Source organism: Leptidea sinapis, chromosome 1 (genome assembly GCF_905404315.1).
Source record: "Leptidea sinapis chromosome 1, ilLepSina1.1, whole genome shotgun sequence".
In the NCBI taxonomy this organism is placed as follows: domain Eukaryota; kingdom Metazoa; phylum Arthropoda; class Insecta; order Lepidoptera; family Pieridae; genus Leptidea; species Leptidea sinapis.
The window spans coordinates 12,983,274-13,112,583 of record NC_066265.1 but is presented as its reverse complement, the minus strand read 5'-3'; the positions used below and the strand labels follow the sequence as shown (position 1 = coordinate 13,112,583).

General features: G+C 36.0%; 3 protein-coding genes and 1 long non-coding RNA gene across 9 annotated transcripts; 2 read left to right on the top strand and 2 right to left on the bottom strand.

Moving 5' to 3' along the window:
* Positions 1–9,667: 9,667 nt before the first annotated feature.
* LOC126967325 (CDP-diacylglycerol--inositol 3-phosphatidyltransferase) lies at positions 9,668–20,738 on the bottom strand. 2 transcript variants are annotated; one of them, XM_050811788.1, is made up of 5 exons: positions 20,666–20,738; positions 20,504–20,583; positions 20,288–20,422; positions 15,674–15,991; positions 9,668–12,660 (listed from the first exon to the last, which is right to left on the bottom strand). In XM_050811788.1, exons 2-5 carry the CDS (start codon positions 20,550–20,552, stop codon positions 12,509–12,511), a joined length of 654 nt encoding a protein of 217 aa, XP_050667745.1. In that variant the 5' UTR covers positions 20,553–20,583; positions 20,666–20,738; the 3' UTR covers positions 9,668–12,508. The 2 variants fall into 2 exon arrangements, with proteins under 2 accessions (XP_050667745.1, XP_050667744.1); XM_050811787.1 differs by having other exon boundaries at positions 20,504–20,688.
* A 572-nt stretch (positions 20,739–21,310) lies between these two features.
* LOC126966871 (uncharacterized) lies at positions 21,311–71,338 on the top strand (the record flags this gene model as incomplete). The annotated part of the gene is made up of 8 exons (XM_050811155.1): positions 21,311–21,701; positions 48,608–48,715; positions 50,370–50,607; positions 54,777–54,912; positions 59,025–59,136; positions 61,068–61,169; positions 70,149–70,235; positions 70,817–71,338. Coding segments are annotated over exons 1-8 (1,467 nt in total), but the record flags the coding sequence as incomplete, so codon positions are not given.
* Positions 71,339–71,568: 230 nt separating this feature from the next.
* Positions 71,569–84,133, top strand: LOC126967537 (uncharacterized). The gene is made up of 2 exons (XR_007730023.1): positions 71,569–71,759; positions 75,049–84,133. It is a non-coding gene; the product is annotated as an uncharacterized LOC126967537 (long non-coding RNA).
* A 736-nt stretch (positions 84,134–84,869) lies between these two features.
* LOC126966539 (oxysterol-binding protein 1) lies at positions 84,870–128,337 on the bottom strand. Of its 5 annotated transcripts, XR_007729743.1 has the most exons (16): positions 128,105–128,337; positions 126,679–126,867; positions 124,008–124,281; positions 118,418–118,583; positions 110,022–110,143; positions 107,786–107,863; positions 101,619–101,732; positions 100,987–101,098; positions 98,470–98,656; positions 96,620–96,707; positions 95,269–95,442; positions 91,742–91,930; positions 90,685–90,827; positions 89,563–89,766; positions 88,561–88,772; positions 84,870–86,736 (listed from the first exon to the last, which is right to left on the bottom strand). XR_007729743.1 is itself a non-coding variant. In XM_050810676.1 (15 exons), exons 1-15 carry the CDS (start codon positions 128,245–128,247, stop codon positions 88,625–88,627), a joined length of 2,331 nt encoding a protein of 776 aa, XP_050666633.1. In that variant the 5' UTR covers positions 128,248–128,337; the 3' UTR covers positions 84,870–88,624. The 5 variants fall into 5 exon arrangements, 4 of the variants coding, with proteins under 4 accessions (XP_050666633.1, XP_050666644.1, XP_050666651.1 ...); XM_050810676.1 differs by having other exon boundaries at positions 84,870–88,772; XM_050810687.1 differs by lacking the exons at positions 118,418–118,583; positions 124,008–124,281; positions 126,679–126,867; positions 128,105–128,337 and adding an exon at positions 111,612–112,059 and having other exon boundaries at positions 84,870–88,772.
* Between the last annotated feature and the right edge of the window lie 973 nt (positions 128,338–129,310).

Sequence of the window (129,310 nt, the reverse complement as noted above, 5' to 3'; positions counted from 1 at the left end):
CAATGGACTTACTAATGGCTGAGAATAAAAATATTAAGGAACAGATTGTAGCGTTATCAGACACTGTAACAATAAATAAAGGGAGCATTAAATCTCTCCAAAATGACCTCGCCCAGCTTAAAATGAATACTAACTTATCACCAACGTCTACATTTCCATCGCAAGCTACTTATGATAACTTAATGTACGAATTTAATGAACGCATTGAAAGGAAAAAAAATGTTGTTATAGCAGGCATTCCTGAGAAAAATTTTGAAAATGTTGAAGAAAGACGTGAAAATGATAGGCGGGAGATAGAAAAAATCACAAAAACCATATACCCAGCTTGCCCAAAAGCTGTCAGAGTACAGAGGCTTGGAAAATATAATGCCACTAAAGCACGGCCTTTAAAAATATGTTTTTCCACATCAGAAACAGCAATAGCTATATTGCGTTATAAAAATAATAATAAAATAGATGGTGTTCGAATTTACTCTGACCAGACTATACAACAACAGAAAGAAATGAAAAACCTTGTATTATAATTGAAAAATAGACAAAAAAAGGCGAAGAAAACCTGATTATAAAGTATATTAAAGGGTCCCCGAAAATAATAGAACAGAAGGCAAAAAACTAAATTATAGAGAAAAGACATTAAATAGTACTACTAAAATAACACATGAACTAACAAATAACTATAAAGATATTACAACTACAACAAAATCAATATCGTTTCTTTATGCTAATATTCGAAGTATTGCGAAACCCGGCAAACTTGATGAGTTAAGATGCATTATAGAAACATTTAAAACAAATGTACATATCATAGTGTTGACAGAAACATGGATTAAAGATGAGAATGAAGCAGTAAGATTAAGTCTACCAAATTAAACCCATCATTATAATTACAGGACATCGTCAAGAGGTGGTGGAGTTTCAATATATGTCCACAAAAATCTTAAACATGAATTTTTGGATAGCCAGTGTGAAGATGGCAATCATTACCTATGGATGCATCTAGAAAAACTATCAATGGACATAGGAGCTATTTATAAGCAACCAGCATCAAACGTGCAAAAATTTCTAGAGACATACGCAAACCATTTATCCAAAAGAAAACGTATCATTGTATTCGAAGATTTTAATTTAGACTTGCTCAGCAAAGAAAAAATGATCAAAGAGTATAAGCATGTCCTAAAAGAGAATGCCTTGAGGATACTTAACAAAACAGATAAAGAGCTCAGTACCCGATTTACGAAAACTTCCAAGACTATACTAGATCACGTATGTACAAGTCTTAAAGAAAACCCCCTTCATATGGCTCTCATAGAAAGCTCTATGTCAGATCATAAGCAGATATATTTAGAGGTAAAAAGAATCACACCTGAGCGGCCTTCACGGACAACGTACGAAGCAATTGATTTTACTAACTTATGCAAAACTGTTAAGACCAATATCACCACCAACTTAAGTAATGAATATTCTTTATTGGAAACCATCCTGTTGCAAGCTATTACTGAAAACAAACAAATAAAGACCAAAGTCATGAATCCCCTGTGCAAAGATTGGATCAACAGAAAACTGATTGAGTCAATAAACAAAAGTAATTTCCTGTAGCAATCTCTAAAGCAAGCACCACAAGATGAGAACCTTAAGAGAGAGTTTGTGCAGCAAAAGAGTCTAGTCCATAAAAATATTCAACAAACTAAAAGTCAATATTATTTAAAAGCTTTTAAGAAATGTGAGAAAAACTCCAGGAAAATGTGGCAACTGATAAATAGTTTGGCTAATAACAAGATTCAAAAATATATTCCTTTAAAATTAAACACATCTTCAGGTCAAATCAATGAATCAAAAGAAATATGTGAATGCTTTAATTCATTTTTCTCTAATATAGGCATTGAACTTGCCAATAAAATTCTAAACTCTAAACAATGTAAAGAACCTATGATTTTCTTAAACAATGCACAAGAATATAAAATTAGACTATCTTATCTGAATCCTGCCACTACAGAAGAAGTAGTCAAAATTATTGACAACCTTGATACAAACACTAGCACTGGCATAGATGGCATGAGTATAAAAGTGATTATAAATATAACTCACTGCATCAATAGATGCTTAAATGAAGGGAAATTTCCAGATTCGCTTAAAATAGCAAAAGTGATTCCTATTTACAAGTCCGGTGATAAAATGGATCCCAGTAATTACCGTCCAATATCTGTGCTTCCTATCTTATCAAAAATATTTGAGAAAATATTACATAATCGACTCAATGGATTTCTTACATCTACAAATTTTCTTTTCAAAAAACAATATGGATTTCGTTGTAATTCTAATACTCTTGCAGCAACAATTGACTTAGTAACAAAAATTAAACTTGGCATTGATCAAAAGAAAATATCATTAGGAATATTCATTGACTTAAAAAAAGCATTTGACACAGTAAGCCACGAAATCATGCTAACAAAATTAAAAAACATTGGTGTATCTGGTTCTGCATTTAAAATGTTCAAATCATATCTGACAAACCGATATCAAATAGTTAAAATTAATAGAGTTGAGAGTTTACCCCAACTCATCACATGTGGCGTTCCTCAGGGCTCTATTCTCGGCCCATTATTATTTCTAGACTATATAAATGACATACATAAAATCGGCCTAAATGGAGATATCACGCTGTATGCTGATGATACAAGTCTATTTTACTTTGGAAATACTATAACAACAATAATAGAACAAGCACAACATGATTTGGATCTACTACACACCTGGCTACAATGTAATTTACTTACTTTAAATACATCTAAAACAAACTACATATTATTCACAGCAAAAAACAAAAAAATTGGAAGCCATAATAACTTAACCATCAATGGTGAAATAATAAACAAAATAAATAAAGAAAAATATCTCGGTCTGATACTTGATAGCAAACTCACATGGAAACCGCATATAGAATATATCCGTAAAAAGTTAACATCACTTACTGGTGCAGTACGTAGCATTGCACGATGCTTCCCAAGGCAAGTGCACTTCACTATTTATAATTCTATGGTCAAGTCTCACTTAGATTATTTAATTGAAGTTTGGGGAACTGCGTCAAAGACTAATTTACAACCGCTACAGATAGCACAAAATAAAATTATTAAATCACTGTTCCGATATAATTTCTTAACACCATCCGCGAAAATTTACCAAGATACCGAAATCATGAATATTTCTCAACTCTATAATCTGTGGGTAACATTTACACACAAAGCATTTAGAAGAATAAGGGTCCAGTATAATGATACATACAGGGCCTTTATGAATCTTCCGAGATGCTGCAGCGCATCAGGCATGTTCGTGGAGGGTGGGGTCCCTGACTTCTTCGCTGTAATAAGAACAAGAATCGCGACATTTTGGAGTCGATTGCGCAGCTCAAAAAATAAAATCCTCACGGCTATATCTGACGATATCAGGAGCCCTATATATAAACGATGGATATCTGTTCACATGGAGAATAACAAAAAATAAATTGGACACGTAATTAATATTATGAATTTTTATATTTTGGACACCACACCCTTATACAGTGATGGTTTTCTAGTTTTTAAGTTTACTTTTAATTATAATAAATAATTAATGTGAACTATGGGACGTAATTGGCCTGAAATAAAAGAATTATTATTATTATTATTATATAAGTATAAAACGTGCGTTCTTATTAGGAAAATTCTATCTAAAGAGATACATTCCCAAGTGACATTTACAAAAACATTCCAAATACAAAAAAGGATAACTCGACAAGCAAATAATATTTATATAAAAACACCTAGAACTAATTACGGAAAAAAGAATATCATGTTTGAAGGGGCGAAACTTTACAACAGCCTCCCCAAAGACATTAAAGAAATCAAAAGCTTAAATACTTTCAAAAAAATATTAAAAGAAAACATTTAAAAATATAAATAAAAAATTGTTACAGTTTAAAAACAAGTAGATGAATAATTGTTGCTGCAGTGTAGTCACAGCTTTATAATATTTACAAATTACACTTAACATCTTGTCTCAAGGTGACGAGCGCAATTGTAGTGTAATGGGTAGGGCGTATCAATTACCATCAGCTGAACGTCCTGCTCGACTCGTCCCTTCTTTTCATAAAAAAAAAATCTTGAGTCCTGCATGGCACTTCAGTCTTTAATATGAAAAGGTTTTGAATGTGTTCGGCCGCGCGGGTTTGCAACGGGGCCATTAAAACAATATTTTACATATTGGACAATTTATAAGCAATCAGCAATGATATTATATACAATAATACTTTTAAATATCATTGGCTACCAGTATATCTGTATAAATCAAATTAATGTGTCTATAATATCATAGTAACAGCTTTTTTCTTAACTAAGTGACACATCTCGATAATAGGCCGTATACCTACAGCTATACTGTTTTATAATGTTTTTTTAGATAATTAAAGAATCAAAAACATTGAAATTGCCATAATGTTATGCAGTGCCGGTGCTAGCATTTACGGCAAAGAACATGTAATAGTACAAAGTACAGAAGACTCACTCCGCAAAATCAATTAAATGAAAAATAAATGTTATTCAGATCACACAGCAGTTTTTTCTCCCGTAATTATCATATATGGGCACAAATACTTATAGTATCGTTTTCACAACCCACGACGGCATTTTTTAAATATTTTATTGTAACGCAAACTGATCTGTCACAGACGATGACAATTCTCAGAATGGCCGCCTATCGGCCTGTAGTAGTGTGTGTGCGTGGGTGGGGCTATGTATTTACACGTTAATCGGCTTGTTTCGGTGCTACACTATTAAGTAAGGTGACACGGAGTCCTTACTTTTTTACTAGTCCGTGCGTTAGGGTTGCCTTCTTAGCCTCAAACGGTAGGTTCCTTATCCAATAGATAAGGTGACCTTTAAAAATAGAATAGTTTTTTCTATAAATTAAAAGGGTAGGTAATCGTAAATTTAAATCAATATTCTTTCGTCGTCAAACCTACTTGAAGATAGTAATGAATGTGTTGGAAGACCACGATATATTCAACAAGGTTATTTTTTCTTCAAAAAGTAGGAACTATTTAAATAGGTAGTACCTATATTAGTACTACCTATTAAAATATATACATACAAGGTATTATTAGATACAGAATACCGGCGTGAAGTAGCGGCCTAGTGCCGCTATGTTTCGCATAGGTTAGTGTCGAGGACCGGAGGCCATCACTTCCCCCCCCCCCCCCCACACAAATTATGAGAGCGGTTCGTAAAAAGATATTACCCCAGGAGGGTACCAGCTCTACCAGAGCCGGAGAATCCCTCCCCGAGCACTCTCGCTCGGGCCGCCCTTCGTATTCTGAGGTGGGCACAGAACCGCGCATGACCGAGGACAAACGAGGCAGTAACACCACGGCACCCCGCTCCACGCTCAACGTGGACTTTTGCAATATCAGGGGAATTCACTCCAATTTAATCGCCGTCCACCACCACCTTGAGACGGCGCAGCCGGCCTTGTGTTTCCTTACGGAGACGCAGATATCTCGACCTAGCGATACGTCATATTTAACGTACCCCGGGTACAAAATTGAGCACAACTTTTTGCCTCATGCCGGGGTTTGTGTGTACGTTAGGGAGGATATCTGCTGTCGCCGTCTCGGCAATTTTGAGGGTAGGGACCTGTCTACTCTCTGGCTCCGCGTAGATTTAGACGACCGCGTCCGTATCTATGCGTGTGTCTACAGGTCCCATAGTGGTAACGCAGAAACCGATCATCTCATGGGCTGCGTTCAAGCTGCAATTGACGTCGTGCTTGCACAGATCCCCTCCGCTGAAATCGTGGTCTTGGGTGATTTCAACGGGCACAATGCCGAATGGCTTGGATCACGTACCACAGACTACGCAGGGCGATCTGTGCATAATTTTGCATTGGCCTATGGTCTGTCCCAATTGGTTGAGTCGCCAACGCGGCTCCCGGATGTGGATAGCCACATGCCGTCCTTATTAGATCTTCTGCTGACTACACATCCCGATGGTTACCAGGTCGTTGTCGACGCCCCTCTTGGAACGTCCGACCATTGCCTGGTCAGGAGTGTAGTGCCTATCCGACGCCAACGTCGCAGACCACCAGCGACCCGCCGCGTTTGGCACTACAAGTCAGCAGATTGGGATAGGATGCGTTCCTTTTTTGCATCCTACCCTTGGGGCAAGGTTTGTTTCTCTTCGGATGATCCTAGTGCCTGCGCCATTGCAGTAGGCGATGTGATACTGCAGGGCATGGATATTTTTATACCAAGCTCTGTAGTACCGATCGGTGGCAGATCACAGCCCTGGTTCGATGCGTCAGTTAAAGCAGCATCTGACTGCAAAAAACAGGCGTATCGAACTTGGGTTGCGGCGCTGGGCACAAAGGATCCGAACAGCAAAGTTCTTAAGAGGAAATATAACCGTGCCTCCAGATTTTTTAAGCGGCAAATCGCCCGTGCGAAGTCTAAGCACGTCGTCAAAATCGGCGAGCAGCTTTCCAGTTACCCGACCGGAACACGCAAGTTCTGGTCGTTGTCGAAAGCTGCTCTTGGTAACTTCAACCAGCCGTCCATGCCGCCGTTGCACATGAGGAATGACACCCTGGCCCATACGGCAAAAGAGAAAGCCGAGCTCCTGTGCGCTCTTTTCGCCTCCAACTCGACTCTTGACGACAACGGAAAAACACCGCCGACCATCCCGCGGTGTCAGAGCTCTATGCCTGAAGTACAGTTCAGACAGAAAACTGTTAGGCGAGCTCTGTTTTCGTTGGACGTCAGGAAGTCGAGCGGGCCGGATGGCATTTCTCCAATCGTGCTTAGAACGTGTGCCCCTGAGTTGACGCCGGTGCTAACGCGTTTATTCCGGCACTCTTATTCCAAAGGCGTAGTCCCTGACTCATGGAAGTCAGCCCTTGTCCATCCGATCCAAAAAAAAGGAGACAGTTCGGATCCGGCGAACTACAGGCCTATTGCTATCACCTCCCTGCTCTCCAAAATCATGGAGAGCATAATTAGCCACCAGCTTTTAGTATACCTAGAGGGTCACCAGTTGATCAACGACCGACAGTACGGGTTTCGCCATGGACGGTCGGCAGGTGATCTTCTGGTATACCTAACACATAGATGGGCGGCGGCTATTGAAAGCAAGGGGGAAGGCCTGGCAGTTAGCCTGGATATAGCGAAGGCCTTTGATCGTGTATGGCACAAGGCGCTCCTCTCAAAACTTCCATCATTTGGGCTTCCCGAGAGCTTGTGCAAGTGGACCTCCAGCTTCCTCACTGGGCGTAGCATACAGGTCGTTGTCGACGGATATTGCTCGAACCCGAAGCCCGTGAATGCTGGAGTGCCCCAAGGCTGTGTGCTATCTCCTACGCTGTTTCTTCTGCATATCAATGATATGTTGGACACCTCCAACATGCATTGCTATGCAGATGACAGCACTGGTGATGCCGTATACACGGGCCATGCAGGTCTCTCTCGGGAAATCGTCGACCAGTGCCGGGAGAAACTTGTGTCTTCTATCGAGTCCTCTCTCGTGAAGGTCGCGGAATGGGGTAAATTGAACCTTGTCCAATTTAACCCCCAGAAGACTCAAGTTTGCGCGTTTACCACTAAAAAAACCCCATTTGTCGTATCACCGCTCTTCGAGAACACTTCTCTTAAAGCCGCGCCTAGTATCGGAATAGTGGGTCTCGAAATCTCGAGCGATTGCCAATTCCGTGGCCATCTGGAGGGCAAAGCCAAATTGGCTTCGAAGAAGCTGGGCGTCATCAATAGAGCACGGCAATACTTCAAGCCGGCCCACATTCTAGCGCTCTACAAGGCGCAGGTCCGGCCACACATGGAGTATTGCTGTCATCTCTGGTCTGGTGCACCCCAGTATCTGCTCGATCCATTTGACCGCGTGCAACGTAGAGCAGCTCGAATTGTCGGGGACTCAGTGCTCTGTGAACGGCTGGATCACTTGGCGTTGCGTAGAGACGTCGCTTCATTGTGTGTCTTCTACCGCATTTATCACGGGGAGTGTTCCGAAGAGCTGTTTAACCTGATTCCTGCCGCCGAATTTCACCATCGCACGACACGCCACAAGTTAGGATATCATCCCCACCATCTGGATGTGTGGCGGTCCTCCACAGTGCGGTTTTCAAGAAGCTTTCTCCCTCGTACTACAAAGCTGTGGAATGAGCTCCCTTGTGCGGTGTTTCGGGGACGATACGACATGGGTACCTTCAAAAAAAGCGCGTACACCTTCCTTAAAGGCCGGCAACGCTCTTGTGATTCCTCTGGTGTTGCAAGAGAATGTGGGCGGCGGTGATCACTTAACACCAGGTGACCCGTACGCTCGTTTGTCCTCCTATTCCATAAAAAAAAAAAAAATACGACCTTGAACAGAACCACGATGCGAGCTAGACGCAAGTCTAGCGTCCTCTTAAGTATTAAATTATAAAGGGTTGTTAGGTGGCTATGGTTTACTAGACGGCCGTTCCCAAAATACTATATACAAATAGAGATCAATTATTATCTTCTACTGTCTGTAATTATATAAGATAAGTCATTCTTATCGCCTTATATTGGGACGCGTGAATTGCAATATCTATACAAACTTCTAAAGATAAACGTCCTCCTATTGACAGATAGCGTGTACGGATAAGGTGAGTTAACGTCGATAAGTTTATTGGGTCAACTATATAAACTCAACGATAGTTACGAGTTTTATCTTAAGTAAGCCACAACCGGAGATAGACTGAATATTGGGAACAGCCGTAAGTCGATGATCAAAGGAGAACTAGATTGTCTTCAGCCTTCCTTTGGCCGACGCTTGCATACTACTTACTTATGCTTAATTTTGTTTTCGTGAATTCAAGTTTAATATTCATTCTAGACAGTATTGCCCGATAACATATTTTTGTGACTTTAGCTTTACTGGAACAATATAAATCCGGAAATTTCACCTCCAATCATCTTGAGTCTTATCTTTACATATTTTCTTTTGGTTATTTTATCACTATTTCGTATCAACGTAAAACATTGCTCATCGTCGTTGAAACAATCGAATAGCTAGACCATTAACTAAGTACTATATGTCGACAATGCGAGCAGCTGTATATTGTATCTACACGGACGACTATTGTACGGTACTTGCTGATATTTTTATAATAAATCATGAGGGTAGTTGTACGTGCTCCGCTAGCAGATGACAAGCGGACACAGGCTGTTGAGCTTTGTTTGGTCGTGTTTACCCCAAGTGATATCCTGTGGTCATCAAGACTACCACAAGCTTCGCAACCCTCCACCAGTGTTGACGTTCAATGCTAGTGCCTTTACGTTGTCATTTATACAAACTTTGCTAGCTTGCGATCGCCGGTGTGACGTTCACCTTGGAATACCAGAGTCATGACCGTTGGAGCAACTGCGCCTACTTTGAACACTCAGGTGGCGTGGTAGTGTGGAGTGCGTTTTACTTCTTTCCTTAATTGCAAGTGCCTACATAAATTCATTCATTAAACGAGCCAAAAACTAACGACAAGAAAACCTTAATACAGTCCTAAGCAACTATCTTTTGAGAAACAACGAGAATTTGCAACTTCAATATATCTAGATTAGAAGGTGAATTATTGTAACTAGCTTAGGTTAAATTAATTTAATAAAATTCAATACAACACACAAAAATATTTATTAGAAAATAAAATGCCTTCAGAATTTATTATATATAATAATAAATATGTCGCAAGGATATGATTATAAGAGAGATTTGGTCAATTCCTTAAGTGATTTAAACATTACTCCGTGATTTGATTAAATCACTTAGGGAATTGACCAAGTCAATTTATTATGATACTGACATTGTCATGAAAATAATATATTAACATTTTAATAATGTGTTCCCTAGTAACTATACAGAGTGGAATCATTTAATGAAACTATTACCAGAATAGGGTTTCTTAAATAGGTATCTACTATCACATAGCACATTTTTCGTATTTAATTATATTTGGGTCAAAATCACTCTCATTTTTAATGATCCGCACCTCTTATCAATAAAAAGTTTGCGTAATAAAGCTCTGTTCACACTGAGGCGAATAACGCGCGGGATGAGCGTTTTAGAGCAATTCGCTCGATCGCTTAGCCTCTCAAACTGACGCGACTTCTCGCGTGTTATTTTTGGTTCTTCAGTGGAGAAACATCATACATTGTGAGATCAAACAATCCCGCCGGACGACCCGCTCTTGTTTCGCTTCAACTTGAGCGACTACTCGCGTCAATTTGAACACGTCCATACAAGTTAGCTGACACAATCGGCGCGAGCGACTTCAGTACCGCGCCCCGCGCGTTATTCGCCTCAGTTTGAACAGAGCTTAACTATTTCATCATTTTCGTACATAATATAAAAATAAACAAATAATATTTGCGAATCCATGTCATTAACCGAAAACCTAAACAAATAAATAGGTAAGTACCTAACTATAATAATGTACCTACCTACCAAGGAATTGTACAAAAAATGCTACCTTATACGTAAAATTAATAAAATGATCTATCAAATAAATGCAAATATACAATAAAATATTGCTAGGCTGACTAGCAACAACAGTAACAAACGCAAAACGTAGTTGTTGATAACATCGTAAAATAAAGTTCAATTAACAAAATATAAAAAGACAAATAAAAGGTACCTACCGTAAGAGTTGGTTACAATCTTCCTGGGGGTAACCCGTAATTAGTGTACTGCGTAACATAGCTTTTTTAAATTGCATACGAATTATTGTGTTGCTAACATGCGCTACATATTTTATGAGAAAAAGTCACGTTCCTAGGAATAGTCCTAGGACTTCCAATCTCGGCTTTGCGGGATCTCGCATACCGAGATTGAGCATGCACATGAGTAATCTTGGAGCCGGGAATTTATTTTTTAAACATGCGAATACAGGTAGCTTGAATAAGGAGCTTTTACTGTATATAGTTTAAATTACTGGTTAAAGTAACCCACTCTCACAGTAGCTGCGACTTATTTGTAAAAATAGAGTAAAGCCATATTTCATGTAGTCCATAACTCGCCTTCTATCGAGGTCATGACGCTCTTAAGCAAATTGCTTTTTAATAGCCCAACCACTAAACAATGCATTGATTCGCCTCATTTGAAAATCGTTACAACGTACATATAAGTTCAAAATTATAAACAAAGCTTGAACATACATATTTTATCTTAGTCTAATTCTAAATCCTAAACATTTAGGAGATAAATATTTACCTTTAAATATAAGAGCTATTTTCCACCAAGCGCATTAAACACTTGCCTACGATTTCAGTAGAATTAGCCGTGTTAAAACGTCGTTAGTAATATTAATAATTGTTATTTGGCTTAAGATAGGTAAGATTGGGCACTTCAAAGAATACCACTCAAAGCCTATACAATTTCTCTTATTAAAAGGAACAAAAGTGCAATACGTTCTCATAGGAACAGATAATAGATTTGAGTTTACTCAAATGAGTTTACTCTTAGGACAAAACAGTGTGCGAGAGATAAAACCACCGGCAACCACAATTTACCACTTTCTTGAATTCAGATTGGTTCATATGTATTCTCTATAGCGATAATATGGTAGTCGATATACACCATCAGATGTATAGAAAATGTATTTAGTGATGATTTTTAGTTTCTGCTTACGTTTGAAAACATATTCCTACAAAAAAGTTACGATATGCTTCTATTTATACGAGTCCAGTTTTGGAAACATAAAGCAATGTCAGTGAGATGATGCCTAATAAATACGAGATAAATCTAGAAATATTCGAGACATTGAGAGGCTGTCGTAGTATCATAAAGTAAGTTTGCTGCAGCGCTAATACATTATTTACCGCTATAATGAAACAATTACGACCCCTATAGCCCAGTGGATATTGACCCTGCCTACTGAGCTAGAGGTCCCAGGTTCGAATTCCGGTACGTGGAATCATTTATATATGTTTATGTAAGTATATTGTATTAAATATATCATTTTCTTGTACCCATAGACAGGCTATGCCTAGTTTGGCCAAGATAATTTGTGTAAGAATGTGTCAATATTATAAAAATAAATAAATCACACAGCACTAGAAAGCGCTTATAATGTATAACCCCCTTATTCATAATAGTCTGCTAACTTAAAGCATTGCTAATTCTCACTCTGTCTTCTTCTATTGACCTAAGACAGAATGAGAAAAAACACTCCTAAGCGGCTGTTTAAAGTTAGCGGACCATTATGAATAACGGGGTGAGTATTTGCTCGTGACCAAAAAGGTCGCAAGCGCCATGAAAGTTTTAAGCGTTATTTTGACATACATTTTAAAATACAGCTTCAATATAATCTAACAAGTAGCCACAAGCAAACATGTCAGTGAACCGTGATTAGTCACTTAGTGGAAAAATAGCTCTAATACATAATAACATTAATTCTATAATGCTTTTGAATTGGGGTCATAACATACATTAAGTAATGAGATTGTAGTACTTTGGTATACCTAATTCTGTTTTACGGCGGCTCTCTCGTTCACGTCAATGGTAGCCAGGTTCATGGATGCCACGATACCATGCAGCACGGAGATCAGAGTCTTCACAAACGCAACAGGTGCCGACAATATTGTGATCCACTGGAATATTCCGAGCCCTAGAACTGGAACATGGTCTTTATTTTAATAGAAGGTTGGGGAAGCTGAGTATATAAGTCATCATTCAACTACCATTAGCTGACTTGTAACACACAGAAATTTTAAGAAACCTTTAAATATAATTTTGAAATGTATTAATGTTATTTTTAAGTGATATCCCTAACTCCTGGGATTAAATATACATAATAGACTATCGGGAGTAATTGTCGTAGTCGATAAGATGATCAATGGAACTCCTTAACGACTTATAGTAAGGGTGCGAACTGTGGCAGAATTTTAAACTGTCTGTCGTCAAATTCCAAATTTGTATCAAAAAATATGGACGAAAACTAACATGTCAAGATAATATCAAGACAACACAATACCAAGATTTACGATCGGTGCGTCACTCGGACGGTTGGTTCATTTTGCGTGTATACTAGTGTACTGGGCAAATGAGACTTAACATATTATGTCTCAAGGTGACGAGCGCAATTGTAATGCCGCTCAGTTTTTGTGATTTTCAAGAATCCTGAAAGGCACTGCATTGTAATAGGCAGGACGTATCAATTACCATCATTTGAACGTCCTGCTCGTCTCGTCCCTTATTGGCATAAAAAAAAACTCAAAGTGGCAGGGATGTTTCTAGGATGACTTGAATCTTGTATATTGTTAGGAACTAGATGTCAAGACAGCATTGCGGCAACACAAAAGACACAAGCCACAAATTTTATACAAATAAATACACTGGTATAAGGCGACTGGTATCCGGCCACATAATATGGAGAATTGTTCTCATGTCTGGATTATAGCATGAAGTACCAGAAGTTACATTAATAAAGTGTAACGAAAACTTCGGATCACATTGCAAGCATCTACCATTACTATTGAGTAAGTATATTTCGCCTTCAACCCCCCTCATAGTCGTCTAAGAGCTAGCAACGTTTTTGAGAGAGAATTTCATGAATTGATGAAATTTCATGAGAATGAGATGAACGCAACCACTACCGCCAGCCAGATAGTCCATATGACGTCCGGAAGAGTGAGAGAGATAGGGTATCTAAAAACTGGCCTACCTGAAATGCTTGTTTTCCTGACGTTGCTAGCTCTCGTACTATAGTATTTAATTAATTTCAATAAAATCCTTAAGTCATTTCCCAAACAATTAAAAACTTAAAATAAAAATTCACACTATCATTTTACTTGAAATATTTATTATATACTAGCTGACCCGATAGACTTTGTTCTGAATATAATAAATAAAATAATGTTTTTATATGAATTTGTCAATAATATATCATAACATCAAAAATACTTCGTAAAATATGCACCCTGCTGTCGTAATGAAAGTGTTTCACAGCAGAACTGTCAAACCGTGCATCAATAAATTCTCTCATAGAAATTATGTATGGACACATCAAAGGAAAAACAAATTTTTTTTCAAAGCAGCATTTTCCTATTTATTCACCTTTTAAACCTCCTCTGGACTTCCACAAATAATTCAAGACCTAAATTTACCAAATCGGTCCAGCCGTTCTCGAGTTTTAGCGAGACTAACGAACAGCAATTCATTTTTATATATATAGAAGATAAATTGCGGTAAAATAATGACTTGTGAGGGTATTTAATAAAGGTATTAAATTTTATAAGACATAATATATTTGTATTTTTGTAACCTACATAAATATCAGATATATTATGTCTTAAAACATACGAATCTTAGATAGCATATCAAGTAAGTACCGTAAAGTTTATTCTGTAAAATATCTATATGAAATAAATATTTTATATTATGATAAGAGGTACGTACTATCATTTTGATGTTTATATTATATTACACCTATAAAAACTTTCCAACTCAGAATAATTCGAGTCTCTTGAGTAATCTTTTATATAAGAGATTTCCACGTTTATAGTCACTCATCACGATATCTCTAGAAGCATTAGAGCTAAAGATTTGAAATTTGGTAGGAATATTCTTTTCAACGAGTAGAGGTCAGCTAAGAACGGATTTTCCAAAATTCCATCCGCAAGAGCTTTTTTATTATGAACAAAACAACGTCTGTCGGGTCAGCTAGTCTTTTATATGACTGCTGTTCTTAACGGCAAGAGTTAGGTTTTTAATTGATGGTAGGAAATTACCCTCACTATTTATTATATGCGGCAAAACTGCAAATGGACTGGAAATAGGCTCAAGGAAGCTCAACCCACAGTTTAGTTGTACGTTGCTGAAAGTTCTTTGAAGACCGTAGGAGGAACGCCACACATCCAGATGGTGAGGTTGAACATTTCCTGTAGTATAGTGCGAAGTATTGAACGATAGAGTCAGAGGTAAGTTTCGCCGGTTTAGAAAGAAAACAGAAAAATGTTCATTGAAGACGCAATAATACACGAAAGTACAAAACACTTAGATGTTATAATAAAAAGACCATAAAAACTGGAATATAATTATTTCTTTAAGTATGTTACAAAATGGAAAAAACTCAGCGTGTTTGCTGGTATGAAGATCAGCTTGAGGTATATCTACTGTATCATCCAGGCACCACAAGAAGCACCTGTTCACAAGCCTGGCATATGACTACATACATATAACCATCACTTCGCCCAAATATATATTAGGTAAGGGTACAATCTGCCCCAGTAGGCGGATAGAGAACCGACAAGGGTAAACATCGTATAAGTAATAATGAGGATGATAAAGCATTGGAAGTCTGCAAAATGATGGTTTAGTGGAGGAATAAAATCTTAATTTTGGAAGACAAGAGTGTTCTTATCAGGCGAGTGCATTGGTATTCCAGCAAGGTAGGCACTGTAGATCTCACTAGTCGTAGTTGCGATTTAGACCGACAGTACGACATAAGTTGTATGAAACGCTGCTTGCTTCGTATATGCATTCTGTAGACTGCCTACCGTCGTAGGTAGTAAATTAACTTTAACACGAGTGCTATATTTATTTAGGTTTATAATAAGGTAGACACTGCCTAATTGCCTATATGATATGCAAACCCCTGGTTCTTTTGTATGTGTGGATGAACTTACTGGTAAATCCTGTATAGAAGTAGCTGACATACAGGGCTGCGTAGAATGCTTCATTTCCAGCGCACATCCAGAAAAGAACTGTTTTGTTAGTATAATACAAATGCATTATAGGATTCTCCGACATATCAATGAACTTGTGGGAAGTCTTCCCTTGCAATGTGGATGTATGTAGGAACAGCCAGTGGCATGTTATATCGATGATCATAGACAATTGGAACCAGAAGGTGTACTCGGGATAGAATGTAGCAAGCGTCATTAGAAGACCAGCGGTGCCAGCGCGGTCTGTTAACTGATCCAACATTGCTCCAAACTTAGTACCTGAAAATCAATACAAAGTATTATTCCCATGTTAATTTAGGTGCATACAACCACACGGTTTTACTTCAGCTTTTTTGCCTATACAGTACTATACTATTCAGGCCGAAACACAGTAATGTTTGCACATTACTGCTTCACGACAGAAATAGACGCCGTGGTGGTAATCTAGCCGTCATCCTGTGCAAAGCAGCCTCCCACTGGTAAGATAGATTAGATGTTAGTATAATACTAACAATGTTGTGCCTCTTATCTCGTTTTTGCGTGATCAGGCTGCGGGCGAGCCGCCGGCATTATCTCTTTGCCTCCACCCTTCATTGTTTCTCCATTCAGTTAGGTGACGTTCTTCCAGTTTCAATACAGTAATATTTGATTTTTTGTATTGGCCTAAGGTACTGATTCTGTTTGATGACTCTGCTGCCTGCTTACACAGTGAATTTCTGTATCCTGATAATTCATTGCCGAGTTCCTTTATTTGCGTTTGAATGTTTTGTGCCATTACAGTACGAACACAGGAATTATGGTGTTGTTTTGTAGCTCCGAGGATATGGATAATCCTAACCCTAAAGATTGAGCTTCATGAATATGTAATGACATGGACACCCCACCATTCAGACCAGAGTACAACTGTACAATTCTAATGTATTGCCACATTAATAGATTTTAAGGTCAGAATGTTGGTAAGAACCAAGGGTGTAGATAGGATCTTGTTAATGGGGGGGCATAGACAAACCAAGAATATATCAAAGGTAAATTTTAATCTAGATTTAAAAATTCATAGTACAATCTTATTTGCCTGCCAATATAATCAATTTGGTTTCTGTTTATTAATAGGCTACCTGCATGACATTACAGTTTGTGAGCATTCCTGAATTTTCTAAGGGGCAGTGCTCCTGGTAAGAATACAACACATACAGTTACTTTCCCTGCTACTAGTGGCTGCAATACCTTACCTACACTTACCTACATATAAATATATATTACAAATACTGTATGTTTTAACCAACTTCAAAAAGGAGGAGGTTCTCAATTCAGTCGGGTTATGCTGAGATTTATGATCCGATTTCCATGATTCATATATAATCATATCTATTTAAAGTCTTAAGAGGGAAGGTGCATAATGCGGATATATTGGGCAGACTGCATTTTGCTGTTCCGGATAGCTACGTATGGCGCCGACGTCGGCCGCCGTTGCTGACGGTGCCGTCCGCGCGCACCAACTTGTTAAGCCAGGCAGCGATAACTCGTGCTCTTCGTACAGTTAACGAAATAGCCTCACAGACGGATCTATTTTGTTGCACTCAGGGTGAATTCACGAAAATACCATTATTTATAATATGTTATAAAATTTAAATATAAAAATGTAAAAACGTATGTACCTCTATCGCATTGGAATATTCTTTAATGATAGTGTATCTTGATAAAATAAATAAAATAAAAATAAAATAATTTGATGAAGAATGAATTTATGAACATTTTTGTTTACGTGGATGAATATAATCATAGTTTTTGTACGGCTTTTTTGTACTTTTCAATTAGGTTGATTATATTTCCGTTCCCGTTTCTTGGGATCTATATTGTTTAAGGCGTGCGGCACCTTTCGTGGGCCTACCGATAGTTATTTTAAAAAAAATCTACTTAATATAAGATAATAAAAAGCGGCCAAAAGCGAGTCGGACTCGCCCATGAATGGTTCCGTAGCAGCAAGTAACATAATATAAAAGTTCTTGTAGTTCGTTGTAACTTTGATTGATTTTAATAAAAGTGTTTTTTGTTAAATAAAGTCACTAGTCACAAAATTGTTACTAGATCTCATTTAAAAATTCGATTTTCGGTGGTTGCAGTTTGCATGGTTACCGAATCACTTGGAAAGTAGGTTCGGTTCCGGTATTATGGATGTGCAGCTGATGATCATCAAAGTATCCAGCCAATTCGGCTCCCCGATGATCCTCGTCCGTGCTACCCCACCATGGGCTCCACGCGTTGAAGTCTCCTCCGATCACAACACTCAAGGTTCCCAACTTGGATCGGACGCTGGACAGACGTTCCAAGTATTGATCCAGGGGTTTATCCCCTTCCAGGTAAGCGGACACTATTCCAAGTGTCCGTCGGAGAACTCAATGGTGATTGCCACTATGTTCTCCGACTGGAGGCTCGGGTCACACTTTACCTGGAGGTCTTTATCAAAGACTGCTATTGCGGCCTTTGCGGGGTTGGTCCTATTTATCCCCTGGTCCATTTGATAGACGCGAACCACTGGGTATCGCTTCAAGGCATCTTGACTACCTGTATAAGGTTCCTGCAGCAGTGCCAGGCTTACCTTCTGGCTGACAGCTTCTGCCATCAGCTCATCGGTTGCCAATCGCTTCTGCTGCAGGTAATGTACATCATATATTTTTTTTTGTTTATCATTCGATTGGGACGACAACACTCAATTTCAAAATTCGAAAACTGTAAAGTAGAAAATAACTTAATAAAGATTTTATTTAATACACCTTCTATGCAAACTTTTAATTAAAAAAACAATCTATTGATAAGTTTGAAGAAGTTGCCAAGCCAAACGTAATGCAATAGCAGCAACCTACACTTGCCATGTGTGACTTTGAGTGGGATAGCTTCTTCTAGAACAAAACAATTCAAACCTGACTTAGACCCTATCACATATAGGTAGTATTTTATTAATATGAAACATATTAGGTTTGCATATAAGGAGTATTAAATTAAATCCTTATTAAGTAATTTTATACTTTACAGCTTCAGTTCTTATAAAGCAGTTTTTTTAATAAACATTATTATAATGTGTTGCATTCATTTTTTACCAATGATCTTTACCACATTCATCATTCAGTCTAAATTTCAGCTGTCAAATTATTGCGATTTACAGATACAGCTCACTGACAGACAGGTAGATAGACCATAAGGATTGACAGTGGAGACCTAAATAATAGGGTTACCCTTCATACAATACCTAGTCATATCGTCTGCAGGTAAATTCACTGACTCTAACGTTCAAAACATCACTGTGAAAGTGTAATTTGGGAACAGGTTCTTATAAAATAATGAGGTAATTAAATTGCTTATCAACATTTACCAGTGTGTCGTGAGTAGCCTTCAGTAAATATACAAAGTGTGATAATTTCTTAGATCCACTTTTAACAAATTTTTAAACTGTTCGTTTTTACTTATAATGTTTTTACAAATATTTAATGGGACAATTTTTAATGCAACTAAAATGGGTTTTCTATACTATATAGGTTAGTACATTAAAATTTAAATATTGAACACACAGATCCAGCATTGATTGACTTGAACTGGATACAAAATAATGACACACTGAACTTTTACTGGATACTATAATTTATATAGAAATAGAACAAGCCCTTTTTTTTAACAGGTTATTTCAATACACTACTAAAGTAACCTTATTAAAAATAAAACTTTCCAAGTATTCAACTCTTTTTTTGTTTTGTTAATTGCCATCAACCAGACTACAATCATTGGTGTTGTGCCATTTGTGGTGTGTGGTGGCATTTTTGAAGGGCAATTTAGTTAGGGCAACATATAAGCCCTTTTCAGTCCAATGAACTAATGCTGGGTTGGAGTATGATTAGGGTGTACAACAAGTCAATCTATGTAACTTCTTTTGTACCACTTATATTTCTTCAGAGATAGTTTGAATTTCATTGGGATGTAAGGCAGGAGTTGATCTCGTTAGTGAGTGTGAAGTCAACATTTAAAAAACAAAATTGGAAGATTGTCTCATTCTGGATGAATGAGATTCAAGTAGTCAGTATGTCAAATAATGTTTTAACCATCAATGAATAGGAGGACAAACAAGCATACATACATACATTCTTTGTTCATCTTGGGCAAAAACTACTGGCATCTATTTGTATGACCTAACCTATTATCTAACCTTTTTAGCCCAAATAATTGCTTTCAACATGTGGCAATGCTTAGAGCTATACTCTCAGAAGCTTCAGTAGAGGTGGTCCAGTCTCATATGAGAAGAATCAATATCACAGTAGTCAACATGATGCAGATACCAGAGTATATAAATGACTTTACATTGAATTACACATGAATTTAGGGGAGGCCCACCTCACATAAATCTAAATAATGATAATTTTTAATGTCTATTCATTAATATATAATTTAAACTAATTACTTTTGTGTATCATTTTAAATACAACTGTTCTATTTGTAAAGAAACATTGTACAGTAGTTAATTATACACATTATACATTGGCCTTAAAACCCAAAATGAATATAATTGAAAGAATTAAGTAATATACTTACTCTGATTAAAGATTCGCGCTGCATGCCCATCGATCGCATCAAGCAAAGCCGATGTAACATAACATACGACGGCCAGCAAACAATTAGTTGGCATATAATAAAACGCGATAACTGCTAAAATAATTCTCCCATAACCTGGAATAAAATTTATAACATTTAGTAAATAACAGTTTGGATATCCAAGAAATAGAACAATATACTGTAAAAACAACAAACCGATAATGTTTGGCACGAATAGAAAGATATTTTCCTTAGATTCAGACATTTTGAACACTCAAACCGCAGGTACTGATTAGCTGTTAACACAAACACCAATTTTGAATGAAAATGTATTTAAATAGTATAATTTAATTATAAACAACTAGCATCTTCGCCTACCACAAGTCGTAAGATTCTGTTTTTTAAAATCTGAATTCTGAAATCTGAATGACTGTCTAAGATTAGATAAACTAGTTAAATGACAAATGACATCTCATATTTTTTTATTTTGACATCTATATCAATTTTTTTAACGCATTTTGGGCCATCAGTGTTTTTTTAAGATTTAATTTTCAATCAGGGTTTTCTACAATTTAAAACAAATACAAACCCAAATTTGTTCACCCCACACCACAGCGCTTACCCCAACGTTTTACGCCTTTTTTTATCCTGATTCTTACTTGCATCACAGTGAATAATAAAAAAGGAAGGATGGAGTATATGATAAAAGATTATCATCAATATATTATTTAAGAAAACTTGTAGTACTATTATTTATTAATTTATCAATAAATTTAATTTATCCGTTACGTTTTCGTGACTTCTAATATAGTGTATGCTCACAATATTGTTTGAATCCTAATTATTAGCCATATTTGAAATTCAAATATTACGAGTAACAAAAAGGACGTAATATCCCTTCCTCATCATTTTTTTTTCCAACAATATCCTCGCTTTCAAGAGAGTATTCTTGGGAGCTGAAGTGTATCTATCCTCTGTGTTGAAAATTTACGCGTCAAAGTCAAAGTCATTAGTCATTCAATTCCAATTTCCATCATCCTTGATCCTCAAAAATTTTATTGATACGAAAAATTGTTAAAATGATAGTTCGATTTAATCGCAAATGATGTATTTATTGCACCAAATAAGGACTGTAGTGAAGTTAAAGTAGAGGCCTTGCACAATGGTCAAATTACCGTTTGCAGAGAATACAACAAAAAGCGATTTTTAGTGTTTAGTCATAAGACTTGTGTCATCTGTCTCTTCCTTCAAGATGGCTCCTTCGCCGGAGAATGATAAGGAACCAAAGGCACCGGATAAAAGTGTAGTTAGTATTTCTAGTGATGATTCGAAAGTCCATTATAGTCATACTAAAGACCCACAAGTGAATTCAGAGTTTAAATCTGCGACGTCGACTATCAACGCCGATGTAGAGGTGAGTCGTATCAATATTTTATCATTTAGTTTCAAAAACTTATTGGACATGGTGACAGCATTACTTATAATTCATATAATTAATTATAATATTGCAGCATTATATAAAATAGAGCACTAAGTTTGAGGGATATATTTAACCTTTGTTTCATGTTTTAATGACGAAATTTAACAACAAATATATGTATAATACTTGTGTGTTTAATGCAATACATGTTCAGTTTTATCAGTATGTAGTTTTGATTGACATAAATGGCTATTTTAGTACTTCATATAGATACATCTAAAGAATTGGTAAACATAATTAATACATACTGACTATAGAGATAATAAAAAATGTATACCTACTATGTTATCCATATTATTCGTAAATCATGTAGATATATTCTTTTTACCATTGAACATACCATTAGCATTTATTTACCTACCCTTTTATAAATTTTAAATAGGTTCATAAAAACACTTGAGAATACTACCACTTATTCATAAAGCTATATAAATTGAGAAGAATCAGTAGGAAACTCAACAATTAAAAAAACAATATGAATTTTTTTGAAGGATCACTTCTAGGATTATTTCTTTGAGTTCGACTTAAACGGTTAGCTCAGTTGGGTGAGCACTGGCATGGAACCCCAGCTTTGTAGGTTTGAGCCCCACATTGTTCATAAAATTTTGTTTTCAAATTTTATTTGTGTTTATTATACTTCAAGTAATCCAATTAGTTATGGTATGGTATAATCGGGCCAATTTCCGCAACTTGATGACTGTGCGCCTATTTTGCCTGTGTATATATTTGTTATTCCTGCCACCCCAATTCCTCCAGAAACCTTAGCAACCTCATCTCCTTCCTAAAGACTTCTGGGAGTGTGTTTGGGTACCAAATCCAATTAGTTTTCAATTACAAGGACATTTACATAATTGAGAAAACACAAAATATACCCAAAACAAGGCTAGAGAAAAGAATAATTGAGTAATATTTAAGGTTTATTTATGATTTTATTATTCTTTTGACCATACAGCTCTATTATTTAATCATATACTCATTTGCAGTATCATTTAAGAACTCGCAGTACTTTCAACCTATTTAGATGGTGTGAGATCACTCTAAGGCCACCACTGCATTTATGTGTACTATGTATTTTTGAGTAAAATTTGCTTAATCTTATTTCAATTTATTTAAACCCAACTCCACAAGGTGTGTTGGAAAAACACTCTAAAATTCACAGTACTTTTATACTATTTAGATAGTGTGAGATCACTCTAAGGCCACCATTGCATTTATGTGTACTATGTATTTTTGAGTAAAATTTGCTTAATCTTATTTCAATTTATTTAAACCCAACTCCACAAGGTGTGTTGGAAAAACACTCTAAAATTCACAGTACTTTTATACTATTTAGATAGTGTGAGATCACTCTAAGGCCACCATTGCATTTATGTGTACTATGTATTTTTGAGTAAAATTTGCTTAATCTTATTTCAATTTATTTAAACCCAACTCCACAAGGTGTGTTGGAAAAACACTCTAAAATTCACAGTACTTTTATACTATTTAGATAGTGTGAGATCACTCTAAGGCCACCATTGCATTTATGTGTACTATGTATTTTTGAGTAAAATTTGCTTAATCTTATTTCAATTTATTTAAACCCAACTCCACAAGGTGTGTTGGAAAAACACTCTAAAATTCACAGTACTTTCATAGTATTTAGATGGTGTGAGATCACTCTGAGGAGACCACTTCAATTTATATAAACCCAATTCCACAAATTGTGTTGGAAGGAAATTCTAAAACTTCACAAACATGTAGTCAAAGAAAATATTCCTGCATTATATATTGTATTCTTATCCCAAATATTGATAATTATGTTTCTTTTAAAGATTAAACCTAAAATTAAATTTGAAACAATTGATGAGAAATATACTTACATTCTTTAAATTGTGCAAGATATATTTTAATTATGATATCTTAATTTTTTTGTATTGCTTTCATTTCTCACACGGTGACTGAATGAATGCTGCATAATTGTCAATATCTAAAGTGTTGTAAGCTTATATAGTAATTTAATCTTTGTATATACAGGCAACAACCACCTCACAAGGAATTACCAGTTAGAACAAATTACCTTCCTATTTAGATTTCTATGACTTATGACCTAGTTTAGAAAAAATAATACTCTTATGTTCTACTGGTATATGGCATAAGTTGTGGGTGATTGCAAGTAATTAATAAATTCAATGTTTTGATAAATGATTATTGTATTATTTATGTGATAGTCAACTATAGCAGTCATTCTGTAGAAATACTTCTGGGTGATTCATCTTGTGTGATTAAAATTAATATATCTGATGAATATAAAATGATGTATCATCCTCAGGACGTGTTGTTTGTCTCGCCAAAATCAGGCATGAGACTGGAAACTTCAGTCTTGTGCCAGAAACATTTGTCGATTTGTTTAAACACAAATATTGGCGGAATTAACACTAAAGAAAACTCAAATCATTTGAATAATTATGGATTTCCACAAAGTAACACCTATTTCAATATATATAATAATAATAAATTCTTTATTGCCATACAAATCATTACAAATATAAAATAAACAATTAGGATACACGATTAAACAAAAGGCTCAGCTTCACCTGACATGGAATCATGGGTTTATGTTTCCATGCAGCACTGTTTTTCATTCATCCCCTCCTCCCTAAGGTGTTGAGCGGGTGTGGATGTATTGTGGCTCCCCGATTACCTACTTAAGGAATCTTTTTTTTATAAAATGTAATATTAGAATTTATATATCTCACACATTGCAGGAAGTACCCATAGAAGTTGTTCAGGTTAATACAATAAGAAATAAATGGGTGTTGTTGTTTTATGGAATACTCCCATTTTCTTTATAAATGTATGCAATATTCATGTTCTGCTGTTGTCAAGTTAAACCAGACTACCAAGCTTAAAATATAAGAATGGTGTTTTTAAATACTTCATTGGAAAAAATATACACCTGGTGTATGTTTGAATGTTAATATAACACAATTTTCTAACGATTTGCCATTTGCTACAATAATTGGATTTGAATGATTTGATTACCTAATATACTGTTACAGATATCTGTAATAGTATCTTAGATAATGATGTTTAGTTAAATATAATGTGTATGAAAGTTGTTGTTGGTTATAGAATACCAGATTTCAATAGAATGAGTGGATTACCAGATTACTACGGGTAATGACTTGAACAACTCCTTCCCAAACATTCAATTCTAGGTTTGTTCCAAAATATTACAATATATTTTTATAGTTGTAATTACACTTATTTAAAACAAGTTTAAACCATTCCCTTTGGAACACCAACCCTTTGGAACAGTGCTTTCACTGATAACTACATTCAACTGAAGGTCTATCACTGAACAGGAAAAATCTATCCATACTTACCAGGATGCTAACTGGGCACTGTCGCCTAAATAGGCACCTCAGTGTGATAGGAATAAAAAACGATAAAACTTGCAACTGTAATACTATTCTTGACGACTACACCCTGCTCCCAGCTGCCTGCTTGTAATATTCGCGATAACAAGATACTGCGGTTTGGCATGGTGGCATGACTTGATGACAAGCTATAAGTATGAGTGGTGAACACACTAGTTCAATTCTGTATGTTGTGTTACTTGGACTCGTTATGACTAGGATTAACATCCAAATAAATAATAAATTATACACTTGTGCCAAATATTTTTCCCTTCCTAGAAGCTTATACAGGGTGTTACAAAACTACCCGTAATGCTGAAAGAAGGTTAAATGGGGCCTTATAACGAGTCCATTCACAATATTTAAGAAGTGTAGTAATAATGCTGTATAACATACCCCAAAAAATAAAAATAATTTTTTTTTCACTGATGTGCAAACCCTATTTCAGTAAAATTAATGAGTAAACTACGCAGAATGTACCTATTATACCTAATTCGCGGTACGACACAAATTTTAAAAGACCTAACCTGACGAAACAACCTAAACGAACACTATGTCATAATAAACGTCATATTTACAGAAACGGCTCAAAGTGTGCTCCGCCTTGCTCAATACACAACATCGCTAGTCGGGATATGGCTTGTGTGGCATTTCGCACCATCTTCGGTGTTATTGATGCGAAAATACGCTGTTCCATCTCGGCAACCGTTGGGCAATCGGAGTACGATCTGTCCTTCACATAACAATTTTTTCTAACTTGACATTTTTTGAAGCCAGTACTTGAGTATAATGACATCCTTGTATTGAGGTAGCAAACATTTTGAATGAAAAATAGAAAAACTAATAAAGTACACAATTGTTAGGTAGGATAGGTACGTAGGCCTTTCTGTTTAATAATCTGTTTCACTGTCATGACAGCTTACTAGGGTTATAGTTATAGTATAGCATATATAGGTCCTTATTTGCTATCTATATCACAATAGCATAGCGTAGTAAGAGCTTTAGCCTTGAGCTCTCTTAGGGACCTAGTTTTTATCTCTTCAATCGTTGCAATCTCCGACATTCGTGGGTTTCGTTAGTTTTGGCAACGGCAAAAAGTTGCTCGGGGCTAAATCCGATGAATATGGTGACGGAGGAATGATTGTGGTGTTGGTTTTAGGAAAAAACTTTGATGGTTGACTTGGCCCAACTGAGTTGCCAACGTCACCAGCATTTACTCTAATGATGACTCGACGATTTCGCAACATTCATTCATCAGTTTAGGTCAGGAAAATCGCTATTTCACGTAAGGAAGGAGAAATATACTACCTACCCTACCTACCTACATTTCCGTGCGTGCCGGTGTCTCTAAAGACAGACACAACGTGGCAGTACGACACGTAGAGATGTTGGCTTAAAAAATATTTTTTCTTGAAAGCAACGGCTGAGACAATACATTTATTTATGTTAGAAACCAATTGGACCGGTGTAATAAATCTTTTTACCTGATTTTTCGCAATAACCTCGTAGCAGGCTGCCGCAGTTTCCGAAATCTAATTATTGGCAACGTTTCAACGCTGCAGGCTGTCGTAAAAATATCTGGCGCATCATTAAGTATTTAGAATCGTTCGTATAAGTCACACCAACATTTATTATTTTTAGATTAAATCATATTAATGCATATCCTAAAACCGAATTTCCATCGGATGTGTTTTCAGGTCAGAAGATAGTTCATCTTTAAAAATTGCGCGTTCTGCTTGGCTAGGCTTGAAATTCTCGTTTGTTTTAATATAGACCGTAGCAGTAGGACTAACTGTACCTACTTGCTGTAGTTCTGCAGTAAAACAGTAACAATTGTGTCTACTATCGTGACTTGGAACCGGTTTTTAATTTTACCGTCATTGATAGTTACGACAGTTTTCAATCTATTATTTGATGACTTTTTTTTGCCATAATTGCCACGCTTGGCAGGTGGGTTGGCAATCACATTAAGTGGTGTGCTATTAACGAGAGATGCTGCTGCCTATCATAATAAGATAAAATAAGAGATAAAAATAAAAGATAAAAATTTTATCTTTTTGAATTCTATTCAAGTATTGCTCTTAGCATGCAAAATTTTATATGGTGGTGGTAACAGTACAAGAGTGGAATGGAAGAATCCTGATGTGGATTGAACTGGCTATTTCGCAACCTACTCGAGGCTCAATTGGACCAGTCATTTAATGTCAAATGAAGCATAATTTAAAAGAAATATGAATATGCTTTAATGTGTCATTTTGGACTGTAGAAATCACAGGATTTCCTCTCGTCAGCAATCATTATTTTCCGATTTAAATACAATTAATATATTTTTATGTGTTGTGCAAATCATACAGTTAAAAATGAACCGTAATATTACGATGTATGGTTGACTTACCTGTACGTTTAACCGATCGTTATGTTAGACTAATTATTGTAAACTAAAAAAGATATCGATAAAATTTTATCGAAATAAATTTTATCTTTTTGAATTCTATTCAAGTATTGCTCTTAGCAAGCAAAAATGTTATATGTTGGTGGTGAATCTGTACAAGAGTGGACTGGCAATTTCGCAAATTCGCGCTCTTACAAAGGGCTTGCCGGGCGATGTTTAAATAAAACAGAAACGCGTTCAAAGAAGTATTTCAAAGATGGTGTAATAGAGCGGTTCTTGTAAGACTTCTTTACAAAACTTTCTTGTTCGGGAAGCCCAAAAATCTTCACATTTTGATGTCGTAATTATTTTACGCAGCCGTTTGTTGACTGAAATTTTATACATGTCCCAAGTTAGAAGTTGCGTATTTATAATATGAGACGGAGTTTATGGTACTACGAGTAATCTAATATATAAAATTCTCGTGTCATGGTGTTAAACATTGAACTCCTCCGAAACGGCTTGACCGATTCTCATGAAATTTTGAGTGCATATTGGGTTGGTCTGAGAATCGGACAACATCTATTTTTCATCCCCCTAAATGTAAGGGTGGTCGAAATTTTTTTGACATTTTTTTTTAATTTGTTTGATTATGAGTCAGCATTAAAATATACATACAACTTAATCACCCATCTACGATCAACAGTTACTTTTGTATCGCGATTTTAATATCGGCAATACAACGTTTGCTGGGTCAGCTAGTTTTAATATAGAGATTCCAAAAAATTTAAACGCCAGATTGTCTCTTGTTTATTTCCCAATGATACGTCTGATCAGCTATTACTTTCTTGTATTTTTATACCAGAGGAATCATAATTTGTTACGAACCCGCTGACTACAGCAATATTATTTCTTACCATATTTTTCACCAATATTATTCTTTATCATGTAATTGTCGAAGCACTTGTGGCTGTATCAAATCAAATCACTTCATTCATGTAGGTCACTGAAATACGACATCACATTAGATGGCGGCAATCTATAGGTAATAATGGTATATATTTTGTTCAAATAAATATGGTAAACTTAAAAAAACACGATAGATGAATGAATATGAATTCGAAAACCATTGGTATGTGGTGGCCGAGGAATGAAGATCAAACCGTCGATATTTGCCAACCTATTTCTGTTATTACATAGTTTTCATGAAAAGAACTACACAACGGTGTACTTATATAATAGAAAAAGATATAAAATTGTAAATTATATTACAACTAGCGGACCCGACAGACGTTGTTTTGTACACACGTCTTAAATTTTAAATTTCGGTCCAGCCGTTAGGTGGTTTTCACTACCATTCACATGGGCAGGAGAATTATATATGGACTGAATTGAGAATCTAAAAAATCATCAAAATCGGTCCAGCCATTTGTGAATCTAAACCATCCTCGTATCCACCTGAAGACACACAGAAAATTTCATTAAAATCGGCCCAGGCCTTAAGGAGGAGTTCACTGTCAACACATGTACAGAAGCTATATATATATATAAAGATAAGATATTTTACTTTGGATGTTTGGTACAAATCAACATTTTTATTGAACCCGATATTTGCTGTCTATCCAGATCAACTCGCATTTAAATCTTTGTAAAGTATATCTTGATGATATACGAGGGCGGCACTGAAAATTTCGGGAATCAAGGAAGTGACACAACATTACTATTTAAAAATGTATTTATTGCTTTTCGAAGTATTCTCCGCGCAATTTGACACATTTTTCCATACGATGGAACCAATCATTGAAGCAACCATTCCATTCGGAAGTTGGGGTCTCCAAAATGGCCGTTTTGTAGGCGTCCACAGCTCCTTCAGGTGATGAAAATCTCTGACTAAATATAAATATGAAATTGTGGTTTTGGATGGGGCTTCATCACCAAATGCAGAAATCCTCCGGTCAACACACTGTTTTTGTGTTAAACCACTTCGAAAGTCATAATAAATCATCGCTCTAGAATTTTCTCGAGTCAATTCCATTTTCTCAACGACTAAACAAGTTTGAGAAGACCTTGTGATAAGACCGAGATTTTTTTTAAATAAATAAATGGTATTCGATTTTTAAAACCAAGGAGTTTTCAATTAAAAAGATTTTAATATTACAGGAACAGTGGAAATATTCCATTCCCGATACTTTTAGTGCAGCCGTCGTATTTGAAAAAAAACCAGATGGTATAATTGGTTTAAAATTGGCTAACATACCTACGTATACAAAAAAAGATAAATTGATAATTGCTTCCTATTTTGAAATTGCGTGATAAGAAATATATAATAGTAAAATGATGATTAATAGCTAGGATCGATCCTCATAACCTTCAGACCGGCCCGACCATGACACTGCCGTTGTTCTGGAGACACGAGGCTAACGGGGCGAGGCAGCGCGGGGCGTGACGTCACGTGCCTGCTACCTTCAGGATATTTAATAATTGTATTGCGCACTTACAGTTACTCTCCCATAAGCCACAGTCTCCCATAAGTACCCTTTTATTATAGCAATAGGTAGATAATGCGACTTCATAAATTATATCACAGTCCTGACGATGTCATGTTCCGCTCTTGTCACCCCCTCTTATTTGAGCTTTCTTATTCAAAGCACTCTTAAAGGGCTGGGTTAGCAGTTCCAAGAATTAAGTTTGTATAAAAAATGTATGTATGTAAGTATTCACTAATACGCACAAGAATTGTGAACTTTTTTCATATGAAAAGGTGGTCTCACTTTTGTTGTTAACAAGATGTTACAACTTCATCCATAGGTTATATAAAATGTATCGCATGGTATTAATAGATATACAAAACTTGGTTTAATATCGCTTAGCAGATATGTGGCAACCCTCGCAGGTTCTGGATATTTTTTTAAAATCCTGAAGCTATAAATATAATATTGATATACTTTTTACACAAATTATCTTGCCCCAAGTTAAGCATATATAGCCTGTGTTACAAGACAATGATATATTTAATACAATATACTTACTTAAACATTCATATAAACATACATAAATACATTTAAACATCCATGACTCGGAAACAAACATCTATATTCATCATATAAATGCTTGCACCTACCGGGATTCGAACCCGGGACCTCTAGCTTAGTAGGTAGGATCGCTAGCCACTCGGCTATACAGGTCGTCGAAATATAATGACGTGCTGTTTGCCTAACGGGATGAAAGTGATAGAAAATGAGTGCGTATTTTATTTACAATGACAACTTCATTAGTAGAGCAAGAACGCGATAATATCATCGTGGATCAAAACTAAAATTACGTCAGAAGCTACAAGCTCTAGATTTCGCTAGAACGTGAAGCCCCCCTCCTGTTCCCCTTTCAACACCTCGCGCCCGTCCTGTTGCGTCAGTACGGTTTGCTGTTTCATTACCGTTAGGTTCATGTCGTGATATTTCCGTGCTATCACTGCTTTGCTCCGAAGTTTTCATTGTTACATTTTGACTTTAGTTGCAAATAGTTCTGTAGTTTCTGTTATTCTGTGTCGCTATAATAGTACTGCCAGAAAAATAAACACTTTTTTTACTCAACCCACATTCTTTCATTATTTTTTCATAATAATAATAATAGGCATCACAACACCTGTACATCAATTTATAATATTGAATAAATATATTTGTTAATAATAATATCCCAGTGAAGCTTGTTTTGCACACACCGTAACAAAGCAACGATGTGACGTCATTCACTGGTCTGGTCCAGAGATAATAGTATGTAATGAGTAGTAATTAAAAATATGATAAGTTAATTATAATAAACCATTGCTTATTTTTGTCACGCGCCAACTTATTGTAGTGATAACTTGAGACTCGTTTTGGGATACGTGTCTGGTCGTGGCGTCAACCCTAGTTGTCGCGTCTGATCGTGGTGACAACCCTAGCTGTCGCTGACTCGGTGTGTGGACGACACGCCCTGTTTGTTCATGAATCCGCGTCATACAATATTTCAGAATTATTCAGAATATTTTTAGATTACGTTTGCTTCAATAAGTTGAACTGTAATTGATGATATAATGAGCCCTGTGGATTTATATATATATGTATGTAGAAAATAAAAAAATCTTTATATGTATGTATGTAGAAATATGCTAGGCATAAAGTCGTTTTGTAACGCGGTTGAAAATTTTTGAAGTACCTAAAACTTATTCAGGCGCGGTTTGAGGGTACCTCAGATTTATTTTCTGATTATATTCCGTCACAATAAGTCAGTCAAACAATTTTACCATTAAAATTTAACGGTCTTAAAAATGGTTCCAAATTGCTCAGTAATATTTTTTGTATATTTGTTTATTTGTTACTACTTTTGTAATAAATAAATTATTTATAAAGATTTCTGAAATTTTCCGACGTTGGCGACATTCTTTAATATTGAATAACAACGTTATATTGACATGTGCTAAACTATCCTTCAATTTTTTATTCTCAATTATTTTTGGTAAATGAGTGAATATTTACTAAGGTAGAAGTAATGGATTTACGAACCGATAAGACTTAGGGACTTTGACGCACCGAACATTCTTTCACTTCAAATGACAGCAACGCATCTTTTGACCCCTGCTATTGCAGTGGTCTATGGGCGCTTTTCACTTTCGATCAGGCGTACTTGTCCATTTGCCCCCTCTAATATTACCAGCCGAGACGAAGCAGCCAGTCCATAGAACGCCTTGTCGTCCACGGTAAAGTGGAAGACATGAGACCGCCCCGAAGGTCACCCAAGGGATGTACTGATCAGATCAAGTCTGCTGTGAGCGGCCCCGTGCATGAGTACATTCGAATGACCTCTAACAGAGAGAGATGGCGAGAAATTGAGACGCAATACATCTGCCCCTTTACGACCACTCTGTCAAGAGCACATCACCCAAAAGGGACAATGTAAACTAGGGCGCAGTTGATGACCACAACACATCCAGGTTGTGAGGCTGGTCATTATGTTTGTGGCGTTAATTACCAAAGATAGCACAGTGAAGATGTATTATAGTTATAGTATTGTTGCAACCGCAAACAAGATAACGGTCACCACTAGTGTTATCAGTATCGCATTGTTATCAGCCATTGGCAACGCTCAGGCATGACCTGACAGCCTGCGGTCTGTGTGGACTATGTGTCTTCCTTGAAGAATTGTCTAACCTGATTCCTGCAGCCGAACCCCACTGCCACAAACTTAAATGCCACGCTCACCATTGGAATATTTGGCATTTAATCAAAATTCGAGGATTTTTTTTTTTGTACAAGTAAGTAAGGAATGTATTCCTTGCGTGGTATAAGGAATAGTACTAAAAATGTGGTATCTTGAAATAATCGCCCGGATAGAGGAAGACTGGCAACGCTCCTTGTGCCCATTCTATATCAAAATCAGTTGGTTTCCGGGTTTGATGGATGATTATGATTTTAAACGGCTGGCCGTATGTGTATTCTATCGCACTACTTGTATGTCTATCATATACGAATGTGGCACCGTTCATAAACTCCCTAAGAGCCGTGAAGTGTGTTTTTCACTTCCGTTTTAATATAAAGAAATTAAAGTACAGGCCTCGGTATTATTACAAAGACTATAATATACTTACGTAAAAATGTTTAAATAGGCGGTACACGTTCTACGAGAGAAATTTTCCGATAGAAGCGTAATTGCTTTTAAAATGGCAAGATCAGGTTGGTTTATATTTGCGAAACTGTGAGACGCCAGCATGCTTCTTCAAGGAACGCGGAGACATTGCGTCTCGTAAATAACGTTACATTTTGGCCGCGCTCCACGTAAACCGCGTCATGGCGTGACGAGTCACTGCTTCTTGTGGAGAGTGAACGAGCGGGGAATTTGCCGTGCGGAAAACGAGCGTCTTAGCGAGCTCTTACATTTGAACTGCAATCCCCATAATACAGATATTATAGCTCAAAAACGAACGTTATATTAAATTTCAGCGTATATTAATTATTGTCAGTTAACCTCACTTCTCAGCATTCTATTTTAATTTTAATAAATTTAATTTCGATATTCAGGCAGGCAGAAGTATGGCTTTAATTACAAAAATACATTATATCTCTCTTTGTCACAATATTTGCTTAGAAGGATAGATTATCGAGCATTCGCGCAGCTTAATTGTTATTGTTCCATTTTTATTATTTACAATTGGACGTAATTCCAGAAAAACCTACCAAACCACAATCATGTCGAAATTGAGTTAAGAACACAAAACTGGTCACGTGATTCATATTAAAGGACTGAACAAAAATGGCAGCCCTAGTGTCACTCTTTAAATGACATCATGACTTTGTAGCCCAACCCACATGTATGGAATACACTAATATTAAACTTTAAACACGAATTCTTTAAAATAAGTGATGTTTCTGGCTTGGAACGCTTTTCAGGAACTACGTCCAATTTCAAAATACATTTTTCTGTTTCATACCATCAGGCATAAAAATATAGGAGTGTGTCCATTAGGGAACGCTGATTCAATTGTGTCATTATTTTCTACAATTATTATGCTTGGGTTTGCATTAGATCAACAGTGGGTATTCTAAAAGTCGTTGTGCACATGTGACTAAAATTAATGTGGTAGCATTGCTTAATTTCCTGCTTACCAATAATCGGCTAATTCGGAACTGACTACGACTCACCTCACATTGGCACTCGTGTTATAAAGAGTTGGTTTCGGTTAACGTCTAGAAGACTATCTACCGTCCCTTATTTCTACAAAAAAGATAATGTAATAATAAAAAATAAAATAATTTCTATCTGTTCGTTCACTATTGCTGTGTCCATCGTTGCTGTTATACTTATTTATTTCGTATATTTCCATTTCTACATATTGTATATATTATAGCATATTTATATGCTAAAACGTAATATATTCATACAATTTAATACTTATCAAGTGTTATTTACTATATTTGATAAGTTTCATTAACGTCTACACTCGTTCGAAAGTATAATTAAATGCAATGCTTATATTAATCAATAATTCTGCTATGCATAAGTAGTTAATTGTTAAAATAATGAACGATTTTTCGAGACTTTTTGCTTTTTTATGTTGGGAAAACATAGAGTAGGGCGCGCTCTGACTAGGTGGAGCGACGATATGCGCAGAGTAGCTGGCAGCAGCTGTATGAGAACAGTCTGAGATCGGGTTCAGTGGCTTTCATTGGGAGAGAAGGATGTTGAAGATAGGTAGTATCAACGGTATATAATTTTATTCTTTAGCAACCACAATAGGTCCAGACCGCATGTATCTCTATATCTTTGGAAAGGTAAAAATCACCTTTACGATGTGACTCCCGACGCAGGTGCTATGGAAAGATGACGTCGAACAAAATTCTAATCTTAAAATATAAAACGTTCTCAGTTATTTTGAAACTTATTCTAGGTGAATTGACATAAACTGATCTCTTATCTAAGAAACTTCAATTGTCACATTTACTTTTTTTTCATGAAAATAAGGGACTTGACGATCAGGACGTTCAGCTTACGGTAATTGATACGCCTTGCCCAGTGCCGCTCAGGATTCTTGAAAAACCCAAAAATTCTGAGAGGCACTACAATTGCGCACGTCACCTTGAGACATAAGATAATAAGTCTCATTTACCCATTAATTTCACTAGCTACGGCGCCCTTCAGACCGAAACACAGTCATGTTTACCTCCCCCTGGTGCGAACTGGTGAAACTATGCGAGTAGTTTCACCAGTGGGAGGCTTGTCAAAGGTAGTGTCTTGTCAAAATCTCATTTGACTTCGCCCCAACGGCTCGCGTTTGGGTATCTAGGTGGTCGGAATCAACAACTATTCAGGTTCAAACATTTCTCATAGAGTTAGTTTTAACTACCATTCTATATGCTTTACCAGGCATGCATACACGGGCAAGAGACACGGGACCTGGGTCATCACTAGTAATACATAATATTATTTTGTTACCTCATTGACACTTTGTAAAATTTGATTATAGACGATATTCAAATAAGTATTGTAAATCTTTAAAAATACAATAATTTATTGTAATTTTAAGTGCCGAAACATTACGTAAATAAATTGTTATATCGAAGACTTCATTGCTCTGAAATAATTAAGTTGGTATTTTTTGTCCAAGTTGGAGCTTGTACTTCCGTTAGAACTGATTCTAGCGGTGATTTTTGGTGATTGATGTTTTTGCTAACCTCCGCCTCATTTCTCTGTCTGGATCTTGGCATTTCACACATATTGGTATCATAAATCATGAGTAATGTAACAATTGACTCAAGTGACTGAAGGTTACTCAGAGGGCTATGCTTGTTACCCTACGAGATCGAATCAGTCATGAGGAGATCCGTAGGAGAGCTAAAGTCACCGATTTTTGACATATTGATAGCATGGAAGATTGTGAAACTGGAAGTGGAGTGCCAGTGGGCAGGGCACATAGCTCGAAGGACAGAAAAGTCCTCGAATAGCGACGACGTACCGTAAGACGCAGTGTCGGTAGGCCCCCCACAAGATGGACCGATGGTCTGGCCAAGATGACCGGAATTTCTTATGTCTGTTATGGTAAAGAATGAGGAAAGGAACTAAATGTTCTTGAAATTTTTAATGATGCACATCATTTGGGTGTACGTATTTCGTATGATCAAAATTCTTTGACTGCGACGACTAAAATATCAATTAGTATAGTGATGATAAAACATTTCGTAGTATTAATTAATAGTTAATAATTATTTTAAAACTTGAATTAAGATATGGAATACAAGAGCCATATCATTATTATAAAACAGATACGTTACTGTATCATTGTTGATCCCGTTATTTACTAAATTGGTGGGTTTATCTTATATCTTTAAACGAGCAATTCTTGTATATATATATATATATATATAAATATATATATATATATATATATATTTTTTTTTTTTTTTTTTTTTTTTTTTTTTTTTTTTTTTTTTTTTTTTATAAATTTATTTAATCATAAATATATGCACAGTTGGTACTTAAATTTTACATCTCGCCAAACTGTTGCAACAGTTTGTTGGCGAGTTTACGCTCTTAGACAATATTATACTATTGTGCATCTATAATAAATTATACCTAATTTGTTCGTTATATTATACACTATTACTAATACACATATAACATTACACACATATCATTACTTAGTTATCAATTCATAATATTCCTAAAAACATTTTAAAATCTTACCTGTATACATATAACTAAACTATACTACTTTAAATATTAAGGCTTATATATATATATATATATAATCTGAATCTCGGAAACGGCTCCAACGATTTTCATAAAATTAAGTATGCAGGGGATTTCGGGGGTGATAAATTGATCTAGCTAGGTTTCAATGTAAAAAAAAATGGTTTTATCCATGTTTGAATGAGAAACAGCTACAATAACATTAGAATACAAAGGTAAATTTCGCCACTATATACAAGACTATTATAGCTCAGATGGGACATTGGGTGATCCGGAAAGCAGAAGACCCCGGTTCGAATCCAGATGTCCTATTAGTTTTTTTTTGGTCAAGTTTTGTACATTCTTAAAAATCCGAGCAAGGCTCGGTCGTCCGGATATTAAATAATTAAACGAAAATCAACTATATTAAATTAATTTAGCCTTCACTGTTGAGGCTCTTCAATTGTTTTGTCTTAAATTGTTCGCGGGTGAGGCGGGGATATTGTAATGTTACGTTAACAGTTTTGAATACTATTTTATATAATATTACTTCCTTTTTTAAATCTTATTATTAACGTCTCGCGTTTGGGCACAGGTGAAACAGCTGTTGTTCAGTAAGTACACCTGCAACCAGGCACGTCCGCTCCCGATGAATGACTGATTGAAAGTTGGAACTGGCGTTCCGTTGTACTGTGCATTATTTGTCACTTTATGTCACTGTCGATGTCATGACAGTGACAATGATTGTTGACACATATTTTATTCAGACTAGATGTCAAGACACTACACTTATTAAACATCGTTTTCATTCTTTCGTCTCTTTCATTCTACATTCGCTTTATGAAAAACGTGATCAGTCGTCTTGCTGATGCATTGAAGCCATATTTTAAAATAGAGGATATTTACATAAATAAAACTGAAAACAAAATTTTATGAACTGAGCCAACCGTTCGAGTGACGTATTGTTGATAAAATCTTGTATGCTTTGTTCAACTCTCAGGTCGTGGCTTAATCTGTGCACAGAGCATACAAGATTTTATCAACGACTAGCTGACCCAACAGACGTTGTTCTGTATATCTATCTATATATATTAAAATGAATTGCTGTTCGTTAGTCTCGCTAAAACCGAGAACGGTTGGACCGATATGGCTAAATTTGGTGTTGAATTATTTGTGGAAGTCCAGAGAAGGTTTAAAAGGATTCATATAAAAACGTTATTTTATTTATTATATACAAAACAACGTCTGTCGGGTCAGCTAGTAATAAATAAAATAATGTTTTTATATGAATTTGTCAATAATATATGATAACATCAAAAATTACTTCGTTAAATTGGCACCCTGCTGTCGTAATGAAATTGTTTCACAGCAGAACTGTCAAACCGTGCGTCAATAAATTCTCTCATAATATAAATTATTTATGGACACATCAAAGGAAAAACAAATTGTTGTTTTTATTTAATTGAGCAGCATTTTCCTATTTATTCACCTTTTAAACCTCTGGACTTCCACAAATAATTCAAGACATAAATTTGCCAAATCGGTCCAGCCGTTCTCGAGTTTAAGCGTGACTAACGAACAGCAATTCATTTATATATATAGATACGTCACGATACGATATAAGCGCTCGCAAGGACCGCGAAAGGTCGCGGGTTCGAGTCCCGCATCGTTAATTAATCCTAGAAGTAAGGGGTTTCACTTTAAAAACAAAACAAATTGTGTAGAGGATATTTATAAAGGATAATAGTATAAATTACAGGGAGAACTGAGAGGGTTTAAGACTAAGAACTCGCCAACCGGAATCTAAGTTTAACGTTCAATATACATGTACGTACATATAGACCAAGTATAGTAGCTAGACATCGGTTTGGCGTGGCTAACATGAGACAGATAATATCTTACATATATAGGTACATAATATAACACAAGTGTTCTTTCATTATCACTTTTACATCGTAAAACACAACATCACACCACATTTCCTTCGATTCTACTTAAAATTGTCACTGATGTTGAATAAATAGTGGATATTTCACACGTTTCACAACAATAATAGCTTTTTTTTATAGACGCAAATAAAAGTTAACTAAATATCTGTGCAGCGCTGTCAAGTTTGTTTAGCACACCGGGTGTGCTGACCTTGAAAAAACCGCCACGCATGGCTAAATAAAAAATCTAATCACTCTATCTCATTTCTTTAGATATGATTCGCATAAGTTTTTCTTTTTCTCGTGGGAGTGAGATGTAAGCTATCAATTACTCTAGTTACTATACTTGGTCTATGTACGTACACGATCATAATAGTTAAAACTGTTATAGCTTTAACATATTATTATTTTTGTCTGGCGTTGCGAGAGATAATTACTATAATATACATACAGTATCATACAAAGCAGGTAGCACAATATAAGCAAGGTTAAAGTTATTGAAAACCGTGACGCGAGCCACTCGAAACATTAATTAACTTAGAAACCTCGAAGCCACGTTGCGGAAAGATTATATATATTTCGTTCAAAAGGAAGCAGATATTTTTAAATTAAGCCTTAACCGACACGATTATAACATTTTAATTGTATGACACTCATATATTATATTCAGCGTGCAACGCGGTCCAGGCTTACAAAGGGTTTTTTGAAGTTATACTTCTTTAGGCGCGTTATGAAAAAATGATGCGAGTGAAATTTGAAGATGCGCGCGCGTCACTGTAACGGAATAGTAACAGTATGAAGTTGGTTCCTATAACTTTCTGACATTTTCTGTAGACCTATATAAGGTACATAATTCCACCATACATTATTTTGTTATATCTCAAATGTCTTAGACAGCGTTTTCGTTGAAAGCTCCCAGAAGGCTTATTTTTTACGACACCATTAACAAATATCGTTTAAATATACAAAATTTAACAAATTATCTACTAAGACCTTCCTAGCGAACCACGCTATGTATTGGTGGAAACAGCATGAAAATCGGTGCAGTAGTTTTTGAGTTTATCGCGAACAGACAGACAGGCGCGGCGGAAGACTTTGTTTTATAATATGTAGCAATAATATATAATATCTGATATTAGTTGACCGACCATAATCAACCATAATACTAAACTAACGGTAATTAATATTATATAATGTGTGTTATCAGGCAATTTATTTTTCAACATACTTGATCGTAAAGTGTAATATTACATTGTTCTTAAGGCCATGAACCGAACTATTGAACACACACGTGCTTGATTATATTACAGACAGGTATAGGTATAAGCAATAGAATTATTATCCCTACAAAGTTAAGTTAGTACCTAACTGCAAATTTTATGAGAGTAAATAGAGCATTTTCAATTTAACCCGGTAATAAGTTAAACTTATTACCCGGTTAAATTGAAGTTTTTTTGTAACAACACAGAGATTTTATGCCGCTGAAAATCCACTTACATTATTTGATTAAATAAAACCCCATTTTTTTATGATAATAATGGACGAGACGAGCAGGACGTTCAGCTGATGGTAATCGATACGCCATGCCCATTACAATGCAGTGCCGCTCAGGATTCTCAAAAAACCCAATAATTCTGAGCGGCACTACAATTACGCTCGTCACCTTGAGACATAAGATGTTAAGACTCATTTGCCCAGTAATTTCACTAGCTACGGCGCCCTTCCGACCGAAACACAGTAATGCTTACACATTACTGCTTCACGGCAGAAATAGGCGCCGTTGTGGTACCCATAATCTACCCTAAAGCGAACTACAATTAAGACGAATTAAATTTAACCCAAGAAGTGGGGGTTACCACTTTGAAACATAACAAATTGTAATATAGTATTTGAGTTCTTTTGTCACCAACCTAAAAAAAAAGTACAGGTACATACAGACGGAAATACTTATGTTTCCTCGTGTAGTAATGTTTTTATTTCAATATTAACCTACAAGCTTTTAAAATAATTATAACCTTTAGTAAGCGTGGTCGTGAGTTTAGTTATTATTATTAGTGTATTTTTTTAAATCAAAGTTTTACACTTGTTCGTTATCTATACATTTCTTCCAACTCACGGGAACGTCATTTATGTCTTTGCGGTGACGATTCGGAACCGTCTGTCTGTGTGTGTGTATCGAACATGAGATACAACAGACAACTGCTGCTATTGCTTGACCTGATCTGAGGAAGATGTAACGAAATACACCTTGAAGTGACCACAAAAAAATTATAAATCACTTTTTATGGCTTAGCTTCGTTTTAGCTTACTTAGGTAGCTGTAGAGCAGTGGCGTGCATATTACATAGGAAATTAGGCAGTGCCTACCACGTTATAAACCCGAATAAATGTAGCAATATTGTTAAAGTTAATTTAGTTTAATTTGGTTTTATAACCAAACTTCTATTGAACACCCACTCATAAAATTTTTCCTTACCAGATAAACTACGGTACGCAATAATTGCATATTCCATAGCTCAACTACGACTAGTTAGATCCACAGTGCCCACCTTCGTAGAAAACCAATGCACGCCCCTGCCGAAGAGTTAGACCTGAAGTCAGTTGTCAGCCATTTCGATGTTTGTTTGCTATTATCGTATAAATCCATCTTACGTCTGTTTACAGTGGCAAAGGCTTCCCTCTGTAGGTTAGTAATTATGGGCCACCATTTTTCAAAAAATAAATTATCCACTAACTTATTTTTAAAATGACCGTGCAATTGGCGGGTAGATAAAAAAATTAAAAGTCATGACTCGTATGTGTGTAGCAATAAATCTGTCAGAGAGTTGTTAGTTGATTGCTATTATAAAAGCGATATCGAAAAGTTTTGTGTTATTGAAACTAATAATAACATAGCTGATAATATTATCACTTAAATTTAATTGGTTTGAACATGGTGGATATTTAATCTGGTGATTACAGTTAGTATGTTAAATTATTGCTGTAAAATTATTATTTGTGCAGTTGTCTGTGAAACATGTTTACATGAGGCTAAAAAATTGTTAAAGAATTGTTATTTGTAAACTAAAGCCATGTACGCGTGGATAAGATCACCGCCTTAGTTTTCGACCGATAGGAAAACCGTAAGTAAATACGACTATAACGAAACTAATTCCGTGTACTAGTAATCACGGGGCATTATCTGCTAATAATAATCGAGGGAATCACTAAGAATGCCGCTTAGTCCGTGCAAATAACCTTGATGCTAATGATTCAGCGCCGATAGACCGAGACATTGTTGTTACGAAATTGATTACGCGTTCTGAAACGTATTGTTTTCACCGATCGACACCGGCGGCACACTTCCGCGCCCGTTAGATAGACACGTCACGCAATTGCCAAAATAGCTCGCCTATATATCCTGTTTTGTTGTTACAGCTTTTAATCTAAATTAACAGGTCATATTATATGCTAGAGAAAATGTCTCACTTGGATTGTTTGTCACACGAGCTGTGGCCAGATGTAGTCAACGCACGTAGTCTGTGCTAAGCGTTTGTAACAATAACACGCATTTAAGTGGTGCGTTTTTTTTGTAAAAACGCCGTTGTTTTGAGACACTGTTTAAATAATTCTAAAAGTCACTCGGCGTTGCGTAGAGACGTCGGTTCATTGTGTCTTCTAACGTATTTATCACGGGGAGTGTTCCGAAGGCTGTTTCACCTGATTCCGCTCGCCGAATTCCACCTTCGCACGACGCGCCACAAATTAGGGTATCATCATATAAAACGTTCCCCTTGCCTTCGCAGTTCTCGCCGACGTCGGTCCTTACCATAATATATTCTGGCTTCTTTCGAGGATAATACTCTGACCCAGTCCTCTTGAGTCCTCGTCGCACAATTTTGAGCGAAGCTGAGTCTAGCAACTATGTGCTCGCGTAATTTAGGCCCACGGGCTGGACAGCGACTACATATATTGGCAGCGAGAATCCCTCCTCCTGTGGTTTATAATTATAACGCTGAATGAACATCTCAGGTGATGCATTCTTCATGTTCTGCATGCACCCGAGAGCTTCGGTTCCGTTGGGGTTAGTTCGGATAGTATCGTTAAGCGCCATTCATACCATTTCAACCAAAATGTGTTAGTTACTATGTAGCTTAATTGGCCTAGCAAGACTGGAAAAACCTTGCCTTGTACTTCCCCGGGGCGTTAAAAGAATTAGAGAGCCCCAGGCTCAAAGGTGTCGTAAGAGGCGACTAGGAGCTTTTTAGAAGTGGTGGAAATAGCGCTCTAGTGCCGTTATGTTTCGCATAGGTTAGTGTCGAGGACCGGACACCACCCCTCACTCCACCAGAATATGATAGCGGTCCTTAAAGAGATTTTATCCCAGGAGGGTACCGTCTCTACCAGAGTCGGAGAATTCCTCCCCTCTGCGAGCAATCTCGCTCGGGCCGCCCGTCGTATTCTGGGGAGGGCATAGAACCGCGCATGTCCGAGGACAAACGACGCAGCAACACCACGGGTGCCGTGCACGCTCAATGTGTACTTTAGCAACATCAGGGCAATCCAGTCCAATTAAAACGCCGTCCACTACATTGAGACGACGCAGCCGGCCTCGTGTTTCCTTGCGTAGTCGCAGATATCTCGACCTAGCAATACATTATACTTAGGGTACAAAATTGAAAACAATTTTTTGCCTCATGCCGAGGTATGTGTGTACGTTAGGGAGGGTATCTGCTGTTCGCCTGTCTACTCTCTGGTTCCGTGTAGATTTTCAGGATCTATGCGTGTGTACAGGTCCCATAGTGATAACGCAGAAACAGATCATCCCATGGTCTGCGTTCAAACGGCCATTGGCGACGTGCTTGCACTAGAGTTGAGACGTACTAGGCAAAATGCAATACTAGGTATGACTGTGACTCAAAAGTAACAGCGACAAATACCTGTTACAAAATACTAGCTGTTATTTTACTGTAGTGAGGCGTATATTTTTCGTTGTTTGGTGTTACTTGTTAGCGCCATCTATACGTATTACATAGTACTTTCTCATGTGGTAACTTCGAATTTCAAAAGTTCTGTTTAGGTAAAGCTGTACAGGCCTATTAATTATTTTTATAGTTTTGATGTAATAAAAATAATCATTATACTTTCGTATTCATTATGTTTCAATACTACCTATGCTTAAACAGTGATCCTTACCTAGTACACAATTAAAATGTGCCCTTATCATACGAATAATTCAACAATAAAGTAGAAATAAACATCATAAAAATATATTATTCAGTAGGTACTATCAAATTACCAATATAGGTTTTTTTCTTTCGAAGAGGTGAGCCGTATTTTCCTGCTCGTAGGCACAACATAACTGTGAATAAATACGATTACGAAAAATGATATCAGAGACAGGGTCTTCCATTTGAAATTTACTTCAATATTTTAATTAGGTATCTACCTATCTTATCTTAACAATAGTATGCTAAATAAATGTATGAAAGTGATGTATCTATTATTTACAAATGTGTCTAAAAGAAAAGTATTCAGTAAACAATAAAAGTAAACAGGGTTTTTCTTATCCCACATATTTTAAAAGAATAGTTGAACCATAACTATTTTATTACCTATTGAATTAAAAATAATATAACAGACCTACATATCACACAATTATAGCTGTATCAAAATACTGTTAAAAAAATACCTACTAAATACTCCTAATTTTTGTTCAATAACAGGTATTACTCAAATATCAGTTGCTACTAAAATACTAGTGTTATCAAATACTTCTTCAGTAACAGGTGTTACTCAAATAACAGTCGTTACTAAAATACTAGGTGTTATAAAATACTAGTTGTTACAAAATACTAGTTGTTATAAAATACCATTTGTTACAAAATACTAGTTGTTACAAAATACTCCTAATACTTGTCACTGTTATTTTTGATATCTTGTCACAGTGGCAACCGGTGATATTTTAATACCTGTTACAAATACCTGTGACGATAAATATGTCTCACCCCTAGCTTGCACTGATCTCCTCCACTGAAATCGTAGTCTTTGGTTTCAACGTTCACAATGCCAAATGGCTTGGGGTCATGCACCACTGACTGACACTGAGTTTTGCATTGGTGTATGGTCTGCCCAATTGTTGAAGTCGCCGAGCCCTCATACGAGTTTAAAAACAATAAATGTATTATTATTATTAAAAATAATTTATTCAAATATTAATTTATAATATTACTCACAGCTATTTGAAGTCCTCTTGATAGCTTATAAAAAAAAATCAAAAGCAGTAGGATAGTTCGTATATAAATACATGTAATTGGCGTGTATCGTTACCGCTGTTATATTATATTTAACTACCAAACGTAAAACCAAATGAAGAACACCTAAAAATGTGTTTTTTTTTTTCTGACCGCGTTAAATATATTTTGTATGATATAAATGATGCAGATTCGGCCCAGTCGAGGGTAAAATGAGATTTTTGTTCGAGTTATTCTGCCTTTCACTTCGGTTGCGCGGCAATAATAGAAGTTAACTTAAAAATGTAAATTTGTGTGAAGTTAAAAGTGAAATTGCAACATTTTTGTACATATTATGCGATGTTATGTTCTTTGTTGGCATATTTACAGTCCTCGATCCAATATTCTCTCGATTACTGTGTCAGGCGGATTGAGGATCATTGTTGAAGAATTTACATCTCAATTCAGCAATTTTTTCCAAAACAATTTTTTCTGAATGTCTTTTGTGACTTTAGACACACAACTTACCTCCTCTTTGTTTAGTAAGTTGTCAATCGATTAATAACGTGTTTAACACAAACGATCAGCAAGCCAGATCTTCGACAGTTAACCAGTATGGTTGACTTCTAATACCATATTCATACATAAAGTGTCGTTATATGAGAATTAATTGTATATTCTACTAAAGCGCTTATTGTGAAGACAACGTTTTAATTGTACGACCTAAAACTTGGGTCTTACTTAAATTTGTAATGAAATATCGGAATTAGACTAAATTAAATTGGATAAAACTAATCTTCCAAAAATGCATCTGTTATTATAATACAATGTATGACTCTAACACCCAATTGCTTTATTCTTAAGAGAAGAAATAACTCAATTTAAAACAGCAGCCTTCTCTTAATAAGATCTACTTTATAAGACGTGTAAAATATATTTAAATAATTGTAATAATACTTTATACCATTCTTGGACAACTGTTTCAGTGATTACATCGGCTAGTTAACGTGACGCTTTTAGAACCTATTTATCATTGGTAATTATTGACTTGTTTAAAATATTATATTATGTATATGCAAACAGCAATGTTATAATTATTGGTTGGGGAAAAAATGTTTGTCATTTAATGTTAAAACTCGAGACTTTTTTCACATTTAATTACAGTATAGATGTGCCATTCAGCCATCTTGTAGTTAGTGACATAATCTTGTTGCTGCAGAAATTTTCTGACATAAAACCGTAATAATGTAGTTTTTGCAGAAGTAATATAATATGTGATGTTTATCTAATAAAATTGTAATTTTTATTTTAGAATATTAAAAGTTAACTTACAGCGATAGAAGTTTGTATGGAAATTGGAATTCACGCGTCTCAATATAAGGCAATAAGAATGACTTATATTATTGACAGCTAATTACTAACAGTAGAAGGTAATAATTAATCTCTATCTTTAGATAGTATATTGGGAACGGTCGTTAGTGATTAACTAGACGCAATTAACCGCATTATTATGTATGATGTGCATTTATTTAGTTACAGTCATACGGTTACATAAAATATCAATGAATTACTTAAAAACCAATAATATAATGAGTATCGATTTGATTTCGATTATAATAAGTCTCATGCGAATCGATTTCGAGTGATTCTGATTAGTATTAGTGAAAACTTGACCGTAGATAAGTCTCGACTTCCTAGTCAAGAACACCGCAATAAACTAGGTAGGTACCATTCTGTCACCTACCCAGTTCCATGAAGACATTTTAACTATGATACTAGATGAGTAATATATTCTATTTTCATATATGTATTTGTTTTATCCAAGGTATATTGGTCCAAGTACTTATTAGCTATATAGATATTGCAATACACTACGTAGGTGATTCTTGAATGCTTACTTTCTCAACAATCACTTTTATTTACACTAGATACCAGATTGACAAAATCCTATATCTAATATATAAAATTCTCATTATGTGGGTCTGAGAATCGAACAACATCTATTTTTCATTCCCCTAAATGTTACGGTTTACCCCTAAATTTTATTTTATTATGATGCAGCATAAAAAAAATAGATACAACTTTAAATTTTCGCCCTTCGGCAACTATTTTTGTATCGCGATTTTTATATTATTCTGTTCCATCCACAAATCCGCTATAGGGTTGCAAGATGGCAATCGAATACAATAATTGTAGTACGATAAATTTGGTAGGTCTGAGAATCGGTTGCATCTACTTTTTATACCCCAAAAAATTTTTCATTACTTTATATGGCAATACAATGTTTGCTGGGTCAGCTAGTTATCTATTAAAATTGATCACATTTAACTCGGTGCTTTTGGTCCCAAGGTACAAACCTTGGAAGAGGCTCGGTCTCCTTTGAAGGTGCAAGTCCTATGATGCAGGTTGCATTAACAACTTACGACCAAGCTCTCTTAATTTTTGCTGAGTGGCTAAAGTGTGTGGTCTAGCTTTATCGTGATGAAGTTTTCGATCTTTTTGAATTAGGCGAATATACATATACATTGTCGCAAGACGACTAGTCATAACATTCTATTAAAAATGCCTCATTTTGTTATGCAAAGGAATATCCTCATACGTGCGCACATAAGTACGAAAGCACATGGCTCTAATGTTCAGCGGTTATAAGTTATATTATTTTTCGAATTCCACCGTTCCTTCCTTTTAAAATTCGCCCAGCAAAGCGGGCAAGAACGGCTAGTAATATATATATGGAAGGAACGGTGGAATATATATATATATATTTACAACGGTGTATATATATATATATATATAATATCCGGACGACCGAGCCTTGCTCGGATTTTTAAGAATGTACAAAACTTAAACAAAAAAAAAAACTAATAGGACATCTGGATTCGAACCGGGGTCTTCTGCTTTCCGGATCACCCAATGTCCCATCTGAGCTATAATAGTCTTGTATATAGTGGCGAAATTTACCTTTGTATTCTAATGTTATTGTAGCTGTTTCTCATTCAAACATGGATAAAACCATTTTTTTTAAATTGAAACCTAGCTAGATCGATTTATCACTCCCGAAATCCCCTGCATACTTAATTTTATGAAAATCGTTGGAGCCGTTTCCGAGATTCAGATTATATATATATATATATGCAAGAATTGCTCGTTTAAAGATATAAGATATATATGCTGACTCGACAGACGTTGTTCTGTACATAATAAATAAAATACTGTTTTTTTTATGTATTTGTCAATATTTTTTCATAATATCAAGAATTATTTCGAAACGTATGCTCCTTGTTGTTATAGTGAAATTGTTTCACAGCAGAACTGTCACACCGTGCGTCAATAAATTCTCTCACAGAAAATATTTCCATACAAAACAAATATTGGAAATAAAAATTATTATGGGTCCCAAATCGAAATAAAAACTATTCTTTGTCTCAAGTTGGACTAAACTGCACTCCATGAAGTAATCCCCATTTAAATCCGTTCATTACTTTAGGAGTCTATCGCGGACAAACAACGTGTCACGTAATTTATATTTATTAAGATAATAATTATAATTTGAGTTTAAAAACGGAGTGACACCTGAAGCGTTAACGTTGATAAATGCTTTTTAAAGCGGAACACATAATTACACATTCACCGCTATTTTGGGTCGGAAATACGTGTAGTCTTAGAATTTGTAAGAATATTTAATACTTTTAATTCGTTTGAAATACTTATGTGTGATTTGTTGATTCCAGAACAAAGACGTGGAGACATTAGACGACGGCCAGTTGCGTGCGCTGCTAGATGAAGCTATCACTTACAAGTGTCCCAAGGATCGAGAGGGGAAGAGTAGTCTATTTAAGGTAATGCCCAATTGGTGAATTGTTGTATATCGTCGCGCTCGTGTCAAAGAAATCTGCAAGTATTCTCATACGCCAATCATTTTTGGAGAGGCGAATCGTTATTGAGGTCGGATTGACCTTCAAAAAAGCGGCGTTTTACCTTCCTATACGGCACCGATGGCATACCTCCGCAGCTGTGATTCTTCTGGTGTTGCAAGATATGGAGCTGGCGCTGGCAGTTAGGACTCTTCAGGTGAACAGTTCGATTGTCAACCTTTCCAAAACCTTTACAAAGAGTGATGGCTGCTTATCCTTACCCAATATCCTTCGATTAAATAAATACTGGATTCAGCTTTACACATGAACAATTAAATGGCTCGAGTGTATTTTGCCTTCCTTTAGACATCCGTCTCTGTCCCTGTTTCATAGAAAATCTTTTAGTATTTTTCTTATGACAATAAGGAACAAGACGAGCTGGACGTTCAGCTGATGGTAGTTGTAACGCCCTACCCATTACAATACGGTGCCGCTCAGGATTCTTGAAAACCCCAAAAAATCTGAGGGGCACTACAACTGCGCTCGTCACCTTGAGACATAAGATGTTAAGTCTCATTTGCCCAGTAATTTCAGTAGCTACGACGCTCTTCAGACCGAAATACAGTTATGCTCACACATTACTGCTTCAGGGTGGAAATAGGCGCGTTGTGGTACTCATAATTTAGCCGGCATTCTGTGTAAAGGAGCCTCCCACTGGTAAATCTCAATATAATCTTAAACAAACTTATGTGTGATACCTAAAAGCGTATTTTTGACATAGACGTGCTAGTCATGCCTAAAAACGCATACCGGTACACAAGCCCTGGTACCAGTACAACTACCAGCAGCCGAGGATGTCATGGATGGATTAATGTTGTACCCCATAATCGCTCCGGATAGCAGCGGCGTTGACTCACTGTGCTATATACCTACTTAGTTTTATAGGTCATGACGTATCTAAGTCATTCGAAATACTTGAGCATTTTCCATACTCAACCGACCCTAGCACCGAATGATTTCTATCTATTAACACGATTACAGCAATATTTTAAAGGACGGATGAATCATGATCAATCAAGATGTCGTTGCAGTACAGGAATTTCACCAGTGGGAGGCTCTCTTGCACAGGATTCCGGCTAGATTAAGGGTACCACAACGGCGCCTAATTCTGCGGTAAAGTGTAAACATTACTGTGTTTCGGTCCGAAGGGCGCCGGAGCTAGTGAAATTACTGGGCAAATGAGACTTAACATTTTATGTCTCAAGGTGACGAGCACATTTGTAGTGCCGCTCAGAATTTTTGGGTCTTTCAAATCCTGAGCAGCACTGCATTGTTTTATGGGCATGTCGTATTAATTACCATCAGTTGAACGTCCTGCTCGTTTCTTCCCTCATTTTCATTAAAAAAATGAATGTTTACAAAAACGTACAAATATGCTAAAATAGGCGAAAAATAAAATTTGATTTCACAAAAGTTGCCGGCAACATATGCATTCTCACTTTTTATTTGACGCTACTCGTACCGATATCATCATGATCTCGTACAAGCAAATATCGTCGGGTCAGTTTGCCATATTCACTTCTGACTTCTCTATAAGTAAAATCTCATTGGATTTATCGACGGTGGTTATCGGTTGCAGGAATTGCTGGAGGAGGTGGAGCAAGACGAGGAGGCTTGCGAGGCGGCAGCGCGCGGCGGGAGGGGAGCGCGCAGGGCGGGGCGAGGGCGGCGTGAGCACCACTCCAGCTTGCAGGACCTGGTGGCGGCCATGGCGGCGGAACCCACACCGCGACGTGCCAGGCCGCACCACGCGCACGCGGCCACCGTGTCAGCCAGGACACACCACGGCGGCAGTCTACCCTCGGGAGTCGATACCTGTGAGTTATCTTTATTTTATTGGGGTTGACGACAGCTTAATACAAAATAATCACTTATAATTAAATACAAAAACATAGCCAATTATAGTCTACCACAGTTTACCTAATGGAAGGAACAGAAGTGTTTACAATAATAAAGAAAAAAATGAACAATGAATAACACACGATCAGAAATATTTAAAAAAAAGGTATTTAAAAGTGCCTGCGCTGGTTGCATATTGGATTATATGTATAAGTCTGAAAAATGAATATAAATAAGAGAAAAACATGATAGATACACAGATTTAAAGATTTAATAGTACAATACATACATTTAATAGTTTAATCTATTAATAAATAAATAAAGATTAAAGGTTATCCTATTCATATCCGTGCTTTGGAACAAAAACAACCATGAAAAGGTGATGATAGGAAAAAATAAGAGTGCGCGATCACGGCAGTTTGTACTCTCTTGCAACACCCAACGAATTGCATGAATATTGACGGCCAGAGATTTGTTTATTTATGAATCACCAGCAGAACAACAAGTGATACTTTAAGCGCTAGGGATACATTTATTGGCAGTAACATTATTCACGTCGTCTCTCTTTCTGGTGTCGGTCCCTCATGTCTGAGGATCGTGGTCAGCATTATGGTTGCATCTGGACCGGATGATCTGCCTCCACCTGATTCTGTCCAGCGCGTCTCTAACAACCGTGGAGAATTTGGATGACGAGTCATAAATTTGGTCAGTCCGTCTTGTTGGAGAATGACCGCGCGATCTTTTCCCTTCAGTATTTCCAACCACAATTATTTTTACCAAGCTTTCGTCGCCTCTTGAGCAGAGGCCAAAATGTGAAAGAATACGTGGCCTGCATAGAGTGGATAAGCGAGTTTCTCCAACACTACATCTCGAATGCTTCAATCCTCAAGCCTTTCAAGCTCAAGATTGTCCACGTTTCTACTCCATAAAGGAAGATAGGGAAAACCAGTACTCGTATCAGTCTAGACTTAGTTATGATGTTGGTTAGCTGAGAGTGCCTGAGAATGAACCTGGACACATCGTGCAAAGAAGTCATAACATAGTTTGGTTGTACGTGGAAAAGACTTGTTTAAAAACCACTCCGTGTAGTAACGCTACACGTACCAGATGATCAGAATAATATTTAAGTTTGTGTGGTGCGAGGATGGATTTTGTCGGCAAAATCATGTGACACTCTTTGGATATTAATGAACGTGGTAGTCACAATGACATGACAACTCTACATGAGCTTGGTTTGTTACCGGTCATTCGCAGAGTACCTGCAAATCAGGCAGCCTTGAAAGCGCTTAAATGATATGAGTTGATACTGGTGTCCACAATAGTAACGATCAAGAAGTTGAACGCAGGACACAGCTTACCTGGAACAAATACTGGGCTTTGAAGGACATATTCAAAAGCAGCATGCCGATCAAAATTAAAACCAAAGTTCTAAACACGTGCCTAATACCGTGCCTCACGTATGCTTGCCAAACATGGAAATTCAACAAAAAAACAAAGGACAAAATAATTGCATGTCAGCGGGGTATAGAACGCAGTATGCTAAATATTAGAAAAATGCAAAAAATAAGGCACACCAAAATTAGAAATATAACCAAGGCAAGAGATGGATTAGAACACGCTCGGTCACTAAAATGGAGGTGGGCCGGACATGTGGCGCGTCTACGTGACAAGAGATGGACAAAAACGGTGACCACATGGGCGGGTCCACAGGGAAAAAGAAAGAGAGGTAGACCTGTAGCTAGTTGGGAAGATGACATCAAAAAAACAGCTGGCACCAACTGGATTCAAGTAGCCCAATCTAGAGAGGACTGGCTATCTTTGGAGGAGGCCTTCACCTACAGAGGAGTTCTTACGGAATGAAGAATAATAATATAGGATTAAGGAAAAACTAACACAAGTAAATTTTAGGAACCAAAGTTAATTACTAACAAAACTAATAATCGTATATAGGTAAACTAACATAATCTAATATAACTTCATGTTTTATAAGCTGTAAGAAATAAAAGGCTTTATTATTATTATTATTATTATTGATACTGGTGTGCACTAGACTATACATAATATGTGTATACAGCACTAGAATGTGAACCATCTGTTTGCACAGAGACCATATCTGAATTATGACGAGAACAATAGTTACTAGCAACTACAGACTAAACAATCACCTATATCAATGTTGTCAAGTATACCTACTGCTGATAACTGTTTCAATAACATACATCATTTAATATGAAGTAGTTATTTAAGGGTCTTGCTATATGTATTGGTTATTATGGTAATAATATTTATTTATTTAAGGTACTAAATTAATCTATGACACGATAAAAACTTTTAATTAATGGTTCTACTTGTGAGTACGCAGATCTCTACTATTAATTGGTTATAATGATTAAAATGCTTACACGGACCGGCCCTGTAATGGTTATAGAAGAATGGTTATTGGTTACTGGGCCAGGCCTGATCAATGGTTAAACACGTACTGCATCTCTACTATGTATTGGTAATAATGTTTAAAATGGTTACTCGGACCTGCCCTGTAATGGTTATAGACGAATGGGTAATGGTAACTGGGACCTGCCCGATCAATGTTTACACGCGTACTGCCGTATTAAAGGCATTACATGGTTATAAATAATAAATTTTATCTACTAAGCAATATTTGTAATATAATGCTGGTTGATGGATTTACTTCGAACACCATATATCATGGTGTATGCCAGAGATGTGATGAAAAGAAACCACAATGCTCCTCTATCTGGACTGTATTGAGCTACATGATTACTTCACCTCGAGTCTTTCTAGCGTTGAAGGAACAAGATTATTAAAAAAAACTCAATGTCATAAAAATTTAAACCTCACCGGCCCCAGTAATAGACCAAAACATTTTTAGCCCAAAAATGAGTAGAAAACTAACATGGTAATCACACTTCTTGAAACAGACTAATGAGCTCTTATTATGAAATCGCTGCATGGAGCACCATAGGAACCATAAAATTCGAAAACCGCAAAGTACATTGGTGCGTGGCGGGCAAGGATCGAACTGAAGTTTCTAGAAGATTGTACCTACTTATAGCCCGGTATACAAACATTGACTTAAGGCCAAATTGTATTTGACTCTAAATTAAAAAGACATTATGGGCAACTTATTCCATGCTGAAATGTACAGTTCATGTTAAAAACGGCGTTAACTTGAAAAATTATGAGAATTTAATTTAAAATGATAGAATGGAGACCGTGGGGTGAGAAACACCCGAGAGGAAGACCGCAGATGCGTTGGTACGACGATATCAAAAGACTGGCGGGAACAAAGTGGTTGGAAACTGCTCAAGACCGGAAAAGATGGCTTAGAGGTTGACAACGGCTAAAGAAGAAGAAGAAGATGCTTCGGCGGGCAATGGCAATTACCTGACTCGTATTTAGTGAAGTCCTCGCCTACGGCTACGGTCTTCATACTCAACCTGCAATTGCCTACATCCCGGCCTTTGCAATAATGTACAATTATACTTTCAAATAAGAATGACAGGTGCCAAATTCAAACGCCATTATACTATTGTTTTTCTTTAATTGTAACACTATTTTATGGTCAGACAAGTCTTAAGCTTCGCGTCGGCATATTCGTTAATATAAACGATGTTGCCCTACTTTATCTTTTTATAACAATAATTCATAATGCATGCGGTTATTACTAGCGTTTGATATGGGCTATCAGTTATATGACTTCATGATGACATATTATATCATTTCGCGGTCGTGTTCTACAACATTATGCTGATAATTATTATTGTATCTAACTTAAGACATATTATGTTTAAGAAGTTAAAATTATTTAATATATAATATAGTATAATGTATTATAATTATGATGAGTTACAAATAATTTCAATGCCAAGTTAACTTTACCTCGTCTAATTTTCTAAGTTTCAAAAATAATCTTTTGGTGTCTGGTCACTTGCGTCTATATATTGTTTATGGCCTTTAAATATTTATTATTGGACCTCCATAAGTGGCTCTGGAATGAAATTTGATTCTAGAATAAGTTTCCTTATTCATTAATACCTGTATTGCTTTGCCAGATATTTTTGATTCGCCTTAAAGCCGTTTGTGCTGCCATATAAGATGTTTATGGCGAATTCACCTTTTTTTCCAGCGTTCCTCCTAAGCGAAGAGCCAACCCGTGGTGGATACCTGGCGACCGTTCGCTGTGTGAACCCGCCGCCGCTCGCCGAACGTCGCGTGTCCGCCAGCGACGCTAACGGACCGCCCGATATCGAACTAGTCACCAGGTAACACATTATTTGATTATCCTGTTATAGGATTTTAAAAGAATCTGCAGGATTCCATTGGGACACTCACTGATAAATTTTTATTGGACTTTGGCACTCACGTCGACGTGTTATTGCGGCACAAGGCATTCATCACGTAGTTAATTGTTTAAAGCGTTGAGAGGGAGCTATAGCATGCAATGATAATGATTATCCAGACGTTAATGACAATATTTATTTTCTTATTTATTTAGTAAAGCAATAATATTAAATTAAGAATCAAGTTGGTTCCAGTTCTCGTCGACGTTATCCCGGGACATGTTGCCATAGCCGTTCTAGGAAGCATACCATGTGCTGTCGTCTGTATAGCAATGAATACTGCTGAATTGCAGCAAATCATTGATATGCAGAAGAAACAGTGTAGAGGCACTCAGCCTTGCGGGACAGTGTTTATGAGTTTCAAATCGGAGCATGCACCGTTGATAATACAACCTTATACTCCGATCGGCCAAAGAACTAGTGACCCATTTGCACAACTTCTCGGGATGCCCATAGCGCTTTATGCCACACCCGATCGAAGGCCTTAGCGATTTCCAAACTCACCGCCAACGCCTCTCCCTTCGACTCAACCGCTTGCGCCGATTTATGAGTGAGGTATGCAAGAAGATAACCAGCTGAGCGATGGAAACCGTACTGACAGTTACTGATCAGCTGGTGCTCCTATAGGTATCCCAAGAGCAGGCGGTTGAGGATGGACTCCATTACTTTGGAGAAAATGGAGGTAATGGCTGGGGGGCGGTAGTTGGACGAATCCGCGCGTACACCTTTCTTAGGGATCGGGTGCACTAAAGCTGTCTTCCAATAATTTCCGGACTACGCCTGATGAGCACGAGAGTCGGAAAAGACAGATAAGGACCGGTGCCAATACATTCGCAGCACTATCGGGGTAATGCCGTCGGGTCCGATGAATGTCCTAGGTTTTACGTGCTAAAAGCGCTTTTAGCACGGCTTCATGTCGGATTTTACCTCCGGCATGTTGGTGGTGGTGCACCTTGGTCATCCAGAGTGGAGTTAAACGCGTAGAGGGAGCCAAGTAGATCTGCTTTCTCATTGCCCTCTGTTGCCCTCATCTTATCGTGTAGAGATTGTTACACCAATTTACATGAAACGATTTTAGATAAGCAATTGCTACCGGTTTAAACCGCCCGAACAGACTTTACAACATAAACTTAGCGACAAAAAAAAAACGATTCGATAAAAGTTTAAATCCTTTCAACACTCTTGTTATATGTCAACTGTAATTCGGGACGTCTGAATTTCCCAATTTTATTATATATTTAATTGACGAATTTTATTTTATTTAACGTTTCGTAAACAGATTTTCATAGGACCATCTGAATGTTATGTTCATTGGAAGTCGTTTGCTTGTTCAACTAAAATCGATCCGTGTTAACCTGTTGTTAGTCGTTCAGCGATGTCATTAGTGGTATAATATAATCTCAAAAAGTATGGTAAAATACCTTTATATATATATATAGCTTGCATTTACTTGAGCAGAATTTCAATTGCCCAAAATGGCCGTATTATACAATATCACATAAAAATGCTTGCTATTGCTAGTTTCTATTGTCTCGCTTCATAGTAATTTTAATATGAAATAACAGTTATTTTAGGATAACTCTTTTTGAATCCTACTATTAAATTAATTGTTTTTAGTATAAACAGCTTTAGCTTTAGCATGTTTGATAAACAATTTGATACCTTAGTTACGTAGAATAATAATTTAGAAATGGGTTTCAAAAGAAAACAACTGGAGTATTTACTGTATGAAACAAGAATGTGCTAGAATAATGAAGATATGTTGGAAGTAACAACTAAATTGCATTCACTTTAGCTTTTGTTTCTCTGTTGGTGGGTTATCGCTTATGGAACAATTTCACATACTCATCTCAAACTTACCTAATTTCAGACTTGTTATAGTTTGGAACTGAGTTATCGAATTAATGTCAAAAAACTAATAAATGGCTTGGATTGCCTGAATGATCCTCTCCAAATTTTATCCAAAAAACCCGGTCATATAAGTAAATTGGATTATTACTAACTTTTTTTAAATAAAGACATTTGAAATATTTTTTGTTTTATTACTTCTGTTACATTTACTAACCTCTACTAACTACAAACTTTCAGACATTTTCAATTTTACTTTACGTTTTAGATGCTAAACTCACTTATTTCACATACAGGTGCAATTTCAATACGACTAACAATTTTTTTGTACATATATTCACTTTCAAGATATATTGTGCAAACCAATATTAGCATTCTGAATGTTAACCCTGTTTGCCTATAGAAAGTGCTATCAGGCATGGAAATTATATTTTCAATTCATTAAAAAAACTATGTATTTTCGCACAGTTCATAAAACTTCGCACGGTCGAAAGATTGATCTGTGACCCGACGTTCGTAATAAAATTATCTTTTAATGCATGTACAGGAACAAACGAAGCATGCCGCATTTAGGGCGCTTCTGTCGCAGCCGTACACTTAGGGACAAATCTTAGAAAAATATAAATTGTGGCTCATTTAGTCGTAATTTATTTATTAAAATTGCCACCACTCAAAAATATCCGAAAGGCCATTACGATAGGGTATATGTATGAATTTTAAAAATACTTAAATTTGATTTTTTACATACTAAAAATTATTAAACACATCAAATTATAGATAAAAACATTCTTATTCAATAAAAAAAAAAAATCGGGTTTCTGTGACGTCCGTGTACTAATAAATGTATGCCCGGTTTTTTTCTTCGGTTATACTGCAAAAACTACTGAACCGATTAGAATAATTCTTGTACCATTAGATGCAGCGCGATGCAGAAGATTTTAGTATATAATATATTGATGATTACTTATTTAGAACCAATTTTTTTTACCTAGAAATGCCTATAAATTCGCAATACAACTAATTCAGCCCATGACATTTCATTAAATATAGTGATAATTCATACGGGCGCGTTTTTATTTTAAAAATGCAAAAACTAAAAACAGAATCTTAACATTGATCTCAACGAGAATCATATGTTAATGATCTTTAATAACAGAAAAAACAATGGATATGGTAATTCCAGTTAAATTATATTTTTTGCATTTATATATTATGTTTAGTTTTAGAAATTAATGTGAGAAAATATGAATTGAGAAAACTTAAGAACTTAATTAATTATCACATAATTACCTTGCAACTTTCACTCTTTAAAATTCAGATGAAATAAAATCTGGGTTCGAAACACAAAAAATGTAATCAAACAGCATCATAAACACATCTATTTTTTTGGGAGATTATCAGATTGCGTTTTAACAAATCCACTTTCAGTCATTCTAAATAATAATTACACAGATCATTGAATACTGACAAAATCGCTAACCACCGAAAATAATATCTAGGAACCATACCATTGGTTATATTTATCTAGACTTTGACGTCACACTGCTCTTCAACCAATTACATTGTTTTATATTTCGCGCCTATTAATTGCACTTTTGTATCTTTAATATTTTTTATTCAGCACAAAATTCATAATAAAAAACTATTTCAGATAAATAAATAATATTAAAGATTAGAAAAAAATATATTTCAACTAAATATAAGTTACATGCATATACCCTATTGTTACTACGTTGATATTGTATGGTACGCCAACGCGTGATAATCGCATGTCGTACACTGGATGTGGTCCCCGCGCCCTCCGCTAGTGAGACCTTATTTTAGTTATCTGCGCATTCAGTGAACTCTCCCAAGTCCCGTGCTTACGTCACATAAGGCATGATAAAATATTTTGACTGACTGTATACATTCACAGGCGTACTGATTTACGCACCAAATGTGAATCAATATTTCACTTTTATTTATTAAATTTTTTTATTACTTATATTTTTATGTTAGGGCATCTTATTCCTTTAGATATCATTGTTGTATATAAACTATCCACAGCGATACGACTACTGGCGCGTACTATAAGGTTTGCTCCACGTTATCTTGACTCGCTCTTCAGTCGGGGCTTAAATTGAGTACCCCCCAACTCGTTTGCGACGGCTAACACAATAAATACAATGGAGACGAATTGTCCGCAGGAGGAATAAAGCAATGTTCCCGATGACGTACACGGCGCGCGCTTCTCTCGAGATCGGCAGCGGCAGCGTGGGATCGGGCCGCGCGGTCACCACCACCACTGCCTCGAACCAGGTGCGTACCACCACTCTACAAACCCCCACCACCCACGACAGTCGACCTACCACCACTGAAACAACCACCGGCGGCCAAGCAAAACTCATGAAATCTTTCAAACAATGCAAAGATAGTGGTGGTGACGCATGCGAGGTGAAAGAAAGTGGACCGCGCGGCTCGAATGTGCACTCGGACCAGTCGGAGGCAACTCACCTGTGGAAACAAAATGTCGAGAAGTGGTACGAAAGCCTCGACCAGTGCTTAAATAGTGTGTACTTCAAAAAGAATGAATTATATAAAAATGATAAAGGATGTACAAAACGTAAGAAAACAAATATTTTTGATAATAATGTGAGTACTTTATTAGATGCTTTAAAAGATGAGGAAGATGGTGAAGACAAATATGAGAAATTTAAAAATACTAATGCCATTCCCTTAGGTAAGTCGAAAAGTAAAGACAGGGTCATAGATAATAGTGATAGTAAAGGAAGTGATAATAACGGAAGTGATATTAAACTAAGAGAAATGTATAGAAACAGGGTTGGCTATTCTTTGGTTTCCCCGAAAGAGTCCAATATAATAAATCCTAAAAATATAAGGAACATGACTATCGCTACAACTTCTGTGAATGATAAAAATCAAACAGATCAAAAATTAAAACACGAGAAGCAAAGTAGTTCATTCGATCAGAGTAGCATAGTAGAAAATAAAGAAGATATTTACAATAACAAAAATACTATTATAGATGAAAATAGTTTATCATTATGTGCCCGTGAAGTAAATTGTCAGCATAAACCTTCCAAAGATTGTATGATAGATATAAATGATATAGATAGGTGCACAAATGGCCAACCCAATGTTAATTTTGGCACTATAGAATCTGAAGACTTGATGAAATCAACTACGAAACATAACACAACGCCCAACTTGTCAGCACAACAAGCCCCACATACCACTGATCTTGAGAAATCCAATACATCATTAAATGATGATAATCAGCTCTCTGGTATAAACTCAAATTCAATGACTTATAAATATACAAAAATGAATGAATGTAACACGGATACCAATGATGGTGTTCATACTAAGGTACAAATGTCACCAAAAATAGAAATAGTCAAGGAAGAAAAAGAGAAATCTTGTATAATTTCGTCTGATGATAGAATTGAAACCATAGCAGCGAATAATGTGAACAAGGTATATAATAATGATAAAAAATCTAATCTGTCGTTCGCAACTGGAAGCGATTGTATTGAATACATGATATCGGAAGATTGCACATCGGACAATTTAGCTGAAATAGCAAACGAAACTCAAAGCTTTTCGTACCTGGTTTTAGATGAAAGTAAAATATTACATCATTTGAGAAATCATGATGAACCGGACGAATCATCGAAATTGGATCAACAAACAGACGACTCTTTTATGTATTTATCGATTACCGAAGACATTCTAAATAAATCTCATGTGTCAAAAACTGCAATGTTAAAGGAAATCGAAAGCAACAATAATTCTGACAGTATAAAAAATAACAACAGGATTGAAAAAACCACAAAGAAAAAGAATAAAGAGAAAAAGCCTAAATCGAAACAAACAACTGATTGGACTCAAAAAAATATACTCAAATATCTGCTTTATAGTGGTGGCTCGAATAAATCGGATAGAGTTCTCGTGGCTAGCAAGTCCAGAGAGGTAGGAAGTATACTTTCATTTAAATGGTATATTTCACCACCCGCATTAACTTTATAGGGTTCCGATGTGTAGAAAGTTAACTTATTACTAATAAATAATTACTTAAATTAGCTTCGATAGTTTATATTAAAACAGTATTATAATACGCTGATATATGTTTTTATTATTCAATATTTGTGGAGGGGTAGGTGGTGAAATAGACCAACAGAATTGTACCCACACGCCGTAATTTTTTTAACTATATTTACTCATTCCAGGTGGATTCGGCAATACCATTTAGTTGCATCACAACACCGGAGGTTGTGTCCACGTGCAGTCCCGCGACAACTACTCAGTCTGCGGTCGCCGTCGACGCCAAGGTAACGTCCGCTCTTGGTGCTCAACTGTCTGTATCTCACACCATTATAACTGTTTACAGACTAATTGGGACTATTTAATATTTAACAGAATAGTATTTCATGTAAATGTATATGAATATATTTTTACCATTTTTTTGTTGCTGATATTATGTATATTTTGTATGACGATTTAATCTATGCATGTACTACGATTACTTTAGGAGTTTAGTGCGTGGAGGGTCTCGAGGTAATTTATTAAATAAGAACACTATATGCATCTAGCATAGGTATTATGCTATCAAGTTTAGACTGTTTTTGATTTTGTAAAACTATAAATTTTAGCCGGTTTCATAAAGCCTTTATTTAAAAAATGTTATAAGTTCACAAGTAGAGCTAACTTTTCGAACGGGCCTGTTCCAATTCCAAGCTTGAAGCGTTGCTGGCTGTGCCATATTTAAAACAAGAAATAACTTTTACTATAATAAAATGTATTTATTATTAACAGTAAGTAACTAATAAGTTCTACGAATCTCGGCAACAGCCACTCTGTGGAAAGATCGACTTTATTCCCGAACCGATACGACTTAGGGACCTTCACACATACAGGATTCTCAACTCCAAGGCCAGCAACGCACCTTAGCATTCATTATTGCAGATGTCCTTGGATAGCGGTTAATAATTTTCACCATGATAAACTCGTCTGATTTGCCACCTCCAATGTTTTACACTAGAACAACACATTTTTTTGCCTATATGTCTATTTTATATCCTTTTTACTCGGACAGAGAAGAGTATGTTGAATATTTTTGGCACCGCGGGCACGGGCAACAGTTTGACAAAATTAGCACTTACAAAGACAGGCGTACGAGCGAAGTGATGGTAGGTCTGGTACTCGTGTATATGAGCGCTCAACCACGACATGTATACTGCAGAGGCCGCTCTGAAATTGAGTCTAGTTGCGACTTTGCTGTAGGGCTGGTATTTAAATTATTATCTACACCCACTCTTTAAATCCTCTATTAAAGATTCTAAAACAGTATCCAAACGAGTGTTGTAATGAAATTCAGTACAACATTACAACACTCGTTTGGAAGATGGAATGGTTATTAGGACTGGCTTTTTTTAATAAAACGCAATAGCTGTAGCGACAAGACTGACAGTTTTATTTCACAGCAGCACGTGGATACAAAACATAGACAAGTCCATAGAGAATCAATCTACTACTGTTCCATTACATTATGATATTGTCTATATTATATATTTTGATAATATTCTAACACCTCCACTTATCAAAATAATATAAACAAACTAAATAACCTCTTAAAAATTTACACTTGACTCTTAACAAATTTAGATAGTTAAAGAATGCTCTTAAGACCTAATTTTTTAACAAAATTATTGTGCTTATCACTAGTTACACCTTTAGTTAAAAGATCAGCTTGCATTTCAGAAGTTGATTTATGTACAATTTTGACAATACATATCCTAATGCTAGTAAACAATCATTAAGTCTTTGGTTCCAGGCTCTCGCTGATTGCTTTAATCCATATATAGCACGTTTCAATTTAAGAACAGTATTGCTTTTACAATTAAGTTAGGTGGTACCTGCATATTATACACATTTTCACTGACAACCATTTAGGAATGCAGTGGTCACATCAAGATGGGTAATTTTAAAATTCAATTTAACACTTAGTGCAAATAACAATCTCAAAGTAGAGTATCTTAGAACTGGAGAGTATGTTTCATTAAAGTCCACTCCTTCTTTCTGGGTAAAACCCTTTGCCACTAAACGAGCCCTATATCTCACTTTATTATCACTTTCATATATTTTTTTAAAAACCCATTTGCACTGAACCACTCTATCTGCTTCCTTTTCATCCACTATTTCCCAAGCCTGGTTTTCTTCAATAGCTTTGAGCTCCTGCTTCATTGCCTGTTCCCACATAACTTTATCGGGTCCCTTTATCACCTCCTCATATGTTAGTTCAGCATCCCAGGATTTCTGTTAGTTGTCAGTTATGCTGAGAGTTGAAACTCCATACCTATCTACTGGTTTTCTTAAGCGTTTGCTTGGTAATTGGGGAACTTCAATTGCCCTTGAATCATCATTTTCTTCACATAGTGTGTAGTATGAGTCTTCACAAATTGAGCTCGAATTAGATGTGTCAGAAACATAGGTAAGATCATTTGGGTCTAAAACTGTCCTGTCATCTTGTGATTCTTCCTCCACTGATTGTGATGCATGCGATTTTCCTGTGCATCAGTCATATCCTGCACTACTATCTGAGTATTATCTGAGATGTCTTCTTTTTCTAGAATAGTCACATCCCTGCTCATAGTTATTTGCCTTGTTTCTAAGTTGTATAATCTGTATCCTTTAATGTTATCTGGATAACCAACTAAGATATATTTGACTGCCTTTTTATCCCACTTAAGTCTTTTCTCTTTGGGCACATGCACCATGACAGAACTACCAAACACTCGTAACATGGCTCAGGTCTGGCTTTCTGCCTGTCCATTTCTCAAATGGTGTCATATTTCCTAGTCCTGAGACTGGCGTCCTATTTCTTAGGTAAGCTGCTGTATTTATAGCTTCTGCCCAAAATTGTTTACCTAATTTAGCCTCAAAGAGTAAACATTTAGCACGTTCAACTAGTGTTCTGTTGAGACGTTCAGAGAGACCATTTTGTTCCGGGGTGTAGGGATTAGTCTTATGATGAACTATCCCTTCAGACTTCAGATAATTCTCCATCTTCTTAGAACAAAATTCACTTCCATTGTCTGTTCTCAGTACTTTAATTTTGTTTCCAGTTTGATTTTCGACCAACCTTTTATACTCCTTAAAGTACTGCAATGCTTGATTCTTCTCTTTCAAAAAATATGCACTTGACATTCGACTGGCATCATCCACAAAAAGAAGAAAGTATTTTGCCTGACCAATAGATTTGATCTCCATAGGCCCACATAAATCTGAGTGCACAATCTCTAACAGTGTTTCACTTCTATGATTACCCAACGGAAAAGCTAAGCAAGTCTGCTTTCCTTCGCAACACACTTCACAGTTGGATTTCTGGATGTTTGCTTTATCTTTATAGCATACACCCTCCACTGCACCATTCTTCATTTTTTCTAAATCCACACTATTGATATGGCCAAGTCGCCTATGCCACAGTCTTGCTCCCGATGTGTGTAATGCCGAAGCTGCGAAACCCTCTGACTTCACTATGTTTAGTTTGTACACTCCATTATGTAACCTTGCTACTCCAATAAGTTTATTCTGTTTATTGCGGATATTGCAACAATTCTTCTCAAATGACACTGTATTTCCATTAGCTATTAGCTGGCTAACAGATAACATATTAGTTGTGAGGTTAGGAATGCACAAAACATTTCTTACAGGATTATCAAACAGATGTTTATTTACACGTGTAGTTACTCGTGTATCGCCGGCACACATAACTGGCATAGAGGTTTTATTCGCCACAACTATTTCACTTATTGTGTGTTTTCGTATTTTCGTCAAACTTTCTTTGTTCGCCGTCATATGGGTACTCGCACCTGAATCGATATACCAATCTTCTGTACTGAATTCTCCATGAAGAAAGGCCACACTGAAGGCACCTGCTTCATTAACCTTTAATTCAGGACATTGGTTTTTATAGTGTCCGATTTTCTTGCATTTATAACATTTTATTTGTTTACTTCCTGATGACAATGACTTGACGTTTGTCTTTGCATGGACCGCACAGTGCTACCAACTTTTTGTCGACGATTCATCCAAAACGCTGTTTCTGGTCCACTGCTGCCAACATCAGAAGACATATCTAGAAGTTTCGATTTAATGACGTCAGCACTTACCGCCAAACCAGAATGTTCAATCGCCATGATCATTGGCTCAAACTTTTCAGGTAAACCGGCTAAAAGAAACGATGCAATCCATTCTTCACTAATTTCAAAACCCGTTCCGTTTAATCTCTGAGCCGTTTCTACTACTGAAGACACATACCTAGTCATAGACTCACTAGTTTCTAAGCGGATAGAAATTAATGCACGTAGTAAACTGATTTTTCTAGTAAATCCGGTGTCATCAAAAAGTTGTTTCAATTTTTTTCCACAACGCGTCAATCGTTTTCTCAGATTTAATATGCACTAACAACGAAGGTTCGATGGTCATAATTAGTTTGGCTTTGGCTTTTGCTTGATCACTGTCACTCAAATCTGATGAAATATTGTCCAAATCAATGCCTTCTAACACCATAAAGCTTTTCACCGCGAACGCCCAATCGTTGTAATTTTCACGACCTTTCAATTTCGGAACATTAATTATGTAACCAGACGACATTTTTTACGAAAACAATTAATAAACTTTAGTAATACTTGCAATAAAACGGGACTGGGCCCATAACCTAATAAAACGCAATAGCTGTAGCGACAAAACTGACAGTTTTATTTCACAGCAGCACGTGGATACAAAACATAGACAAGTCCATAGAGAATCAATCTATTACTGTTCTATTACATTATGATATTGTCTATATTATTTATTTTGATAATATTCTAACATTTTTAATGTTAGCAAGTAGCTAACTGTTTCAGAATCTTTTATATAGGATTCATATTATGGGTGTAGATAAAGTCTTGTATGCAACTGTTGATAATTAGGTATTAAAATAATCATGTGACAATATTATCACCCACATTCGTGTTTTAATACCCCTTATTACACAACAGTTGCATAAATAACTAATATAATTTATTACTGGCATGAAATTACCAGTCTTCTTAATTTTTCCTTAGCTTACGAGTCATTAGTGATTAATGTTCAGAAAGAATTTTCGGATCAGAGGTTATGTGTGAAAGAGTCGGTACCTCTGCAGTGTGTGTGTTTTGTGGTTCAGCCGTTGCAGCTGGAGTGTTGCTACCGGGCTGTGGCGAGTCTCACGGGCGCGGCGTGGGAGCGATCCGCCCCCGTTCCCGCTCTCGCTTCCGCTTCGCGGGACACTGCGGTGCCTTCCGCGCCGCCATCAACGCCGCCTTCTACCGACACACATACTCAGGTAAAAGCAAAGGTTCAATTGACTTGAAGATTCGCGGACGACGCACACAGACGCAAGTAGGTATTATTTGTTTTGAGTCCGCATTATTTAAGACTTTCATATACGAATATTTAGTTGCACCTGGATTCGTTTAAATTTTTAAACCCTATTCCAAACCTATCCTAAACCAAAATGCCAATCCCATTTGACATACTTGGAATAACGCAATGTTTATTGTCGCAAACATAGACTTACAATAATGTAGCGTATAACAGCCTGATCACGAGTGATCAATTTTGATTTGTCAATGTGTGCGTTAGCTAGTGGTTTAATATTCAAAATACTAAGCAATTAATGGTAACTTACCATTGGTAATTAGGGCTGACTGTTTATGAGTTGTCATTCAGCATCGCTATTCACAATATATCCGCTTATCTTGCTTTGTCTTCATTAGTGATCTCTTACGTGCTTTGTTTGTTTGTGTACATACCTTTAGTTTATTATAAGTCTATGGTCTCAAATAACTATTTAATTTTAATAAACTCATTTGCAAAAAAAAAAAACGGGTGGTTTTAATTTTTTCCGGCCCTTCAGAAAATACAATACCAAACGAGGTTTTAATCATTTGAGAATATTACTGGCACATTTATGTAGTATTGTAGTGCATAAAAAAGTTTATTCTAAATTCAAATTTAAGACATAGTCGTACTTTAACAAAAATTGTAGCAAGGAGGATGTAAATACTTCGTAATAAGAGGCGGGACTGCCTGAGTAAAAATTGAAATATAGTTTAGTACGTGCAGTGAAATTTTACATAAGTTTGAAATAGTAATTACAATTGGGCGACGAAATATAATCCGGCCAAGTTTGAAAGCGAACAGCTGCTTAAGACAGTGGATTTCGGCTATCTCCGTTTTTTACAAGATTATAGCCGTCATCTGTCAATCTATTAGTGGCTGCACGTTTTATACAATCGAGTGAATCGCTTTTTTCTTAGAGAGTTCGCTAGGCTGAATTGCAGATCTTCTAAAAGACTAGAGGAAGTGAGAGTTGTGAAAACCACCTTGTTGACTGTCAGGAGGACGCTTCTCGTTGTCAATATATGCAGTCGCCATCCATGGCCCTAAATTACTCCGTGAGAGTTGCTAGACTTAGCTTTGATCGACATTGTGCGACGTGTACTCAAGAGGACTTGGGTAGAGTATTCTCGGATGAAGCCAGAATATCACTGTATGGTGTAGGGCAACGGCGAAGGCAAGGGGAACGTTTCGCAGAAGTTTGCTTTGAATAAATAACTCTATGGTGGAGGCTCAGTTATGCTTTGAACAGCGATTAATGTATTGGATCGTACGGCGTTAGTCTTCATAGAAAATGGCACTTTGAATGCACACCGGTACATATCAGAAGTCCTAATTCCTTACGTAAAACCCGCCTTCATGGTTCTTGGAGAAAATTTGATTTTTATGGACGATAACGCTCGTGCTCACCGTTCTGGTGATCGTCGTTTGGATTGACCAGCTCGAAGTCCCGACCTCAATCCCTTAGAGCACATTTGGGATGTTCTAGAACGAAGAATAAGATCGGTGCAGCCCGCTCCGCAAAACAGCAGAGAGCTAAGGAATGTAATTGCTGCGCAGTGGGAGCGTATACCACAAGAAACAATTAAGAATAGCATAGCATGCCCGGATGAATACAACCTGTCTTTTAGCAGAGAGCAAGAGTGGGCCACACTCTATATTAAACTTTTACTATTTATTTAATGAACAGATACGCATCTAGCTGGTTAAACTTTGGGATCATTTTTCATTAATTCCATTAGACGAAAATGACAGAAACTACTTTTCACTTATACTTGAAGTATTACGATGATACAAGCTACTTGGAATTATGAAATAATCTGAAGATGCTAGTGAAACAGGTTTTTTACTTAGGTAACCGTTTTTTTTTTTTTTTGCAAAAGAGTATTATTAAATGATTAATTAAACTTAAAACATCAACAAAAAATCCTCTGTCAAATGGTACTTTGTATTCATTGAAAGCGAGTGTAATATTATATTTAAAAAAAAATCACGGCTTATTATGAAGCTATTATTGGAAGCAATTTATTTACATTATCCATCAATAAAAATGTTACATTGTCAACCTAACAGGAGATCACACATTCTACTCCAGTAAAATTCTATCTATCAACGAATAAATACTTGGGGCACTCAGAAAGTTCTCCGAAACTAAAATATCTTATATATGGATAAAAAAAATGTTTTTTCAAAATACTCTCCACCAGGTCTTATGCCTCTAAACGATACAACGAAGAGCGGCTCGAATCATCGGACATTACGTGCAAAGTACCATCCGCATCACGTAGACGTCTGGCATACCACAACCGCGCGTTTTGTTCGAAATTTCTTGCCTCGCACAGCCACTTTGTGGAATCAACTACCGGCAGCGGTCTTCCCGAACAGATACGACTTAGGGACCTTCACGAAAAAAGCATACTCCCACCTTTTAAGGTGGCCTTTAGGCCGGCAACGCATTTCTTGACACACCTGTTGTTACGGATGTCCATGGGCGGTTGCCTCACCTCTCCCCATCCCGTGAGCCTCTTGCCCGTTCGCCCCCTCTCATATAAAAAAAAACCCAGCGCGAAACTATTCTTCTCACCTGAAGGTGCTCGTGTAGAATCTTGTGATCGCTTCCCGATCCTATCTGCAAAATATGCTGAATTTATTCGTATGTTATTCGTTTATTTTCTTTAATTAAATTTTCACTTCTAGCACATTTTCCTTGGTAACAGCCGTCAAAGGACGACAATTTATTTCTTCATCCCCCAATGATACACAACCGCGCTTAAATTTGTTATGCCAACGGTGGATGGTTGCTTTAGAAGAACCTTCATCCATAAACGCCATTTGAAGTTGCACGAAAATATTGCCGAGACAAATCCATTTTTTAAAGGGGACTTGATAATTCAATTAAGCTCTCAAAATATATGGCGGGATATTTTAAATTAAAACGATGGTATTGAAGTTAAACTTCTTTAGAATCGTTGTGATTTCAAACCGGATGCAACGGAAAAAAGGTAAGAGACACAAATACAAAAATGTGTCCGATGAACCCGGCAAATAATGAGACAGAAATATGCATACTATTGAAGTGAAAACTTCTTTATCATCGTTGTGATTTGAAAGTCGATGAAACGAAAAAGCGACAGTAAAAAGAGCAGTCACATCAATTCATAATATTTATTAACATGGGAGATAATGAGATAGGAAGCATAATACAATGTTTTGGTACCAGGCGATCATAGTTATAGAAGAGATTGTCTTAAGTATGGCGCGAGTATACCTTAATATATTCTGACTCCAAGCGCACGACGTATTACTACTCTATGTAGTACACCAGGAGAACATATTATTATATATATATTAGTGGTGGTAGGAATGTCTTTCATAGCGATTGAAATCATGTGTCATCCTAGCAACACGTACCAGGAATTCATATGCAGTTTAGAGGTTCATGCACCATGCAGGTTTCACTTTTGACATGAGTACTTTGTACGCACGCAATGTTTGTTTTTACTCGTAAATAATCACAATTTTTCGCAAAAGTTTCTGAGTGATCCGGTAATCTTTATGAATTCGCTATCCAGTCAAGTGGATCATGTTTCATTTGTTTTTAATAACCTCCCGCACAATATCACTCATTATTAGATTTTGTTAACTTCAGTATGATTCGCCGGCTGTAAAATGGTGTGAGATACATTTGAATTATCGAGTAATATGTTAGATGAACTTGGATCTATTATGTTATAATGTATATTTGTAAGTATATTTCGTATAATACTTTTCTATCTCGAATACTTAGCTGTAACAGTTCGGTTAGTTTGCTATAAACGATGCTGAACTTAGTGGGTTTGGATGCATGTTGTGATAGCCGCGGGTGATCATTGTTTGTGATGCAGTCTCGTGCATTGGTGTCGAGCGCCGGAGTGGGCGCGCTCATCGGCCGGCCCACCCACGAGAAGAGCGGCGCTGCCGACGAGTACAAGGTGCGTCTCAAACAAAACACGTCATGCATCGCCAAGCTTGTCATACCACTTGCGCCGCCTTGCACGGACTAATTGAAACAAGTGAAGTGTCACGCAGCTAGCTGATGATGATCATGCCTCATCAACGTATATACTGGCTCAGTTGCAATGCAATGATCAATTCTTTGTGATATGACGGTTCGAACGTCACCTAACCTATTTGCAATAATTATCACAGTATTATATTGTATATTTATTAGCTATAAATTGTAATTTGTAGCTAATTATACTTTTTATTTCGATTATATTAACATATATATGGGAGTTTCCTATCAGTTCTACCTATGTCAAAGTACGTTTTCAAAATGTTTTGTTATTTTCACTCCCTATGGTAAATAAACATATTTTTATTTTTATTTCTATAAGCTTCGCAATAGTGGGTCTTATTGAGGAAGTGAATTTCACTTTTTTTTGATTATTCCGTGGCATCTAACACTGTTCACTCACCAACATAATAGCTGAGTCTCACCACACCATCCGATGATTATTATAATCCTCTCTCGGTCTAATAACACTAACAGTCGTTTTTCCTTTCTATTCAGGTGCCTATACTCACTGTGCACTACCGTTTACAGAAATCTCTAGACGAAAACGGCAACGCGGTTCACGGATTCGGTTCGCCGATATCGGGCTCTAGTCAACACAAGAAACCGAGACGGAAGAAGTCGTCCAAAAACGAGACCGTCATCAAGTCGCACCAGATCGACGGCTACCAGGGCAACAAGGATCTCAACGAAGTGTTGCGATTTATAGAATCCAACGCGGAGGGCGCGCGACACACGAAGCCGGGCCGCGCGAAACACAAAGAGGAGGACGACAAGGGCGGCAAGAAACGGTCGAGCGAGCGGCGGAAGGACAAGGAGAGCAAGGTGAAGCGCGCCTCGTCGCTCGAGGAGCTGTCGCGGACCAAGCTGGAGGACCTCACGGACAAGGCGCCGGCGCGCAGGAGGCCGGGCGCGTCGGGCGACGAGCGGCGCTCGGCCGACCTCGGGCCGCCCGCCGAGCCCGCGCCCGCCGAGCTCACGGACTTCCAGACCGTCACCAAGCGCCGCAAGCCGCGCCGCCGCCCCGACGAGCCCGAGGGGCCGCGCGCGCCGCGCCCCGCCGCCCGCGCGCGCTCGCACGACGCGCCGCCGCGCCCGCCCGCCGCGCCGCCCGCCCCGCGCCCGCCCGCGCCCGCCTCGTACGCCGACATCGCGCGCTCGCACAACATCCCCGACCTCATCGAGTCGTGCAACTTCTACGCCGAGGGCGACGAGCGCAAGCCGGGCGCGGGCGGGCCGGCGGCGGGCGAGCGCCCCGCGCTGCGCGGGCGGCGGGAGCGCGCCGAGCCCGACGTGGTGGCGGACGGGCCGCCCGAGCTGGCCGGCGTGACGTTCGGGTTCGCCGTCAACGAGCAGCTGCTGCGCGCGCCCTGCGACCTGCTGCGCTCCGTGCCCACCACCTCGCCGCAGCTGCATCAGATCATAGAATACGTCGCCGCGGGTCAGTACGATCCGCCGTGTAACTGTGCCTCCATCTTCCCAAATAACTCAAACGCTTATTTTTTAAATTGTTCTGTCATGAATGCTCAAAATTCTAGTTTATTAACCTATCAACAATATCTAAGAACTTAAAAAAAGTTGACGCTCACATTGCTGAAACCTACACAAAATTAAAACCCGAGCACAATCGATAATGCGGAGCCATTCGCCAACAGTGAGCAAACACTCCAACTAAGAATTGTAGTCATTTGCTACTATGATGTATTTCCTTTATGCAGAGCAAAGGAGATGCAGGTATATGTTGGTTTATATTACAGACAAATTGCTTTCCACAACACCCAACAAAATATACAATCCAAGAGATCGATTTGAATACAAAATTCTTAAAGACCGACTTGACAAACTCCCAGCGAAATAAATTACAATAATATAATAGCTGACACAGATGAAGGTATAACAAACCTATTCGCTGGTTATTACCCCTATTATTTCTCTTAAGATTGTGTAGTTACAGCTCACGAGCACTCCACATTGAGTAATATATATTTTAATGAACATGTGATTATTAGAACCCTTTTGTCTCTCGATCCTTCCAAGGGGGCTGGCCCGGACGGGGATCCCACCAATATTTGCAAATGTGCAAAACAACTAGGCCTTCCACTAAAAGTTATATTTCACATTCCTTATTAACTTCTACTTTACCCACTAAGTGCAAATTAGCTAATGTCGTACCAATATTTAAGAAAGGAGATAAATCTCATGTTTCTAATTATCGCCCCATTTCTCTACTAGCTATATTTCCGAAAGTCTTGGTTAAATAAATTTATTATTTGGCATTTTAAAGAACATATTTCTAACACAGCATAGTTTTGTTGGTGGCAAATCTACTGTGACAAATCTTATGAGTTTTGATAATAACCTAGCTGAAAGTGTCGACAGCGGTATTCAAGCGGATGTCGTCTACACGGATCTCAGTAGTGCATTTGATAAAGTCGTCCATAATCTACTCCTTACTAAGCTTTTCAACTACGGCATCTCTAGCCCCCTATTACCTTGGTTTAAGTCATACCTAAGTGGTAGGTCTCAAAGAATCATCACGAATGGTTATACCTCCACGTTTTACACCACATTTTCTGGCGTACCCCAAGGATCTCTCCTAGGGCCTTTGCTGTTTGTATTTTTATTAATGACGTAGTTTCGGTTGTGAAGCATAGCAAAGCGCTACTGTATGCTGATGATTTAAAGTTGTACAGATTAATTAAGTCGCATCATGATGGAGCGTTGCTACAAGAAGATCTTAACGCTGTTAGCAACTGGGCCAGAAGTAACAAAATGATCCTCACCTTTCATAAAAGTGTTCATATTAAAATCACGCGGAAGAAAACTGTAATATCCAAAACATATTTTGTTAATGACCTTGCCATCAATTAAGTAAATTCTGGAAAAGATCTAGTAATTTAATGATATGATATGATTATGAAGTTGTTGGAAAGGCGACGAAAATGATTGGGCTTATTAAACGTACTTCTAAAGATTTTAAACAGATTAATTCTGTCATCTGTTTACACAAAGCATTTGTTCGGCCGCATTTGGAATATGCTTGTGTGATTTGGCACCCCTTTTACAAAATTCATGTTGAAAGGTTGGAAAGAATTCAAACGTCTTTTACTCGATACAAAGACACACAACATAGCGCTTCATGTTTATCATATAGCCAGACGCTAAAAAAATTTAAATTAAAATTATAATATAATAATTAATATTAATGTAATGGTATCGTTAGTACTGCAGAGATATTACAACAAATTGATTCCAATATACCCCGCCCCGGTGCAAGGCTTATTAATCGGGAATTCTTTCATCTTGTTATTCCGAAAATGTATATAGGTCTTCACTCCCCACTGCAACGTTCTATGAGATTATTTAATGAGCTCCTTAATAATAATTCTGACTCAATGGATGTATTTGGGATGTCGGTGCTACAATTTAAAAGACTTTGCAACAGTATTATTCATAATAATGTTTAATTATATATACAGTTTGTTTTACTCATATTCAACATAAGAAATAATTTTTATTTTTAACATTAATTAACCTTTGCGTACTTTAACCTTGCGTGCGTATTAGTACTTTGCGTTTTTTGTCCTAACATTATTTTTAATAATACGACAGAGCTTTACATACCTGTAAGAGAGCAGAATAGCTTTCTTTCTGCTATCATAATGCTCGTATCAGATTGTTCTTATTTTTGTTTAGTTTAGAATAGCTGGTTGGTGTGTCTATAATAAATAAATATACACACACTCTTAGCTATTCACAAAGTTAACACAAATGTGTTGTGATGTATCTTCTCGTTCTTAGTTACTTGCGGAGTCCTGGCTCACTTTGCGATTTTTGCCCCTTATTGCTGACCCCTGATTTCCTTAGTGCATTCGTACAGTCCAATGCTGTCTTGACTTGATCACTCCACCTAATGAGAGATTTGCCTGTCCACACCATACGGTACAGTGGTACATCTGAATACGCATCCAACATAATATATAAATCACTTGATTTAATTAAGAAAGTACCAGTGAATGACGGCTAGATTATGGGTACCACAACGGTGCCTATTTCTGCCGTGACACAGTAATGTTTAAGCATTCTTGGGTTTCGGTCACAAGGGCGCCATAGCTAGTGAAATTACTGGGCAAATGAGACTTAATATCTTATGTCTCAAGAAGACGAGCTCAATTGTAGTGCCGCTCAGAATTTTTGGATTTTTTCAAGAATGCTGAGCGACGCTGCATTGTAATGTGCAGGATGTATCAACTACCATCAGCTGAACGTCCTGCTCGTCTCGTCCCTTATTGTCATGAAAAAATGCTAAAAATACAAAAAAATATTTTATCTCAAAAGAAAACGTATCATACAAAAAACCATGTACAAGTTACTACATACTCATAATACCTACTACACAACATCATACATCACAACCATTAGGTACAAACATTAAGAAAAAGTCTACATACTTAATTTTGGTAAATGCATCTAGTCAAAGTAGGTACGAAGTTTTTATTGCTAAGACTTCTTAAATAAACTAGGCAGGTTTATGTGAAAAAGACATAAAAGCTGGTGTCTTATTCCACATAATAGCTATTTTGCCGGAGAGTAGGTATGTAGTCTACATTATGAAAACAATCTACTTGTATATGGCTGAACTTCTAACTCCCAACTAAGTTTCCCTGTGTTTAGGATATTATTAGTGTGTTGTTCGGTTAAATAAATGAAATACATTTGCAAATTTCCAGCTTGGGACGAAGTGGTGCGATGCGGTAACGGCAAGGTGCGCTACTTCAGCGAGTAAGGTCGCGGCTTGCGGCACTCGTGTGGACGTTGTCTCGAATAACTTCGAGCTGGACAAATACTGTGTTTGTGAACGCAGCTCTGCCTCATTATTACTTGCTGCATGCATTCGGCGTCTTGTGTGAAGTGTCACAAAGTTGTCCCGCGTTGAAATAAAAATAATTTTATAAATTACGTTTGTATCTTGAAACGCTTTTAATGGATCATACCAAATAAAAAATAAAAAAAAAATAGTTTTGTGTGAATGTTTTAGTGTAATGCTAGTAAGTGAAACATATATTGTTAAAGATGCATTGTGCTCTTGCGTCGTTTTAGTTCAAAATGTAGAAGGTTGATGTCTGTTCAGCCACTACATATCTTATTTTTTTAAACTTATCTGACCAAAACAACATGAAATAAACTCAATCATATTCTTGTAAATCTTGTCAATAGCCGCTGTGAAGTACGTAAATCCGTGGCCGTGTAGCCCGGTGTTGCTGTCAATTGCGCATAGTTCCCACTTGCAGCGTACTTCAGGGTGGATCTGAATATTGATTGAAGATGATTAGGGCGACCACACACATTCATTTTCTGATTCATACTATAATGATGGTGAAAATAAATGGCTGTAGGGCTGCGGCGGTGTAGCTTACTAGTGGCTGGTTGTCGCGAAGTCGAATCATCAGAACTGTTTTCCGAACACAAAAATAGAAACGCGTGTTTGTCGAATAATGTTTACATTTTTTATCGAATAAGTGCATTTGGAAAACTGATCAGGCAATCTAAAAATGTAATCGGGAATTGATTGTGTGCGGCCGCGTTTATATTTATATGTTTTAGTATAATTTAATACAGTTATTTTTATTACAATGCGATGTTGATTGTGCAATAAAAGTTTTTTGCTTTTGCGGCTGTTACTGGCTCCAGACACATTAACAAAGTCGAGCTAAATATAGATTGAATGTCACCCGTTTCTTGTGACATATTGATGCAGTGCGTTATTTATGCTATTATAGTGTTTATCAGATAGTTTTTATTGAATTATGTTTTTAAAACTTAAAATACAGGCTGGAATTTCAAGGTAAAGCTTCCTTAATGGACTAATATTAAGTATATATGTTTGTACGGTCAGCACACTTTGTGTCCATTGACATTGAGAAAGAGAGTAATAAAATCTATCATATACAGGATGTAATCGGTTAGTTTGATCAGGATATTATTGCGTACGTTACGTTATCTGTAAAATGACATCAATATCTTTTTAAAAAAGCGGCCAAGTGCGAGTCTGTCAGCGTTAATCGCCTGGCCACAATTACCTATTACATCCTGTATATTCAATTAATAAATCATTTATTATTTTAGTAGAAATAAGTTGTCAAAGACAACTTTATTCGCGCGCGAAATCTATATATCATTTTTTGATACCATAATATAAATCTAAGTTATTTTGCAACAGTAATGATTTCGTGGCCAAACTATCAAATATTTTTATTAAAATAAAACTGTCACACCTACTACCGTAGGATAGGCAAGAATATGTATACATTTATACGCGATCTCTTCGAAGGAAATCGCATAGATCTATAATATAGTAGCGACACTGGGAAGCTTTGCCTGTGAATATTTGTAAATTACCAAGCGAACATTATTTGTTGATATATTAATAAGAATTATGTGAATTCGTTTAAATTATTATTATGTATGTATAACGTCCGTCAGATTTTTATGTATTAAGAACAAAACTATTCCTGCTAATACATATATCACGAATATAAAGGAGTTTACTACACTGCGGTGAGATACCGCATCTCGTGTATGACAAGTAAAATATGTGAAGCCATTGCAATTACAAACCTTTAACGGTTTTCTGGTTATTGCAACCTTTAAAAAAAACCCAACCAAAATTTCCTCAGTCATGCCATTAAAGAAGGGTTGCCTTAAAGCCTTCTTACTCAGACAGAGAACCTACCCCACTTGAAACCCCTGAGGGTAAGAACCCTTAAAAGAGGGAAGAAAGATCTTAAAAAATATATGGCGTTGAGGATATGATTTCTACACAGTTAAACTTCGACTTTGCAAAATGTATTGATTTGTTATATTAAAGTCCCCTGTTGTTATTTTGTTATCCCTCACTTCAAGAATTAATTAATCAAATTAATTTATGAACGATGCGGCACTCCGACCCGTGACCTCTCGGGTTTCGTCCGAGCCCTCTTACCAACTGAGCCAGCCAGAACTTGGTAATCTCGGTCGGGGGTTCGAGTCCCGCATCGTTCATAAATTTTGGTTACAAATTTAATTTCTATAACGGCATAAGTTTTTATGGTACGTAAACGCGTCGCAGTGTTGTGGCCCGGCCCTAATGCCGTATTTTAATTGTATTTAAGCAGGTGTTTCAAAACTTAATCAATAATAATTATTGTATTTTGTCTTTGATTTGAACACGACACCTGATTATGGATTACGTGTTGAGACCGACCTACTGGTGGATGGACTTTCGAATCCGTCTCAATTGATTACGAATCTACAATTGAGAATATAAGAGTTATTCTTCAGATTCATTCTTTTAGCGATATACATCTTTATTGTACATATATATACGTCACAATTATCTGTGCAGCTGAGAGACTATCGCTGCGCACCCAGTTTGCAGTTCCCATCAAATAACATGCACCGCTTCAGAGAGCAATACGGGTCCTCACACGAAATTGAGCCCCGTACATAGTAGTATATATAGTACATTGTTTTAGACAAATATTGTATCGATGACTTATCGCATCGCGAACAGCAAGTATTTGACATAGCTATAATGTTGTGATGGATGATTCGATATAGGCGGTAAAATACCATACAAATGTCTTTCGGTTGCTCCGCGTTGGTCTCTCAGTGAATAAGTAGATTACTATTATATTGCCACTAAAAATAGGGAATGAAAGGTTTAGAATGCATGCGATAACGTATAATCAAAACTGCACATCTGTGTTATACCGCGAATCTCTGAAATTAATATTAATTCATACCTTCATAAATACGCGCGTATTCCTTAAAATCCGTTAAAGGACCTATAGTTGAGGTGATGAAGTGGCACCGGAATAAGAAACAGTCGTGCTTGTCATATTTTGGTGACTAATTTATAAAAATGTAGTTGGCTTAGGGGAATTGATAACAGCGCCATCTACCGGTACAAATTCTGGGAGCATGTAAAGCATCCATCAATAAAGGTCCATAACCAATAAAATGTCGCCTATAAACAACTTTGATAGATCTCTTCGAGCAAGCAACATCATAGACAAAGTTATGTTATGCTTAGAGCTTATGAAATTAATGTCACTTTCTCGAATTATTTATACTTTTTGGCGGCATAGTTTTTGTATACATTTAAGTCGGCTGAATGGTGAACATGTAAAGGTCCAGAATTCTGTTCCGTGTCTTTTCAGCAAAAAATAAAATAGATAATATTTACAATTTAATGGGTTATATTCAATTAAATTTGATATTTGAATTCAATCGCATTTTGGTTATGGTAATAGTAATAATTTCACTAGTGGAGGCTCCTTTGCACAGGAAGCCGGCTAGATTATGGATACGACAATGGCGCTTATTTCTGTTGTGAGGCGGTAATGTGTAAGCATTATTGTGTTTCAGTCTAAAAGCTAGTGAAATGAGACTTAACATCTTATATTAAGGTTGAAGAGAGGAGTATGATGAGGATCAAGGTGACGATCGCAATTGTAGTGCCGCTCTGAGTTTTTGGGTTTTTCCATAATCCTGAGCGGCTCTGCATTGTAATGGGCAGGGCGTTTCAATTACCATGACGTTGAACGTCCTGCTCGTCTCATCCTTTATTATCATAGAAAAAAATTTTAAATGGATTCAATTCCAGCTCAGTATAAGGAAAAAAATAAGTTCAACAATCGGCAATATTATATGAAATACCTATTTATCCAGTTCCTACTGCAAGCTCACTACGCTTGTATGGCTAGTCAAGATTGACCTTCTTCGTCACTTGACGGTAATTAATCACCACCGGCCATTTTCTCTTGAAACTGAGGTGAAATTGTAGACAATTATTTATTTAGTAACGGTTTCTAAGCTAATTAAAAGGGAGAACCTACTCATGCCAAATCTATATAGAAACGCAATCACTTTAGAACCTTATTATAATTTTGTTAATCAACCATTGTATACAGTGTCGGAATATTCGAGTGAGGTTCTGGTGAAATTTAATAAAAAATAATTGAAATTATGATAGCTTTAGTTGAAGTTCCGCCGTGTGATTTGTAAATAATAGGAATCGGCGCTGTCTTTAAAATATGTATTTGGTTATCTGTGCTGTAAAGTATCACTCCACAGACTAGCGATCACTTGTAAGAAAATCTAGTTTCATATAGTATCGCTAGGGGCGCTAGTAGCATCTGTAAGCTTGGCTAATAAAAAATTATGAATCTTTGGCGTCTTCAATGCCAGGAGAATTTTTCGCCATATCACATTTGAAACGGTAAAGGCGATGAATACTTATATTAAATCTGTTTAAAAGTAACTGAAGGTAGGCTGAAAAAGTATCATTTCATATTAAGAACAATACATTTCGTAATTATTATGTCTTATTAATTGCCTGAAAATATAATACCATATTATTGTTCAGCCAAAATTCGTTGACAATTATTAATGTCAAACTTAGATGTGTCACAAATAACGGTTTGTGACTGTTTCCTTGTACCACAGCTTGTTGCTTTTTTGTATAGATGTTATCCGTTCGTGTATGTTTAAATAATAATTAACGATTGTATTGTAATATGTATATTTCTAAGCATTGGAATTATGATCTTGTACATATTAAGCGTTTGCGCGTAGAAATTATTATAAAATAAAAACATAATGCATATAATGAACGTAAATTATTCGCAATCATTATTTGATACAAAAAAAAATCTAATTGAAGATTTTATATGACCAGTACATTTGAGATTTGACACTGAAAAAAAAGAGTGGTTTTAATTTAAAAATACTGGATTTGGATTTAATTTTATTTCAAGAATGAATATTTAGCTATCTTATAGTACTTACTGCCCCAAGATCTCAATTTGCCTGAGATGAAAATTGTAAATGAATTTTTTTTGGTGTTTCGAAACTAAATTATATGTATACATGTTTACTGGTCGTTAGCATTTTGTTATCGTATCTAATAATATATAACAGTATCTATATCATCTACTTATTTGTTTGTATATTTACATAATTTTCCCGCGAATACGTTAAGGACATTTTTATGAAACAAATTCAATATAAAAGTACGAAAATAAAAACTAAAAAAATATTAGACGGCTATTATAGGCTTTTGCCAAAGAAGGTTTTTTAAGCCCGACCATATTACGTTATAGAACCAAGTTATATTGATCCAAAAAAACCGTAATAAAGTCTCCGCCCATCTCGCATATTGAAATTTAGTTAAAAAATGGTTGGATTAAACAAATAAGTAAAAAGAAGACCGCGTGCCACTATTAATCTTTGTAATGTTACTTGTTGTCAAAATGCGTCCCAATTAGGACGCCTTAGTGTGACGTTTAAGCGGTGTGCGCTCTTATATCTGCTCTTTTTTATTATTTCCTGAAATATTTGTTTTTGAATTTTATTTCGCGATTTTAAACCGTGCATGGTTAGCTTTAACTGTTATTTATTGCATATTAAGTTATCTATCATTGTCTAGTTTAGTTTCTATTCGCTCTAATTTACAACCGTTATTTCCTTTTCGCGTGTAAACGATTGTCCACTTAATGGGTCGGTGCCATGTCCTGCCGACTGCCATGCTAGCTCGGTCACATGTAAGTACGTATGTAAGCAAGCACAGTTCACACAGTGACAAGAAAGCTCATAACAGACCAGTACTTACGCGGATCGCTCGATGTCTAAACTCGAATATACGCGTTTTACCATGGATGTAATATATATTTCGACCTGAGTGTCTTGCACCCCTAAAAGCCCCGTTTGTACGTACAAGAATATCTTGTTTAATTATATAACATAGAATAGGATACATTACTTGTATGCACGATGGCGATGCTTTGCGGTAACCGCGCGATTCAAGAGGCATTAAGTTTGGGAGAAGTTAAATGTTTTGTATGTTCTGTTATTATCAGCAACTACTTTGCAACAGGTCGTGAACCATCGTCCGACAAGCAGTCTCACCCGTTGCCCTTCCCCGCGCCCCGCTGATTTATTACCCCGTGGGACGGACGCGCATGTATTTGTCGGACTAAAGTGGCACCGCGCTCGGTCACACATTGAGTTTAAACTGAGGTAGGTCAGCGCCATAGTGGTCTTACATTGTTGTCGCAAACTGTTAATATTAATAAATTTTAAAATGTATGTGTCCTTTTTTATTCCTGTTGTTAAAATTATGTACTAACGTTAGATGACAAAATGTTATCATTCATGTAATGGTTTACAACAATTAGGTTAAAACGTAGATGAGGCCGCTGTTGCGCTGACCTTCCTCCTCCAGTGCGAGCTGTCCGTCTCGGGTGTGTTAATTGATGCGCCATGTGCGTGTTTGGTTTGGGCAACGGGCGCAGTGCTTTATGATCGGAGTCCTAATGCGGTCTGAGTAGCATTTAATCATATTCTGATGCGTTGGCTAAATTTTTTCTTGTTTATTTCTTTGAATTCTCTTAATGGTAATTATAATAATAAACTTTATTACAATAAGATTCAATTTGTGTCATTAAATTGATTCACTCTACCCATATAATTGTAGTAGTGTGTGTAATGGAATATATCCATTGTACAATATTGACAGTACTCTGTGTATCACGGTGTCCGCCCCGCTTCAAACGTGTTGCCGCCGCCGACCGAAGCGAGCTGTTATATTTATAATATCTTCGTATTGTAAGCTATTATGTACATAGTCACGTGGAGAATGTTGATCTCTTGTGTTGTTATTGAGCGGAGTTTATTGCGGACGTGGCGTGCCGTGTGAGTCCTACTCAAAACTAAAAAAAAAATACTTGATTCGGTTTCTCGTACAAAGACTGTTCTATAAATCGCGTTACCCGGGCATTCGTGGAAAGATGGGTCTCCTCTCATTTGTTTTATTTTGGGTAAAAATCCTATTTCATTGGTGATCTTACGTAAATTGAGTGTTATTGTAAAACATATTTTTATGAAAAACGCGCTCTTAATGGTCAGTTAAGTTTTCTCTGTATCAAATGACTGCAAAATATTATACTTGTCAAATATGACATAAGTTCTGTTAGAATTGTACCGCCTTCCCTCTACGCTAATAATAGAAATACTTGACTTATTTATAATGTTTACCAAAAATGGTGCGCTCGCAATAAACTCTGGTTAATGCGTCGTTAAAGTTGCGTATTGCGTGTGCTTCGATGTAGTTCTGGCGTCTAATGTAAATCCGTGTCGCGTAGCTTCTTCTTAACATTGAGTTGCATAAATAAATTTATAAAATGCATTTTCGAATTTGTATTCGTTTCTGTCATGCCTTTAATTACATGTCATTTTATGTGTCATGAAAATGTAAGCGAATGAGTTTATGGGAAAGAGATTCTCTGATAAATTGTGAGCTTCGAATAGTTGGTTTCGATGGGATTACATTTGAAACTGGCATTTTACTCATTATCATTTAAAATACGAGTGTGCGTTAGTTCAACTGACGAATCAAAAGATATATTTGTTTGCTAGTTTCTAAAGATAACGACTTAATGCAAAATATATATCTTATATTCTAATAATAAATTTACTTTCGCATTGTCCGAGTGTATTTGTGATGAAACCCCGCACCTACTCAGATTTAGTCAGTTGGACTAACAGAAAGTATTCCGCGACGGTTCTTTAATTTGTTGTTCGTTTTTCCATCCAAAATAAATACTGTAGTCAGTGTATGTACATATTACAGATTTGTCATTTTAACTAGATGAGACGAAGGTAGTGTTTTCGTGTTGCCTACTTACAATTACCACAGTAGCGATGTGTATGGGCTGAGTGTATAAATGTTATTCAATACGTAATGTTACCACAAGTAGATGTCGAGGTAACATCGTCAAATATAAACATCAACTGTATATAATTAACTGCTTTGATAGATCCCGCGTTTTGTTAATGTGTGGCAAATCTTTAAAAAAATAAGTGCTGTTTTAGCTAAATACCTACTGATTGCTTTGTTTCGATCTGGGCTGTCACCTGTTGTAAAAGCGAGGATACAGACTACGTAGTGTTTTTTTTTTCACTCTTGTCAATGGTGTCCAAGGTCAAACTTATCCATTCTAGTTTACCATAACTACATGTGGCGCTAAACCAAACTATTAATATTAATTTATAAGTATGTAATAACATTGTTTAGCACATTGTTAATCATCTAGCGTTATTCTTTAAATATATGTTATCTTCTTTTAATTGAAACAAAGCGCCCACATATAAGGTCTTGAGCTTGACTTTGCTGTAATTTGTAACATTATTATTCATTTATATGAATAATAATAATAAGTTATCAATTAAATTAATAATATTTAATGGAATTACTATACCTCAAAACAATTGTCAGCCCTGTCGACGAACGCTTCCAACTACTATCAATCAGTACTTAGCAAAATGGAAAATCTATAAATAATTATTTGAAAAGTATCGCTTGTCTCGTTTTAACTTACTTTTAAATGTCTAGAAATTTATAATTTTTATAAGGCTAAATAACTTGAAACATAATAAAATGTATCGTTACGAAACTAACTTCCTATTAAGTTCATGTTCTATATTTTTACTCTGTTGATGTTGATCATAATCTGTGGTGCCTCGTGTAGCTGCACCGGGTCAGGTTTATATTGCTTGTAGTCAATTCGATCTTTGATAATATGTAGTTAGAATGGGGGATGTAGTCACTAGTTTTTATTTATTAAAACTAATTTTCTGCAAGAGAGTAAAAATTTAGCGACATGTTCGCAATGTATTATATCTGTCTATAATACAGTGCTGTAAATCAACCTTCAATTTACAGTTATGTACTTTTTCACTGTTTCCGTTTTCTTAATAAAATGTTGAAAATAAGTCTCGGTGTTTTTATTCATCTTATGTTTGTCTTGTTGTAACTCGTTATCTGATGACGTATCCCACCATCAAATTTATATAAAGCCTGCTTTATAAACCAAACCCAAAGTAAAATTATACATATTATTTTAAACAGGTATTTTGTTGGAGTTTTACTAAAGAGAAAGAATTTGAATGCCAATCAAATGCTAAAAAGGTATTTATAGTTCCAAAATTACACTACAGGAGAGGGTAGGATTTGAATGTTGTACATAAAAAGTTGACTTACCAGCTTTAATTTAGACGATACATGGTATAAAGGAAATTAGTAAGTACTGATGATAACGATAAAGTATTAATCAAATTAGTATTGTCATTGACGTTGTTACAAATGGTAAGCAAGACGCCTATAGCAAAGGAAATTTTTAGCATGGGTTCAAAAGGAAGAGGAAATAGGTCCCTCCTATCACTTATAAACATTTTTTTTCAGACCCCCATAACATATTATATAAATCCACAGTAGCCAGTACCGATTGTGCAATATTATTATTATTACCTGACCAATGAGCTTCGCGCCCGCTAACCTCGGTTGATTGAGTTGTTGCTTTGCCAATATTAGGAGTCTACCGGCAAGGTTGATGGGAACAAAGTAAATATTCAAAGAAGAAAGATATCATTACATTTTCATGAATACCATGGTTACTAGGTTTTTAATCCTGTCTCTTAGAAAACACTATAGAGTAATAAAACAACCACATCTCGAAATCGATAATAAAATGTTTTAATTTCATCAATAACATTATAATCTTAAAAATAAAGCACAAAATCAAATAACAAACATAAATTAATGAAATGGAATGAGTAGCAGACAGCTTCAACGGCGAAACATTTTCCAAAGTTATCTTATCAAATCTACTGAGACTCCAAGCATTACCCTTGTGACGTCATAGTTTGCACAAGTTACGCAGGTTCTTAACATAAGTATAATTACACTATTACAATGAAATATACAAGCGCTTAAGTGTACAATATACATAAAAATATCTAATATTATCTACAACGGGATAAATACTTTCATGTCCAAAAAGTAAGTTGTCGGATGGCCGCGTAACAAGTAGGCTACATTTTTTTTTACTTTTTGAATTTGGAGCGAAGCTGCCATTGCAAAAGTTGTAAAAATTTCAGATTGTGCCATTATGTGTTGCGACACAAATTATTGCAATACTGTAATCAGACTGCAAATAATTCTATGTTCAAAAATTTCATGCTAAAAATAAGTAACGCATTGCTGTCGTGAGTTTATTACAAGCACAGTGTATCAGGTACACCTACCTACTAACACGCATGGTCTTTAACTCGATCAGAATCATAATTAGTTCAGAGTGCTTGGTAGATGCGTTATATTTTTTATTAAGGACCTTAATATGCATAGAGCGACAAGGATGGCTATAAATTAAGGCTTTTTAGTATTTATTGATTTCTACAAGTCCAACTGCACCAGTTTCATATTAACAATGAATATCCGTTATTGTATTGTATTCATTAATGTATATTGTATTTATCTGTACAATTTTTACAAACATTTTATACTTTTACTACCTTTTTGCCAGCTTTACCAGAAACTAATGAAATTGGTGAGAATTACGGTCGGCTTGACAGTTCACGAACAGATAAGTAAGCAGTAGGATTAGATTATATTTATTGTTTAAATTTTATGGCTATAGAAATATTGTTTGTAGAATTTTATATACTTACGTTCGTGAAATAGTATGAACTTAATGTTCGTACAGGCAACCTACGTATTCCGCCTGAAAGATTAACTTAGATAAATATTTCAAACTATATATAATATATATATGTCTGCCAGTTGGTTATTGAAAATTTAATATATATATCAAAATAGGAACGAATGTTTCAGCTCTGGTTTGAAGCTTCCATTCTGTTCCAATTATATTAAATGTTTAAATATAGAACTTATTTTCATATTCCTTTGTTATTATTTGGTATCGAAGGTGTGAAAGTAAAAAATTAAGATTAATATTATTAAGGTCGACCGTCACTCGCGTAAAGAAATAGCTGTTTGTAAATCCGCGCCGCATTCATCTAGTGAGAACTAACAAAAAACATTTTTCATTGTTTACTACATCTTGCTTGCTGTTAAATATTTAAAATGAACAACGAATCGTAAATGAAAAAAATGTAATCATACATATCATATAATCATCAATGTTTAAATAATACAACAATATTGTTAGTTAATTTATTTACAATGAACAACATTAGTTTAAATACATGTGTGAAACAAACGTAACCAGCTTAGTGTGTTATGTACAAATTACATTGTAATTATTGTGTGTGCATGTCATCCGAGGGTACACTTTATCTTTCGGATAGTTGCGCCCCGCATAACTAGTGTACGTAACCATTTCGGTACCAATGCTCTAAAAAAATAATGTAAATCATATATATGGGCTCCAGCATGGATCTTGAGCGGTGTTATTGAATGCGAAGAATAAAAAATATAGGGTGTCCGTGGCGGCGAATATATGACAAGCAGGGGGCGAATATATACGCGAATGAATCCTGCGCAGTTCCACTTCTCGCTCGAATTCTTTGCTTGGGGCCTATTGTGAAATAATAAAATTAATGACTCCAGAAAACAAGCATTTAAAAAACATAAACGTAATGTTAACCACCAAGTAGTATTTGTACGGTATGTATTATAGTTATAGCGGTAATGATCGGTGATACAGTTGTATTAATTTAATCTTAACTCCCGACTAGCTGAATGATCGCACGAGATCGGTGATCTTGAATACCGTAGACTGCGGCGAATCCGACGCGTTCCATAGTTTAAAACATTGCGGATGTGATGAAATCTAGCATCTATTCTATTCCTACTGTGGCTTTTGTGGAAGATACACCACAATTTAGCCAATGTCACGTTTAAGGAGACCACTAAGCTTATTGCATGTAATTTTTAATTATAACGGTAATGATGGATGGTAAGATTAAATAAAGTATTATTTTCTTATTATATTCCAAATACAAAGTGCCAATTGACAGATGACAGTTTGAATTATTTAAGTTCGACCTCGTAACAGTCTTATTTTATTAGAATGAAGTTTTAAACAACAGTGATTTTTTATTGTTACATTTAACATAAATCGTGTAGATAAACGTATTTAAATATAAAAAACTGTAATAGAAATATCCGTATAGGGAATAGACAGGTTTTTTGAGAAAATATCGAGACGAGATATTTTGAAGACCTAAAAGATTTCTAAACAAGTCTTACATAGACAGGTTTTATGAAAATATGATTGCATAAAATTCAAACATTAGTATCACCGATCTAGTGGAAACTTCATAGCACATTCTGTAAGAAGCACTTGTTTTTATGATGTTAATTACATTATAATTTCAACTATGATAATATACACATTTTCTTTAGTAAGGAAAGCGAATTAGTACAAATTCAACAAACTTTGACAAACACAGAACGAAAATGTTTACATATAAAGCGGCTTCAATCCATTCAAAATGCTTTATATTAAGTTTTTCTCCCAACGCACTTATAATATTAGTTATATTATGTTGCGTTCTCATTTAATTAAAAACTATTACCTCTTTGGACTTCACAAATAAGGAAAAAAAATACCGCAGCAACCAAAGATATTATAGTTTATAAAGAATTGGTTATATTTAATAGCACGTGTATCGCGTATCCCGAAAGCGTACTAATTGGGACGTGTTTTGAAAGTAAGAAACGTTTTGGTAACACAAACACTAGCTGTATTTTTTGTAACTTTCATAATCACGTCATCCTTTTCAAACCATTCTATGTTTAAGCGTGGTAAGTTTTACGAGTATAAAACGTATTTTTATTAGAAAATAGCATTGAGAGCAATGAGGAACCATAGAGTATATATATTAAAAACAATAACTTTGAAGTCTGTACTGAACACACAATAGTCGCGGCTCCAAGATGACGGCGATATTTATCGTTTCTATATATGTACATAATTAAGTATCAGATATAATTTTAGGACTTTTAGTACAAGAACTAACTTTTTTCTATAAATTAATATTATGTTTCGTCTTACTGCTGTTGCAAGCATGCTAAGCTCAATAGATTTTTTTTAAATTTATGGCCGTGTATACTTTGTATATTATTAGTAAGGTAACATTTGAAATTTTCATTTAGTGGTAGCTGTGTAGCCGGGGCTAGAGTAGTTTGGGTCTTCATATACAATAAAGCATAACAAATGCCTCTGAGTTCTGATGTTTTCCGTGCTAATATTGTACGTAATAAATTTTCACTATATTAACTATAAGGTCATACACGATATTATATACGGGAACTATATATTTCCGCCACAGTGTTATGTTGTCTGATTCGGCCACAATTCCAACTGTAGCAGGTCAGATGCAATATTATGTTATACCTGGGTCGGTTATAGTCACAATGTTTAAGAGAACTTTATCAAGCCGGGCACATATCCAACGGTGTTAGAATATGTCGGGGCACTGTGACCAGTCCTGTCGCTGCTTGCACTCCCAGTAGCGGTTGTTGTAGAGGTGTCGCAGGTGTGGCTGGCCCGGGGTCGCGGCCCGCGTGAACCACACGGGGCTGTGGCCCGGCGGAGACGGAGCACCCCTGGGGACCGCACATATAACAATACTATATTAGGATACTAATAATGTGTTGTCTCTATTATGAACCGCCTCTGTGACACGTTAACGAACTAAATTCACAAATAATTTACTTTGTACAATTTTACTCTAAGTAATGAAATGATAATCAACGGGCATATATTTTGCCCAACTGTCGCTTCATCACCATCATCATCAGCCGGAAGACATCCACTGCTAGACAAAGGCCTCTCCCAAAGATTTCCACGACGATCGTTCCTGCGCTGCTCTCATCTATCGTATTCTGGCGATCTTAACCAGATCGTTGGCCCATCTTATGGGGGGGCAAACCAACACTGCGATTTCCGGGACAACTTCAACTCTCGCTTACTTGTATTTATATATTATCTTATAATAAGTATTGGGTATTTCTGTATATCCAGTAGGAGCAGAGTCTGGAATAGACCTCTATATACGGAAATGGGAAAGCTCCCACTACGTAAACCTTTACCCAGAAAAACAACCGACGAAATGAGGACCTACAGGAGTGATATACTACTAAGCAGGAGGTCCTGGGTTCGAATCCCAGTATGTACAACCATTTATATGATGAATATGGATGTTTATATGTAAATACACATAAACATCCATACATAAATATGTATGTTTATATGAATTTATGTATGTTGAAGTAAGTATATTGTATTATATATATCATTATCTTGTAACCCATACACAGGCTATATTATATGCTCAGCTTGGGGCAAGATAATTTGTGTAACAAGTACGTCGCTATTAACAAAACAGCCCGTCACCTGGCGGCGGCGTCCTCCGCGGCGGCCTCCTGCTGTCTCCTCGCGGCCCGCTGCTTCTCCTCCAGGCGCAACTTCTCCGCGTTGGCCTCGTCCCAGAGCCCCTCCTCCATGAGCCGCTGGTCAGGTCGCAGGCGAGAGTCGGTCGGCGCCACTCCCGGCTCCGGCTCGTTCAGCTGCGCCGCCAGCAGGGTGAAGTTATACCACCTGGAATACATTCATTATATTATCATTCTCATATATATTTAAAGAAGTTACATTTTATAATCGCGTAAGTTTTGTCAAACAAATAACGAAGAGTTTTCATTTTGTTATGTATAGTATCGTTTGAATTTAGTCACATAAAAAGGCGAAAGCAAACTGAACACGTAGCGAATCGAAAGGCGTGAGAGAGGTTTGAGCGAAATAATTGCAATAGCTGACTAACAGAGAGCGAATGCGAGACGGTTGTGGTTATTAACAAAACTTTGATACCACAACGGGACGCCACTCGTATCGAATTCGGTTTACTGTGCTTACACAGAATATATAACATTACATTAGAATATAAAAACAAATTTCGCCACTATATGCAAGACGATTAAAACTCAGATGGGAAATTGGGTGATCCGGAAAGCAGATGATCCCGTTTCGAATCCAGATGGCCTATTAATCTTTATTTTGTTCAAATTTTGAATAATTATTAAAAAACCGAGCAAGATTCAGTCGTCCAAATACTAGAATAAAATTAGTTTTTGCATTTCTAAAAGATCAGTCGGATAGGTAAAGTAGGTATCGAACGAAGCTCGTGCGTGAGTCACCGAATAGCCACGCTGTAGTGGCCTCGCGTATGTATGTACTTACTAACTAAATCTTACGAATTAGATACGATCACAGGGAGTAAGATAGGCCTGAGATTTTCTCGATACATTAATATACTAGCTAAAATTACTTTTGTTTTATATTTAAAATTATATTTAGCGTGACTTCACCAAATGGCCCAACGGAAAACCTGTGTTAGTTTTCACACCAGCATAAGTACAAGTACTTTTCTTTCAGATTTTGTTTGTTCATTGTTTGTCTCCTATGTAAGTTTTATTTTAAAGTTATTTGTATATCTATATGTAACTTCATGCCAGTACTCACTTGTCGCAGTCCGCGGGCGCGGCCACCCGCTGCCAGGCCAGCACGAACTTGCCCGTCTTACACACCGAGTTGTCGGCGGACGCGCTGGTGACTGGCGCCACCTCGACGGAGCGGTCCCAGTACCCTTGCAGCACGTAGCGGGGCTGACGACAACACATTGATATCAACACATAGCTGGAATGAACTCTACAACTCGACTACTACCGTCTGTGGTGACGAACATATTTTAAGGATTCGTTACCTACTTAAAAAAAAATTACGAGTTATTATTAGGCGCCAAATGACTAATGTTCTTCTTCTTTTTCTTTTTTTTCGAATTTGCATGTATCTTGATTTTATAGTTCTTGTTTTATTTTATATTATTGTGGTCTTGGTGTCGCAATTTTGTAAATACTCGATATATTTTAAGCGTATTCAAATGTAACAACTACTGGTTGTCCTATAAATAAATAAATATATTTTATTCTATAGTTTCATATTTGTAATATGTAATTTATGATTGCATCTTTGTGAAGCATATTTTCTTAATTTTATGTTCTTTTTTCGTCATTGAAATTAACATTAAAGAAAATATAGTATTTAAAAAAATAGTATTATCCAATTATACCAACAACACATTACTATCAATACTGCTTTGAGAGGAGTCAAATTTAAACAGTTTGTTATTTTTAAATAATATCCCTTCACTTCTGGGATTAAATATAAAAATTTTAAATGTACCAAAATTTAAGAACGATGTAGGACTCGAACGCGCGTCTCTCGGGATCCGTCCGATCGCTCTTACCAGCTGAGCCAACCGTCCGAGTGAGGCATCGATCGTAAAGCTTATATGTATGTATGTATGTCTTGTTAAATTCTCAAGTTGTGGCTCATCTACAGGATTTACTTTAGAGCTGATAGCCTTCACAATAATTGCATACTTCGAAATTGACTTGAAATGCCGTTCAAATCTAAGCAGTTGTTTTTATTTTTAAGTCACTTAAAAATAAAATGATGAAATTCATTGTCCATAAATTTTAGTTCAAATCATATTTGTATAGTGGCCAGGTTGTCGTACCACCCCGTTGGGGTCCTTGATGACCCCGGTGACCTTCCGCTGCGTGTCCTTGCTGAAGTACCCATACGGGATGTACTTGAGATGCGCCACGTAGCCGGCCGCGGGCCCCGCCTCACCCACGATCTCCATGTCGCCGTGATGGTCCACCCACAACTTGCCCACGATCACGTTGTGGACGGTTGTCGTCACCTGACACACACAAACACAATCTGAGTTATCGAAATCAACCTATTATAACATACCTGTAGTTCACTCACTAGAACGTCCCATACCTAGACCGTGTTATAACAAAGCTTTATTAATTCCTTGCTACAACATAAGCCTATATTTAACAAGGTTACGATATTCAAATTCAAATAGGATGTAACATCACTTATTGAAAGTCAAAAACCCATTCCAAAATATGTTTACAAAGTTATATTGTACAATTAAACTTATTACTTAATAGCCTGAGGGCGGCCGCTACATTCCCAATCTGTGGCATCTTTAAGAAAGTCATTTATGGTATAGTAACCTTTACGCCACAAACGTTTCTTAACAATTCTTTTGAATATCGTAATACTTTTGTTTTGAACATTTTTGGGATCTTATTTTAAAAGCATATACATCGCCCCACAAGACTTACTAACTTGACTTAGCCGAGTAGTATGCGATTACAAGTTTGTCTGTACCAGGTGTTAACATTATGGTTATAACTACAAAACGAATGAACGATACTAATCAGGAAAGCAAGAAGTGCTGATATACAGGATGTAATAGTTAAGTGTGACCAGGAGATAATTCCTTAACTATTACTAACATCAAAAAGCTTTACATTGATATCGAAAGTACGTTACCTAAACTGTAAAATGACACTAATATTTCTTTAAAAATCAAAGGAGAAGTGAAATAGAATATTTGACGACACCAGTCCATGCGAAGGTGTTTCTGTTCGTCGGTTAAAATATGGGTAATCCACCCGGTCAAAAACTTCCTGACGTCTAAATGTTTGTGTAATATTTTTGAACTTGACTCATACCAATGCCTAGGCTTGCCCGTATCTCCTGATAAGTCACTCTCTTATCTTCCTCTATCATATGTCGCAGAGCACTGATGTTATCTTCAGTCATTGTATCGCACAACAAGGAATGTCACATCGAACATCTGCTTTGACTTCAAAATTTTGTACTTACTAAGATATAAATATTTTTCAATTAAAAGATTGTTTTTACTTTGTTAGGCTAATAAACAAATTCCTTTAATGTCAATTCTAAGCTAAATAAACCTTTCTACTAATCTCATACTAAATGTATGCGAGTGTTTATTAATACATTGGTATTTCTTATTGTTTTTATTGTAGCGTAGCGTAGTATTAGCTCTATTGTTCAGAAGTAATTAAGGAGTAATTACTGTAATTTTTTATGTTCAACATAATATATAATACTAAGAAAATTGTATTGTATATGATGTGGTGTGCTTTAATAAATAAATAGATATTAAGTTATTGATGTCATTTTAAAGATAGGTAACGTCCTTTCGATATAAGTTAGTTATTTGATAATATATGTTTTAGTTACGGAATAATCGCTTAGTCACAATTTGCGATTACACTCTCTATATAATATTCTTAGAAACACAAGATAATTTTCAAGACGTGACGTCACCTCTCCCAACTTGCAGCTGACAGACCGCTATATAAGCGGTAGCAGAACAGTTGGTGACGATTACTTCGTCCGTGAACATCTCACCGAAACTGTCCGTTTTCGTATTGATTGTTTGTAGTGAGTAATTATTTAAAATTTAAATTGACAGTGACAGGTGGACGAGTGAAGACGTCTATAAAAGGCGACGTCTCCCTAACGTCGACACATTTTCGCTGCAACCGTTGACTAGTTAGGACGTTACTCTGACCGATTTCTATTCGAATATTAGTCTTTGTGTTGTTTGATTTATTCTTAGAAGCTTAAAAAGCCTTTTTGATCTTATTTCCTAATTATATAAATATGAATTTGACTCAAGCCGGTGTTGGTCGTTGACAAAGAATATTTCTATTGCTCTACATGCTCAATGATTGTTTCCTAGGTTAAGGAATCCACTCTTACGGTCCATTTGCATGACGACTGTCTGATGAGGTCACGCATATGTCATTCCTGTTTCAATGCACAGTGGTTAAAGTCAATTTATTTTATACACATTCCGCCTGGACCCTGTTGGACCTTCACTAGCGTATGAGCGACGAATAGTCAAGAGCACTTTAACATAGACATGTTTAATAAATTGCCAATTTCTGTATTACCTTATGCCAACGATAGACATTGCCAGTCTTCGGGAACACCAGATAGGTGAAGCCGCAGGGCGTGACCGAGATGTATTGGCCGCGGAAGAAGCTGCTGAAGGAGAACTCCTGGCGGTACTCCCAGCCGCTGACTCCCTCGCCGTAGGACGCGCTCGTGGGTGGATGGTGCTGCACCTGCCCACTAAACCATCTATACTCACCGGACCACGCGGGATTCTGTAGGTACTGGCCAGAGCGCATGCAATTGATGCGCAAAAAGTTGAAGATTCTTGCGCCTGTTCTTCTCAAGCTCGAGAAATTTCTCTAACAAGTGGGTGGTAGATTCTGGCATTCAACAAGTGATTGCCAAATCGCAAATTATTCGAAGTTAAGCCAAAGCAGAATCAAATTAGTTGATGTATTGATTTGGAACAGAATGAACATTCTTTTTATCCCTGTATTACCCCCTTAAAGGAGCAGTGGGCGAAACTCATGCGTCACGGCAGCGATGGCTGCACGTACTCTATGGCTCTAGGTGTACGAATTCTAAACAAATTGATAAGCTGGAATAGGATGAAAATGCAATGCCATGCTTTTTCATGAAATGCAAATTAGCCATATAGATGGAAAAGGGAGATATTTCTGGACATCATCATCGAAGTATAAATTGAAGATAACCTCAGTTATTTTGGAATGAAAATAATTATTACTTCTTTAAACAGATCAAAAGAGATATAATGCTAGAATATCATAGTCTCCACTTATTTATTACTTTAAGAGAATGAACTGTCTTAATGCTCAGTTATTTCAAAACTTACCCTATTTTAGCAAAGCTATATTTCGGAGACGACTACCTGTTTTTATTTACATTTCCAAGTGCAAACCTTCCTCCTGCCTTTACTGGTGAAGAATGAATTAACGTGTACAAACGATCACAATAAGATTCTTGGTACTAGTTTTAATGCCAAATAGAAATTCATTTTTATTCTATATTTCGGCTAACGACAATATCCAATCATGTTTGTACCTTATTGTTTCTTGTTAATAACTAAATGAAGGACAATCCACTGCGCTATGTTATAATAGTAGTCTAAATAGACGACAACCGAACTGCAATACTACCTCCGTAAGATCCATGCACAACACAATCCTACCTTCACCACACCCAACGTACTTACACGGCGATCAATCCACCAGGGGTCTCAGCAGGGCTCTCTCACCTTCAGCTGAGTATACTTCGTGTTATAGAAGTCAATCCTCATCTCAATCCTACCTTCCGCCACGTGTACTTGTTGCCCGAGTGAACAAAGTGCGCGTAGGCCCCCCCGAGAGGGATGACCTGCAGGTACTTCCCGCGGAACTTGCTCGTCATGGTGAACTCCTGCCAGCACTGCCAACCCGAGGAGCCCTCGCAGAACTGCGCCACCATCGGCGGATGATGAGAGACCTGCGCCCGCACAACACGCCAACACTCGACATCACAACGTCATACAGTCACACAGCAGTCACGAGTATCGGGAACAATTAGTAGCGGAATCAGAAGTGGGATAAGGGTAGGATGATTAAGAGGAAAATATTAGGATGTTTAGGGGAAATGGCAAAATATAAAAAATACGGGGAAACATTGAGAAGAAAAATAAATAAATATACAACTAAACGCAAAAACAAAAATCTAGTATCAACTTATACGGAATAGATTTTGGAAAGAAGACATATTATACTAAAAAGAACGAAGATTATGCTATTAATATACTTGATGACCTTATATTCGTAACTTACACTAATTATTTTTGATTGAAAAAAAAAGAACTGTTTATTTAAATAAAGATACTATATCTAATTGAAATTAAAATAATATAGGTAAAACAGGAGGAAGGCTGAGGAGGTGAAGGCACAAGAGTGGTGAGGATTGGGAGGATACTTATGATTAACAATTTGTAATTGGGTAGATGACTGATATTGAGGATCTTATTAAATCCACCAAGGTTCGGTGGAACCAGTTAAGTTACTGGGCTAGTCAACTTATGTCTCAAAGTGACGAGAGTAATAATTGCGAGGTCTCTCACACTTTTGGGATCAATAGCAATCCTTCGCGGCACTGCATACTAATAAGCGTATAACATATTACAACGTGAATATCTTGTTCATCTCAACACTTTTTCTTATTAAAAAACATTATAATATAAATAAATGAAAATATAAATATGAAATTCTATCTCTATCTTGCTTAGTGGTGAATGGTTTATATTAATATTATGGAGCGGAGCGTCATCGTGATTTTTTTAAACCGAAAAGTATAAATTTTAAAATCAAATTTACATTATTCCAATAAATATTTATTTCACAAACTCTATCGGTCATTTCCTACTGTTTTCTCCTAGTAAATATTGTTTATAATTTAGTAATAATTACATGGAAATAAGGACATATAAAATAAGTTTCGTATTTATTAATAATATCATCTAATAGTACTATGTCATCAACCCAATAACAGATTTCGAAAACTAATGATTTTTAATTAAATTTTTATTGAAATTATATAAACAATTTAAGATTAACAAGGTATTTATTGATTGCGATCTCGTAATTATATTATATAGTATACCAAACTTATATAATATTACCTGTTCCGAGATAATTCTCCAGCCGAGGTCGGACGTGCGATCGCATTCGTAAGTCTCGCCCAGGAGCGGATTGAAAGGCTTCGTAGTTCTGAAACGTTCGGTGCACTCATAACGTATACAGTTTAAAAAATAAGTTTATCAAATTAAAACATTCAATTAGATACTTTTTAATGGATGTAATTGTAACTGTTTTTTTTTACAAAGGTATTTGCGCACAAGTTACACTTTGTATAATTTCTTTATTTTTCCCGACATTTCGTGACCTTTGCAGGAGAACGTTTTCCGGCGGATTGACAGCCCCACAAGTCGTCAATTGTTTGTCGATAACATTGATGATATAGACTCTTGCACATGGTGCGGTTGTGAAATGTTTTACATTTATTTATTTATTAGGCACTTCAACAGAATACATATTAATACATTTACAAATATAAACTTAACATTATTTACAATACAAAATAAATGTGAAACCAAAATTTACTCGAACCCAAGACCTCTCGGGTTCCGCCCGAGCGTCCAATTAAGTGTAAATATAACACTTAAAAATATAAAAATTATTGACAATTCTAATATGTACACCTATTAGATAAAATATGTTAGTTGTTAAAAACTACGTACTAATGAACGTTATATTGAAAATTAATATAAGATATATAGATATTATGACTGTTCATTGTCAGTACATTTATGAAAGTTTAATATATGTACACAAAAATCGTCACCTTTTTGCTCTTAATAGTGATTTTCATTATTATAACACTAGAAATAAGGGATTGCTTGTAACTAATACTAGTAGGCTTCATAAGATACATAATAGCTTGAAAGGTAAATGTATACACTTTTATAATATCATTATCTATAAATAAGTTTAAATGTTTTATTAAAAATGGCTCTCGTAAGTTTTACTACTCCACAGCTGAATATCTAAGTGATTGGACAGCCTGGGACTTGATTATGATTATTTTATAGCAATAACAATGGCAGTACAATATTGTATATTTAATTAAATAGAGCGCAAAAAAAGAATGCTGAATGAGTTTCTTGCGCCGCCATTTGTTTCCAAAGTGGTGGTAGTGTTAGAAATAACATAAAAAAGAATTTTGAGAAAATAAATTCCTTTTATACCTTTTTATTTAAGATACTATGATAATAGTTAGTACATCTACGTAGTGTGGTTGAAAATATTTGAAACAACTTCTCAGCATTACACATTATAATATGGCAAAAGGAGCAAATTTTGAAAAGTGGTTGAAGCTTGTATCACCTGGGCCGAGGTGTTCTCTATTGAAATACTAACTATATGGGCATGAAATTAAACAAGAGAGTTTATGTAATTGCTGTTTTATAACCTCTTGTATCACTTGGTAGTATTACGTCTATTCTGTACAACAAGCAACAGACTAAGCTATTTTAATGGCGGTAGCATGAGGGAAACAAATTTTAGTTGTCACTCTTACTGTTTGTAGATAAATTATTTATAATAGTGAATTCACACAGATTTCACTGTTACCGGCTAGACCGGGTAGACAAATTATTTGTTCAGAGATTTACTTTTCAATATTATAATAAAATAAACAAACATTCTTCTTCACTTTAGTACCTCCACACTTTACAGAGGCTCCTTTGCACAGGATGCCGGCTAGATTATGGGCACCAAAAAAGGCGCCACTTTCTGCCGTGAAGCAGTAATGTGTAAGCATTATTGTGTTTCGGCATGGAGGGCGCCGTAGCTAGAAAAATTACTGGGCAAACGAGACGCGCAATAATTGCACTGCCGCTTAGAATTTATGGGTTTTTCAAGAATCCTGATTGGCACACATTTGATGGTCAGAGCGTGTCGAGCGGCTCACCTGCAAGCCGTGGTGGCGTACGAAGACACGGTGAAGGCGGCCACGTAGGCCAGCTGCTGCGCCGGCTCGCTGAACGTGGCCGCCTGGTCCAGTATGGACGAGTACTCGAAGTCCTCCGCCAGCCGCTGCAGCATCGACAGCGGCTCGCTGAAGTTCACCGGGATCGGGATCTTTGACAGTTCCTTACCTGCCAACACATCACGTTACTCCAATTGATTTCTGTGTTTTTTTTTATTATTCTTTATTTTTTTGGGGTTTAGTCAATAATGACTATGTCACCCCCGTAGCTTACAAAAAAACCTTAATTACCTCACACAATATATAAAAAAACAGAGAGCCACATATAACCAAAAAATTGAAAACACATTAATAACACAATATCTTAACGAGCGACCGCGCGGCCGTTGATAGTGGAGTGGCTAGTAAGCTATACACATACCCACATTGTAATTATTTTTAAGGAGCCTCGGCCGCTCTGAAACGTTCCGTACACATTCCATCATAAGATGAAAAACAACATCGATTCTTGTGTCTCCACAGTCTGTACAATTTTGTGTTATCGATCTTTTCATTAAAAATTTAAATTTATTTGATGGAATATGCCCGGAACGAAGTCTTAACATTGTTACGATATCCGTCCTTTTAACTTTGGATTCTGTAAAGCACGCGCTATTTATATTTGTTTAAAAATTGAGCCGATTGATCAGATCTTGTTTGATTATTTTTTTTTTTTTTGTACACAGGCTTACCTCGCTTCGCTCAAATATACACCGCAGTGAAGCAGTACGACGAGCGACTGCGGCATCCTAGTTTACTCATAAACAGACAGTCTCACATATGAATCAGTATCGGCCGTTACCAATATTCTATCTACAGATAGAGATAAATTACTACCTTCTGCTGTCAGCAATTAGCTTGCAATAATTTGAAGATTTATTTCCAAATATACCCGATAAGTCATTCTTATGGCCTTATATTGGGATGCGTGAATTGCAATTTCCATGCAAACCACTACCGCTGGTAAGCTATACGTCGCCCCATTGACAGACAGCGTGTACGGTAACTCACCTTAGTTACCGTCGATAAGTTTATTGGGACAGAAAAGTCAACGATAGTTAAGATTTTTATCTCAAGTAAGAGATAGACTGAATATTGAGAACGGCCGTAAATTAATTAACAGATACCAGATCTAAAGTTTCCTCAATTAACAAGTTTAATAGCGAACAGTCTTATAATTATACAATCAAATAATAGGTTTAAAAATACTTTAAAATATCATACGAATTTTATGAGAATTTGAAATAAAATTATTTTAATGTTTTTCAATTTTGAAAAAGTAGAATAGGAAGTCTACGTCTAAAACTATAATCGTGGTGAAAATCATTATTATAAAATTTACTCACACGAGGAACACAACTACTTCCCACATAAATACTGAACAGGAAACTACATGAAATAATTCGGTGAGTCACTGAAAATCAGTGATGTGCTCGTTAGAGTATAGACACACATGTAACTGAAAAGGCTTCAGTTTTGGAAAACCAGTGACACACAGATCATTTAGTAATGCTTTTCTTTTTATTTCAAGATTAAGTTATTATACGACGACCCCTATAGCCCAGTGGTTAGTGCCTACTGAGCTAGAGGTCCCGGGTTCGAATCCCGGTAGGTGAAACCATTTATATGACGAATATGGATGTTTGTTTCTGAGTCATGGATGTTTATATGTATTCATGTATGTTTAAGTAAGTATATTGTATTAAATATATCGTTTTCTTGCACCCATAGTACTGGCTGTGCCTAGTTTGGGGCAAGATAATTTGTGTAAGAGTGTGTCAATATTATTATTATTATTTTGTTTTCAACAACTTGTGTAAATGTGTGGTAAAGTTGTCTTCCAAAATAAATTCATTTTAATTTATTTCACATTTCATATAATTTACTAGCTGACCCGGCAAACGTTGTTTTGCCATATAAAGTATAATTCACGCGATAGTTTTATAAGTAATAAAATATTGCCTACATTATAGCCTGTACATAATTTTGTTCTATTGTCAATAGTTATTGCAGCGCACGCAAAAATAGGTTTTCGATTTTACACCTTGTGTTACAAAATAGCAATTTTATTACGGAGCCCTAATTTTGAAAAACAAAAAAACCTAGCCATAACCTATAGCCTTCCTCGATAAATGGACTACCCAACACTGAAAGAATCATTCAAATCGGACCAGTAGTACCAGAGATAAGCGCGTTCAAACAAACAAACAAACACTGCAGCTTTATAATATTAGTATAGATTAATTGGTAATGAACAGTGTTATAATAATCATATAAAACATAATTCATAAGTCCATTATTGATAACTCATATTGACAATATTATTTTACAGCACAACAAGCTGTATAACAGATCAACAGCTGCCTCGTGTGTTTGTTATTCTCTGTGCGTATATTAATGTGTGGGGGAGATTGCGTTTGTGTGTTATATTAATTTTGTTTGGCTAATGAAATGACTCACCTATACAATTTTTCATAATTGACCAGAGGCTGAGTGGATGGTTGGGTTTGTCGGGCACCCGAGTTCTCCGCGGCTTGCCGTCCAAGATGCCGTTCGCCTGTGCCACGTGAGGCTGCAACGATTCATTGAAAAATGTCAGAATGTGACTCAAATTAGATTTACGGACAGAAATTCTTAATATGCAATATCAGGGTTGAGCCGAAGGCCGAAGTCATTTATTTAAGTTATTTTTTTTTTCATTACATAATTAAAATTCTGAATACTTAATAAGAAATTATCGTATGATATTTTGTTGTGTCTTTCTTTCTTTTCTTTGTTTGTCTTTCACTTTAAGTATAAGAGCGCGAAATCATTTTCGATGCGGTCTATAAACTCATGCCTCATTAATTAAAAATAATTAAAAACATTAATGCGCGCTGCCTATAAAGTAGCATTGCAACCTTAAGTTAAAGCAGTAAGGTATAATTTGCATTAATACAATTTAATTATATTGATGTGGACACATTTGTATGGAATATTATATCCATCGTTATTAAATATAGATGCATGATATAAAGACAACAAGAGCTTGTCTGTCCTCGAAGGCTTTAAGATGAGTCTTCCGTAAGATGTGAACATAATATCAATCTCACCCATATTTTGATATCGAGTTCTTTGCTGTCTTCTGTTTTATCGTTGCTGGCGGCTGCTATTTCCGCGCCACCCATCGCGGACTCCGCTCGTTCCTTGTCCTCGACAAAGAATACCTGCAAGGATGATAATCGTATAAATTTAATATTGTAATTTAGGTCGATTAGATATTCGCCCGATCAGCAATCTTAACCGCGTAAGGCGCCTCGTGGCGATCACTTCACTCACAGCAGTCACCGAATTGCTCTCATTCATTATATCCGCTCATATTTTTATTTTATTTATTTATTAGGTTCACCAACAGATTATACACTATTACTAGCTTAGTGCTCTGTGAACGGCTGGATCACTACTTGGCGTTGCGTAGAGACGTCGCTTCATTCTGTGTCTTCTACCGCATTTATCACGGGGAGTGTTCCGAAGAGATTCCTGCCGCCGAATTCCACCTTCGCACGACACGCCACAAGTTAGGATATCTGGATCCCTCATCTGGATGTGTGGTGGTCGTCCACAGTGCGGTTTTCAAGGAGCTTTATTCAAGGTACTACAAAGCTGTGGAATGAGCTTCCTTGTGCGGTGTTTTCCGGGACGATACGACCTGGGTACCTTCAAAAAAAGCGCGTACACCTTCCTTAAAGGCCGGCAACGCTCTTGTGATTCCTCTGGTGTTGCAAGAGATTGTGGGCGGCGGTGATCACTTAACACCAGGTGACCCGTACGCTCGTTTGTCCTCCTATTCCATAAAAAAAATAGCTTATAAAAATAACAAAATAAGTATTAATTATGGTGTAAATCCAATTACTGGCAAACCGGCATGCATTTTTGAGTTGCGCAAGTGCTGGGTTGCAAGTTTACAATGAAAAATAATGTATTGTACCCATATAATGTAGAAGTAAAAAAGTGAAAAAACTAAACATTTAATTTTGGATATAAATCAAAACAAAGCATAAGTTATGTGGTTTCTGCACTGATAAATTAATGCAATATTTTTTGTAATCCTGAGGCGAGGAGGAGTGGATGTCAACACGAGTAGTTTTGCAAAAGATGTGCTCCCGGCAGATCCTTTCTAAAACACTATTAGAACCCTGTTCAGTTCTATATAAATTTCCAATGAATGGTTTGAAGTGTGTGAAACGTGCACTTTCGTGTGACACTGAAAATTCATTTTTGGTTATATAGCACTAATATAGCAGCAATTAAATAAACTCACAGTCAACTTTATCCCAGTTATTTAATATCTAGTAGCGACCTAATACAGTCCATTAAGTTATACGTAAAACGTACACAAAAGATATCAAGAAAAAATACGTCGAAGGAATTAATATTTTTGTATTAAATATCACTTGCGCGGGATAAAAGCATGATAGATATAATATATAAAAGTAGATAGAAATATTATTTCTATCTACTTTTACGATAGAATCATAAAAACCTGATAATGGTGCAACAACAACCAGTGACTTGCAGCAAACAGTTGTTAAATAAAAAGGTAAATATATTCAACTTCAAAGTTATCAAGTGGCCGGGAACAAATTTTTACTTATCACCATCACCACCATCAGCCGCAAGACGTCCACTGCTGGACGAAGTCCTCTCCCATAGATTTCCACTACGATCGGTCCTGTGCTACCCTCATTCAACTTATGCCGGGGATCTTGACAAGATCGTCGGTCCATCTTGTCCCACCAACACTGCTTCTTCCGGTACGTGGTCGCCATTCGAGGACTTTACTGCCCCAACGGCCATCTGTCCGTCGAACTATGTGCCCTGCCCACTGCCACTTCAGTTTCGCAATCATTTGGACTTTTACTTATAGCTCAATAATTTTTAAAAGTGCGCAAGTAACTCTCTTAGTTAACAACACTAATAAAACAGTTTTTTTTACTTAATCGCTATCGACGCATACACAAATACACATGATTTCCACGGCCGCTAACCAATCTCGGCAAGACATAACTGGTAGCGGCACAAAGAGTAGGTACATTACAGGGTTTAGGGGTAAATTCAACGATGTTGATGCCAACAATGTAATTGTCTCAACTTATTACTAATTTATAATAAAACTATGTACTAAAGAAGCATTAAATTAACACGTTTCATTCTTAAACCTAAAACTACACACATGTAATAAAAATCGAAAACATAATATTTAACTTTTTGTATTTATCAACCCTTGCGATCCTCCCCGACTTAGGTATGAATTCCAAGCTGACTGCTGAGTTACGCTACTGTTCTATTACAGTATTGTGCTTAGAGACCTTTTTAAAGTGAAACTTTTATTACATCGGCTTAAAACTTTTTCGTCTGTGTGTTGCAAGTCGCGTGACGGTCCAAGCAGCTGACCGTGTATAGACTATTACTCATTTGTGCCAGTGCTCCACGCTATTTTGTTTGTTTTTGTCAGTGTTTAATGTAATCCTTTTCAATCAATATTTTTAACCAGGGCCAAGACACAGAGTTAGGTAAAAATATTAATTGGAGACCTAGACTACTTTTATTATTTCCCATTATCATTCCAATTTTCCAAGTATAAAATTAAGATTGATAAAGCGATTTTAATACCCTTAATGGAATATTATTCCAAAAAATTTTAGTTAAATGTCTATAATGTGAAAAAAAGTTTCACTTTTACCGTGGTTTCATAAAACCACAAACTACTTTTTTCTGTTTAACGCATTAATTCCCAGTTTTATAGACGGCTAATGCAAAAACAAAAAACTTGCTCTATGCATAAAATTCCTACTCCACGCATAACTGCGACATAGTTAATATAGTTATATTCGTACGTTAAAACGAGTTATTTTCTGTGCCAAAAAGCTTCACTTGAGCTGGATATTATACTTCGTAAATTGCTAGGAAAAGAGCAAACTGCGGCCAGCAAATCATTTAGATTTTTTGATAACAGCTGCGTGCTTCTGCACCACAATATTGCGATTTGCGCAAAATTGCGATAAATTAAGTGACAGTCGCTATTCTAAACAATTTGTTATTTTTAAAGTGATATCTATCACGTCTGGGATGAATCAAATTAAACCTGTAACAAAATCTATGAACGATGCGAATGACTATGAACAACTAAATTGTTTAGATTTGAAAAAGTGACATCTCAAATGCAATTATTGGGATCGAGTAAATTATCAACTGTAAAGCATCACTCGAATGGTAGGCTCAGTGGAAGAGCGCTCGGATGAACCCGAGAGTGCGCGGGTTCGAGTCCCGAATCGTTCACAAATTTTGATTAAAAATTAAATTTAGTCTCTTCCTATTCTAAGAATATTTATAAATAATATGTACCAACTCTTGAGTTACCAATGCATAAACCTATTTTGTATTAGTGTTAAAAGTACAATAAATAGTCACTTATACACAGGTTCTGAAAATATATAGAATTTCAGGACAATTTATTCTAAAATTAAACATCAAAATTTACATTTAACATTGATATGACTTACATTATCGTAATTTGAACGAAATAAAGTGAAGCCAATATATACCCAATTAAGGAAAATTAAAACGTTCAAGGCGACCTTGCGAACGTTTTACGGCAAGCCATTAATATACTTATATAATAAGAAAGTATCCAAACAGATGTGTGTATGTTACTTCTGAATTAAAAATTAAATCATTAACCAGTTAACGCATTACTTTAGATCGGGTGGTCCGTCCGATTTCCCAATGTCTGGCTATAGGTTTATTTTGAATATAGAAAACTTGCTATCAACCGCGACTTCGGTTACATTTACCAGTGCCCGGTAGATTTAGGAATTCGTTAAGCGCAAAAATTCATGTGAGTGGCACTGCGATATAAATGCGGTGGTGATGACTGGTTATCCAAAATGGAGTTGCACGCGAAATTCAGGAGTTCAGGAGATCAGTATTCTCTTTCGCGTCATGGGCCAACGAGTCATCGGACCTATGCAGTGGCAGAATGGCAGACTGGCAGAAATTTTCTTGGACACCCTTGGCTCAGAACGCACGTGTTCCCGAGTGGAGGTGCGCAAGTATCTCGTCAATTCTGTCTCTGTGCTTCGTCTTCGCCTCAGCAATGACTCTTTTGAGGGAACTAGAGGTATGATTCTAGTGGTGCATTGTTGGCATTGACCCAAGCCTGATAGCACACCTGCTTTCGATAAGAGGCCATTATGCGGGAGCGGTCAAACCAAGGTTGTGACCTGCCACACATAGGCATCGAGGATAATGGAAAGAAGAGTTCCATACCTTGCAGTACCCCATTAGCAACAGCGTCAGCAGAAAAACAGATCTGCCACACTGAGCGGCAACCTAAAGGCTGTGTTAGGCGCGTGATTCCGAGACTTTGCAAAGCATAGTCTCGATTTCAGACACAAGTTTGTTCCGGTTCTCGTCGACCCTTTTCCGGGACATGTTGGCACGGCCGGTGTAGGAAGCATATCCTGTGCTGTCGTCTGCATAGCAATGAATGAATACTGCTGATTTGCAGCATATCATTGATATGCAGAAGAAACAGTGTAGGGGATAGCACGCAGCCTTGCGGGACACCAGCGATTATAAGTTGCCTCACTTCCCATGATGTAAGCCTGTGTTAAGAGGTTTTCTTCCATACATATGGTAATGGCGAAGGATCCAATAAGACCCATGCAATTCTTTAGCATAAAAGATGTCAGCCAGATGCATGACAAACAAGAAAATGAATTACGATCGTAAATTGTTATTGTTATCTCTCTTAATTGCATTTTGATACGATATTTCTGACTAGTTTCTACCGACTACTAACGAACCATTGTGAACGCCAATTAATATTAGTTTAGAACAAGGCCGTTTGTTTCTGAATAAATCCTTGAGTTCGCTTTTCAGGTATGTATGCGGAAATAGACGGTGTCAACTCAGGGGCACTCGTACGTAGAGCGATGAAAATCCATCCGGCCCATTCGATTTACGAGTTTCTAAGTAAAACAAACAAAACTATGTAACGTGTGAGTCAGATCTGATACCGCGGCATATATAATAATAATATATTTATTTGCATAAAACTTACTATTACAATGGTGTTAAAATATTATAATAATGAGCTTATATGTTTTGCTAGCACTATTCCTAGCATGCAAATATTTAACTGAATACTTACATATAATTCAAACAGTTAAAGTGGCTTACTCAATGAAGAATATCATCACAATAAATACGTAAAAAATATGTTTATTTATTAAGGCAATCTAAACAGATTACAATTATTTCTAACCTAGTCTTATTTAAATCCTATAGGTTCGCACAGCTTGAATAAGATTTTAAAATCAAATCAACTACAAAATTCTTAGTGTACTTAATTAACTTTATAAAAAAAAACGAAAGTCTGGAATCGAAAACATCTAAGTCTTATTTGGCTATTTCATTATATGAGCGACACAATATTTTTATGATTGGGATATGATATTTAAATAATATTATGATAAAACAATATAATAAAATTTAGTCTTGTACTTATAAAAATATATATATTTTGTATTACAATGAATACCGTCGTATGTATAGAGCAAGATGTACACACATGTCTACTCTTACTTGCTGGCATGCAAGCCAATTATTCTGTACACAAATGAAAAGTGTTTTAAAATATTGGCTTGCATGCCAGCCAATATTTTTTTTTATATAGAATGATTACTGTATATTTTTAAGTTAAGCTGTTGGTGGGTCAATAAATTGATAAATAGACGTTGCTGTGACGTCACGACACTACTCTCACTCGATACGATAACGGGTCTGAGCGGTCCGCCATGTTAGGACGTCACGGGGACATAACAGCGCTGTATGATATGTTGAAATAACGTGGGAACAAAAATAATCATAACTACTCCCCTGATTATAATGAAATAAAAACTACTGGTACTTTCTAGGTAGGTATATAAAAATATACGCGATTCAGTTTCAAATTAATGGGCTTAGTTATTTATTCCATTTCTAACCATAAGCTAGGCATGGTACCAAAGTATATATGTGACAAAATATTCACATATTTGACATAATATACACGTGACATATATATCTATGACCCTAGAAGAAACATTTTATTACAATTATTTCCATCTTACAGGATTTCGAACCGAGACCACCCGGTTTAGGGTCACTAACCACTAAGACAAGACGTCGTCGAAAATGAAATAAACAAAAAAATTGATGATCAATAGTAACTTACTTGTTGGGTTTCCGTTACAGTCTCCGCTTCAGATTCGTCGGAACTTTCCCCACTTTTTACTTTGTTTTTTCTATTTACCTGCAAACAAATTTAATATCAATATTCTAAAATTCACGCGGAAAAGAATTTAGGTTATGTCAAACTATCAATTCAGTAATAAACAGCCTTTAAAATATTTCTATTTATATAATGAGTATTGAAATTATTAAGTCATGTTAGACATTGAAAATTAATATATAACTATTAACTATTAATAATACTTAAAAAACTTTCTTAAAAATATAAGATAGAAATACTATTATTCGATATTTACACTATCATCAGCAAATCACTAGTTTTGTGTTGAACATTGTTACTGTTTGAATACTTAAAGCAGAATTAAAAACACGCCCATAATTAATACTAAGAGATAATTGACCAGTTTATTGACCAAAAAGAATAACACTACCAATAAAATGCAAGTCTCAATAAGAAATAGTAGAAGCAGCACAGACTACCACCAAGAGTCCAAATGCTCAAATTGTTACAATCATAAAGTAAATAAGTTAATAGTTCCAATGTGTGCCATTAGTATTGCTGATAAATTTCATTCATCCATATACATTTATAAATCAAATCAAATCAAAATCAGTTTATTGACGTAGGTCACGGAAATGACACTTGACACGAATGTCAAAAAAAATATATATTTTTCTTATTGAATCTACCGCTACTTCGTAAAGGGTTGAGCTAATGAGAAGATACTTCTTGCTACTGCAAGAAACTCATTGCCACTCTTTTATATCAAGATTTACATTTTCATCAATTTACAAATCGATCGATTTACAATTACAATATAATATGTAAAATGATGCAACAGACACACACAAACGTCAAATAGTCAATGTCACACGAGTAAGTCAAAAAAGTAAATGTAAATTAATACAAAATAACTTTTGTACAGTACAGTAGCTGCATCATCCACATACACCATAAATAAGTTATAGTTAGTTATAGCTGTGCCCCACAACTTATCTAGTGACGAAATTAGCAAATATATCCTGTTGTTAAATATCATCTTTATTTTTTTATAACTGGCTCCGTCAACTGAATGTCGACGATTCGGCCAACGTCAAGGTGGAGAGATTTTTTATTTTAATTTAGCTGATTGAAGTATATAAAGAGCTGATTTAAAAGGAAATGATCGGTTGATATAGCTGTGGTTTTTTTGTGAACTGAAGAATAGGCAACAAGAGTTAGTACGGTTAGTAATAAACACCCATAACACAACAATATTAACTACCTTTTTAGTATCTAATCTAAGTTTAAGGGAGAAATGTGTGAATGTAAGTGGGAATATGTGCCTAATATCATCATGTGCCTATAACAGTGACAGTATGCTTTGGCATTCTTCTCCAATATGAATAATGAAGTTCTGTTATCTGTGGCAGCATGTAATATAATCAAAATAGTGGCGACAAAAGATGCAGTTGTGACTCTGGTTCTACAATAGTCCAGAACTACAAGTTGCTACAGAAGTCAACTACTGAATCTGTAATTTTTACCCACTAAAAATCTACCTTCTCATGTATGTTGTATCACATTTTTATTACTTCAACAACTCGGATCCCAGAGCCTAACTTTAATATAATAATTTGTTGTTGGTTAAGTTATATGAAGATTGCACACCATCTTATCCTCAATAGTTGAAATGCAAACATGGAATGTAGAAATAGTTTTATTAAGCAGTAATGAGCTAAACAAACACTACTTATACACAGGGGCGTGCATTGGTTTTCCAGCAAGGTAGGCACATGGACAAAACTAGTCATAGTTGTACTTTAGTCGGAGCGCTAGGTTTTGATGTCAAAATATTGAAGTTGTTTTTTATTACTTTAGGTGCTGGGCCAATAATAAGCCAGTAAGCTAGCTTACTTTACGCTGTAAAAATGCGAAGATATGTTTTTGGAACATTTGATATGTAAACAGCGCACCTTCTTCTGTAGTCATATAAATTTCGACAAACACTTTTCTAAAAAAATTCTATGTAGCGTAGCCGCTTCTAATAGGCATTTGTAACACTGTTTACCAAAGGTTTAGCATTAGGTAAAACTAAATTAACTATAACAATAGTGCTATATAATTTTAATTTAGGTTTTAATTGAGGTAGGCTATGCCTATTTGCCTATATTGAATGCACGGCCCTGCTTATACAGTTACTTCTAGTGGTACTAACATATGTGGTAAGAGAACTCACAGGCACTTTAATCACAAATGAAGTCTTGTCTTCCTTTGTCGAATTGACACCCTCTTCAACAGCATCAAAAAATTCATGGTCATCATCTTCGGTTTCGTTGCCCTGTCCAGTTCCGTTGCCTCCTGGATTGAAAAACATTCTTAAGCAAAATATCTTTCTGTATAAATAATTGACAAAAGGTTGTAATTGCTATAAAAAGCTTTCAAGCATTAGTGATGTTAAGTGAGTAATGTTTTTGAACATTTAAACAGTATCGCCACTACTGTCCAAGTTTACCATCTATTACCATCTTGTTATTTATTGAAGCAAAACTACAATGAGAGCCTGCAGCTGGAGTAATGGGAACAGTAGCAGAGAGAGACAGTTGAGACACTGAGAAACAGAATGATTAATAACAGCAGGAGTGGGATAGAGAAGAATAGTACTTGAGCACTAAGACTAACTAAGAGGGAAACTGCCATAACAGATCTATTAGAATAAGGTGCGTATTCATAATTTTTTTTTTTAACATTTCTAAAACCCAGCATAATATATGTTTACCTCTAAACCCTCAGTACTATTAAACATGCATTAAAAAGTGTCCAAACACCAATAGCATGATTGAAGCCATACAGCTGACTTTTCAGGGCTAGCAGAGTATGTGTTTACATGACATCATATTGAGCAGCAATATAAAACATAAGCATTAATTTTGTGAAATAGTATACATGGCTTATACATAAATGTTGTGATTTAACAATGAGTGAGATTGTGAAAAGTTAATAAAAAAATGTCAATGTTGCATTTCAGGTTCAATTTCTCAATATTTTAAGGGAATATTGTTGTACAATAGTTTGCTTCTATTTAAGAAAATCATTATCTTTTTCTCTATTGCTCAATGAATCAAGAACATATTAATTGGAATTTTTATGGTACACGTTTATGAGATTTCAAATTAAACAAAAAATATGTAAGATAGTATCTAATGTACTACATAATATAAAATGTTGTTAATCTATGATGTATGAACCCATTTCATTAAATTTATCTAAAAACTCGTACTACTTCTCTGCTACAAACTTCACTTGCTAACTACATATTGTTTAACAATTATTGTTTCAATTCCAACTGGATGTGTCATATTATGTATCATAATATTTCAGCATTGATAAAACACCCTGAATCTAAAGTTAATAATACAACAGTATAATGACCAGAGCAAGTTTCCAAAATAAAGACAAGTTCTACTTATTATAATATTTTGATGATTCAATATTATTTCGACTTTCTAAAGAATTAATATTACTCCTACTATTATAAATAATTAAGTGTACACACTTTCTGTAGTTGTTTGTGGGTATATTAGGTTATACATGAAATTTTTTAACCATTGAATGATACTGCTCATTTCCTCTGAAACACTAGGCTGTGTCCTCTGTCTGCCTAAAATTATCATGAGAAATCAGCTGAAATGTGGCTGTATTCATAAAGATTGTATTTTAGTAATTAAATGTGATAAAAGGCAATGGTCGACATTCAGTGAGTATATATGTTGAGAGACATGGTATGGTGATATGTGCTCATGGCTATTACAAGCTCTTATCCACTTACCACCCATGCCGAATTCGTTTATAAAGTCATACAGCAGATAATCAAATAAAATGAGAAGCCTAATGACTAAGTACACAATGCCAAGATCACTCTAAACAATTACGTTTAAAACCTTTTCTGTTTCATGTCTGAGGCACGTCGAACTACAACTCATCGTTGAAAAGCATCGATAATTAGATAAACAACCGCAACATACCAATAATAACAAGACATTTGTTCTGTAATACAACCTTGAGGTAGCCAAAAGAAGAGTAAGTCAAGGAGTATTACAAATATTCACATAATCACTTATTATTCATGTTATTTCCAGCGGTTATTATGGTCTTCTAGCATAGTAAAATTTAAAATATACACATTATAATTTGAAATATTTGATTTATGCTTTATTTTTAACAAAATAGATAAAACTTCCAAGGCGCTCAACAATAATTTTCTGAAGTTTTTATTCGTGAATCGTGATCCGTCATTGAGTGTCAACTGTCGTGTTGAATGTCGTTGTCAGTCGACTAATTTTTTTTTGGATTTTATGACCTGGTAACTAAGACCTTTAAGTCCATCAGTCGACGAGACATTGCCAAATGTTAATTACAGACTATTTAGATGTACAGTACTTTTAAAACACATGTTCAATAACGCAAGTAACGTGTTAAAAATTCAGTAGTCATCCAAGTAAAAACAGTGCCGTCTAGGGACGCCCTAAAGAAGTGAAGCTTTTTTAATATAAAGCGAATCGTTTTGTACAGCTTTCGTGTGCGAAATGGCTACCGAGTAGGTATTTAACGATGATTATTTTTACAGTACCTACCTAATTACGACATTAAAATTAACAGAATTCGTAGAAAAGAAAATCTAATTTATTCTTATATTGCCTTTATAGTGCTATATGTGTCTAATTTTCATGTTACAGGCACAGTGACATTATCGGCGTCATATAATGTGTTATACCTTAGGTCGTTGTCGACACTATTTTGCATTTTTTGGATCATCTTCTCGTACCTACTCATTTATAGTCAAAAAACAGAAACTTACCAATATTATTTCGGGTGATAGAAAAAGCTTAATTAATAAATTCCGTTGAATGAATGAACCACCGTTCGTATATATAGAAATTGGTAAAAATGTATAAATAATTACGTTTAACGCGGCAATAAAATATAATTTTCTGAAATATGCTTGCTCCCTGCTGTTATAATGAAATTGTGTCACAGCAAAAATGTCAAACCGTGCGTCAATAAATTCTCTCATAAAAAATATGTCCATAGAAAACAAATATGTGAAATAAAAATATAATTTTTTTTTCCTAATGGGTCCCAAATCAAAATAAAAACTATCCTATCTCTCAAGTTGGAGTGAACTGCACTCCATGAAGTAATCCCCATTGAAATCCATTCATTAGTTTAGGAGTTCACTGGAAACAAACTTCAGGACACTGGATTTATATATTATACTAGCTGACCCGACAGACGTTGTTCTGTACATAATAAATAAATACTATTTTTATGAATTTTTCAATAATATTTCATAACATAAAGAATTATTTCGTAGAATATGCTCCCTGTTGTTATAATGAAATTGTTTCACAACAGAACTGTCAAACTGTGCGTCAATAAATTTTCAAATAGAAAATTTGTCCATACAAAACAAATATTCGAAATCAAAATTAATTATGTGTCTCAAATCGAAACAAAAACTATCCTATCTCTCAAGTTGAACTAAACTGCATTCCATGTGTGGAGTAATGCCCATTTAAATCTGTTCATTAGTTTAGGAGTTCACTGTAAACAAACATCAGGATACTGGATTTATATAATTACTAGCTGCCCCAACAGACGTTGTTCTGTAGATAATAAAAAAAATACTGTTTTGTAGGAATTTGCAAATAATATTTCAAAACATCAAGAATTATTTCGTAAAAAATGCTCCATGTTGTTATTGATTGTTTCACAGCGGAACTGTCAAACCGTGCTTCACTAAATTCTCTCATCGAAAATATGTCCATACCAAAGAAATATTGAAAATAAAAATAATTCTGGGTCCCAAATCGAAATAAAAACTATCCTATCTCTCAAGTTGGACCAAACTGCACTCCATGAAGAAATCCTCATTAAAATCCGTTCATTAGTTTAGGGAGTCCATCGCGGACAAACAACGTGTCACGTAATTTATATATATTAAGATATACTAGCTGACCCGACAGACGTTGTTCTGTAGTAAATAAAAATAATCTGTTTTATACGAATTTGCCAATAATTTTTCATAACATCAAGAGTTATTTTCTGTTTTATCCGAATTTGCCAATAATTTTTCATAATATCAAGAGTTATTATGTAACGTATGCTCCTTCTTCCTGTAATGAAAATGTTTCACAGCAGAACTGTCAAACCGTGCGTCAAGAAATTTTCTCACAGAAAATATGTCCATACAAAACAAATATTGGAAATAAAAATAATTATGGGTCCCAAATCGAAATAAAAACTATCCTATATCTCAAGTTGGACTAAACTGCACTCCGTGAAGTAATCTCCATTTAAATCTGTTCATTAGCTTAGGAGTCCATCGCTGACATATAACGTGTCACGTAATTTATATATTTTAAGATATTAAGGTTTGAGTTACAAGAGGCTTATGGTATTGTATGATGCAAATGAACTATTTGACCAACTAACGTCATGGTGTCGGATTTGGAAGTAGGTGTGTGCGCGCATCGTAAACGTTGTCGTTCACTTTTTTATATGAGACAGGTAAACGGGCAAGAGGTTCACGTTATAGGAAGCGGTGAGGTAACCGCCCAGCGACATCCGCAAAACATCCGGGGTCATGAAATACGTTTCCGGACTTGAAGGTCTTGATGGTCCTTGAGTAGAATCGGTTCGAGAAAATTGCAACCGGTAAATGATTCCACACGTCTTTTCCGCGAATTCAAAAATTTGGATCGAATGGGGATTTGATCATGTGACTCCATCGCCTTATTATCCCCAATCAAATGGCAAGAGTAAGCATGCTATGCAATCAGTAAAGTAGTTGCTTATCAAATCCATCAATAGTAATAGTAATTTCTACCTAAACCTACTTACGTAGTTAGTTATAGAAATACGGCACGTGATAACAACTTGAGCTCTCCTGCATAACTTTTAATGGGGCGAAGACTAAATTGTAGGCTACCGTGACAGTGAACATTATTAGTTAGTTAGTAGGCAGTTGAAGAGCAAAGTATATTACGATAAACAGTGTACAGAGTTACCAGAGTTAGATGTGGTCGATCAAGAAATCATACAGGATGGGGAGATAAGTAAACCATCGGTCAAGTGACAATGATGGCGTCGACTCCGCGATCACATATTGTGTAAACCACTGTCGGTAAACTTATCGCCCAAACCGTAGGCATTTGAAAAAATGTGAACCCCAACCTCATGATTGCTTTAAAACCCCTCGTCAGCCTAGGCCTAGTGATACTGATTGTAGTGTAGGTAGACAGAAATATTGTCTCTGGTTTGAAGATTCCCCAATAAATCAATAATATCAACAGTTTGCCGGTTACGCTTAAACCACTCTTGCGCTCCAGTATTCCTAGCCAAACTAAGAATTAGAGACCATTCTCTATGTGACTGTGGACTTGATGAGAGAAATGTAGACCATTTATTCTTTAATTGCCCTTTAATGAAGTCTTCCTTGTACAACTGTATACCTCCTGAAATCCCCCGCCCCACCTCCATTTATGTAATTATATTAAACAAAATAATATTAAGTTATAACTAACACAATAAATGTTTATATAAGTAATATTATCAGTGTTTGTCCATTATAATCTAACAGCATGTATATTTGTTTCTGGTATAATAAGAAAATAAATCTGTTTTGATTCTGGGCACCGGTCATTACTATAATCACTTGTAAATTCGTTTACACCGATCAAATGACACACTCTAAGCTTGTTGGTCTACTGAAACGTGACATTGGCGAGTTGTGGTGTCCTTCCACAGAAGCCACTAGAAAGAATAGAATAGAATCTGGTGGTTTCGTTTCTTGCTCCTAACACGAGATATACTGATAAAAACAGCTCTAGTAGCCGCTGTTCTGATCTCAAGGGTGAGAAAAATATTACAAATGTAACTGATGAACATCGCTTTCCAGGCGGAAATGCTAGGAATCATGACAAGAAGAAGAGCGAGGTTATAGTAAAATATTGATTAGTAACTATAACAACTTGATTTTTGCAATTTATTTTATTTCTCATTTTATATTTATTTATTATTTATAGCTTTATTTTACAAAGTTTATATTTTTGTATAATACTATTACTACTCATTCTTTTTGTTTTGCTGGGGATGATGATATATTATGTGTGTTTACTTTTTATTATTGGGGGAGATGTTGTGTGTCTTAATGTTTTAATAATAAACGTCGGTTGCCATTCAGGACTCGTTTCGTTAACATCACAGCGATGATGATGATAGTTATAAATTATAATAATGAACTTGGTTTATATAAAAGAACTTTTTTGATCGGTGTGCCCAACCAATGCGCGTTTTAATATAACGGCCTCGGCTTGTATCGACCGTGATTGAGAAACGGAATCTTTGAAATTGTCAACGATTTGCTTTTTTCATCGGAACACTTTTCTCTCATATGTGTTTGCAATAGTGGTAACAAACAATTTTTTTTTATATTTTTAAAATAACTGTTACATTATTATAATCTGATAGTTAGTTATAGCCTATGTATTTTTACACAAATAAAGTATATAATAAATAGTAATAAGATGCTTAATTTATGTGAAAGTAAAATAAAAATTGGGCACGGACATAATTAATCAAATTATCTGTCTGTTTGAGTATCGTTAAAGAATATTTATACCAAAACAACTGGTTTCTTTCAAAACCCTCAATTACCCTTCAAATTAACAACTATAAACGATTAACAAAATCCATACAATGACAAAATCCACAAGTTTAAGCGTCGTGATCACTCACAACCAACCGCGCCTATTTCTTCTGCAGAACAGCGGCGGTCTGTTGTAATAAATATGTGGGTGCTTCTGTAAGCAGCTGATGGGTAATTTTGAGAGTCTTGGGATATATATTCATAAGATACACCGATATAAGCTCCGACTGCCTTATCTATTACATTGCCGCATTTGCTCCGGCTGTTTAAAATATTCTTGGTCAAAAAGCAGCAATGTAAAACATTTATTCACTTCAGGTTAGTTTCAGATAGCGACAGTTGATACAAAACTAATGAGAAAAGTGTGCAAAAATGTAAGTTTTTTTTTTTAAATAAAATGTAAGTTTTTTTTTTTATATGAGAGGGGGCAAACGGGCAAGAGGCTCACGGGATGGGGAGAGATGAGGCAACCGCCCATGGACATCCGCAACAACAGGTGTGTCAAGAAATGCGTTGCCGGCCTTTAAGGTGGGAGTATGCTTTTTTCTTGAAGGTCCCTAAGTCGTATCTGTTCGGGAAGACCGCTGCCGGTAGTTGATTCCACAAAGTGGCTGTGCGAGGCAAGAAATTTCGAACAAAACGCGCGGTTGTGGAATGCCAGACGTCTACGTGATGCGGATGGTACTTTACACGTAATGTCCGATGGTGGAATTCGGCCGCTGGAATCAACCCGAACAGCTCCTCTGAGCACTCCCCGTGATAAATGCGGTAGAAGATGCAGAGAGAACCCACATCTCTACGCAATGCTAGAGAATCAAGCCGATCGGAGATGACTTGATCGTCGATGATTCGAGCCGCTCTTCGTTGTATGCGGTCAAATGGAAGAAGCTGGTACTGGGGAGCACCCGCCCAGAGGTGAGAACAGTACTCCATGTGAGGCCGAATTTGCACCTTATAAAGTTGCAGGCGGTGGCTTTTAGTGAAGTACTGTCTCGCCTTACTGAGTACACCAAGCTTTTTAGAGGCCAGTTTGACCTTCTCTTCCAAGTGACCACGGAACTGAACGTCGCTCGATATATCGACGCCAAGTATGCCAATACAGGCTGTGGCAGTTAGAGGAGTGATCTCGAATCGAGGGGATACGACAAAGGGAGACTTTTTAGTGGTGAACGCACAAACTTGTGTCTTCTTGGGGTTGAATTGGACTAAATTATGTCGGCCCCATTCCGAGACTTTGCAAAGCATAGTCTCGATTTCAGACACAAGTTTGTTCCAGTTCTCGTCGACGCTATCCCGGGACATGTTGGCACGGCCGGTGTAGGAAGCATACCCTGTACTGTCGTCCGCATAGCAATGAATATTTACCGTTCCGCTATCAGACTGCGAATGATATGTACTTATAACTATATAGAATGCCATTGCTTACTATTTTTAAAGCTGCTACCTTTTATATCTAAGTATATATTACAACATCAAAGATGCCAACCAGTAGGTACTTTTGATTGGTAATTTCTGAAGTGTCCGCCTGAACCTACACTCACTCAGATATCATCCTGCCCACATCCCAAAGCGCGGTGATTAGATCATCCCAGGGGCGTGCATTGGTTTTCTGGTAAGGTAAGCACTGTGGATCTAACTAGTTATAGGTGAGCTTTTGAATATATATCCAAAGATTGCTTACTGTAGGTATATAGTATCTAGCGTAAGGAATTTTTTTATGAGTGCGTGTTAAATAGAAGTTTGGTTTTAAAACGGCACCAAACTAAACTAAATTAACTTTAACACTAGTGTTATATTTATTTAGGTTCATAATGAGGTAGGCACTGCCTGCCTGCCTAATTGCTTATAAGATATGCACGCCCCTGGATCATAACCACATCAGCTTTCTGATAGCGTCATGTTCTTTGTAGGGAACCCATTGTTACCTGTATGCGGCGTACTCCTGGCGACAGATTTCTCTAAGTTGTCGTGCTGTCTCGCCAGTTGTTCCACAATCTCTTGCAGACGCATTTTCTGTTCTCGTTCGTGTTGGAGCGCGCGATTCATCCTAGCGCTAGACGCCGATGCGGCATTCATAAACTCCGAACAAGCCTGTACATAAAACAGGATTAAATAAATATAACTACAACTGTATAATATAAACAATATTTTAGGCTCTCCTCAGTATCTTGCGTCAACATCAACGGCGCCTATTTCTGCCGTCGTGGCAGTAATGTGTAAGCATTATTTTGACGAGCTGTATAGCCGAGTGGTTAGCGATCTTACCTACTAAGCTAGAGGTCCTGGGTTCGAATCCCGGTAGGTGCAAGCATTTATAAGATGAATATAGATGTTTGTTTCCGAGTCATGGATGTTAAAATGTATTTATATATGTTTAGGTAAGTATATTGTATTAAATATATAATTGTCTTACACCCATAGTACAGGCTGTATATGCTTAACTTGGGGCAAGATAATTTGTGAAAAAAGTGTGTCAATATTATATTATTATTATTATTATTGTATTTAGCTTGAAGGGCGCCGTAGCTAGTGAAATTACTGAGAAAATGAGACTTAACATCTTATGTCTCAAGGTGTCGAGCGCAGTTGTAGTGCTGTTCAGAATTTTTGGGTTTTTCAAGAATCTTGAGTGGCACTGCATTTTAATGGGCATGCCGTATAATTACCATCACCTGAACGTGCTGCTCATCTCGTCTATTATTTTCTTAAAAAAAAAAAAAAACTTGCGTCAAGATAGAGAACAACAGTTCTCTTTCATCTGTATTAACAGACTTATTAGGATATTGCATATTAACTAATACATTATAAGGGCATTATTATCTACGAAATAGGAAATCATGTTTTGATACGACATCACTATGAGTCGAGAGGACTAGTGTCTAATGAGTCTGCTAACTTCCAAAACTATAAAATAATTTATATATACAGGCACGGACGAGTACAAAAAATAAGGACTCCGTGTCACCTTATTTAACAGTGAGGCACCAAAACAAGCCGGTAAACGTGTAAATATATACTTACACTTACACTAATACAAGCCGATCGGCCGCCATTATGCGATTTGCCATCGTCTGTGACAGATCAGTTTGCGTCGCAATAAAATATTTTAATATACCGTCGTGCGTTGTGAAAAAGTGTAAAAACAATTATTATATAAAAGTATTTGTGGATATATAATTATTTAAGGGAGAAAAAATTGTGTACCTGGTATACCCCATAACCGCACACACACTAGCATAAAGGTGCTTCACTTGCTAATATCACGGCGCGGAGTCCTTCTTTTTTTACTAGTCCGTGTACACAGGACGAATTTTTTAATTAATGAAGTGGGGTTGGACGGCCAAATCTGAGACTATGAGAAATAGCAAAAAGTACTCAAGTAACGTGACCAATTTTGATCCCAAAACTAAATCCACAACATTGATTTAAAAATTATTACAACAAAATTATTAAAACAGCTATAAGAGGGCAACTTCGGCAAATGTAAAATTTTACATTTCCATATACGTTTCTCGCATACACTACACCACCAAGGCCTCCGACATTATTCTGTACTTGGTGGAAAGGACAAGGTTCCATTTGAAGTTGGTGACGCGACACGCAGTGGGCTTTAACTCTTTTGTTGTTCGCAACACGATAGAACATAATATATCGACCTCATTGTACGTGAAGCGGTGGCCGAAGGGGGTTGTGTTCCGCAACTATCGCGGACGTTACTTATCGCCGGAAGCTACCGAAACCGCGCCTCACATCGCCGCGAAAATGTGACGGAGATTTATATGTATGATAGACTATAGGGTATTTATGTTATGGGCCTTGTAGCCTGAATAAAATGATTTATTATTATTAAGCTGATTTACGTAACAATTTGTAAAGTGCCGACATTATATTTTTTTTTATATATTTATTTAAAACATTACAAATTGATATAAATATAACAGCAAACCAAAAATCACGAAGATTTGTCCGGATTGCTAACAAGAATTGAGTTCGTAATGATAATTAAAATAAGAACATGAAAAAACTTAATTAAGTACATACACAAAGTTTACAAGCAAAGCATAATTAGATCAGGTTCGCATTCAACCGGTTATCGCTGATTTATATCTCTATGCGAAAACGGGACACCGCTATCTTTCGATCGCGCTATTCCGTCGCACACGCACAGCGATATGACTATTCGCTCGGCCGGTGGGCGGTGACAAAGAACCCGATGTTTGACCCACTGAGAATGTAAGCAGGATGTTCAAAAATTGCAATTTTAACTTATCTCAAAATTTTTTTTCTTGTGATGCTAATTTTTAGAGATGAATCAATATCATTTAATAGCCGAGGAACCAAATATTGTGTTGTGCGCGAACCATAAATGTTATTGGACTTTAATGTTTTTCAGTGATTATTTGTGATTTTCCTAATGGTTATTTTATGGCAAATTTTACTTTGAATTTCATGATTGAAGAATTGTTCCTTAAGAAGACAATTTTTAAATTTGGTATGATTTTACAGTGGCTGAAGAGGTCGCTATATTCATTCGCTTTATGTTATTCTTCTACTACTGAGGAGACTATTTCTTTTATTATCCTAATTTGAATGTTTTGTATTTTATCTAGATAAGTCTTAAATGTTCTGCCATAGCTGGTAATGTCATAATATATAATGGAATCAGCTAATGAGTTATATAATAATAATAATATTTTATATGGTATTCTACACTTTATTAAAATTTAATTGGCTAAAAATGGTCTGAGTTTGTCACATACACTATTGATATGAGAGAGCCAGTTAAAAGAACAATCGATAACTAAACCCAAGTACGTATCATTTTCAAGTTTCAATAGTGGAACAGCTACATATTTGTAGCTTTTGATGAAAAGACATATGGCAATGCGGCTTAAGCTTCTTGTTTGTGTCATAATTAGTTTTAAGAGATGGTGATCGAATATGCATCAATTTCGTTTTATCGGCATTGAGGACAAGCCTATTGTCGTGGCACCATTTGTTAGGGCGGTCAAAGTCAAACTGAAAGTTCTCAAGTGCTCGTACAATTTTTCTATCAGCGCTTACTATGACAAGTGTCATCAGCGTATTGATATGATGTACAATTCTTCAGTATATTATTTATATCATTGACATACGCGATAAAGTATATTGTGCCGAGCACTGATCGCTGTGCTGTTCCTTCAGTAACTGATAGGACATCACTCTTGGCATCTTCTATTTGAACAAAAAATGACACCAATTTGGGGTCGGGCCTCTGATTCCAAAGTTTCCGAGTTTTGAAATCAAGTATTCATGATTTAGAGTGTCAAATGCGCGCGAGAAGTCAATAAAAAGGACAAAGACGTGTTTGCGATTCCCTAAGTGACCGTTAATTTCATCACTGAACTTGGAGAGCAGCAACGAAGTACTTTTGACTGGTTGAAAACCATACTGTTTTCTTAATAATATCATGGTCATGATAAAACAATTGAATCTGATCACTGAGGTACTTCTACACAAATTTTATCTATAGATGATAAGAGCGAAATAGGCCGATAGTTAGAAACATCGTTCTGTTTCCCTCTCTTATGCACTGGTCTCACGCAACTTTGCTTTAATTCCCTCGGGTATTTTCCGACTGCAAAGCTGACGTTTATTAAATGCGCTATTTGGATATTTTCTTTGCGATACATTTGACATCTCTAATTTTTATGCCATCACCACCTTCAGCCTTTTATTACAAATGTTACTACTCTACTGTGCAAAGGTTACATTCAGAAGGCAATTTAAAATTGATTTTTGTCAACAGTAAAATTTTAAATTTTCAACAACAGGCATTTTGTATGAATATATTTATACTTTATATCCTATACTTTACTACGTTAAAGCTGCGAATTATGGAATGTAAAGCCGAAGAAATAAAGACTTATTAATGGTTTGTTATGTTCACTTCTTGGATATACATACACAAATAAAATTTGAAAATAAAATTTTATGACCGATGCGAACGATTTTATGAAGAATTAGTTGAAGTCTGTTGAAGCCACAACCTGGGAGTTGAACAAAGCATACAAGAATTTATGACGATACGTCACTCGAACGGTTGGCTCAGTTGGCAGAGCACTGGCACGGAACGCCAGAGGTCGTGGGTTCGAGTCCCGCATCGTTAATAAAATTTTATTTTAAAATTTTACTTGCGTACTTATTAATGGTCTCACACTTATCCTTTATGGACAATGGCCAAGTGCGATTTTAAATTAATTAATATATCTTTTTGTAATATGCCTTTGACCCAAATCAGAAATAGTCTTAGGAGTAAAAGAGATGTTGATTCAGCAGTTTGGCGAAATTTTATCGAAACGCACGGTCCTAACACAGTACCACGAGGGCGCCTATTTCTGCCGTGAAGCGTTAATTTGTCTGCGGTCTGAAGCGGTCTGAAGTACCCCATAGCTAGTGAAATTACTGGGCAAATGAGAATTGTCTCAAGGTGACGAACGCAAGTGTAGTGGCGCTAGAATTTTTGTGTTTTTCAAGAATCCTGAGTGGCACTGCATTGTAATGGACAGGGTGTATCAATTACCATCAGATGAACATACTGCTCGTCTCGTCCCTTATTGTCATATAAAAAGCAATCATTGATGTGAATGTGGCCAATGGCAAGCTAATTCTAACTCAAGCAGGGCTCGAACCAGCGCTGATTGATGGCAAGTAAGTGTTTCTTCTATTTATTACATTGGCCTATGGACTTGCATCCCGTGCCACTAAATAAATAAAAAAAAAAACTATTTATTACATTGTTACAGGACCCATGGGCACGAGCGTGCACTAATTGGGTCTGATTGGACTCTTTATTGGTGTCACAAATGCCAATAACACACTAGCACAGTCACAATAACCTTGGATATAATTTAGTTTCATGTCAAGTCTATAGACATCATAAAATGACTACAATATGTGAGGAAATGAATTTGTAGCTATATTTTTGTGAAAGTACAATTTTCCAAATAATTCTGACTCTGATAATCAGTAAAAGAAATAATTTGAATTTTGTATTCAAGAAATCTAAATATGAATTGCAAGTGTCGCTAATCTTCTTTTCCTTTAAACTTGTAACTATGCAATCCTTTTTAAAACACATCATCTATCAACCTTTGGTACATTTATATTGGTTGTTTTGGGACATATCGGTATTATATTATTCTTAGATCATTTATACATCTAGATAGACTGTGACAGCTGTGAAAACGTCAAAAAAAATTGAGGTTGACAGTTATCCTCTATTGTGAGCAATGCACACACACTAACACAACATGACATACAAATTATAAATTGCGAGAGTAGGTTGTCACACACTAAAGTAATAAACATCCGTTTTCATCAATTTCATCAATTGTCTACTAGCAAGAGGCTAGAGTCTGTTAGATAGACTAGGCATATAGGTTATATAAGACATTATTATTGATTTCATAGGAAAAATATCATTAATGAATGAGGTAAATTCCTAGTAAAACGACTAAAAAAAATATAACTTACGTTCATCATAGCATTACAAGATATTCGAAATAGTGTTGCCCTCTCTGACACTTGTTTCGTTGTATCTGATGGAGGTATTTCAAGGTCTACTAATGATCGTTGCAAGGTTGCACCATGTTTGGCCACCAATTCTGAACAAGTACGCAAATCATGTAATCGCGCAGATAACTCTCTGGCTATCCCACCGGCATCTTCATGCTCCCCGTCACCAGCATTGTCGACCTGGCCAGAATTCATATTGTGTTCATCATCATCATCTGATTCTTGGGCTCGGCTGAAATATTAAACATTCTCATTTAATCTTTATGTTTTGCCAGCGACTACATCTGAGTTGACTAAATTTGGTAATCAAATTAACACTACATGTTGCTAAATACTTGTTACTTTAAAAAATCAATTGGAATTACGGTATGTTTTCTGGTCTACAGTCAATAAAATAAATTATTTTTGTGAACAAGTAAAGAGACAAACCAGATGATCATGTGATGGGAATGAATGCACTCTGCCCATTACATGCAGTGTGACTCAGGATTTTTAAAGATCTTTATAGTGGCGTCCCAAACTCCACTTATCATCTTGAGACAAAAAATGTCAATACTTGGTAACTCAATAAATTATTTATTGGCCTTTAGATATATCGCACATCCTCTAAAAAACTGTCATAACATCAAAAAAGCTAGTATTGAGATAAAAATACAGTTTGATGCATTTTTTTCCCTCCTATCGCTCAAGAAAACTGCCATAACATTAGTGCAAATAATAATCAAAAGATGGCGGTAGTGTCGGTTTTTTACGGAGCGTAATCCCGCGCTCCCCGCTCAACGACAGTGCCGCATTACTGCTTGTGACGGGTGAACGTGTGCTAGTGCTGGTGAAAATAGTCATAAGCTGTGTTCTAACCGTTTTTTGAATAAGTTGTTTTGTCATTATTGTATATTAATGAGTAAAAAACAGTTGAAATAATGGCACATTATAGGTTATGACATAATTTGTGTTCAGCTTAGTCTAAAAAAATGTCACATCATGATTTACAGGCTGTGCTGCAAACGCCAAAAGGTTTCTGTCTTCTATTAAAAATCTAAATTAAATAATCTAAATTTTACTATAAGTGAACTGGGATCTGATCATATGGAATGCTATTAATGGCATGAAGGAGAAGCTAACAGAGGAGCAGACGAAATCGGATCTTGCATACTTGCTTTTATAGATAAGAAAATGGTAGATTATGATGGACCAGGGATTGAAATAGTATTTTTTTCAGACAATTGCTGTGGCCAGCAGATGAATAAATTTATTTTTTCAATGTACATTTTCGCTTTGTTAAAGTATTCTAAGATAAAATCAATAACTCATAAGTACCTCATCACCGGCCACACACAAAATAAGAGTGAATCTGTACATTCCACCATAGAAAAGGCTATTAAGAAAAACCTTAAGTCTGGTCCCATTTATGTCCCCAGCCAATATGCACAAATTATCAGAACCAAAAAAAAATGGTAAACCATACCACATGAACGAAATGAGCTTTAAAATTTTTTTTTCAATGAAGAGTTTATCAGAAGACATCGGCTTTAATGTGAAGAATTTAAAAACTGCTGATTTGAAAGTTTTTAAGGTGACCCAAGGCTAACCTAACAAAGTTTTTTTATAAACATTCATATAAAGATGATCATTTCAAGGAGGCTGAAATCAGCCGAAAACAAATCAACTCCGAAAATATTAACATTAAAAGGGCATATAGATATCGCCCTAAAATAAAAGATCTCTTAAGTTTATTAGAGAATAATCACATTCCCAATTTCTATTCTTCTTTTTATTCCCAACTTTAAGAAAACTAGTTAAGTTATTAATTATGTGTTTCACAGAAGATATTGTTATGCTTTTTTTATGTTTGTAATTTGAAGATACTAATCAAGTTATACTTTGAAAAAGGAACTAATTAAGTTATAAGATGTAAATGGTGGGTCAAAGATATTGTAATATTTTGACGTAGCTTACTATTATTTGTGATTTTGAAAGTTCCTTTAAAATAATACTTAGATTTTGTTGATTATTCAGAGTTTTTGAAATAATTTACCTCGCTTCATTGTTTAAGAAGTAGTATTTTATTTTAATATTTGTTCCTAAGTAATGTGAAAAAGAGTCACATTATGGGACATATTTTCTTTTTTATTTAATAAATACATATTTTCTTATAAGAGTGTGTTTTTTTTCTTACTGTAAACAAGCTTAATAAATTATTCACTAGTTTCTGTTTTTGAATGTTGCAAATCAATAATAATAAATTAGTAATAACACAAATGGAAAAAAAATATTTAAATCATGTTTTTGTCAAAACTTATTTTTTTGTGATATGACAACTTTCTAGAGGATGTGCGATATGTAGCTAGATAACTGAGGACTAGCATAGCATTGCTTGGTAGCAGATAAAGGTGTGGCCATGGTAACCATTGAGGCTTCCAATATTTTATTATGGTTATTTATAAAGTCCCGAAAAGGACCAGACTTAAGTTTTTTAAAGAAAGAGGAGTTCGGGTCCACTGATATTAAGTGACACTGCCACCATGATTCAAACTTAAACATGGGAGGAATCACAGTAGTTTTCACCTTTTCGAAAGGTGTACACAGTAACTATCATAAATGGCATCTAAATGAAAAAACCAATACTTACATGGCTTTTGCTTTTGCTAATTCCAAAGCTGTGACCCAACTCTGTCGCTCTACTTCATCTTGTGCTCTTATGTGGAATGTCTGTGTCGCTCCATTGCTTATCACAAATGTGCATGAGTCTGCTGTGTGAATGAGCGCACCCAGTAGTGATATTGAACCCCGACATGTGTGTGAAATTTCCGCTTGATTTCTGAAGCAATATTATATTTATTTTGTTTAAAAACTGTAAAATGTCAAAAATTTTAAGGTAGCAGAATAAGCAATAGAATTACTATTGTAATAGATATAATATACACTCTAAGACCTAAAAATTAATCTAGCAATAGGCCAGGCACCTCACTCTAACAGGTTATAGGTGAACTATAAATAAGAATAGGTTTCCTTTTTAACCTATCATAAGGTTTGGTAGGTCCCAACCAACATAAACATTTTATAATATTTTTAACTATGTATTTGCATATATAGGATACTACTTGGTAGCATGGCAATGATTAATGTTTTAGAATACAAACATAAAATTATAATACCTTTAAATTTATTAAATCAGCATAAAATATTAAGATCATGATTAAATATACACCGTAAAATTTTAGTATGGAAAAGATAACTACAAGTTTTTAGATCACCTATGGTGAATACCAGCACTGGATTATAATTTAATATATGTACTACCAAAGATTTAGAGATGTTACAAACTTTATGCTTGCTTTTAGTACAGTTATTTTCAATTATGAAACTAATGAATGGCAGGCAGGACACATATTTATTTACTAACTAGCTGACCCGACAGACGTTGTTCTGTATATAATAAATGAAATAATGTTTTTATATGAATTTGTCAATAATATATCATAACATAAAAAATTACTTCGTAAAATATTCACCCTGCTGTCATAATGAAATTGTTTCACAGCAGAACTGTCAAACCGTGCGTCAATAAATTCTCTCATAGAAATTATGTATGGACATTATCAAAGGAAAAACAAATTTGTTGTTTTTATTTAATTTAGCAGCATTTTTAACGAACAGCAATTAATTTTTACATATATAGAAGATTATAGGTAAAAGATAAAACCATTGCCTATGTATATTGTATAATAATAATTTAAAACAGCTGACTCTTATAACTTTACATTTTATTATGATTATTATAATTACATTATAACCTTACACTTTATTACCACATACAAAACTCGAGGTCATACCAAAGTAATAGATTCTTTCGATATCATCATAGTTTCAAAGTACAACCACAGTATCAACAAATTTTTCTTTCATCTTGAGTGCATAGTACAAGATAATAGAGTTGTACTATATTTACAATACTGCCTTATAATAAAGGTGTACCTTCACATACCTATATATCGATAAAATATTATCTTAGGTCACTTACGAAGGAAGAATAATATTAACAAATTCTTATTTACCTGTAATATGATAGGAGTCCGTTTGACAACACGAACCATCTTCGCTGATATCCTTTGAGATAATTTGTCCACTTAAATAGCCATCCCTTTTTTTCAGGATCTCCAGAAATAGGTTGCCCTTTGGGTAAAATTGCATCGGACATTTTCGCCTATTTTAATAACGATTAACGTAAATAAAACATTACTGATCACACCGACAAGGCCACGTTCATTTTCTCACCACCGTAATCAAAATAATTGTCATTTGTCAATTTCCGAATAGAATGTCATTCGTTAGTGTCAAATTGTTATTTGAGTTCCCAAATTTTGATGTCAAATTGAGTGAAATCGTCATCGTTTTTTTGGGATTGTATGACCGGAGTGAAATCGTCAGTGAAATTACCAAGCCTAGAGAAGTAACAATAAGTTCAGCTGTTTAGCACTGGTTCGACTTTTCTAACCTACGCAAAACGTAATGCACTAAAAAGATAAACACATATCTCACCTTATTTATCTGGAAATACAAAATGTTAAGTGTTTGCAATAAAATATTGGATTATAATTTTTTTTAAACGCTCGGGCTTAACCTTTCCGTATTTAAATGAATAAATTCATATTATAGCCATTATATTGATAGGCAGAGCGTATCAATAACCATCAGCTGAAAGTCCTGCTCGTCTCAACCCTTATTGTCATAAAAAAAATGTTTTAGAAAAATATGATAAATATATTGGTTTCACAATGTTGTGCAGTCACAACGTTGTTATCGATACGATGAACATCGTAGTAAACAGTAAAAATTACTGTCTCAAATCAAAGACATTATATTACGCAATAACGAGGGCGGCACTGAAAATTTCGGGAATCAAGGAAGTGACACAACATTACTATTTAAAAATGTATTTATTGCTTTTCGAAGTATTCTGCGCAAAACATGACACATTTTTCCATACGATGGAACCAATCATTGAAGCAACCATTCCATCCGGAAGTTGGGGTCTCCAAAATGGCAGTTTTGTAGGCGTCCACGGCTTCTTCAGGTGATGAAAATCTCTGACCACGCAATCAATTCTTTATTTTAGGGAAAGAATAGAAATCATTAGCGCTTAGGTCTGGGCTGTACGGCGGATGGTCTAATAATTCTACATTTTGATGATGAGTTCAGAAACGACCTGTGGCAAACAAATGCTAGAATACCATTCTGCATTCACCGTTCTTTGTCCCTCA

Coding starts and splice junctions, on each gene's coding strand:
- LOC126967325 (XM_050811788.1), bottom strand. CDS start 20,552: ATGTCTGAATCTAAGGAAAATATCTTTCTATTCGTGCCAAACATTATC. Junction 15,992..20,287: donor AGCGCGAATCTTTAATCAGA/GTAAGTATATTA, acceptor ATTGATTTTCAG/GTACTAAGTTTGGAGCAATG. Junction 12,661..15,673: donor CTTCTATACAGGATTTACCA/GTAAGTTCATCC, acceptor ACCATGTTCCAG/TTCTAGGGCTCGGAATATTC.
- LOC126966539 (XM_050810676.1), bottom strand. CDS start 128,247: ATGTCCGATGCAATTTTACCCAAAGGGCAACCTATTTCTGGAGATCCT. Junction 95,443..96,619: donor GGAGAATTATCTCGGAACAG/GTAATATTATAT, acceptor GTGCGGGCGCAG/GTCTCTCATCATCCGCCGAT. Junction 88,773..89,562: donor GCGGAGGACGCCGCCGCCAG/GTGACGGGCTGT, acceptor TGCGGTCCCCAG/GGGTGCTCCGTCTCCGCCGG.